Genomic DNA, 120,962 nt, shown 5'->3' with positions numbered 1-120,962 from the left:
GCGCGCCAATCTGCTTACCACTGCTGTCTTTTGTTCCAAGTCAGCGCTCTTCCTTTGTCTTACAACATGAGCGCTTGTTTTCTTTTCTTTTCTTTGATTTTATTCTATTCAAGTTTCATGCGTAAGAGCTTTTGCAAAACGACGAAGCACCACATGCAACGGTGACATGTCGCAGTGTGTTCGCTTCAAGTGGACAGAAACAAATTCACTGATTTTTAAAGGTCCTATGTTTTGGTTATTTAGACCTCGATAGAGTGACTCTCTCATTTGGACTGAGTATAAAAGTGTCAATTTCATGGCAGAACACACCTTGGTTTTGTCATACGAGTGAGTGTCCAGAAAAGGCCCTGACTTCTGGTTGACCCAGTTTTGTGTCCGCTTTGTCCATATTTGGCCGAAACCGCTCCCTTCGCTCTGATTGGTTGCCTCCGTGTCGAAGACCCACTTCTGAGAGCATGCTGGCTCGGGAGCGGAAAGGGAAGGCGCAGCTCTCTCTATTTTTTTCAAGTAAAAACAATATTACTCAAGTTATTATTTACAAGGGACAATAAAGTTTGAATCCAAAAGAATAGAGTCCAATTTTTTGGAGGAATAGTTGTAAACTTATGAGAATAAAGTCGTAATTTCCCCCCACAAAAATAGCACAAAGGGGCAATTTCACGCGAATACTGTTGCAATCCTACAAGAATAAAGTCGTAGTTTTTAGAGAAAGATGAAATCAAGAACAAAGTCATTTTTCATGAAAAAGTAATACTCTTACAAGAATAAAATGGCATTTTTGGAGGAAAACGTGAAATATTGTGAGTCACAATTGCAATGATGATGAAGTTGTAATTGTGCAACTCTTTTTTTAGAGGGGGGGAATTTAGTCGGAATTTTACGACAATAAAGTAGCGATGTTACGAGAATTAGTCCTATTTCTTGGAGAGGGGGGTGTAAGAATTTTCTGATATTTAAGTTGTAATTTGTCAAGAAAGTTTTTTTTTGTTTGTTTGTTTTTTTTACAGAAAAAGTAAATCTTATGAGAAGAAAACTGTAATTGTACAAGAATAAAGTCATATGCTCGACTGTGACATGAGCTTATCTTCGATAAACTTGGATTCGTAATATTTTCCAGTATTCGTTATGGGGGAAATTCCTTCACATTTCAAACAAATGTGAACGGCTAAACGGCTTCCCGAAACCCATTTGAGCGCTCACATCCTGTTCAACGTCAACGCTGTTTCACTCACGTCCTGTAGGTGGCAGTAATGCGTATCTCTAAGGTGGTTGCCAAACTTTCCCACAAATGAAGAAGACACATCAGCGGTTTGCAGACTCAAAAATGACGATACTAACACCTCAACTGTGTGAGACACAGTGTTGATTACATGTTTTTACAATTAGAAATAAATAAATAAACTTGAATTTGTCCAACTTAAAACAAGACATGCAGTATTGTCAACTCTGCAGTCATGGTAACAAACAGAGTGAATATTAAAGTGCTGTCTGGCTTTTGAGCTTTGCAAAATCCTCCATACAATGTGAAGGCCACAGTCTATTTTTAAGAGAGGTTCTTTTAGCCAAGAAGATTCTATGAGCGTTAAAGTTAGAAAGGCTAAAAGCCCGAGTGGCGGGTGGACGCAGACCGAGAACCATTAAACAAACAACAAAGTTTGACGTGAGACCAGAGAGAAAAAACTTTACCCCAGAATGCGAAACTTCTGCTTTGTTTTAGCTTCCCCCAACATTAGTTATAGCATCGTCAGCTAGCGGGACGACGAGAGGTATTATTGCTGTGCTCCTAAAATGTCATGGGAAAATCCCAATGGTGACGTTAACTACAGGCGGGATGGAAAAAGATCAGACGAAACGGTTCCGTCTTTGGTTTAGTAGAAGAAGGAATTGAATTGAAACGTGCTTAATGTTAGCGTCGGCGCGGTACACGCATACCAACACCGGGGCCAGCCGAACACACACACACAGAAGGATTTGCCTGCCTGGCTATCGGTATGTGTGTACCCCACTTTAGAAAACCGGTATAAATGTGGATTCCAACTTTTTCACGGTACTACACATATGATACATATAAATAACATTACATGAAGTAGCTCGAGTGATGTTTCTCACACGAATAATCAGGTTTGCAGCTTTTTTGAATTGGAGAGGGTCAATTCGGAGCTGGAGGCATTGAAATCTGTCAGAGGTTGCCATCGTCATCCTCTTCTGCTGTCGGCACAATGAGAAGCATGGGGCAGTGCCCAGTCTTTTCACTGACACGCACGAAAGCACATTTCCCGCACATACGTGCACACACATGCACTGTTTATCTGCTCAGAGTCTCTGCAGCCTACAAAACGTATCTTCTCACGATCTTCACGGTGACACGTCGAAGCTGCGCGGTACCTTTAGTTGTATGAATTACCCGTTTTATTTATTTATAGACGCTCGGGCTCAGGGGAACGTCTTCCTGTCGGGGGTCCGGGAATGTTGTTCGGTGGGCAAACGGGCACGGCCGCTTCCTTGAGCTCAGCGTCAGAGCTTTCAGACTCTCTGAGGGGGAAATCAACTCAAAGCCAAATGAATGGACTTTCCCAAACACAAAGCGGACACGTCATTAGGGACGACACATGTGCATTCACAAACAACAAAAAGAAGTGCACTTGGCCATGACTTACTGCCTGAGAGGTGAGTCTTTTCCCATAAAGCCTAAAGTCAAGCTGACTTTGCGGCGGTGTACATTCTGCAGACGTCTGTGATGTCATTGCCAAAAAAGAAAAAACAAAAAAGCTCTTTGGAACGTGTTGCAGACATCCAATTCGAAGTTCATGATTATTTGCGAAAAAAACAATAAGGTCGATCAGTTTGAACATGAAATATCTTGCCTTTGTAGTGTATTCAATTCAATCTCATTTGCAAATCATTGTATTCTTCATTGGAATCGGGGTTGTATTTCAATGAGTTCATTCTATGGGTATTGTATCGTTGGACGCTTCCTCTTTACTGACTCCTACTGACAAGGGGCAAATCTGGTGTCGAACCCGACTTGGCACCCAACTGTGCCTGTTTCATAGCCACAGTTGACTGGAGTTGAGAATTAGCATTAGCATTAGCATTAGCTCTAAACTCCATACGCATCGCATCGGCTGCAAGCTTGTGACGAAGTTGGACTGCATCGTCCGTGTCAAATGAAGACCTAACCGGATAAAACTTCCCAGTGGAAACGGTGAGAAGTTTGAAGACTGGGGCAGCTTATATTTCCTATAATCCACAGGTAGCAGGCCAGGGATGCTCACGCTGTCATTCTTGTTTAAATACAGAATTCACAGCGAGCAGGAAGAGCCCGGAATCCGAAAGATGCGTTTGTGCGCCACGACCCCCGTGTGCATTGTTTGTTCCACTTCCTGTACGCGCGGCGGCGGCGGCGGCTTCTCTGTGGCGTGCGCGGCGAATGTCCATGAGTCACGGCTGTCTTTCCGCCTTGAGGATCATCATCGGCCGGCTACTTCATGTTCGGACTCACAGTACGTGGCCCGCGACAGGCCGTGAAGACGTCATGCTGTTAAACCAGGGGTGTCCCGACCTCGGCCCGGGGGCCATTTGCCGCCCGTCGTCTTCCGATTTGAGACCATATCACCAAAAAAAAAGATCCTGCTTCCTATAGATTCCTTCTTGTTTTGGCTCTGAATGTGGAAATCTGCTCAGTCCAGGGGCAGATCTATGAACTCTTTGCCAGAAACCTGTGGCATAGCAGTCTTTTTCCCAAATAACTACAATACATAACTGCTTGATTGATTTGTTTTAGCGTGTTTAATAAATCGCAGCCAGTCCTTGCATCCTTCCATTTTTTTTGGAATACGGTCCTTGGTGGAAAAAGTTTGGACACCCCTGTGTTAAAGCATCACCAAAAATAGCGTGCACATCCTCATCCCAGTCACGGAGATGATCGCACGCGCCCTTCTTCACTTGCTTCCATGAGATGTGGCGTTTGTTTTTGGCCGCCTCAGCACTATTCGCGGCAGCGTGATATCCCAAGGGAGCGAAGGGGGTCATCTTCTCTCTGTCACGGCCACGAGACGCACGAGGTGAGCAACGCAGAAGAGCTCGGCTGATGGAGGGCGTGGAGATGGCGGCTCGAGGTCGTCATGGTGACGCCGCGCCGAGATCGACGCAGATCAAAGAAACACGATACAAAGCAGCTAATAAAAGTTCAAACGACTAAACAAAATGCTTTTTTGAATAAAAACATGATATATCTGGAAAACCATGCTCTATTACTGTCTGCTAAAGGGGTCAGGGTCAACGTTAGGGCTTGGGGGTTGATTAGGGTTTGGGTTACGTTTTGTTAGGGGTTAAAGTTGGGTTGGGGTTAGTCACTAGGTCGACGTTTTGGGGAACTATAATTTGAACTAAATGGAAAAAAGTCGTCTTGCTAGACGACTTTTTGCTAAATAGAGGGTTACGCAACTCCACCATTGCTCCAGATGGCCACTAAAACGGAATTTCTTCTTGCTTGGCCCACACAGCAGACAGACACGCAGTAACACGTCTGTCCTCCACAACTCCAGGAGCTTGAGGGTGACCTCCGTTTCAAGTGTCTTTGGAGGAGACATTCATAGAAGGCAAAGTAAGGAGACTTCAAGGCGCACCGGCAGCCTGATTAGCCGGCCGGCCTCTCGGGACGCTTGGATTCTCAGTCTGCCACAGACATCTCGGGCTATCCTCGGGAGAGGTCGTTAACTCACAGCGGGAGAAGCTAACTCGGTAAAAGGAAGCACTTGACTAACTGCTGCCTTTAACATCAACCCTAACCCGCAAGATAGAAGACAAAGCCTGCAAAACGGTGATTTTACCTTGCATTGTTTGTTTTTATGTAAAATAGGAGAATATTCCAGCCAAAATGTGAATATTTCAACTTTTGACTTTAGTTGTGAAGAAAGTCCCATTTTGGGAAAGAACCGTGTAAAAGTGCAATCATTAGAGCAGACTGCCGATTTACTTTGAATAATTTGGTTCGGGATTGATCACGGTAAGAGAGTTTGACTTCGGGATAGGGTCAATCTTATGGTTAGGGTTAGGAATTGTTTCTTTAGGGTTCTTGGGAGTAGGGTTTGGGTTGTTGGGGTTTATTAGGAGTTAGGGTCGGGGGTGTGGTGTTTAGTGTTTGCGTTAGGGATAGTTTCGGGGTTAGGCTTTATGAAAGTTAGGCTTTAAGGTTGTCAGAGTTTAAGGTTGACAGGGTTTGGAATCGCTTCAGGATTGTTTTGAGTCAAAGTTACACTTGTTAAAGGTAATGGCTGAGTTCGGGTAAGGAATGTTCCTGAGACACATGGACCGATGCGACTGTCGGGCAAAAGTACGTGCGTCTGCCTGAGGGATCGGAGGGGAGGGCCACAGGATACGACCGGTGGGTGGACCTTGTTGACTCGCACTTCCACTTCCACTCCCTTTCCCTCCACGTTACTCCACTCGACTTCATCTCGGTCTTCCCGTCTCGCCGCTCACTGACATATCTTGGATATCCCACAAGGAACCACCCTGGCATAAAACAATGGCACTGTGCACGCCGGATGCGGATCCCTCCAAAGTCATCCAGACTGACGGGAAGGAGCCCGCCGAGGCGACAGCCGGGTTCACGCCGGCCGCCGGCGACCTGAGGCTGACCCGAAGTTTGTCCGAATCGGACTCGGACTCGGACTCGCCGGCGCCGCCGCTCGGAGGAGACGACGGGGGTCACGCCGCTCGGAGCGGATCCGTGTCCGAGTGCGAGCCGGGCCAGCCCTCCGAGGAGCGAATGCCTTCCTTCGCCTCGGAGTGGGACGAGGTAATCCACGAAATTAGGACGAGAGGCTGATAAGAGGCGCGACTCGGGATTAGTGCGGAAAGAGGCTGAGGCGTTGCCTTTTGGAAAGGGGGGGAAGGATGTCCTGCAGAGGTTGCTATGGTAACGCCCGCGGCGCGGCGGCCTCTGTGTAGCATCCAGGGCTAATTGGGCCTGTGCTGTCAAGACACATCCGCTCAGTGCTATGCCCACTACCCTTTCTCACCAACGGGGGCGACGGCGAGCAACAGCAGCTAAAGTAGCAGGCAGGAAATTCCTTTTTGATTACGTTCTGAAACAGCTTTGAGTCCCGTGGATGCAATACTACTACTACTACTACTACTTCTAATTATTATTATCATCATTGCGATTGTAAAATTAATGAATACATATTTTGAATTTTTATAAGCAAAATAATATTTGTGCAATAACAATATTAATACTACAGTAAATGTTGTTACTGTTTTATCATTAATAAATGGATAATGAATTATATTATACAATAGCAACAATTAAATACATCACACTATTATTGTCAAATTATAACTTGGTTATATTTCATCAAAATAAGAATTAAAGCCTTTGTGCTTTTGCACAATAATAATAATATTAATAATATTGAACATATTAGGCTATTGTTGTTATCATTGTAAATATATGTAATAACTATTAGAACTGTATGAAAATTCCTATTTATTTTGTTATACAATTACAATCATTCAAATTATGACATAGTAGTTATTATTCTTATCATGGGATTCCTAGTATCTATTACATATTTGTCACTGTAAAATCACGAGTCAATTCATGTAATAATACAAAATATTATGTAGGTATTATACTAATTCGAAGAAATCTATGTATATATACAAACACACGCACACACACACACACGTATATATATATATATATATATATATATATATACACACATGTTTGGGAAAAGTCACATAATTAAATTCATAATACTAAATACACCTGCTATAATGACAGTTTTTATTGATTCACTGTTATTGTTATTATTATTAGTATGGCGTTAGGCCAACCACATGAAATATTTCGGGATTAACTGATGATATGATGATTGTTTGAGCGTTCAAATTCAGTGTAACGACAACGATCATGAGAATGTCACAAACGTCTCATGTCGTCTTATAATTGGCTTGATATTTTCAAATGCCTTGAAAATGGGTTATGCAAAACAAATAATAATAATAATAATCAAATCAAATTCAAATGAAAAATGAACTCAACGACAGTGAGGTCGCAGCCCCTCTTCGACATTTGGCGGACATGTTGAAGTTTGTGTTCGTGCACAAGTCGTCGTCTTGTCACCACCGCAGACCCTGGCTTATACCCCCCTCCCTGACACCAGCGTTTATTCAGGCCGTGCTGGGTGGGGTGTCCTGTTCTCAAGGGCTTCCTGTTGTTGCAGCTGCTCCCCGATTGTCTGATGGTGCGCCCGACTCGTTCGGGCTAAAGATTTTCAGTGTATTATCTCACGAAGACATCAGTACACACACATTATATTGACATCTCTATGGAATAACATGGCGGGAACCAACTCCCTAAGTACATTAAATACAAATGGAATGTGTTTATTAATAAGGAAAATGGCCCTCTATAATATTGTACTTTATAAGAACATAGCAGTAACACAATTCAAGAAAACGCAAAGAATTACAAAGGTTTGTGCATCATGATTCATTCATTGCAGCTCCTTCTGGTGTGCGTGACTTGGCCACCCGGGGGCAGTATAGTACGCTCATACAGACAAAAACGAAGACGAGTTTCACAACTGCTAACTCAATAAACTGCAGTAATATTAGCGGATTGACGCGGCCGCCGTAGGACGAGAGGAAACCGGCGAGAAAGTGTGGCTATCCGAGCGGCTCTTGGCAATGATCGCCCAATTCATTGACGACCCTCGTGCATTCCAGCAACGGAAACTCGCTTTTTTTAGCCACAGGGACTGTACATAAGCAATTAGGAAGATAACGGAGTCAAGTATGATTGTAAAACTATATATATATATATATATATATATATATATATATATATTCAAGAAAACTAGTTGCTGAAGCCCGCATACTGCGCGCCAGGTCAGTCGCGTTTGGCCACATCGCTCAGTGTTCTTCGGCCTGAAAGGTTCAATCCAACGAGTGTGTCTCCTTGTTCCACTGGTCCAAAAACAACTAATTGGACTGTTCTATTTTTGCACGAAAGCCACAAACCAAGTGTGCTGTTTGGGCAGCTTTAATGAGACACGTAATAAGATGCGGTCAGCTCGTATCCGCACTTGGTATCCACATCAGTGCAGATTCGGGCAACCTAAAAAGCTGATGTGCGCGTGGCCGTGCACAAGCGCCACACTAGCGGCAGACTCATTGGATGTAATATTTAGTGTTTGAAAGAGCCCCCTGCACTGGCTGGCTGGTGGCATCAACACTGTGCAAGATGAGCCTTGATTCATTTGGAAGGCAGGCGGGCGGGCACGTGGGACGCGCGGCATACTGCGCCTGAAGCGACGCAAACCTCATATTCACTTCTTGAATTAACCCACTTACATTCAATAGCGCGCGCGCACGCACGCACACACGCGCGCGTTCTGTAGTCGACATTAGATGCAGCCTAAGTGCACCTTTATTGGAGTCTGTCATCAAAATGTCACTTCTTTGGGAGGGTGCGATGATTTATTTAAACGCTCGACTATGTCATTGCGTGGTGCACATACGGTGTCGTTGCACAGCCTGCAATCTAAATATTGGACATGAAATACATATTTCGAATCATTAGGGCTCGAGCACCATGGAAAGGCCCGCTTGGAATTGTTTTGTTCAACTGGATTGCCAAGAAGCGTGTATTTCTGGTGTATGTTTTCTATATATAAAAAAAAACAAACCCATTTCACTAATCGTCATGAAATTGGGAGGGCCTCATAACAGGATACATGAAAAAGTCTCAAGAAGTCATGCCCAAAATTGAACAGGAAGTCGGCCATTTTGGTTGCACGCAGCCTATTGATTCCAGGGCTCGGACGTCGACAAACTCCGACTGGGGAATTTGCCAAAATGAGCCCCAATTGGAAATCCGAGACAGATGGGAATCGGGAAGCTTTTTGGGGGGTTTTTGTCCTACGCCACCGTCCGTGTGTGGAGGATGGTGTCACAATTTTGAGCATTTGCCATGACAAAAACCACATATTTGCATTACTAAACATCTTTGTATCATTTGTAATTTGTATTTGTAATGAGTTATTTGGTCACCTCAATATCGCGTTACATATCCTCCACAACGTCTTCATGCTAGGATCTTCATTCTCTTGACTGCAAAACAAACAGGGACCGTGTCTCCCTGTCCTTATTCTGCTGCGTGGGGCAGCCGAGCAGTAGAGCCCTCTGCCCCTCGGCATTACTTGCTTATGTAAAACGTTGACAAAATGATTTGAAAGTTGCTGATATATGAAAATGAAATAGGACGGCTGTCGTTCTATCTCCCCAACAGATTGAGAAGATCATGGACCTGATCGGCGCCGGCATCCAGACATCCGACAAGAAGCAGGCGAGCTCAGGTAACATTTTTTTCCAATTTCATTCAAGCGGTGCAGTGATTTGGATTTATTACCAAGAGAAATGAGCATAATTCATCGGTGTGCTAATAGGAAATGACAAGCGGGGGCTCGGGGATGAAGTGAGACTTAGTCAGGAAGGCTTTATCGAGCTTGTTATTGCCCAGTGGCGCATTGATGATTGGCCGGTGGGGTTTAAGCGCCGGGTATCGCACGCAGCGACCTTGTGACTGATTACATCGGCTCGCATTATTAGCACTTTTTAATACGGGCTGAGGCGGGGCGGGGATGACACTCGGGACACCTTATCCTCCTTTGGAGCTAATGCTCACCTCCCGTCATGAATATTCATTCATTATCGACTGAGACATGAAAGAAAAATGATGAAAATTGATTTCAGATGTGGAAGTGACAAGACATTATCCTGGATTTTTTTTCATGGAAAATTCAAGCTATATCACGGAAATCTTTATTGGGATCATTTGATATGGACTTTTACAGTATGCAGCGGTGCCTCGGCTCACCAGCGATTTGAGGCGCGAGCAAAAATTGGAGTTACGAGCACTAGCTATGGTGGCAGTGAAGTTTACAACGAGCAGCAGTTCAGCAGATAGTGAAAACAAATCTTCCCAAGAAAAAGAGCCCAAGTGCTTTCTTGAAACTGTTTATGGCTGCGCCCATGTAAACTTTCAAACTAAACATAAAACAAAGGGAATTTATTTTGTCTTATGAAATGATGCTAGCTTAATGCTAACAGGATGAAAAACACCCTAGCTGGGATAATGAAGCTAGCATTTATGTTGTAGTAATAATAATAAACCTTGAATCAAGATATTTGAACACAAGCTGTAGCAATACATGCGGACAACGCATAAAACACTCTCAGGCATATATTCTTTATCCTCTGCGCGAAAACAATGAATATTATTTGGGTTTAGTTGAGGCGGTCTTCTGCGTGGAGTATGTGTATGTATTATACTGCCCCCTAGTGGCCATGGCGCACACCATGCGCATCATAATGCCCATTGAATTATGATGACGCGCAAACTGTTTAACATTAACGTACGATTTTATACTGTAAAAATACGATAGAGTGCCATTTTTCTTCCATTACAAATGTTTTGATCGGTGTCTACTGAGAGGCTGGAACGGATGAATTGCATTTCCCTTCATTTCGATGGGGAAAGATGATTTGAGATCTCCTAAGTCAAGGCGCCGCTTAATTGAGCGAACCGCTGGTGTTTGAGTCTGCTTTGTGTACGACTGCGTTTGGTTTCAATTCTGATTCCTGACAAAGAGGGCAGAAAGTAACTCTGTGCTTATCATCACCCCTTCCTCAACGCCCCATTTGCTGCACATTCTCGGTTCTAATAGCGCCCGAGGTTCTTCTGTATTACATAAACGGGAAGATGCAATATGTTTGTTCGCCTTTTCCGCCTCACCGCACACACACATGACACATACCATAGGTGTGTGTGTGTGTGTGTGTGTGTGTGTGTGTGTGCGCGCGCGTGAGCGAGTGCCCCACATTCAGCTGAGTCGCGTTTGGTTATCGGGATGCATTTGCGCTGCCATTATTCAAATGTGTGTCGCGCGCTAGCTAAGGAGCCGACGTGTCAAAGATCGGGAGTAAGGACACAATAGCCCATCAGATGCGATCCAAAAACATCACTGAGGTGTTCCAAGGACGGCTCGGGCAATGTGTCGCTGAAAGTGATGAGCAGCAACGATGCAGTTTGTACACACACACGCAAATCAAATCAAATCCTGTCCTGTCCTGTCCTGAGTTTCCCTGAATTCCTTCAGCTTTGCTTGCCGCCGCTTCCTCCGATAAAAGCAGACGCTGCTTTTGATCCCGCTCGTCTCCTCTTCGGCGGCGACCTCGCTAGCGTAACTCCAGCGCGGCCGTTTAATCCATAGAGATATATTTTCATTCTTATTTGAAACATGCTGTTTCCGTTTTGTTCTGATACCAAAAGATAACCCAAAAAAAAGAATCTATGTGACTTAAGAAGGGAAAGGTTGCTGTCCAAAAAAAAAGGAAGTCCAATTTTTTTTTCGGGTTTTTGTTTTATTCTGAAACAAGATTTTTTTTAAAAAAATGTTTTGTAAAAAAAAAAAGACAATGAAAGATCAAACATACGGCTACACGGGGCGAGCCTATTCACGAATTCACCACAAGATGCTGCCAAAGCCCTGGCTAACAGGAAAGTCGTAATTGGTGTCAAGGAAGTACGTTGAGGCAATGTCCCCAAATCTTTTGTATGTCAGGGAGGAGTTGGTTTAGCCTGGGTTGTTAGCTGAGGTTATAGAGAGTCTTCGCCACATGCATATGTTTTTACTCTGCTGATTGTGCTATTAAAAAGCTCAAGCTAACAAATGGTGGAGGTCTCGCTTTTGCTCGACAGTTGCTATTTTTAGGGCTCGTGAATGCAACATACCCACTCACGGTAAACCATTTATTTTGAAGGGTAATGGAAGTTCATTTTATATTTACGTTTTCAACTATTCATACAGGCAATGACACATTTTTAGAGGGTGCATCAATTCTTCTTGATTTTCTTTTCCTGCTCCTCGCGGCAGGGTTTGGGCCCTAACTCACCCTTGAGTTTACCCTTCTTCAGATCCATAATGTTGTAATTTCATATGTACTTGTGGCGAAAAAGCAAAGCGTGGAGAGTCTCTGTCACCGAAGCGCAGCCAATGCACGGGCCATCATCACCAATAGCTTCTCAAATATCCTCTCTCTACTTTATTGCCACCAATCCGCTTCTGCCTTGACAATCACGACACGGTGTTTGTGGTTCGACGAAAGACAAAAAAAAAAAAAAAGAACAAAGAAAACAATACAGTATATGTGGAGCCTCAAAAGGTTGTTTCCCGATATAGATATAGACATAGACTAGATGTAGAACATCAAGGGTGGCATTTCTTTCCCGTCGCAACACGTCGGTCCACGCGCGGCAGGGCGTCGCCGGCAGTAATTAGTTCACGATCGTTCAGTTGCATCGCTTCCTGTGCGGCGGCTTGAGCTCGAGTTACGAACTCCGTGACACTCGTAGGTCGAGGTACGACGAGACGTGCTTTTTTCACTTGGATGACCTCATCTTTCATAGCATCGCAGTAAAAAACAACAAAAACAAAAGGGTCGAGACGTACTTTAGCAGCAAAGCGATCCCGGTGAGAGACGAGGATGCGATCGTCACGTCGCGATTCTGGCCCCCTTTCCCCTCCTGGATGAACAGAATGATGTCTCTCTCTCTCTCTCTCTCTCTCTCGTTGTCCCAAAGCAACGCAAGTTACGGGAACGGGGCGGCTGGTATTTTGAACAGGCTTTGTCTGGATGCGCTGGCGTCCAAAGCTCCTTTTAGTCAAGCTGTGGGGGGTCTCGCGCTGAATGAGAATGAGCTCTTTCTCACTCGTTATTAGCATCTTAAGTCGCCCGCGCACGGCCTCGTGTCCCTCGGCCGCAGATGAGCATCGGCGGGTCGTTACCTCATCGCTAACACGGAGCAGCAGCACGGCCTCGTTTGGCCTTCATCATCCCGCTTCAGATGACGCCGGCGGGATTTCCGCCGCCTCGGCAAGAAGCTCTTACGGGATTTATGAGCAAATTCATTACAAATCTCCAGCCATCCGTTTATTTATTTGCCGCCTGCGGCATCCCAGCGAACGCCCTGGACTGATCACCTGTCAAACACTTACTTCCAATTGCTATTCGTAGCCCTGTACATCCAAAGACTATGACGACTCTTCCCACAGCCGACACGTACGTTTTGGGAGAAACATCGTTCGTTTTCAGGCAAACGTCAAAGTTGACTTTGGTTTTGTAAAGATGGAAGACAATTTAGACCCTTCAAAGTATCACAATGTGAACATCAAAGACGAGTTGAGAGCGCACATACATTTTGCTCGATGAGGATATTTGTTCCTTTTCACGCTACTGAAGTTACTGTTAACAATTGGGACGTGTACATTTACGACGCAAGGTAGTGTCAAAGAACTCCATGAACACGGGGAGCATTTCTTTCGGTTGTTTTTGTGTCAACCAACATTCTAAATGGACAATTTCGAGACTTGGGCTGACAGAATCTCGCCGCTTGATGTGACTTCTGAGCTCAGCAAGTTGATGTTTTGGGTGCGCGTCCTTCAGTCTTGAGGATGAATGACTGAAGCGTTGGCTTGTTTTTCGCCTTTTCCCATTTTCTGTACAGACAAATCGTCTTTCCATCTAATAATCGAATCTAAAATAATCACCGTGCTTCGTACGCCATACATTACGTGGGCTATACCGTGCCATGTTTCTTTTTAGGTTTGGCGCTACCGCAGTAATACTTCATGCTATTAAGATCAAAGTCTCCCCGGACTGTGTGTCTTTTTGTTCCTTTTTCCATCGGGCGTGTTCTCGAGCGGACGATGTGAGAATGCGGTCCGACTGCCTGTCATGCAACTCACTTCATACCTCGAATCGAGGCAAAATATGCTTGCTCTTTGTCAAGATATTTCTTCTTAGTGGGCAGTTTTTGTGTCAGATTATTTCATGTATTTGCCTGCAGTGTGAGCCACACGCTCAATGATGTGTGCTGCCGAAGCGTCTGCGTTATGCGGACCTAAATACCGACGACACCGAGCGAGGAGGTAACGGCGTCGACGCGCGAACCTCCGGAAGCCTGTTAGCTCGCGAGCTAGCCGGTGGCTAGCGCCTCACGTGGAGGCGCTGAGAGCCCCGCGACAACTTGGTGAGCTATAACCCGGCCAGCGGAGGCTTTGAGCGAATTTCTTTCTGCAGCTCAAACTGTGAAGGCACTGAGGTTACGCTTAGCGTTCTTTGAGCAGGACGCGGTTTCAGCGCATTCGTTCGCGAGCGGCGACGACGGCTTGACTTTTCACGATTTTCAAGCCTCATTTTATAGACTTGCCAATTTTGTGGGATCATTCAAATTTGCCACACTCCTCTCTGTGGTGTGTTACATTTAGAAGACATTTGCAGTATTTTTCACTTAACAGGAACTTTTCTTTTAAGCCACCCCCCCCCCCCCCCCCCCCCCATTCCCCCGTACCCCTATCGACCTCGTAAAGATTTGTGCCATTTGATGAGCTTCTTTGTTCACCTGTGAACATGACAGTCAATGCATTGTTGTTGTTGTTTTTTTTCTTGTTTTGTTCTACCTGTGATGTCCTTTCTGCACCGGTAAGATCAGAGCACCTCTGCATGTGCATCTCTAATCAGTTAGAGCGCAAGAGAGAGAGCGAGCGAGCGAGCGAGAGAGCGAGAGAGAGGAAAGCGTAAGGCGAGGAGGGGTGATTACGTGGAGCAGCACCCCATACGGCAGCCCTGCAGTGCGATCTGGAAAGGAAGGGGGCTGCGCAGAGAGCCAGAGAGAGACGAGGACTGGGAGGCTGAGCGAAAGAGCAGGCATGAGACCTAAGGTATAGAGATAGAGCGAGGGGAGACAAGGGAGAGAGGGGGGTGGGGGGAGGGCATGATCTTTGCTTCCGGTCGTGGGGGAGGACAACAGCGGCGGCGGCGGCGGCGGGAGACCGAGGCAGGTCGGGAAAGCGGCCGGGTCGTCATGCCCTGTGAGCGGTGAGGCGCTCGGTGCGCCCCCCTCAACCGCCGTTCCAGCAGGGGTGGGCATGCAGCAAAGCGGCGGCGGAGGAGCCAGGTGGGCTGCGGCGCTTGACATCTTCTTCTTCTTCTTCTTCTTCTTCGCGTCATCGTCGCAGACGCTCCGGGGGACGAGCGGCGTCGTGTGAATGCCTCCCAGGACTTCCGACCTCCCCTTCGGGATTACGAATTGAGGAGTCGAGGAAGGGTCCGATCCGGCGGGATTTTACAAATACGACTACCTACCTACCTACCTAGCTACTTCACCTTTGTGGCCCCCCCACAAGAAAATAATGTTTACGCCGGTACCCGAAGCGTACTTTACGAATGCTGCTCCGTGCCCTAGCTCTCAAAGCGCTTGACCAATGAAGCCATGGGACTCAGGCAGAGCTTTACAAGTATGTGGTGACCACCCCTCCGACCCCTCCGACCCCTCCGACCCCCCCGACCCCCCCGACCCCGACTTTAGGGATAGAGTGTGTCGCTGTGTGAATCCCAATGTTTTTTGTGATTGCTGTGGAGCGGCTCGCCTCTCCCGTGTCCGCACCCGCCCGTCTGCTTAGTGGGCCCAGTTTAGCCCCAATTTGTCAGACGGGTTTCCCGCGCTCCCTTCGCTCTCGCCTGACCCGTTAAGCCTCGTTCGCCCCTAACCGGCGTCCCACCCTTTCCTCCCGTGTCCTACCACGCGGGGTGGAAACCCCGAACCCCCCGTTTTTTCCCAGCCCCGGAGAACGGCCCGGTGCCGCCGCACTCGGCTGCGCCCGCGCCGGCCGAGGATGATGTGGCAGTGCCACGTGTCGTCCTCCGAGTGCCGCTGCTACCGGCTCAACGGCTTCTCGCTGCTCAAGCGCTTCCCTCTCTCGGCAGATGGGGCGTGCGGCAAAGCCCTGGACCAGCCGGTGGGCGAGTGGCTGGAGCGAGCCGGGCTGCCGCAGTACGAGGGCAAGTTCCTGCTCAACGGCTTCGACGACCTGCGCTTCATGGTGAGTCAACTGCAAGGGGAAAAAAAACCCTCCGCTTCCTACTCTTGTCCCCCTCGAGCGCCACCCGCCGTCTACGCCGGGGGCGGGCGAACTTTTGGGCTCGGGGGGGGGGGGGCTGCATTTGATTTTTGAAAAGGGACAGATGGGCCAGTTGAAATGTATATCATATCATGATATATCCATCCATTTTCTGTCGCGCTTCTCCTCACGCGGGTCGCGGGCGTGCTGCAGCCTATCCCAGCTGTCATCGGGCAGGAGGCGGGGTACACCCTGAACCGGTTGCCAGCCAATCGCAGGGCACATAGGAACAAACAACCATTCGCACTCACAGTCACGCCTACGGGCAATTTAGAGTCTCCAATTCATGCATGTTTTTGGGATGTGGGAGGAAACCGGAGTACCCGGGGAAAACCCACGCAGGCACGGGGAGAACATGCAAACTCCACACAGGCGGGGACGGGGATTGAACCCCGCACCTCAGAACTGTGAGGCTGACGCTCTAACCAGTCGGCCACCGTGCCGCTATCATGATATATATATATATATATATATATATGTATGTATATATATGTATATATATGTATATATATATATATATGTATGTATATATATGTATATATATATATATATTTGTCTCAAATAGTTTAATCATAAATCCATAATTTATTATAATTTATATGAAATTTAATTGTAATTATTTAATACCAAATTAAATTATTTTCCCATTTTGTTGTTTACAATAAATACATTAACCATCCATCCATCCATTTGGTGAGCCGCTCCTCCTCACGCGGGTCGCGGGCGCGCCGGAGCCAATCCCAGCTGTCATCGGGCAGGAGGCGGGGCACGCCCTGAACCGGTTGCCAGCCAATCGCAGGGCACACAGGCGGGGCCGGGGATTGAACCCCTGGTCCTCAGAACTGTGAGGCAGATGCTCTAACCAGTCGTCCACCGTGCCGCCCAAGAACCAACTAATTAAAAAAAAAAAAAGAAATTGTGTATATGTAAAATTGTTTATGAATGTTTTTCATTTTATGATTTACAATAAAGCAATAAAATGAACAGATTAAATGACAAAATTATATATTTTCATTGTTTTTTCCCAAAATTTTGAACTCTGTTATTTGCAATAAATAAATGAACCAATAAGTCAAAAGAATAAATGAAAAGCTTTTTTAATGTGTTTTTTTTAGAAAATCTTTACTATCAGTAAATAAGACAACTAATAATACATTTATAAACTTATTTATTTTACATTCTTTATTCTATTATTTACATTAAATCAATTCACCAATTGTTTAATAAAATAAATGTAAAACACTTTAAACGTACATGTTAAAATGTTTCATTTTACTAATATATTTTTGCATTTAATTTAGAATAAATCAATGAACCAACTATTTAACCAGATGAATTAATTTAGTAAATCTATATGAACAAATAAACGGCTCGGTGAACGACTGGTTAGCACATCCGCCTCACAGTTCTGAGGACCGGGGTTCGATCCCCGGCCCCGCCTGTGTGCAGTTTGCATGTTCTCCTTGTGGCCTGCGTGGCTTTTTTCTCCGGGCGCTCCGCTTTCCTCCCACATCCCAAAAACAAAACATGCATTCATTGGAGACTCTAAATTGCCCGTAGGCGTGAATGGTTGTTTGTTTGTTTGTATGTGCCCTGCGATTGACTGGCGACCAGTTCAGGGTGTAGCCCGCCACTGGCCCAGAGATAGCTGGGATAGGCTCCAGCACGCCCGCGACCCCAGTGAGGAGAAGCGGAACGGAAGATGACTGAATATGAACAAATACATTTGAATGAAGCCATTTTAGGAAAACAGCAACTGAACGATATTGCAATTATTGCTGTATTTTGCGGTGGGCCAGCATAAGGAAGCGAGCAGGCCGTAAGTGGCACGCGGGCCAGACTTTGCCCACCCCTCTTTGCGACTCCCTCCTGCCTCCGTAATGCATGACCCTGCCGAGATCGCCGATGATGATCTCCTCCGCCCCCTCCCCTCCCTCCCAACGATGGAGGGAGGATAGGCCGCCATCGTTGGCCATCCAAAGCCGTGAACTTTTCCCCCGCCGTTAGCAATGAGATGATCTCATTGCACAGTCCTCCCAGCTCGCTCCGAACGCACTGCAGCTTCTTCCGGAAACACTCTGCACGCTCCCGTTATGTTCTGACTTCACTATTACAAGCTTATGCAAGTCTGCGCATCCAACAAAAACTCAATGCAGCTCTGCTTACCTTCTCTCTTCAACATGATAACATGGGCGTTGGACACGCGGAGGGCTGTAGGCGCCTTTACATGATCGACCTTGAAAGTGGCTCAGGATCTTTGCCCAGCCTAGCTGATCATGTCATGGGTGAAAAAAGGGAGGGGATTCTGTAAATTGCTATGACTGTTATGTAACAATGCTGTAGAGTGCTAATGTTGTTTAAAAACACGTTAGGAAAACATTTGCTCGCGCTTTTTTCGGGGCACTAGAACAGAGTAATGACAATGAGATACTGTTGTTTGTTGTTTTCGGAACGAATTCATACAAGCAATTCAAAAGTGGGATGGATGGATGAAATTTCCATATGATGTTCCCTTTAAATGACGAGCACATAAATTAAATCCATGTGGAAAATCCACCTTAATTACATATTGATCAATTCATTTAAGTGCACCTCACTGCTCACAGTATGACTAAAAGCATTATCGTGTTCTATTTGTTTGGATTTTCCGAGGGGCGAATTGTAAGAAAACGCGCCTTTGACGTCGTTCGCTCCCCCGGGTCAAACGATGGCCGACGCGCCGTAAATAACAGCGCCCGCAGGGGCTCCGAGCGAGCGTTGGAGCCGCTGTGGGGTTACGTCATCTTGTCACGCTGGAGCTCAGCTGAGCGTGAGCGTGAGCGTGAGCGTGGGCGTGGGCGCGGGCGTGGGCGCGGGCGTGGAGGGGAGCTGCTCCATGACCTCTTTAGCGGGGCATGAAGCGGCCCTTTGGAAGAAATATTCTCGTTTTTCCCGGTCATGTCAAACTGCGGTCATCGTGTCGGGCACTTGTCGCTAGGCAGAATTCAAGAGGCACAACCGTAGTCCCCCGCCCCCGCAATAAGAAAACATTGGCATACAGCACTCTTGCTGACTGGCTGTTTCCATGGCTGGGTGAGCCAAAAAGGGCCAAGCTGCGCAACACACACGAGAAAGGACAGAACGAGGGGGCAGGAACACAGAAAATACGGCAAATACAAAAAGATATTTTTACGACTACTAAGTATTTACGGAACTTTACTTTGTAAACGAGTCCCTCCTTTATAACAAAGCGATCTCATGCATTGTCCCCCTTGCCCCATTTCAAAACTTCACTAAAACTGGAGAATTGAGCTCGCTAGCATGTGCGGCTACGCTGGCCTGTAGAAGTGCTTGCTATGCACTGTCGCTAGGTAGAATTCAAGGGGCACAACCATTGCCATTTTTTTTTTTTTTTTTTTTTTTTTTAAACCAAGCCAGGTGGAGCTGTCGCACAAAGCAGCGAGAGGCAACAAGAACACAAGAAGAAAAAAATAAAGAAGGAAATACTGTATATAATATTGAAAATAGGTTAAAATCCTATTTTTAGCACGAGAGGAATTTAGAGAAGTCTGCTTGGATACGCTCATTTTGAACAATGAGTCACTATTCCATCACAGCGCCAAATACTGGATCTGGAGGGGCAGTGTCCAACTTGCCCCAATTGTAAATATTAAAAGTACAAATTTTCCAGAGAAAATCATTTGAAAAAGTGCGCTGACAAGCACCGGTCTGAATACATTCGCAAATGAGTGACTTATCTACAACAGTGCCATCTGCCGGTAACGCTTGGGCAATGCCCCCAATGGCGAAACCGTTACACACTTTTCTTTTAGAAGTCGATTGCTGACTGAATACGTATTTGACCGACATGAGTCCAAATCAAATGTACGGATCGTAAACCCCTCCCATGTACGTCGTGTGCGTTCCAAGACCGCTGACAGAGGCGTCCCGACATTCGATGGGATAATTCTGTGCAGATTGGACGATTTGGGAAATCTACGGGTCACTAAGCTTTCCGGTGTTCACGTGCGTGTGACGCCTCATGTGTCCGCTGGACCCGACGCGTCGGTGAGATAAACGAGCTGCGCTGTAAACAACGGCAAAGGTCAGACGAGTCGGGCCGACGGGACGGATGTTTCATCGCGCGCCCTTTAACGCGCTGCCAGATTCGTCAATATCGTCAAGCAGAGGTTCTCCAGCAGGGGGCGGCGCAGTTCGGATTCGCTTCGGAACTTTGAGCCTCCCGTTGCGTTTGTTTCGTGGGTCAACGTGAGCCGCTGCAGTTATCATGTGAATGTTGCAAAAGCCCAGCAATAAAATCCAACATTTCATAATTAAAAAATAGCAATGTTGTGGGTCAAATTGCCCCCTTTTAGTCTAAAAATGTGGGGAAATTTGGCTTTTCTTTTCACTCTACATATATTTTGAAATGAGCATGTTTTTGTAGTGATGAATCCTAATGATTTAAACATTGGAAATCCAGAAGACGTTTTTTTAAAATACAAAGAAGGAGCAGATATTTTCCTGGCTTTTTTTTGTGCTCTTTTTATTCCACAATATTCTTTTAAGTACGTTTCTTCATGATTATAACCCTTCCTTTTACAGTACGTAGTGGGTCAAATTGGCACAATTTACCATCTATAAATTAAAAAAAAAAAAAAAAAAAGTTTCCAAATGTCAAAAACAAATTAAGAATACAGCTTCTATTTTTGATCTTATTTAGAAATTGCTATTAAATGATTTCATTTTTTGTTTTTGAATGATTCGTGCTCCTCTTACACTGTATCGGTCAAACGGACCAATTTGAGAGGATGCACTTATTTTTGTTCTTTTCTTTATTTCAAAAAATATATACATTTAAATTTGCGTGTTTTTTTTTTAAAGTTTAGAATAATTGCATAAATAGCCAATTCAATAATAATAATAATAATAATAATAATAAATAGATAATAAAAAGAAGAACAGAACAAAGAGGTAAGGTATAGCTTTTTTCGTTTACATTCTAAGAATGTTTTGTCTACATTTTCAAACGGCAAACGGGACAGTTACAAATCAACAAAATGACTTTGATCCTAACTTTTTTTTCAAAAAGCCGCCGAAGGGGATTTTTACAGCTTATCAAAAACCTGACTCTTCGCGTTGCATGTGAGTTTGAAGGTAGAGCGGTTCCGAGGCTCATTTTGAAGATCCGTGGCGGGCGAAGAGTCATCGCCCAGATCCGGCTCCGCACGAGAAGTTCCCCCCGGCGTCCCGGCCCGCGAGCGCTTGAGCGGCGAGGCTCTCTTGACGACGGCGCCGAGAGGCAGCTTTTGAGGGATCATCAATTACGAACAGCTGTGTGCACAACGATGAGCATTTCGCCCGTTGTCGGTCCCATCTCCGGGCTGTTGACTCCTTTATTTTTGAGTTGTATTTATTAGCACGTTAACACTTTGTTGCCGTTACGTCCGAGCTAATGTGGCAAACGCTCCAGTGAGAATCGTCCGTGTCGCGCGGTGGCCTCGTGCCTGCCCACGATGAATATCGCGTGCCATGGCGCTGCTGGGAAAAAACGCTCCGATGTGGACGTGAAGAGTGCCGGTTTAAGCGGAATTTTATTTCATCTCCACTTGACTACTACAAATGCGAGTGTAGCACCGGCGTGAACTGAAAGAGTGGAGCGATTAGGGGAGTGTTATGCCCCCGTATGTGGGCAAGGGGAGCTACAGCTACACAAATAGAGCGAGACAACGTATAGAAAAAGATCAGTAACTAGTGAATTTGTGAGTATGTGACTATGAATATTAGGTTTTTATACAATACAATTCTATTTTTCTTGAATGAAAAGAAAGCATTGCAATATTTCCCAGGGGGCTAGAAGCAATTGTCATTTCAGTTCATATCGAGAGGGATCATTTATTTGAGATATGAATGGATTGCGTTGGAAGTTGGGTCACGCTACGAACTCAACGCACCACTTGTACAGCATGCGGTGTTCTTCCGTTATTTGCTACGGCGGGAAAGCACTCCTTTTCTATTAGACAGGGCTATGGGCTGACTGAAGCTCCTCCTCCTCACTTCAACATAGTTCCTTTGCACCAAGATGCCAGAAGATGAGAAAGTGCTTTGGCCTGAGCACAGAAACATCCAAATTGTGAATATTGTTCAGGATTTGATTTATGAAAAATCCTCACGCTTTTTGAGGGCCCCCTAGTGGCCAGGGGCCCCAAGCAGCCACTGAGTTGGCACATGCCTTCGGGCCAGCTCTGGACGTGAACACACAAAGCGGAACACATGTCTGAGCGTCGCCATGCCTCCGGAGCTCTTCCAAAAAATTCAAATAAAGATCATTTGGCGCACGGGTCAAGAGAGCGATGCTAATTTAGCCAACGCACGCAGCGAGACAGAGAAGCGCTAGGCCGGCTTCATCATCATCGGTGAGTCGCCGCACATCATGTCAAAAGCGGCACGCGGTTCATTAGCTATGCAAGTACTCAAGCGTACATTTGCCCGTCACGTGACGTCAAAGGCGACGACGACGACGACGAGCAAGAGTCTCCCGCGGCGGCGTCGAACTCGGTCGGGAGAGTCTATTTCGGGATTTATGGCTTGCTACCGTTTATTAATCGGGTCGCAGTGGGGCTCTGAGGCCGAGGCAGCGGTATGGAACAAAGACAGAACATTTGAACATTCTTGGCCGGGAACAATCAATATGCAGCAGTACGCGCTGGGGAGGGGAAAAACGCTTAGCTGCACATTTTCCGCGACGGGTTGGAAATCACTTCATTCGTATAGTAGCAGTCTTGTAGAAGGAAAGGCGTACTTGGGTAAAAGTACAAGAAAATGACAATGGCAGAACAAAAGCTTATCTTGTACAGTTGTCCTTGAGTTAACCCACTAACCCCTAAACCCTCAACCCGACTTCAGTCTGAATCTTTATGTGCAGTCGCTGCGTTCGGAATCATTCCCTCATTCCCTAATCACGCCGTAAGGATTTTTAGTGGAATTTATACCAAACTGCAGGAGATATAATCCACTATAAAAAAAACATGGACAGTCTATCTCTCTCCAGATGGAAGGATCTGCTTTAAGAACCAGAACCACTCAATGTTCCTGGCTTCTTTCCCTGTTTCAATGAAGGCAGCTCGCGCGGATGCATCCACCGAGGCTTTCTTTTGTTCCCGACGCGTCGCAGCGCATCACATTGATCTCGCCGCGCCACGCACAATTTATTTGACTTCATTGTCCTCCCACTCACCTCATGTCAGGGGTGCGCTCGACACTCTGGTGTCGCATCCCGAACCACGTTGCGCCCGACAGTAAGCTCGGAAGGCAAAAGGCACCAGCGGTGGAAGAGTACAGTTTATGTTCGTATTCCGATTGGTCAGTACGGGACCCATTGGTACGTTACCGCCCTGGCTTGGGGTGGCAGAAAGTCGTATGGCTCCGCTATTTTACCCAACTCAAGCGCACTGCCTGGTGGAATCGAGATTTGACTTCCCGTATGTCACGTTCCATGTGACGTTTCACATCTCCACCAAATTTGGTGTGTCTTTTATAACGGCTTGGCATCATTCTTTTGCATGAGAGCGGTTGTGTTTATTTGTATGCATCTCCTGCGTTTGTGCACGTGCAGGGAAGTAACGTGATGGAGGACCAGGATCTCCGAGACATCGGGATCACCGACCCGGGACACAGGAAGAAAATCCTGCACGCAGCACGCGGACTGCCCAAGGTACTCCAAAGCCAGCAAATAAACAAACAAACTCACCTCACCAGTGACTAAATGTGTGTTGTGTTTGGATGTATCATTTGGAGAATTACGGTCCCCACAGGATGCACGTGGTGTCCGTCGTTTGACATTTTGTGGCATTATTAAATGTCTGAGGCAGGCTAACCACATACTGGCAATCGGGACAAATTGGACCATTTTCCCTTCCTTGCGATCAAAGTCAGCAAAGGCCCAATCGATGGATGTGGGTGTTGTGTGGGGCATTGTGTTAACGGTGATTTTGAACATTTTTTTTTTAATCAGCTGGAAAAATGACAGATCGGGGGGGGGGGGAAATATTTATTGGGTACCTAGGCATGTGTACCAGTTTGAAGGTAGACCGCAATTTTCAACAGTCACGGTTTCACTTCCTCTCAGCGGTATGAGCTGCTTATCGTTTTCGAGTCGTCAACGTAGTAAAACTACCGTAACCTCCCACTCCCTGTTGTTGGTGCGTGCAGTCAGTGAGCCCGACCGATTTGGAGCAAAAAAGTGCTTACGAACAGTAGCTGCTAAAGGAGGCAATACTTACAATACAAAATCGCATTTACGAAAGCGCCACCCATCACTCTTTGACAAATTCCAGGTCGCGTAAATAATAATTCATATAACGCTGTCTTAAAATGAATGTTTGCAAGCAGCTATGAGAGTTGGCGTGTCGACGATTGGAGAAATAAGCTAACTAGCTAACTAGCATGGCTAACATCAGCTCGTTTTCGCTCTGACGCGACTTCATAAAGCTCCGGAGAGTAGAGAAGAACTTTTTCGAAGAAATACATAAGTACTTTTCCTTTTGTACTACATTTTTCCATTTGAAAAAAATTCCATTGTTTCTTGTCTTTTTACATTTACTAACGGGCCTTCAGAGCACATTCAATGGGGAAAAAAAAGTGATTTATAACATATTATAAATTCATTATTCATTCATTTCAAAATAATACAGTTTAGAGCTCTAATTGCATAACCGCGCAATATTTTTATTCACGGTTGTCATACCGTGAGAATCTGATACAGGCCCTCGCCGAGGGCCAACTATCCTGAATGTTGAACGTCCAGCGAATCCACGGACTCCGTGGTTGTGGCGTGAAACAGAACCATAGCCGGACACAAACTGAGGAGCAAAAGGTTGTGTCCGGTGTTTGTCCTAATCATGAACAATAAGAAAAATGGCATTGTGTAAAGTTTGCAAACACGGCGTAGTTCACCAGAAAGGCTAACAGTTAGCCCGCTACAGGTAAAATGATCCAATTTGTCCTGATTAGCGCTATGCGTGTACCGCGCTAAAGTGTGGTTAGAGGGACTCTCCCCTGTGACGTTCCCGCTCCGCTGCAGGTCAAAGCTCTGGGCTGCGACGGCAGCGCATCTCTGGCCTCGTGGCTGGACGGACTGGGCCTGCACGAGTATCTGCCCAACTTCCTTTCTAGTGGCTACCGCACGCTGGAGTGCGTCAAGAACCTGTGGGAGCTGGAGATCATCAACGTAAGCGGCTGCCAGTGAACTACACGACACCATTTCAAAACTGTGCCTGGTTTGCACTCAAGTCGAAGCCACTTTTCACAACAAGCCGCTACGTGACGAGAGGTCTTTAGATTTGGTGAAGCAGCATGTTGTGAACTGCCCACAGTTCTAAAAGCAATCAAAATGTCTTATTTACATCCACTTTTGCTACGTTACAGCCCCTATTCAATCACCTGGAATCATTTGATTTGGGTCTTAACATGAAATAAACAACTAGGGCAAAATGAAAAATGTGAAACATCACAATATTTACGTATTCTGCAACGTCACGGCACCACCGATACCAGGTATCGGTATCGGGCCGATAGCGCCCTTATTTCAAGGTATCTGATACTGCCCAATAGCAGCTACTGATACTTGAAGCCAAAAAATAAAGGAATAAATGAGTAAGTCTTCCTCGCACATCAGCGAATCATCAAGTGCGTCGGAAAGAAAGAAAAGATCTTTGTTAGCGATCGTCTGTCATTCCGTTCGTTGAACTTGCATCAAAAGTACTCGTGTTATCGGTGAGTAGTCGAGAGTAAATACTCTACTGAACATCCCTAGTCTACACTTCGTTTCAGAATCAGGTTTCAGGTACAACAGTGCAATTACACTACTTAGTTAGCGGTGCAATCGACATGAAAAGGAGCCGGCTGTCTGTGGGTGATATTGGATGGCCTGGGGAGGTTATTTGGGAGCCTCCTAAAAACCGGCCAATGTTTTAAAGGGACAAAGAGTCACTTAGAGTCAGGATTAAACCGAGGACACCCTGTATTCTGCTCTCTCGCATCTCGAAAGATGTTTTGTTTTGTTTCGTGACTTACTTTAGCTCGGGTTAGCAGAAATAATTGGCTATTTAGAATAATTCGGCGAGGAAGTCACAATCCTCCATTGTGGCAAAAATACCACAATCCTAGAAGTTGGCTTCGACTGGTGTTTTCTTTAGTTAGCGCGGTAACCGCCGAGCAGAGGTTGAGAACGCGCGGCGTGTTGCCATGGTTACGCGCCGCAGACTTTCTTTGAGCGTCCCTTTCTTCTTCTTCTTCTTACATCTCCGCCATGCTTTGCAGCAGCTCACGGCAAACGGAGTATCAGTCGTTCCCACACGCCATCTTTACACAACCTCTAACCCCCGTGGGAATGCGAGACTCCCAGACCAGTTCTTCCCCGAGACGGGAGGAATAATTGAAGGCTTCAAATAAAAAGAGATGCGCACGACGACGACGTCTGTAACGGAAGACCTAGTAGCGGCAAAGGGAATTGTTACTGTTAGTGTGCTAATGTATCCAATAGAAAGGAGTTTTGAGTCCATAAAAGGAACAACCTCTGACGACTATAATCACAGTTGAACAGGGAGGAACATGCATCGAGAAGGTCAGCCTCTTAAAAGAGGATTCGACTATCGTGAGTAAAACGAGGCATCGATTCCAATTCCAACGCGTCAAACTGGAGTGGAAAAGTTCCGCATAAATGACAGAATCAATTGAATGGCAGATCTGTTTTTTTCATCTCGGTATAAAAAGCTGCTGCTGCCGGTCTGGTAAGTGCGGCTGTTTTGAACCGGCTTAGCTGTTAACACCTCAATGTGTGAACAATAGCAACTAAAACCATTCAGGTCCTTGCCTTGAACGCTTGCCTGACGGGAAGAGTGAGGCATCTCTTTTATTATTTGTTTATTACTTCTACCGGTGAACAGTTTAGTCGTCACTTAGTTAGATCCTGCGGTTAGTCAGTTAGTTAACAAGTCGGTCAGTAAGTGTTCAGTCGGTCAATTAGTTAGTTTGTGCGATGGCTGTTCGGTTGGTCAGTCAATCAGTCTGCTCATTAGTTTGTCACTTGGGGAGGAGTAAATCAGTTACTGTGGTTTGTCAGTTTGTCAGAGTGAGTTAGCTGGTCAGTCAGTTAGTTTTTAGTCAGTCACTCAGCCAGCGTGTTTGTTGGTCAGTCAATTCATCAGTTATTGTGGTTAGTCAGTCGATCAGTGAATAAGTCAGTCACTTAGTTAGCCAGTTAGTGAGTTGGTTTGTTAGTCTTCAATGAGTCAGTCAGTCAGCCAAGCAGTCAGTTTGTTGGTCAGTCATTCGCTAAGTGAATTTATATGTCGGTCAGTCAATTTGCTTGACAGTTAGCGAGGGGTCAGTCTGTTATAGTTACTGTGGTTACTCAGTTAGTTAGTTAGTTAGCTATCTAGTCAGTCAATTGGTTAGTCGGTCACTCAGTCAGTCAATTAGTTCTTTCAGTGATGCCTCATTCAGTGAGTTACTGTGGTGAGTTATTTTGATTAGTTTTCAGTAATTCAGTTGGTCGGTGGAGTTGTCAGTCATTCCACGTTTATTGGCGCTACGGCCTCCGTCTGCGGTCATACCGCGTTTCCTATTTTGCAACCCAAACGGGCTCACTGGGTTATTTAAGCACGATGCACAAAGACGCCTCGTGAATTATGGAGCGTTCCCAGGGAAGAGACGCTAGCGTACTCCAAGCTGATGGTAAAACAGATTGAGACTGAATTATTGATGGGCAGTCAAGGGGGCTTGTGCCGCCGAGTCAGTGGGTTTTGGAGGCCACCCTTATTCGTTTTTGTTTTGAAGCGGCCGCTCGGATGGTCTTTCTCTGCCCCCGTAGGTGATCAGGGTGGGTCCGCCGGGCCACAGGAAGCGGATCATCGCCTCTCTGGCCGAGAGACCCTACGAGGAGGCGCCCTCCGAGTCCAGACGTCTGTCTCCTATCATGGTGAGGACTTCATCGCTCTCCGACTTCCTTAGACGGCGCAAACCGTGACTCGTCATGGCTTTTTGCAGGTGGCGGTTTTGTGGTTAGTGATTCTCAATGCTTCCGCATTGTTGAAATGAACAGTAGCTATTTTTTTCAAAATCAAAAAAAGAGTTTGCTCAGAATGGGATATTTACTCCTGTATGCTTAAGAGGAGTTAAGAGTGGAAATATTGACTCCACCTCACATGAATTTGATCTATTTTCGAGTAAAAGTCTTTCAAACCTTTGCGTTTCCAGCAGAAATTTTCAATATTCTTTAAAAATGCAGCAAAACGTGTCATTTTAAGATTTGCTTAACCGCAAACTTGGCGGAACTTCCGTCGTCAATTAGGTGATTAATCTTTAGCAACGAGTGCATCGGTCAAGGCCAAAATTGCGTTTGCGACAAATAACATTGACAAATATGTCAATGTTATTTTGCGTGCGTCCATTTTCTGTGGCGCTTCTCCTCGCGCGGGTGAAGAAGGGCGTGCCGGAGGCGGGGTGCGCCCTCAACCGCTTGCCTCAATGTTATTTGTTTCCAAATGAATATCTCAATATATCTAACACCAGCAAGAAAACCAAAATGCAGATAGCAACACAAAGGTTATCGTACCAATTGGTTTGTGGTACCCTGCGTGGAAGGTCGCCTAAAAACACAACGGCCCGAGTTCGGTACACTTTGGTACACAAGTGAACATTTGCTGCTCAGTGGAAGACAATTTTCATCTGACTGTCCCCAAACTTTGTGGACCTTTAATAGCCAATCAGGGGATTTGATTTTAGTGTCAACGTTCACAACTCAAAAGAGCCAAAATTCTATTTACCACCACCTATGTCAACACATACATTGTATTAGGAACCTAATACAGGTTTAGGGTTTTCCAAAATCTGCAATTGTTTGGTCAGTATGTCACATGTGGCAACAGCAAGGAGAGAAAGCAGATGGCAACCCGGTGGGTCGCTTTGACGAGTTCGTTTCAGGTTTGCGCAAGTAAAGCAAGAACTATCAAGCACATCTCATTGCACCAATTGGTGGTTTTTCATAAATGGAAGGGAGCCCAAACGTAGTACAGCCCCATTTCTGGGAGGGTTTCTTTCGGACAGTTGAAAAACTAAGAACAAGACATGAAGTCAAGAAGACGGTTAGCTGTCATTTTGGTACTTTTTTTTTTGGTACAATCTTTGACAATGGAAATGCCCAACGAAATAAAGGACATTTTAAGACCGGGAACACGGCCAATAGAAACTTGGCGTTGTAATGTAACAGGAATGACTGCTGTATTGTTGAGGATGAATGTTGGATCGCGATCAGGAAAGCTGTGGAAATATTGTTTCATCATCCCGTGATGTGTTTGCGCGCCTTTTCGACGCCTCTCAGTTCCACGACCTCCTGTCCCAGACCACTCGCCCCTTGGGCCAGATGGACCCCTACACCAGTCGCTCCATGGACATGCTGCTGCCCCCGGGCGAGGCCGATCGGCGGCGGCGAGGCGGAGGAGGAGGAGGAGGACCGGATCAGGACTGTAGCGTCTCTCTGCGTTCCTACTGTGAGCGGCCGCGCTCTGTCGTGAGTTCCTCCCTTGGTTTCGTCCTTTTATCCTTTCTTCGGGTACTTCTACAACCACTCTCGAGCTTTACAACTTGAAATTGGACTTACCATTGTGGAGAGAAAAAGTCACAGCACCCCAGGAAAAGAAATGAGACCAGGATCAATCGTTTTTCCACCATTCCACCGTAATGCGACCTACAACCTGAACAAATCGTTGACAAGTTGAGCTCAAAATAAAGAACTCACGTTAAATGGGAGTCAGCGCACACCTGCCGCCTTTTAAATTGCCCTACGCCCCAACAAAGTTCAGCGGCTCTAGTAGGCTTTCCCTGACATTTGTGTCGTCACATCTTCCGGCAAAAGCCACAGTTCGCAGAGCGCTTCCATTCGAGGGATCGCATTGTTCAAAAGTATCGTTCAGGAGAAGAATTGCCAAGGCCTTCGATATAAAGTTCATATATTATTGTCATTTCAAAATAGGATTGTATTATTCACGATATTCAATGTTTTCTTTTTTAATTTGCCTAATCGATTTAATAGAATGACAATGTCATGCGTTGTTTAGACGTCAACATTGATAACAACATGAAAACATTATACAAATAAGAAGAAGAGCCAAAACATTCAAATAATAATCATCATCATCATCTTGTCTTAATATTCCTGCTAAGATCGACACAAATGAATTTCATTTTGTGCTTTTGAGGTTCTAGCGAGGAAGCTGGTCGAGCAGCGAACGAACGAGATGTGTCACACGTGTCGGCGGCTGCCCTCGCCAGCGACTTGACTTAACACGTGAACCCGGCCAACACCTGGGTCGCGCTGTCGTGAACTCTCGCGGCTCTTTTACTTGACGGTTCGCTCGTTCCTCAGGTCAAAGCGCCAAGAATAACTCCACCGCCACCGTCAAATGTTAGCCTTCGCTAAAGGTCACAAAGCGCGGCACAAACTCAAACAGTCACGCGTGTGCAGCGCCAGAGGAAATCTCCGTCCACTGATATCAAAGAGCGTGCCGGCCGGACAGCGAACATTCAGAGTTTATTCGTCAACGTGTCTGTCATGGCAGGACCGACACGGCGAGCGACACAAAGAATCTCGCGCGAACCTCCGGCCGCCGAGCCACTCTGCTACCTACGCCACCGTGTCCGCGTGGCACCACCAGCCCGAGAAGCTCATCCTGGACGCCTGCGGGTACGAGGCAACTGTGAGTCCCCTTAACCACTCGGATCCTCAATTAGGTACCCTTGCACAGTCGAATGAGCGCGCAAGAACTTACCAAAGAACAATCAGAAATGAACGTTGTACGTCACCGGGACAATAGATTTCTATTTATTCATCCCCAATTTTGTAGGAATGAAATCATCACTAACTCAAATCGATCTCAATATCAATTCAAACGGAGCACTATTTATGATTTACGAAAGCTTCTGATGTGTTCCAACGGCAGTACTTAGGTTCAATGATAATCAGGGATCTACGGGGGATCGAATCCACGCAAGATGCCTGTGCTAAAATTCGGGCAAGTATTCCTCAGCACATAGCGATTTTCCAATAAGCATTATTTACAAAAGAGTGCTGTTTTCTTTGCAGAAATCAAAGGATTCCAGAAAGGGTCCTGTTGTTATTCTCTCCATTACCTACAGGGGGGTTAAGTTCATCGACGCAGCCACAAAGGTGACAAACGAGGAACGTCGGGGAGAGCCCGCAGCGAGCTTTGCCTTTATCGATCCCTTCTCCTTCCCGTCTCCTCCGTTAGGCTATCGTCGCGGAGCACGAGATTCGGAACATCTCGTGTGCCGCCCAGGACCCGGACGACCTGTGCACGTTCGCCTACATCACCAAAGACCCGAAGAGCGGCCACCATTTCTGTCACGTCTTCAGCACGGTGGAGGTGGTAAGAAGCTGCGCCCAAAACTGAAAATCTTGGGAAAATTCGTCCCTCCAGCGAGATGAGTCCAAAATGAGTCTGGTATGGTCATTTTGGCCAGTTCCAGGGATCCTTCGACGACTATCAATTGTAACCGTGTATTCCATGAAACTCGCCGCAAGGAATTTGAATGTTTGTCAGTATGTGCGGTAGGAGGCATAGTGTCAAAGTTGGAAAGCTCACCATGAAACCCGAAAGTCTCACAAGGCCACTCCAAAATTCAGCCCCGAAAGCCAGCTCCGTTTAGCAAAATGAGATTTAGCTGACATTTCTATCATGAATAGACCTACAAAAATCTCTCAAGAAGGAAACAGCAAGTCTGCCACTTTGGTTTGAAGCGGCCATTTTAGGGGCAGCAAGCGGCGAGGGCTCACTCGTAATTCGAGCTTGCAGCTTGAATTATTATTTGAGCGTTCCCGCTGTGAAAGCAGCCTGTCGCTTCCTTCCTTCCTTGGATTGCCTTGTTGAACGGCTTGATGAAAGGGTCTCCCCCTGATAAACTCGACATTTACATGTACAACAGCTGCTCACTTGTGGAGACATCTCCGTTAGTCGCCAATATATAATTAACTTGACCTCAGGCTTAAGCTATTAAGAGTTGAGTGTTTTATAACAAGTCATCAAATTTCGCTGCCATGCTCCACCCACACACGCTGGCAGTGCGGCGATGGAAACTCAAATGTTCGCAATTACGCATCGCCTTTCTGGGTCATGCGCCGCCGAGAAGCAGAGAAAATATTGGAGAGTTTTCACAATTAAGCGTCTGTCTGGTGCAGAGGGTTGCAATTTGGTGGCAATCGGAAAAGAATCTTCAGGACTTGGAGGTGACCACCCGAAACCGGACGCTTCGGTTGCCACAATGGCAGACTTCCTGTGTCTGTCTGGAGATGCATTTGGGAGTCTACCTCGTGATTGACGTCACGAGCAAAATTCATGTTGCGAAGTAAAAGTGGCCTTGGGCCTTGAATTTGGGAGCGGTATTATTATGGTGAGTCAGCAAACTTTGACAGCATGGCCTCCCCACACGCAATAAGAAAAAGGAACATCTGTCTGGTAACTGTGGTTGACATTTGCTGGCAATCAGAACAAATAATCTATCGGACGAATTTGTCTTTAAAGGACCCTTGTAAATACCAAAGTGACAGACTTCCTGTCTCTTTTCAGTGCTTGAGACTGCCTAATCTCACAGTGCTAAGTGAAAGTCGCTTTTTTCTTAACATGGGAAAACCCTGAAAAAGGTGAATTACGCGTAACGAACACACCATCTCCTGACGCAGACGCAGACGTACGAGATCATCCTAACGCTGGGCCAGGCCTTCGAGGTGGCCTACCAGATGACCGTGCAGTCCAGGCAGAGACACTACATCCCCCACTCGTCCCTGGGCTCCGAGGTCGTCGAGACCAAGAGCGGGCGGCCCGTGTCGCGGGCGTGGAGCGGCGTGAGGAGATCGGCCGTGAGTAGCGCCGCACAAAGACAAAGACCAAGTACGGGCACTATCGGAAATTCAAAGTTGGAAGAAAGCCGGTCACAGAGCGAGTGGCAGATTTGTTTGGTTCCTCAATATCTTATTTACCTCATGTTTGGAGTACGAAGAACTGCGTTTGGTGGGAGTCATCGTCCTAGGTCACGACAGAGTTTGTCAAGTCCTTGCCCACGCTGTTGACGCATGGCAATTTCCAGCCAACTTGGCCTGCCCCGTTTGTATTGTTCTAAAGGGGACGGGTTAGCCTCCAGAGTGCCTGCCCACCCATCGAGTGTAAAATTACACAAACAAGTCAACGTTCCGTAAGCTCCCTGCTTCTGAAAAGGTGCCAATCCGGATGTTGCCCAATTTGGACCAAAGCCAAACGTTAAGCAGCGCTGTAATGTTGCTGAAAGCACAATATAAGCGTGAGCTATCGGCGTTTAGAGAATCCGCGTGTCATTCGCAGATTCGCACACCAATTGACAAGTGTAACTCGGTGGCTTGATGCTGCCTCCACGAGTGAAAACCAATCCATGCTTTTGCTGTTTTTAATAGACGTTTGCTTTCTCCTTCACTACTCTGAGCTGTCACTTCCCCAAGGAGTCGCCGCTTGCCTCGTCCGAGCCCCCGGGGCGCACGGGAACGCTTTTCAATTCGGAAGAAAACACCTAATATGCCTCCTTTAAAACAAGTGGCAAAACATGAGGCGGGGGACATATTATAGGAGCGTTTCTCGATTTGTTTGGGCTCACTTCTGCAGGACCGGGCGGAGACAAGGGACCGACCATTAGGGACAAAAAGGCACGGTGTTTGTAAAGATCTCCGTAAGAAAAGCTGTGAGGAGCTCCCTCGCAATCAAAGTCAGATAATCGCACGTCTCTCAAAGATGATCTTGAGTGACTGTGGAGAAAACAGTCCGAAACCTGTTTCAACCATACTCCTTTTTTGTTGCTGAGCAACAGACTGCATGATAGTGACCTGGAAACGGAATGCTAGCCAATCGGGAAGCTGGTGCTGTTGCCGGACACAAATCAAGGTTGTACTCACAAGTGTCTCACAAGTCAATCGCCACAATCCAAAATGACAAGGAGAAGAGTTTGCCACCGCAAAGTGCTGAGCAGAGCTAACACTTAGCTTAGCTTCTTGTAGTTCTTCTTCCACTTTTTGGGATGACCTGTGGCACCGTGCTGCCTCTCACAGGTCATCCTTGGTACCGTGTGATACATCTGCTTTTGTCGTGTGTGAAATGGAAAACACAATTCATTCAGTTACAATTAGAGCAATCCACTACTTGTCAACGACTTTACCCGAAACCCTACCCGACTCCATACTTGACTTGAACTTTCCGATGCGCATTTAGGGAAGCATGTCACATGGTCGCAATGCTCCTGTCTGTCTTTTAACATGTTGTCCTTGTCTTCTTGTCTTCTTGGTGCCGCCACCGGCCCCCAGGGTGCCCCCGGGCTCGAATGCCGCTGCTGTCACTGTCACACGTGCGCCACCCACCGTCCAACCTTCCTCCCGTTGCACTCCGTTAACTCCGGAGTCCAGGTCCTTCTCTTTCCTTGCCTCTACTCACCCACCCGCTGCCATCGCACACCCGCTCACGAAGCCCCTCCCACGCCGCCGCCGCCGCCGCCGCCCTGCTCATCTTCTTCCTTTCCCACCACCGCAGAGTCCATCTCCCTCTCGCATCTGTCATCACCATCTTACCTCATGGACGGCGTGAGCGCGAGTGTCGCAGTTTAGCAGTTTTAACGAAACGCTTCCGGGTTGTGACTTCTTTCATTTGAATCGGAAGGGGAATGAGTGGAACCTGTGGGATGTGTGGTCAGTGTTTTTTGTGTGTGTGCCATAAATCCAGCCGTGGGTCAGGTTTGTGGTCACCGCGGGACTCCGAAGGACGAAAAAGACGCAGTGGATGTGCGAGTTGCGCAAAACAAATCTCCTCTGAACTTCGACTTGGACTTTGATACGACCGGGAGCAGCTAGTCGGCTAACTTGAGGCATCTGTGTAAGGATGCAGCAGCTCAGAGATGTAAGGCCGGCGAGACCATTTCGAGATTTGAAAACAAATAACAGATAGATACTTAAGTGCACAGGCAGTCGGTAGAGGAAGGCCAGAACAATAGTTATGTGCGCCTTCTTACAGTACGTGCTCCAGTTAAGAAGCAAGCTTCAGCATTTTGAAGCAACTGGAGACGTTTCAGGGAGGACTGGCTGACTCCAAAGTAAAGTGCATTGCAGTAATCCAGCTGAGATGTGATGAAGGCATGGGTTACTGTTTCAAAAGACTTCAGCTTTGCCAGCTGCCTGCGGTGACAAAAGCTCGACTTAACTACTGCACCAATTTGCCGATCCAATGATGTAAATCACTGCCCAGGTTTGAGCGTGCTCGCCGCAGTAGATAAAACCATTCACACTCACACATGTGGACAATTGCGATCGAAATCCTCAAGTGAACCTAACACGCATGTTGTGGGAATGTGGGAGGCTGCCAGACTAAACAGAGAAAACGAACAAAAGAGATTCAAACCCGGAACCTCATATCTGTGAGGCAGATGGGCTGACCGCTCAACAGTGTACCGTTTGGTGTGAACAATTGTTGTGTATTTCCTGCGTGAGTTTGTGGCGTTAGGGTTTTGGGGGTATTAGCGGCGGCGGCCCGCGGAGCCTGTCAATCATCCATGCGGTGGATTGCGTGGCGATCTGTCGCAGATTGATCGCCGGGCTGTGGGGGGGGGGGGAGGGGGAACCTCCTCCACTGAAGCCCGTCTCACGCACTCCCTCTCGTCCCTCCTACCTCCCTCCCCTTCCCCTCTTCCTCCTCCACTCGGCAGATCGACCCCCTGGAGATGGACGCCGACATGCACTCCCTGGGCAGCACCTCCTGGCTCTTGGACCAGCGCGACGCCAGCAGGCGGCCCTTCAGCACCAAGTACGAGACCACCATATTCTGAGGACCCCCGCCCTCTCTCTCTTCCTCCGAATCCCACTCCCATGTCCTGCGCAACCCCCCCTTTGCATCCGGTTCGCAATCCACACACAGTTTGAGCCCCGTGCCTTCTCACTGTGACGGTGTAGCCACCCCTCAGGGCTGCCTCCTACTGCACCTCCACCTTTTTCCCCCCCCCTGGCTGCGACTGATGATGCCCCCCTGGACTGAGCTCATTTCCCCTTGCATCTCCAACCCTTTGATCGCTCCCGGAGGTTACTTATTTATTTGATGTAACCCAGAAAATGTTTTTTTTCTTCTTCAATTTTGGACTTTTTTTTTTTCTTTGCCTCGCTTGTCTTACCAGGCATCTCCCACTGTGAGGCTCTGTGAGGAGGGACAAGGAAGCCAAACCAATAAGCAGTTTTGTTTTCTATGCATTTGTACACAAAAAAAAAACACACACTGGGTGGGTCACCAACACACTTTTGCTGCACTTTGAGGAGGCCGGCAGCCCGATGTCATGTCATGTCATGGATCCCCCATGAACGCCACCCAATGACTGCACGCTGCTTCGTCAACACACTTGACTGAGAGATTGGGAGTGTGGGGGGGGGGGGGGAGTAGTTGTTGGGGGTCTCTGCTCTGGCCTTGTAACTGCCCTGTGCCTCTCAGCGTCACGGTAGCACCGAGAGACAAAAAAAACAAAAAAAAAACCACTGTGTTGACACGGCACTATCCCTTTGAACATGGCAGCCGAGGCGTCCATTTTTGTGATACTTTTTTTAATAGGCTGAGGCACCGTTTGAGACCATTTTTGGAAATGGAACCCAAACACACGCTGATTATATTTGACAATATTCAAAACAAAAAAGAGGAAGAGGGACCGAGCACGCGCTTTCCCCCAAATTAGCATCTCGTTATCACGCTTAAACGTCTCGCACGCCTAGTGTGTCACAAATGGAAATGGTTTTTTTGTGTTGTGGTGATAACGAATGGATTTGCTATGCTGAGAGCACGACACGCACGTGCACGCGCACACCGTGTTTCATTTTGTTTGAAGGATGTTGTTGCGGCGTCAACACGCTTGTCGTCACGCTTGGCCACTTTGTGTGTGTGTGTGTGTGTGTTGGCAGACTGTTAAAGATGTGACCCGTGCGTTTTGTGTGGCAGCGTTCTTGCCACCGTGTCCTGACTGTTACCTTCCACTGGTGATGCACGATAGCAGCGTTTTGTGACGTGCCAGGAACGAAGTCTGTTTCTGTGTGTGTGCGTGTGTACGTGCGGCGTCACCGATCAGTCGCCTCCATCCCACCGTCCGTCCGTCTTCATCTCGCTGACATGACGTCGCGCATGTTCTCCCGTCTCGTGTGTCACCGTGGCAACCTGCTCTTGTACGGCTGCAAAGGAAGGATGGGTGAAGTCAAGACATTTATTTCAAGCTGAAGTTCAGAGTTAACTCTCTTTATATTCAAACTTCACCCTCACCCAAATACGGCTCCCAGGGTACTGAAGCCAGTGGCGTATTCGTTGACACGCTTTCTTTGCTAGACCGGGGGAACCGCACTCCATTCACCTTTCACCAGTCTGGGTTTTAGTTCGAAACCAAAATCTCTTCTGTTTGACTTTCACTTTTGATTTCTGAGGCAACCCGTTTAGGGGGCAAACTAGTTTGGCCTCCTGGTGGCTATCAAGTACAGTGGTGCCTTGTGCCCGAGCCCAAAATACATTTTTGGAATGTGTTTTTGAACTAGAAAAATATCACTCTATGATGTATCATGCGATATAAAGAAACCATGCAGTAATGACATCATGAAATATAATTGAACGTTCTTGTCACACTTTCTCCTTCAATGCACATTGCGCTGCTCATTCTGGTGTGAACGTCTTGGCCACCTGGGGGCAGTATCACACAGACAGATATACTGGACTGGCAGCTCAGTTGCCCTCTCGGCTTCTCAGTACAGCGAACATATTAAGTCGTTCTTTGTAGAGGATACAAAATATATGCTTGTGAGTATTGTTATTTGGTCTGTTTGTGTTTAGAGATCCGTTGCTTAAAGGGTAACAACAATTGTTAGCCCGTGTGAAGTTTCCCTTCGTATGTTAGCATTAAGGTAGTGGAAGCTATGTGGTTGTTTTGATGACACAATGTGGAATTCTCCTCGTTTTAGTTGGTATGTTTTCGGCTCGCAAGGCACCACCGTATTGAAATCCATTACACCGCTACGGTGGGACCACGAAAGTGCGACTGAATTCACGTCTGACGCTTCTGTGAGCATGTAATGGATTACCGCACTCAAGTTTTGCGGTTTCTTTTGGTTTTGGTTTTGGGATGTCACCACAGAAGGGTACCAGCTTTGGTTCCTATAGCAATTTTATTCGGTTCCTAAAGTAGACAATTTACTGTGGTTGGGTCTGACTTCATTGCAAATGTGTTGTTGTTCTTCCAAATGGTCTCTTACAAACCGTCTCTTCTGTTTCGCTTTGGGGTTTGCGATTCGCCCGTTAAGGCAGCAAACGAGTTGGGCCTGAATTAACTGTACGGAGTATTCAAATTGTGTCTCCACAGCGGATCCTGGTAGTAGTAGACCAAAATTGTCGTACATGACATCAAATGATACCTCCGTGTGAAACCTCAGCTCAGTGAGCGTCCAAGTTGTTAACTCAGTTTCACTTTTTATTTGGCTTTTGGTTTTGTGATGTCACCACCACTGAAGGATACCAGAATAAACAAACGGCTCCAAATGGTTCCTAATGTGATTTGGCAGCGCTATAGTTGAGCTAACTTAACTGAGCCCTGTGCTGGTGTCAGGAGGGAAATCCATTACATGTCTATTGTAATGCATTATTTTTATGTTAAAAATAAATCACTACAAAAGTTTTACTTTGACATTTGATTTCTACAATAGCCCATTGAGACAGCAAACTGGCCGCGTCTGAAAATGACTTCACACTTTATTGGTCGTGGTCCAGAAAGGAAATGCTGAACCTCTTAAGCGCATCCTGGCGCAATGCAGTTGCGCCCAAAATAAAACCAATTACATATGACAAAAAGCCCGAGTTCTAAACCTGCGTTTCCAACCTTTACTGAGCGAAGGCACATATTTGATCATGAAAACAAAAATGTCACCAAAGGTAAGTAACAGAAATAATGATTGATTCACAAATGTACTGAGTGGGAAATCTGGTCGAAGGTACAAAGGGAGGAAAAAGTAAGTGAGCCCTGAGGAACTTCTTTCATTTCTGCCTCATTTTCGTTCCACCAGTTGAGGGTGTGCCCCGCCTCCTGCCCGATGCCCGGCACGCCCGCGACCCGAGTGAGGAGAAGCGGCTCGGAAAATGGATGGATGGATAAACAGTCTGCTGAAACAATTGTTTTCATATTTGTATTGAAAATAATGTAAAAATTCACAGGACAGGGATTCTTTCTCCAAGAGCGAAGCAGAGTCAGGTGTGAGCCGACCTGGAGTCCAATCAATAAGTAAACTAGGAGGTCTGGCTTCACTCGAAAACATTGTCTTGTCAAGAAGCACTGCCCTGTGTGTACCATGCCTCGCAAGCCTACAATTAAGAATTGTTGACTTGCAGAAAGCTGGAAAAGGTTCCACAAGTAACTCTAAAAGTCTTGATGTTCAGTGCACGGACGTTCAGCAACGCTGCTTCTCTTCCAAGGAGCGGCCGTCCTGCAAGAGCATGCACTCGGTTTATTCTTGTGATTTCAATGAGAACAAAATCTTCTGCAGAAATTTAAGAAATCACAAAGGTCTCATCTACTTTTTCCTCCCACTATATTATTCCGTTGTATGAATGGCAACAGGTGGATGGATGCAGTCCATCCGGCGGAAGAGCATTCAATTGTTCGGCCGTCACTATACGTAGATTAACAAAATACATAAATGTCTTGTCAATTTGACACACCGCAGAGAAAAGTGCCATTGACGGCTTTACAAGTCAAATGTCCATGTTAACTGGGAAGGCTGGCAGTGAATGAGTTAACAACCCCGACAAATTGAAATGATTAAAAGAAATCACCGAGCATATAAAATGGGTTTCAAAATCAAGTCACTGCCTCCGCTCGCAAATGCTGTGGGCACTCCCGCCGAATGCGTGAAACCACGTTCTGCTGAAAAACGGAGGCTGCTTGCATATCACCACACGTTTAAGCCATGAAAATGTATCCGCCGAAAGCCTCACGTGGCTGGAATGTAACCCGTGCGCCATCGCGGGGCTTTCCGCACCGTGACGAGAGGCGCTAGCCATCAGCTAGCTGGCGAGCTAACAGGCGTAAGTCGCAACTGCGTCGGATTTCCGCCGATGCGAACGATGGGGCTCAAGTTGGGAATCACTCGTTCGAACAATAGCATGCAGGCCACGCTTTCAGGATGGTTATTGTGCTCATCAATGTATGGGCGTAATTGGCTTTTGGTACCAAATTCAGTTCTTCACACAGAAAAAAACTGGTGGGCCCCGACTCCAGCAGCAGCAGCAGCAGCAGCAGCAGCTATATGAAGCAAGTTGGAAGGTGACACGGGTGACACACGACGCATGGTCTTTGTGGCTCTGTTAACATTTGGTGTTCTCCTTGTGTAGCTCGCCCCAGCGTTCAAGTTCCCGGACACCAAGCTCTGAGTTGGCGAGCGAGCGGGCGGGCTCGTGCGAGTTAAAGCGGGGAAGCGGTATATGAAGCAAATCCACTCTTGACATTTAGATCTCGCTGCGTGCGTACGCCCGCCGCACCCCCCATCCCCCATCCCCCATCCCCCCGCTACCTATACACGCTGACGAAAGGTAACCTGTCCGACAGCGAGGAAGGTCACGTCGACTTTCTGGCCTGTGTGCGACTTCCCTTATTATGTATGTATGGCGATGCGTTTAGAGCGCCGTTTTGATGAGCATGCCAATTGATCTAGGTCGTAGAAAATGTCAAGAGGAAACAAAAACCGTACCAGCAATCAAAGCTTTGCCCATGTTTGTGGCCAGAGTTGGGTTTGTCAATGAAAATGTGATACATTTCAAGAAGAAATATTATATTCATGATATTAAACGATACAATGAGAAAAGCTTCCCGCAAGTCTCATGTTTCTAATTGTTTTTGTCTGATTATGCCTCATTGATGTCACTGTTGATTTGGAAAGGTTCTCGGGCGCATGTTTGCCAAACAAACAGGAGCCAAGTCGACAAATCCACCGAAATGAGCCACATTCCGAAGCAGCTACCCTCGACTGACGGGCGATGCTAGATCGGTCTCGTGATGGTAGCGCACGGTGTCAACATGTGATCGTTTCGATGATTCGCCATGAAACGGCAGTTGTGAGGGTCCGTCCGTTGTTGCTCGACACTTACTTTGATTTTAGATGGAAAATCAAAACCCATTTGACCCAAGTCCGAACTCCACTCAGTACTAGCATGAGGAGTAAGAATCTTGGCCCAAACCAAAGACACAGTTCCCGCCACTTATTTTTGTATCATAGCCGGGGGGGGGGGTAAACCACAAGTACAGCTAAATCTCCATTCGTCTGTTAAAAAGAATCATCATAAAAAAATCCTATTTCTGTAGCGCTCGTCTACATACAATTCACTCAAATTCACACCTATGGGCAATTATCAGTCCTCAATAAAGCTAACGCGCATGTTTTCATTGGAATCACCAAAATGATCAACGCATAACAATGTGATTTGAAAAACACAATTGTTAGTGTAATAAAGCGACTTTTGGACTTACCTTAACTTCCATCCTGACCGCGGTCCAATCAATGAGACACACAAGAGGGTTCTTCCTGCAACAATGTCCATCAATTCAGACCTACTTTCACTCACATCAGAGCTTCTCCTGCTAAGAAAGCAAGACGTTATTAGTGCAGGGCGGCAATTAAAGAGGACCAAAGTGAAGTCGAAATCATTTATAGCTGCAAAACGCTGCGTACCAAAAGGTGCCGTTAAACACAAGCATTTAACAAAAGCACGGCCGTTACCTAGAAAAGGCCTCCGCGGCCACTAAGCACACACAGCGATGACATCATTTACAAAAACAACTCAAGCGTTTTTTTATACATTTGCATATTTCCAAAAATATTAAACATCATTTCTCTATTCCAATAACCAGGATAAGTTAACCGCACGGTTTCAGTCAGTCTGGCAGGTATTTACACAAATATGCACAAATATTCATGTTGAAGGTGAAGGCAACACAAAAAAAGACAGTAAGTGCCACGTTAGTGAAACATAAAAGGACAGAACTGTACAGGAACAATCCTGCCGACCATTCATACGGCTTGTTTTATATATATATATATATCTAAAATATCACGGCAGTGCTAATTTGACTCTCTCAGACCTTCATTGTTATGCTTCTGTAAACCACATTTGCAGGTGCACCTCAATTAGAATATCGTAGAAAACCTCTAAAAGGTGTTTCACTCCAAACACGGCAACACATTTCGTGGGGAAAAATTGCGTAGGAATTGGCCTTCTGAAAGTTGAATGAATCCCTTTTACTGATATAAATGAACTTTCCTACTTGACTATCATTTATTGAGATGCACTCATACCTCGGAATCCTCATGAAAGAAACTTTCTCTTGATTAACACTTAATGCGCCCTTCAATCTCAGTCAGTTCTCCCGAACTAAAATCCTCGGTCAGCTGGCGACGCCGCCATCAAGTGCAGGAGTCCGTGAAGATGAGATGGTGAGGTCGCAGTGCAGTCAGAGACACGCACGCACGCACGCACCCTTCGCTACGAGTCCTTGAGCATATTGATGCGTGCGAAGATCTTGAGCGCTGGTCCCAGTTTGATGTTCATGGTGCTCATCAGGTGGTCCTCCTTCAACAGGAGCAAAGCTTGCCCGTCGATCTCTTGGGAGCGGAACTCGTCGGCGATCTCCTGACAGCCTGTGTGGACGACACACAAAAAATGATGGCCCATTGATAAAATACACGTATACAGAGCAGACAGGAGGTGCACCTTCAAAATCGAATGAGATCCAATACGAGAGCTCTTTTATAGCGTCTGCTAAAGGGAGTGGGACACTCTCAGAGAGGAGTTAACTTATCACGACGTTTATTAACGTGGGTTGAAGTACGGTTTGTAGGAAATGCACAGGATAGAGACTTCTGTATTGTTCAATTGGATCCGTACTTCAAAGTGTCAAATCATAATAGAAACATGAAGAAGGAATAAGTAACGTTTAATTTGGTGAGTACATTTATTTGAAGAACAAAAAAATAACTTAATTTCCATCCACAGACTAAAAACAGTACTTTTTTTTTTTTTTTTTTTTTTTTTTTACTATGTAAAAACATGAGAAATGTAATTTTCCTTCATTGAGGAACATTTCTACAGTTACTATTTTGAAAAATATTTACAAAGTTAATTTTCCTTTGGCGTGCAAACTTTGTAGTGTATTTAAGCTTTTGAAATCAAAAAACAAAAAATAGTATTTTCCTTCAGTTGAAAATGTGTTCAATTTTGAAAATGAAAATATGAGCAAGGGAGCAATAGTAAATATGTTCTTCAAAAGGTTTAGCCATAAAAAAAAAAAAAAAAAAAAAAAATCCCAAATGCAATTGCTCTTCCAAGAATAAATACTGGCAATAAAAAAAAATAATATGCATCTTCAATACGGCTTATGCTCATTAGGGTGACTGGTGTGCTCGCCAACTAACAGGGCATATATGGACAAATGATCATTCCGACTCACAATCAGAGCGATGGAAAACCTTCAATGTACCTAACATGCATGCTTGTGGAATGCGGGAGGAAACCAGAGCAAGTGCATCGGGAACATGCAAAGTCCACACAGAAAGGCACCAACCTCAGAACTGCGAGGTGGATGTGCTAGCCACTCGAGTATTCACCGTGAGGCCTACCAATAGCATACTGCGACCCATTTCCGAGCTTCAAAATATGAAAGTCCAAGAGGTATTTCCAAAGGGTTGACTCTTTGATATGATGGAAGCACTCTCATATTACATCTCAAGTGTAGCTATTGCCCAATATCGCTGAAGGGAGACATTGCACAAGATATCTTTTTTTTTCCTGACCTGGCAATGAACAAATGAACTCGTACACTTCCTCCACATTCCACTTGGTGGGGTCGTTGGGTAAAAAAGGCTGACACAAAGCGGCAGTCGCGTCTCTGCCGCCGAGGGCTTCCGGCTCCGACGACACCCTGCCGGGCTGCCGCTGGACGGGGACCGGAGCAGGGGCGGGGGTCGCCGGGGGTCCCGAGCTGGCCGCAGACAGCGGCGAAGGCGGCTCCTCGTAGCTGGACATCTCCGAACACGGGCTGGACTCCTCCTGGCTGGGCTGGGAGAGATGAGGAGAGGACACGGAACCCCCCGGAGTCTGCTGCGGCGACGGGGACATCTTCTGAGAGGGTTGATAAAGATAAATAGGGGATAAACAAGTTTTACGAGTCTCAGTCTTGAGAAACATCGCCTACGATGTCACTACAGCGCTTACATTTCTGCATCAAACGTATCTGTATCTGATCTTGGCTAAAAACAAAGGGACTCTCCTAAGATCTAATACCACACAAACAATTATGTGTTTTCACATTTTAACAGAGCACAGCACAGGGGGGGGGGAAAGTAAGTGAACCCTTGGATTTAATAACTGAGATAAGACGAAGATTTGAATGAGGTCAACACTCGTATCACAAATGATCTTTCCCCATTGAAATGAATGGAAATGCCATTATTCCGTTCCGGCCCCGCAGTCTTCCTTCTGGTGTGCCCTCTCTACCACCAGGGGGCAGAATAATGCAGACATACAGACACTGCCAAAGCTAAAAACGAATCGACTCAGTAAGCTATATTGTCTGTCTTCATGTATTGCTGCGATTTGTGTTCAAATATATGTTGCTTGAAGGCTCATAACACTGCAACATTGATGCTATTCTTTAGCCCGTTTACATTATGTGTGAGCATGAAGCTAGCAGACTTTCCTCAGGCAAAGTATGTGCTTGTTTTAAATACACGTGTAATTCTCTTTGTTTGATGTTTAGTTTGACAGCAAACTCGAACTGGGAGTGGCAATAAACACCTTGAAGCCTCTTTTCCTTTTTTTAAATTATTCCCTATCTGCCACACTGCTACTAGCTGTGAATAGAGTTGAGTTCGCTGCCACCATCTAGCACTAATATAACATTTTTGGTTGCAAGGAAGAGCCCCCCCCCAAAAAAATTTTTTTTAAATGGCCGCGCGGCGGCTTCCACTCGTTAAGTAGGTGGGCTCCTGCTAGAGGTCGAAAAAGTCGCCAAGTTGACAAAACTGAGTAACCAAGCCAAACACTGCATTAGTATGAGACAAAATCACCCCCCCCCCCCCCAAAACGGAGTCATTTCAACCAGAGAGTGACAGTGTTGTGCAGGTCCTGCAATTTTGTAATCCGTTTTCGATTTGGACTGAAGAATGTCAGCGACAAGACGCTTGGGAAGTGTTGTAAATTGTGGGGAGGAAGAACTGCATAGCATTTAAGTAATACAAGGCTCTCTGGCGTGTTTGGCTTACCCGCTTCTTCGCTTCGATACTAGAGCGGCCCTGATTTCTTCTGCGCCAGCGATTCGCTGGTTTGGTTTTCTCTGGACGGAACAGTCCGATGCGCTTCGTGCATCCCACATTGTACCTGTGCACAAAAATGTCCGATCATTTGTATGAGTAGAGCGCACAGATTTACCAATCATTTCTAAACAATAACTGATCATTGGAAAGGATTCCACAAACGGAAAACCCATTCTTACATTTTGCATTCAAATATTAGAATGGCGAGAGCTTCAGTGCTTCGACTGACTGATATTCCGTCAAACACTTAAACGGTGACTTGCCTCTTAGCGCAAACCATGGAGCAGAAGCGCTTGGAGCCCTTGAAGGTGTAGGCGAAGTCCACCCAGCCGCAGTACTCGCACGTAAGCTTGGGCTCTTGATCCTTTTCTGTTGAGAAAGAGGAGAACGATAGCTTCTTCTGACATTCGGAGTGAATACGTGCGATCAAATGTCAAGTTCGACAAGTCATGTGTTTGTGATCTACACATTTATCAAAATGTGTCTGTGAGAAAGCCCCTTCTGCACTTCATTTCAATTTCTATAACAACCGCCCAAGAGGGGCATTTATGTTTGGTGATAACACACACTATACAGCATGAACTGCTGCATTGAAAACGATTGAAAATTGATTTATTGTCTTAACAGCCCCCTAATTGCCATCTTATCTCCAAACTCACAGTAAAGAAAGCCGTATATGGGGAGGGGTGTCCAGTTGCTCACTTGTGTAAGACAGGGCCACCCTCTCAAACGGGCTAATTTCAGCAAGGCAAAAATAGCGTGTGTAAAGTGACTTCAACTTGATCCTTGACATATAAAGAATATTAAAGATCTGGGAACTGTATTCAATTGTGACAAAATGCATAAAATGTCTACTTTAGGCAGAAAATCGGCATGCTGGACAGACTATTTTTGAGAACAAAAAAAAAAAAAAGACGTTTGAGCACATGGGGGGCAAACGAAATATGCACATTCGGGCCACACGACCTCAGTGTTTTTCACCTCACCTGTCTGGTTCAAGTCTTCGGGCTCAGAGTCAGAGTTCGCCGCATTGCTCACTGGAGTTTTGTCCGGGTCGGAGGAGAGCTGACTGTCCGGTTTCTTGGGGCTGTTGATGAGGATGGGGAGACGCTCCACCTGTCAACAGGGAAGTGTGCAAATAATCGACCTGATCACTTGTACTATGTACGTATGTACATTTTGTCAAAATGTTCGTGGTTCGTCATTTCCCAAGCCACTCCTAGAGGAGATGACAATGCTGATTGAGCCTCTCAGCTCCTCGAACATCTTTCTGTATTTTTCGGTTTTTCATCTTTTATATTTCATGTCGAACGGTGACCGCTTTTAAGAGGTTCCACAACAGAGAGTTCAAATTGATGAAGGAAAGACGCTGTGTTGTTTGTCTTTCGGCGAGTGCAACGTGTCCATAATTCAAGCCAGCATCACAGACAAGCTGTGCGCTGTCAGCCTACATCGAGGAAGATTGAGGCTTTGTGTTTGCAGGCTGGCAGCTTCCCTACACCCAAGAGAAAGCTCGACAGCTCTGGGCTCGTCCGGTCGAGTCTGGCTGCCGCGGGGCGGGGGGGGGGGGCCACTTACGCACACTGGGAACGGCTCGGCGCCCTCCTGGATGACAAAGCCCTCGATGACGTGCGTGAGGACCTGCGGCTTGACGATGGCCTGCGGCGGCTTGCTCTCGCCGTTGCGTGACGCGAGCGCCGTCGCGTCGGGCGCCTCGCCGTCGTTTCCCGAGGTCGTGGCCGGCGGTGGGGTCCCAGGTGCGGGCGTCGGCCTCTTGGTCACACCCCCACCTGAGCGGGAAATGACACATCAAACGCCTCAGGAAAAAGATGATCGTCTGCGGTGCGGACTCCAACAATAAGTAGTAGTACAATCGTTATGTCATTATTCTTATTATTATTATTGTTGCTGTTGTTGTTAACTACCTTTTCAAACCGCCAATCAACTTGCATGTGCACTCAACATTAATCAACATCATCAGCTCTAATTCCGAGACTAAAACAATCAACACGTTGCTACCTGTCAAACTGAGCGTTATAAGTTGTAAACGACAATAATATTCAAGATGACTGTCATGTTGCACAGTAATCCATTGTACCAAAATAGTTAATAATAGTCTATGTTTGCACAACTTTCCGTACGAGTGGGTGGCAGCAGTCAACCCTAACACCTCTCGCTCAATTATTGGACAAAAAGCCAAAAAACTCAATGAAGAAATGGCCTGTTTTAAATCGAAACAGTCCTCTTCGTCACGCCGTTCCCATTTTGACATCCCGAGACCAAGGCGACACTTAACAACTGATCAACAGGCTCCCTCGCCAGTGCGAGGTTTCAACAAGGATGTTCGTAGAGGGAAAGGGCCACCGAGGTTCATCTTGAATATTTCCCCCTGAAGCAGAATAAGCCCAACTTTTTGTGAGTAGTGTTGGCCTATATTGCAGGGAAATCATGACACCCCTTTGCAACCCTAGTCCTGAGTGAGTTACCTTGTGGCGCTGGGTCAGCTTTGGGCTGCTCTCCGGGCTTCCTGGGTTGCGATGGCATATTTTGCTGCTGCTGTGTCGGTGCTGGCGCTGGCGCTGACGCCGGCGCTGGCGCCGGCGCCGGCGCCGGCAGCTTTTGTTGCTGCACGCTGGAGGCTGCACAAATCTCTCTGACTACGAGGGAAGTTGGCTTATCTTTACACTCCTGAACCAGTGGTCGAGAGGCCTGTGGCGTTAATGGAAAACCAAACGTTACAGGGAGGAGATGTACCGGTACTTTTTCCTTGATAATTCAAGCGTCTTTTCCACATATTGCTTTCTTCTCCTTGGCTCAAATGAACTTACAGTTAAGGGGTTCTAGCAGCACCCGGTTAGACACAAAAAGACAATCAGGCTGCTTTTGTCCCCATTTTGCCACTTCCCAACCAAAGAAGTCAAACCAGACTCTGTTATGTCTGATAAGATGATCCTATAAAATTATCCTTAGGTCTGAGATATGTTAAGAGTGTGGATTGGTCCCCATTACAACAGGCTCCAAAACGGGTCGGGGTCGACACTCTTAAATAACATCTTCAATATTTACGAGCAAAAATCTTCATGTTGTGTGGGGAAAGCCGACTACTCTCCACTTTCTACCGTCGCTCGGTGGGTGGCATCTTTTTGGACCCGTAAAAAACAGGTGTACGCATGGACGTGGAACTTAAATGAGCAAATTGTTGGGTACGTTGCGGTTCTTACCGTGGGATGTATTTGTAGGTTAATGGCTGTGAGCTGCACGGGCTGAGCTTTGGCCTGACTCGTCAGCGTGGAAGAAGAGGAGGATGAGGCAGGGGGCGGGAGGGTGTGCGAGCTGATGGTGGAGTGGAAGATGGTGGCGTGCTGGCCAGGAGCGGCGGGCTGGTGCGGCGCCGGCTTGGGCAGCACGGGGACGGTGTGCGGCGACGGCTGAATGGACGCCGTCTGCGGCAGCTGACCGGAGGTCCTCTGGGAACCTTGGCTGTGATGGACCACAAACTGCTGCTGCTTGTGTTGCTGAACCAGTGAGTGGGGCTGAATCTGCGTGTAGGCTGCAAGCAAAACCTTTTTATTTAATTAAGAAATTCACAGCGCCATGCAGGCCACAGTCACCATCGAGTCACTCTGAGGACAGAGACACATGGCGGTTATTAAACCCGGTGTGCGCGCATGTGTGCTACTCTATTTAGGGAGGTATTGTGGCCTTAAAAGGAGCCATTTGTCAGCTGGCTCTTTGTCCTGACCCAAATCACATCCCTCTTTTGGCCTCCAAGGCATAATAATGGGAAGCATTTCGGTTTTTTTAGTTGGTTCAACATCTCAGAGCTGGTTAATTAATATCCTAAACAATGAAAAATAGTCTCAAAATATTGACAACTACTATTTATTTTGTCCTAAAACGACATGACAGTTGCAAGTACCCAATTCATATTTAATGCCGACATCCAGAATATCCACTCAATAATAACAATAACAGCTTGGACATATTCCTTTCAGGAACCAAAGGCCGCTTCACACAAAGTAGACAGACAAGAACACAAAAGACACAACATATCAAAACCTGAATCATATTTTACCATTTGAGCAAAAAGTTAACCATTGTATAATAATATTTTTTTTTTTAAACTAATAAAACTGTTTGCTCTTTGAAGACGCCTGACGCCGATGTTTGCAGAGCGATACTGTCACCTAGTGGTCTTATTTAAATAAAGTCTATTTGTATAGTCCTTAATTACATAAGTCTGAAAGGGTTCATGTGAGTGCAAATGGTTGTTTGTTCAAGTGTGCCCTGCGATTGGCTGGCAACCCGTTGAGGGTGGACCCCGCCTCCTGCCCGATGATCGCTGGGATAGGCTCCGGCGCGCCCGCGACCCGCGTGAGGAGAAGCGTTTGATTTGCCCCCTCACCAATCAACATGGAATTTGGTGGACATTGCTTTCATAACAGGAAATAACATAACACAATATAATATCAGGAAATAACGTCCACCCAGAAAATGGATGGGTGGATGGATGGAAGGGCATCACAGACCCACACAGCTGACAAAGATCGGCAACATCCCCCGATCTAAAACCTCCATTACTATATGTAGACCTCGAATTAAATGTTGTGCGCTGTATAACTGCATTTATATTGCTACAAATATTGCTCATATTGTAACAAGCCACCGTTTAATTTGTGGCGTTTTTAAATCATCGCACCCTAACCCTTTTCCTCTCTGCCACCAATGTTAGCCGTCTGTGGTGGTATACAAAACAACACCCATAAAAGTCGCGAAGAAAAAGAAAAACACTGAGCTTAAGTCTCCCAAGATCTCGCTCCTCATTTGTAAGCGTCAATTCGCTGGCTTCGGGCGGAATCCTTACTTTTCAGGAAACATTAACTTTGCAGTCAAAGAGGGCAAACCATTTGAAACACATTTTAATGTCGATTTGTGAAAAAACACGACATTGACCAAAGTTGAATTTAGCTTTCAAAAAAAGTCTAAAAGTCTAAAAGTCAACTTTGGGGGACGGCACATTTTAATTTATACAATAGCTCTCATTCGCCCATTTATTAAATTCCCTCGTATCTGTCCAGCTGCATATTTGTCCATTTATCTGGCTGCCTATCTGCCAATATCTATCTATCTATCTATCTATCTATCATGAATTGGTTAGGAGCATAAAAGAAGTTTTTAGGGTCCAAACTTGTGGTGCTATAATAACTCAAAATCGTGGGAGGAAATTGTAAACACACCTAATCTTAATGAAGCTTTACAGATACCACTCACCTGGAGCAATTAATGGCTGCGCGCTGATTGTCGTGACGTTGCGGCTCATGTTGATGGCCCGGGCCTCTGTGACCACGGCGGCGTCCCCCTTCTTTCCCACCTCCGGGGCACTCTCGGACAAGGCGGACTTGACTGCCGCAGATGGTTGCCCCCCCTGTCCGGGGTTCTTTACAAGCGACGCGGGCTGGATGGGCACCGGGCTCTGCTTCAGACTGAGAGCCTGCAGCGTCTGAGTCTGGGAGGAGGACGTGGTCGATCCCTGCTGGCCGCGTATGGCCAGATTTTGGACCTGATTCTTGAGACAAAAAGACGCTAGCGTGATTTTACTGGCTTATCCAGCCAACAATTTTCGATATCGCTTGCCCTCATTAGTGTGAGCTGGAGCATGAATAAATGATTATTCATTGCAGGAAAAGTTAAGTGCATTATAATGTAATAGTAATGACAGAATATGGGAATACTTTTGCTATCTTTTTTTTTGGGGTCCCATCGGGAATCCCGATGTGCGTTTGAAAGGGTTCCCCGCCAGTGTCGAGCCAGGGTACCTGAGCGGAGCTGTCGGATTGCATCGCTGTCACGGTGGCCGTCGGCGTGAAGATCAGCTGCGGCGACAGGGGCACGGCTCGGCCCAAACTCCTGGCCACTTGCACCAGGTTGCTCTGCTGCGCCTGGAAAACATTGCTCTGCTGGGCCTGGAAAACACCACACCACACCACACCACACAACACATCAGCATAAGAGCTCAATAGAATGCCAGGTTTCAGTGCCAGCCTCCAGCAAAGGAGAACAACTTCAGTTTAAAAAAAAAAAAAAAAAAAAAAAGGGGCTTCTAACTTGTACCATCTGCAACACATTGCACCGATTACCTGAATGCATCACACCATTCAATATCCACAAAAATAATACACGCAACACACACTTGAGTCAGCAGAAGTCATATAGTAGCTAGAAAGGACTAGAAAGGGCTTCTTTCTTGGGCTATGTTCCCACCATCTGCGCACGCAGGTACATCTGCGCCTGGCTGGCGGTGAGGGTGGCGCTAGACGGGCTGCCCAGCAGAACAGCCTGCTGGGAAATACCGGCGGGAGCCGACGTGATGCTCTGGGCGCGGCTGATCAGCTGTGCGGCCGCCGGTGAGGCGGTCAGGTTGATCTACGGGGGGAGAAGAGAAGTTGTCAGAAACAGAGACAAAAAAGCTCTGTAATTTAGCATCACATGTTTAGGATACCTGTTTCGGATTGGGGCTAATTTGGGTAAATTCCCAAAGAGGGAGTGTGCCAAAATAGGAGCCAAATGGCTGCTTCAAACCAAAATCCCCAACTTCTTGTTTAAATTCGAGCAATTTTTGTGGGTCCTGTTATGAAAGAAATGTCCACCAAATTCCATGTTGATTGGTGAGGGGCTTTTCATGGGGCGCTACTGAGGGAGAAATGGCTGATTCAAACCAAAATGGCCGACTTCCTGTTCCCTAGGATGGGGACATGAGACTTTTTGGTCCATCCTGTTACGAAATCCATGTCTACCCAATTTCACGCCAATCGGTGAATCGTGGGTTAGAAAGCTACTTAATGGATCTGATGGGGCCATGTCCTGACCCCTAAAATACATACATTTTCACAATTGCAAAATATTGTTGCATTTTGGGCGTAATGAGGCCCCCCGTGAAGGCGAGTAATACGTCAGAAGAATAAAAATCAACAGTGCCATGACAGCCTTCACCTGGTGGTTGGGCCCAAATACTTACAAATATGCATTTAATAAAGTAAAATGTAGACGTCATGTCCACCCAATTTCGGATCATTCGGTCAAACCGGTGTGGGGGGGCATGTGCAGAAGGTGGGTGTCTAATTTGTATAATTGAATCCACTGAGATCTGCGCTCCAGCGAGTGTCAGAGATTGTTCTCACCGTGGTCTGAGTCGATCCCGTTTGCTGAGAAGTTGTGCTGTTCTGGGAGTTCTGGCGACCTGCTGCAATACTGGCCTGTGGCAAGGTGGCCGAGGCGGTGGAGAGATATTTAACACGGAATAAAACATGCGAGGGGAATATATTTTTCCAAAAAGGGGCTCGGGAGGGGTGTTATCACCTGCTGCACGGCAGCAAGGCTCTGCAGCTGAGCAGTGCTGAGGCTGTGCTGCTGCTGGAGCGCCGCGGTCTGTAACATGAGATGCTGCTGTTGGGCCGCGTACATCTGCTGCAGGTACTGCGCCGCCGTGTTGGGCTGCCTGTGGAGCGCTTGTTGGATCACCTGAACGACAGAGCAAACCAAAACAAGGGCCGGATCAAGACGTGTGAAGCGGCACCTCGTAATGGTAATATGATAGTTTCGGGTACACAAATGGAAACTTATTGAGACTTTTGCAAATTTGGAGTGGCTGATTTTCCGCTTCAAAACCGTACAGTGGGGAAACAGCACAAAACACCACATTGAACACATCAGCCTGGACAAGAGTCTCCTGTACAAACACTGCAGCTGCAGGTTATGCTATCCAACATTGGCTTCGGGGGATGACGAAAATGCCCAAGCAGTGAGCATCGGGCAGTGGTTTACATGACCCATATTCAAACCCGGGCTGAGCAGATACTACGTGCCGCCATGAAAAAGGGGCGACGACAAACACCGAAGCTTCCGGTCATCTCAAAATGAGTGTAAGCGAAGGCCGCTCCTCCGTGGTACTAAACGAGCAATTCTCCTTTATGCTGCTTGGTAACAATGCTGTTGGTGTGAATGGAGGAGAAACCTGCCATTAAGAGTCAAGCGGGCCCTCATTCAGTCAGTGTGGAGGCTAATCCTGGGGGTCAGGGTGTCAAGAGCACTAAAGTGCAAAGAAAATTCCTCTCTTTGACTGTCATTGAAGACCTGACACAACATAAACATCTCTCTCTCTTTTTCAGTCACACATTAGCACTGCTACACGAGCAATCACCTGCACAGTTTGCCTGTCGGGTATCCCTCCGTAAACTGAAATCTGAGGGACTGGCTGTCTTGCTGCAGTAGTAGTAGTAGTAGTACTGCTACTAGTACTACTACTGCTGCTGCTGCCGCAGCTGGTATTAGTACTGCTAGCAGAAGCAGTAGTGGCAGTAGAAGGTGTCGTCGTGTGACTCCCGGCAGCCGTGGTGGAGCTGGAGGCGGTGGCGCTGGTGGTGGTCGCAGAGGTGCCGCCCGTGGTGGCGGCGGTGGCTGCGGTGGGGGGCCCCGGCTCGCTCATGGTGCCCTCTGCTCTTCTCACCTTTGACCCCCGGCTTTTCTGAATGGCCCGCCTGTGCCTGGAACAGAAAGTGGCGTGCGTGAGAAAGGAAACACGTTTTGGTGTTTGAGAGGCAACCACAAAGCAAAGTGAACCGCTAACGTCTCCGGGAGAAACAAACCACACTCAAATCCCTCATAAGTCAAATACGGCGGAGCTCCAGTAATGCTTGCTACAGGTAGAGAGGAAACGGTATGAAAATTTCAAGCTCGCACAATTATACGGGCCAAAATGATCATGGTTCTATTAATTAGTATGCATTTTAACAATGTAATGTATGTAAACAAAATTGATTTTGAAGGTCAAATATATATATATATATATATATACTGATCAGGTCCAGAGGCACTTTCGAGGACTACGCTGTCAGAATCATTATCATACAGAGGCACTATCATGCAGAAACACCTGCATCCCACATGGCATCCATGCTGTCATGTCAAAGCCAAAAGGGAAGCAAAAGATTAGCATTACCCATCAGCGTTAGCTTCTGAAAACTAACACGTTCGGCGCGGTCGAACGCGACTGAAATGTCGCGTCGTGCACAGGCTACTGCAACTACTTTTCATCAGTGACTGTTGGCAACTCATTTAGCTGCCATTTGAAATTTGACTTGCAGGTGAACGCCATCGCAATGTTGTAAACGTTGTATGATCTTTCACAAAAACACGGTTCATCAAAGATGGTCAAACCTCCTCCTGGAACAGATTGTGTTTAAGTTCCAAGGATCCACTGGCAGACTATACATCTTCTTTTAAGATTGTACAAATAAATCACAAGGGAAGTGCAAATGGTGACGCCAACTCTCTGATGCCGCTGCAGGCATTAATGTCAGAAGGGAAATTGATTCCGTTGAAGTGCTTGTGCAAGAACAAATGAATAACAGAAGTGGGTGCAATTAGCTGCCTGTAAACAAAACACCCTGCCTCTGCATTTTGATTAACAACACACAAGATTTGGCACCACTAAATGTTTTTTTTTAGGCTAAGTGAGGCAAAGCAGAACTAAGCAAGGAAAAACAAAAACGCTCCGCGTGCTTGCCTGTTGTTTGCCTTTTGGCCGCAGTAGCGGTAGCACCGAGAACTACGACTAGCCGGCGTTTGCCACGGAGCCCGAAGAATTTGAGCCTTTCGCCAAAAATCCTAGAATGCGATGCAAACAAAACCTGAGACACAACGTGCCTTTCAGGGCAGCACAACGCCAGCAATATGATCCAACTAGTCAACTAATCGGAAAAATGATCTGCGACGGGTCGAATAGCAAAATCCTCATTTGTGGCAGCCCTAGTGCGAAACGATCCCAAACTTTAGACATTCTGTCTGTTACGGACTCTTTCCTGCCGGATTCATTGTTGCAGCCCAATATCACAAGCGTCAACAACGGGCAGAGACTACATGTACGCAAACAGAAATAATACAAACATGAATCATTCAGTTAGCCTGGGGTGACTCTTCCCCCTATTGATTTAAAGCTCACAATACTCCACTGGCCGTCATCTGCAATTATTAATGATGGACACAGCTCTCATGTAGCATCTTTATAGACCATGTTTAATTGCCCATACTTTCACTGTACTTTGAGATTGACAGCAAATGCCTGTTAGTGCATTTATTTGTGCTATTTTAAATCAAACATTGGCCGATCCATCCAGTACACATCAGATTAATATCCACGTTTGGAAGAGGCCTGCTTCCGATCTGAAGACATCCAATTCCAAGCGTTTTATTTGAATGCCGCCTGACGCATACCCCAATTGTGCCACTTGAGAGTCCCCCAACCAACCCAAAAAAAAAAACCCCACAGAATTAAGTAAATCAGTAAATCCAGCATTTGAGACTAAAGAAGAGGAAGTTGAGACGCTACAGAGGAAGTGGGGTCACCAGCTGATTGGGGTGAAAAAGAAAGCTTAAAGTGGGGTGGATAGAATTTCTAGCCGGAAGGTTAAAGGTGCGTGCATGTAATTAAACAGCAAAATGAGGGGTGAAGGTTGAGAGAGGGGCTTGGGGATTTTAAACAGTGTGAGGAGGCTCTGATGGAAGTAATTAAATCAGGACCTACGCTGCCGCCACGCCGCCATTCTAAAGCCATTACTGCCTCCTCCTCCTTCTCATTACTATTTAGAGAGGATTAGGGGCCCGAGCCCAGATGTACGGCCTGCTTATTTTGCAGACCTCCAAATGAAAAAGCCTTAAGGAAACATATGCTATTCCATTAAATGCAAATTGTAGAGTCAACGAAAAAACTATTTCTTGGGCTGAAAAAGTTTGCACAAAGACATCTCATTAAGGGCTCATTAGCATTCAAAATGTTGGTGTGAGTGACGGTACTGAAATCCAATCAGAACAAGTGAGCGCTCCGGGTTGTACGCAAAAGCAGCAGCCGCAGTAGCGCCGCATTCACAGGGAGAGGAGGGAATCCCCTCTGGAAAATGGTGCTTTTGGCCCCAGCGGTTTCTTCGTGAGGGGAAATCACCCATCCGTCAGTAACAGGGTGATGGAGTACACCGCCAAACACACACACAGTACGGTCCCCACATAGCACATTTGACAAAAACACATGCTGACCTCTTGTGAGTAAGTACCCAATTCCCATTTAAGAGCCTCCCATGCAGGCGGCACGGTGACCGACTGGTTAGAGCGTCTGCCTCACAGTTCTCAAGTGGAGTTTGCCTGCGTGGCTTTTCTCCGGGCGCTCCGGTTTCCTCCCGCATCCCAAAAACATGCGCGGTCGGTTCATTGACAACTCTAAATTGCCCGTAGGTGTGAATGTGAGTGCGAACGGTTGTTTGTTTGTATGTGCCCCGCGATTGGCTGGCAACCGGTTCAGGGCGTACCCCGCCTCCTGCCCGATGACGGCTGGGACCCGCGTGAGGAGAAGCGGCGAAGAAAATGGACGGACGGATGGATGGATACTTCCGTGCACGTGTCAATAATATCTGAGATCAGTTGTGTTTACGTTTCAACACTGTCGGGCGAAAAGCTGCCATGTCCACATTTTTTCACAAAACGAAAGTATTGGTCAGCCCACACGTGGGTCTGCCATTTTTTTTTTTTTTACACATTAGTAACCGATCTAAAGTGTTAGAAATAGCTTGAGAAGAACCAAATGTCTTTACTCCAGTATGCACTTCAACTGTCTGAGAAATCTCGTGGCGGGAGCCTCGCGGAATTACGCCTACTCAGAATTGAAAGTCGCAACAACTAGGAAATCCTTGATATACAATGTTGGGTGAAAAGAGTTGGCTTTGACACATTTGAATAGGCACGCTTTGTTAAAAATCGATAGCTGTGATGTTTTGGTGCAGAAGGAAGTCCGTGAGCCACGTTGGTAAGTTTGTTGGCAGATTTTTTGTCTTACAACACTCATAGTTCTTTATACCTTTAAATCTTTCTAATAGAAAGGATCTATGTAACCACAGTCCATTTGGTTTTCTATTAAATAATTGTCTTTGTCACAAGACAACGCAACCACAGACTTGAATGAACAACGTTTGTGTCCATACCATTCTTATCAATGCATTCAAACATTTTTAGGTCATTAAATCCACGATCAAACATGATTTTTGGAGAAATATATTCATGTTGGTACACAACAGTACATGATGTAAGCAATTTCAATACCAACCCTGATAAATAACGGTTACAGAGATGCGACTGACTGATCCCAGAATTGATTCGGAGCAGGTCATCTCAGCATTCTGTAGTTGTTTGGGCGCACATGTGGATACGCCACCGCTCGACATGTTTTAATTACGTCAAGCTCACGTTAACAGGATAGATCAGATGATCTGCTTTTGGGAACCGTGCCACTTGAAACTTCTGCCGTGGAACCAACCAAAGCGTACTGACAACAACTACAACAAGTCGGCCGCAGCTACCCGCACACCCTCAAGCGGAGGTGATGTTTCCATTGTGGCCGAACAGACTTGTGTCTAGAGGATTTGTGAAGTGCCATTAGGAGACTGTCAGACAGACAGACAGACTGGCTGGCTGGCTCCAACGCAACGCGGATGGCAACCAGCCTCCATCAAGCCCAACATACAATATGCAATGGTGGTTACTGCAAATGTTTGTGCGTGTGCGAAGAGGGGTGCTCAGCTGCTGAGACAAAGCCCCGCAACCCCGGCCGGCTCTCCTACCTCCTCTGGCCCCCCCAACGCGATGCAGGGGTATGATGGCCCATCCCCCGGGAGCGTGCTGTCCTACTTCAGGATGATGCTCTTCTTTGTCTGCCTCCCCGCGAGCGCTTGCTTGGCTGACTGATTGACTGAGCGACTGACTGACTGACTGAATGCGTGCGCGCGAGCGTGCTATATCAGCCCACCCACCCTACCGACCCCTCTCCTCCAACACCTCCACCTACCCCCTAACGCACGGCAAGCTCGCCGTCCCGGCATCGACACCCTGCTCCGCCAACCAGGCCGCAGCCTGCCTCCTGATTATGTGGTATCCTAGCGACAGCCAACGAGGCAACGGCGGAATTCCCGAGCAGGGCGGCGTGCTGATTGGATAGCGGGATGCTCTCTAATGAAGATGATGGTAATAATGCTCTGCTCCCTCCCCCTACGGTACCCACATTTTGTATTTTTTTTTTTTTTGCATGCATGTTTGCAGGGATCCCGACATGACGTACGTTACCATTATCGGTTGTGTTCTTCTGAAAATGTCATTAAAGCATCGACGTCTTTGACTGCACATTTCCATTTGTTTCAACATAATCGGCAAACAAAATGACCGTTCCCGTTTTCGTACAACCAAACTGAATCATTTGAACAAACAACCAGCAGTTAGGAGGAGGCCAATTTGGTGTCAGTCAGTCAGTCAGTCAGTCAGTCAGCCAGCTAGCTGAGGCCATGAGCAGCAACGTACCTTGTCTCGCCAACAAGACACTAATTCCCATCCATTTGGCAAGGCAACTGACACCAGGTTATTTCGGTCCATATACAGTAGGGGCTAGAAGGGTTTATTTACTCAACTGCAGGGAGAACCAGGTGTCCACTTGAAACTGTCTGCTGATTGGCTAATCGAGAAGCACCTCTTTCCTATACATGTCCATTCATTCTTATCAATAATGCATTGCAGTCAGGGCATTACTAATAATACATTCAGATTTACTCATTTAAAACGACATCAAACGTTCGGTGGTCTGGACTGACTCATCCCCCATATGTTTAAAAAGCAGCGCTTAGCATATCAAAATTCTAACTAGAATGGTGAAAACGCATCCGTGGGCATTCAGACAGCCTTTTTGGAGTAACAAATACTAGGGTCGGTTACGACAGGATATCCATTCACAAAGGCGAGAGATACGACTGTATCGGTAGCAGACAGACTCCTCAATCGATACAAAAAAATCACTTTACTAATGCGCTAGACTACTGCATGTTCACTTGCATATAAATTCGGGTTACGTCACAACTGCCGGAATTGAACAGAGGACCCGCTGAGTTCTGAGAATGAGCCCGAATTGTAATCAAATAAAAATACCCTCTCAATGAATGAACTGACTTTTGGACTTTTGGAATTCAAAGCTTCCCCGGACGGGAAGACAATTCATTCATGTGCACTCCGAGTAGATGGAATCAGAGGATAATGGCGTGCTTATGGTCTGCCCCGACACATTAGGACGGCACCTGCACGTCTGGCTCGGTGAAATGTAGCCGTGCCGCTGAAATGTTGTATTGATTGGGTCCGACCATGCGTGAAGCTCATTGATAATCAACTTGCCATTAGCATATAGATTAGCTGGAGGTGCGGCCAGGGACGTGGGCCTCCAGTCTTGCACTAGTGAGGCGGGGATTGGAAGGTCAACAAAAATGAAGAAAGGGACAATGATAGGGTGGCTGCCTGATGATGGACCTCAGGGCATGAAAGCCGGGCTCGCTAAAGCGTCATGAGACACTAGACTAAATGGAACGCTTTTTAACGAAGCCAGCAAAGGCTTTTTAAAAGCAAACAAACCATGTCCTCTTTTCAAAAGGGAAACCAAGCTCATTATTAGTCACAACAGCAATGCAGATGCTTACAAGCTTTTCCAGGAGGGTACAAAAAACAAAACACAACTGTGCTCTTCATGTGAGACTGCAGCCTATGCTTTCTACATCAAAAGCGCTATGTGCGGTAAGAGCATACAATAATTAGGCCCTCGCGTGCTCTTTTGCGTGGCGACGACTTGAAATGCGGATCAAAATTTGACAGAACGCATTCACCCACATTAGATGGCATACAGTCATCACCCAGGGGTGCCAATAAGGCAATAGTTATGCTAAAGAAATATTGGCACGCCAGGGGTGCCAAAGGTTTTGAGCACGACGACAATTTAGAGTCGCCTATCTGTGTCGTGTACCTGCTTCCAACTGGGACTCATTTGGGCTAACTACCTAGTAGGAGCTTGTATTCGTTTACCTCGTACAGTAAAAGTACCTCGTAAGAGAAAAAGCCCTGGATTGGATCCAAAAGGGCCCCTCCCTTTTCACACTGCACTTGTTTGTTGTGGTGTTCACTGCCGACCGGGGCGCAGGATGTCGCCCGGTGCAACGGTGTCCATATGTGTCACTGGTGGCTAAGCTACCGAACTGGTAGTAAGTAGCCTGCTGGTTTGGATGACAAGCAGTTAGTTACAACGGAAACCTCTGGCTTCGCTTGTAACCAGGAGCAGACCTGATACGGCTGTGCTGTATTCGACTTTAAACTCACATTTCGCTTCAAATCACACTTTCAAGCAACCTGGCTTATTCAAAGAACTGGAGATCTCCATCCATTGCCGCGCCTAAAATTGACCATGCCACCGTACGTCATTTGTCGGACGCCGCATTTATTGTTGTTTACTGGACAAAATCTCTTGCTGCTATCACTGAAATCACTTGGCAACCACCTCTCCAATTGAGTGTGCTGTCTGCCATCACAGCACGCTGCTGTCCCAATTTACTATTTTTCAAGTCGGGGGGCAATAGACGCCTCCCTACAACAATTGTTGCCAGCCGATCGCAGTTTTTTGCACCATGTTGAGGCCGACTAAAAAGGCTTTCGTGCCACGGTCGATGGGTCTGCGTTCAGGTCCTCTTGTGTGGAGCTTACGTGTTCTCCCCATGCATGGGTTTTCTCCAGGTACTCCAGCAGTCCCCAAAACATCCACGTGAGGTTAACTGAAGACCGAAAGAATGGTTGTCCAGCTCACCTGCGACCCAACACTGATCAGTTGTTTTAGGTTCCTTTACAGGTTCACTTAAAAGAAAAAAAGAAAGGATTCCGTAGTGAACTGACAACAACCTTTGCCCCGACAGAGAAGTGTCTAAACACACAGTGTTGCTCCTGTAATGGAAAGATCCCAACGCAATGGTTTCCAAAGACACCCTTGGCTGCAGTCCAAGACAAGCGTGCCCAATTTGAATGAGTCAACCCAGCGCTTCATCGTGACTCTGCAGCATTTTTACCACCCCGCGTTCGTTCGATAATCACATTCGCAAATGTAACGCACTGTTAATGCCGTTGCTGAGGGAGCAGTAGTAACCTCAAAACGAAAAATCTTGCCTCGTAATCTATAAATACCATCCAGTGAAATAGCTCTGGCAAAGCACGCAAATGAGGAAAAGGCTGAAGGAGGGTCTCTGATGAATCAATCTCACGGGTCGTGTCGATGATGTAAATGGGTCAGGTGCCAGGTACCAACGAGATGAGTGGGAAAGAGGAACAAGTGGGGCTTTGGGTTAGTTGGCCATGTGTAACTTGCTGTAAATGACTTGACTTTTGGACCTACTAACCCCAATTTCAATGAAGTTAGGATCTTATGGAAAACCTGAATCAAAACAATACGATGATTTGCTCATCCTTTTTCAACCTACATGCAATCGAATACACTACAAAGACAGCAGTCCAGAAGGAGACGAGCAGTCAACCATTTTTTTCGTTTTATCCGGCGGGATTTGCAGAAATGGGCATACAGCCTCAATAGTGTGGCCCGTCAGTGCCACTTGCGTCACGTGGTCGACCCACATGTGCCTGGCAAATGTGAACCGAGGTGGGAGTTCAACGCGAGGTTGTCAAAACAGCTCCAGTGACGTCACGCTCGCCCGTATCTTACCCTCAAAAGCGAGCGTTTGGGACTTGTACGGCGCAACCGAGCTTTAAATGTTACCCTTCATCTCGTTTGTTTTCGTCACACGACCGAGCTTACGTGAGCTCACGGAATTGGGGTGTTGACAAAAACGTGTACTTTAATGCACAAACGACACGAAATGTTTTAGCTTAGCGAGCCAGCCTCCCGCGTTCCAGCACACTAGCCAGTAGCGGGGTGGGGCGGGGGGAGGCCACTTTTTAATAAATTAGCCACCCGCTTACCGTTATCGTAAGCCTCGACGGGTCGCCCTTGCTTCTTGGGTGTCGTGTCCCCTTGCTTAGTCTACTACGCACTCCATTTCTGGCCGGCCGAAGCAGAAGCACAGCAATGGCAGAGCAACTTTTTTTTGTTTTTTTCGTATTTCTTTCGTATTTGCATTCCACGCTGGTCACGTGACGTGCAGGAGCCCAATGAGCGGAGAGCACGGGGCGGTGGGTTCCCGCCCCCTTCTTGTCTCCAGTTACAAGGCGACTGAGCGCCTGTCAACTTCAGCGCCGTTTTGGTCTCCATGGCAACCGTGAGCACCCATTTTATGGTAACTTGAATAGAAACACTCTGGCTTTTGGAAAGCCTACCCACCCTTCAAAGGCGAAATTGGAAATCCGATCCCTCCAAGCCCCAAGAAAAACCCACAATTATCATGATAAAAATAGCATTGTTTAGTCAAATAAATAGAAACTTCATAAGAGAATTGGCGGAACGGTGGACATCTGCCTCACAGTTCTGTGGACCCCGATTCAAAGCCGGCCTCGCCCATGTTCTCCCCGTGCCTGCGTGGGTGTTCTCCGGGCACTCCGGTTTCCTCCCACATCCCCAAAACATGCACGGTATGTTAACGGAAAAGTCTAAATTGCCCGTTGGTGTGAATGTGAGTGGGAATGGTTGTTTGTTTACATGTTCCCTGTGATTGGCTGGCGACCAGTTCAGGGTGTACCCCGCCTGTCAGCTGGGATAGATTCCAGCAACCCCACGAATGAATGAATAATATAATCTAAAGAATGAAACCGGTTTTATTAAGTGTCATTAAGTCGCAGGTGTCACACACGCACGCACGCACGCACGCACTGTAACACACAATGTTTACACAGCGCAGTGCAGGGAGGAGTGCAATGACCAAGCAGCCGCTGCGCAGGCACATGGCGCAGCATTGGCGGGCGGGGCCACAACACTGTAGTACAGTTTTGTATTGGGCCTTTAAATGGCGTGGCCTCGAGAGTGCCTTGTTGCACTCTCTCTCTCTCTCTGCTGCTGGGACTAAGGAGGGGCAAACTTTGCAGTTTTTTTTAATGGCACAATCACTGACTTTCACTTTCTTGGGACCATACTGAGTGCTAGTTTACAGCAATAATAATAACAAATGTACCTGAAATACCCCCCCCCCCCCCACCTCTCCCCCAAAAAAAGTCTGGACACTGAACTCACGCCACTGCTCTGCCATTGGTTAAATCCACGTCACATATTTTATGTGCATTGCCTTCGAGTTACACTTCAAGTGGATTTTTTATAATATATATAAAATGATATATAACTGACTCTGCTGTATCGTGTGTGTTGCATGCCACACAGACAGCCAGATCACATTATTGGCTCCCTTTTCGACACTTTAAATGGGTCAAATTGACCCGTGACATGCCAGGAAGGTGGGAAAATCCACACAAAAGCCAACATTATTATTAGGATTTTTTTTGAAATTAACATTCGTTGACACGCAATGCTAATAAAAAGGACTAATGTTTGTTTAGGGAATATAGTTATCTTGTAACATGAGGAGGGTGGGGGTCGCGTTCATCTGCTTACAAACCCTGAATAATTCATCAGAATATGACTTATTTGGTTGGCCCGTGACTTAATTACGCGCTCGCTCATTGCTCCCTTGACGCGACATGAACACTGCACTCAGCTGACCCCCCTCAAGGCACCTTTTTAGACCCCCTGGTTAAGAGGCCTACAGAATACAGGACTTCACTGCTGTATAATGCTTTGTTTTCATTCTCAAAATAAATAAATAAAGGCTGTCCACAAAGTCTCTTTACAATGTTACAAAAAAACAAAGTTTGCTAAGTTGTAAAGAGATTTCATGGGTACCCTGTGTGTTTCTGCATCGTTATACTGAGAGCTGCCTGATGCCTATTTCTATAAACTGCATTATTATTACACAAAATCGAGTTTAAAAGTTGTACTTTTCTTTTTACAATGAAGTCTGTTCAACCTAATCAGAACTAGCAAATTCAAGCATTAATTGTCCAAAGACACAATAATGCAAAAATATTAATGGTCAATCAGCTAATCATCACCATCAAATAATAACAATAATAATGAACAGAGTCGTGAAAAAACGAATACAATTAATGAAATACAGTATTAATAACGGAATTAAGTCTGTGCTCTGAGATACAACCATTAAAAATGTGCGTAAAAAAAAAACTACTATCAAAACAAGTAAGGAATTTCATATCATAATATATCATAAATAATACATGCTACAATATTCATACTGCAATATAAAAATAATATAAATACATACAATTAAAAGTATTAAATACACTATAATTCAATTTAAAAGTACAATTCAAATGAAAAAAGTCCATGTTTTGAGATACAATTATTAAACTGCATTTTGAAACCAAAACAACTAAAATTCAAGCGTGTATTACGTGTTATATGAATAATGTAAATACTGTATATGCTGCAATGTACATGTATGACAATTGAAATTGTTAAATATAATGAACATAATACAAAACAAAAATAATTCTAACAAAACTCCACCATTGACTTTTTACCTTTACACGGCAGTGATGCTGTTGCATTAGAGTACCGCAAGGAGGCGGCATTGTCTACCCAGTTTTACAAGTCAGTCAATTTTATCAAGCCACGCCAGTACAAACATGGTGATACATGATGTACCCCAAAAGGAAATATATTGATTTATGACTTTAAAAAAAGGATTTTCTTTAAGTGCTCTATGAAGCCTTTCTTGCGGGTTTAATAAGTCATAATCTCAGCTTTCTGTTTGGACAAGTCTGTAAAAAGTGTCCTTCCAATGTCATCTCCCAGGGTTAGTGAAGTGTTTAAAATAGCAACCAGGAATGAACACAATTGTTTTCTTGAGACAATGAAAATTCCTGCAGTCAAAGGCTGCCCTGCCTCGCTTGGCTTCCTCTTTTGTGTTTGCTTTTTTTCCTCGTCTACAATATTGTACACAGAGACCGGACCGCCACCTTGATGCCTCTTTGAACTGTGTCATCAAAGTTTGCTTATTAGTTTAGGAACGGCTTGCGTGTGTGTGTGTGTGTGTGTGTCCCCAATCATGTTTTCACAGCACCGATGACTATTGTGAAGAAGGATATTTAGTCTGATTGAGCCACGGTAGACATCCCCTCCCTAGCACGACCTCAGACAGACTTAACAAAATATATTAAAAAGACAAAACAAAACAAAAAAAATGTACAAAATACATAAAAAGATGTGGAGATTGCAAAGCTTAGTGTAGGACGACTACAAAACCCACTTGCATATCCGCGGTTTAGAATTGTTTTTTTGAATCAAATCTGTAAGCCTCTTAGTAGAAACCGTAACTATACTCCAAAACTATGATCCCAAAACTAACTGACTCAGTTTCCAGCTTTATCCTTAAAACTATGAATGTAGACTATTCTAAACATTTTACAATAACTATTAGGGCTTTTCCCTGTACAGTTATATGCACATTGGAGGCAAATTGGCCTTCGTTACGATCAATGTCAGCAAAGCCCCGATTCTCAGATGTTTCGGAAAGATTATCCTGTGGCGTGGGGTTGTGTTAAGATGGATTTTCCCTCTCAGATTATTGAGACATTGGGGCGTAAGATTTGTGTCTGGCAACATGGCACGCGTTTGGCGTCACAATCACGTCGTCCGTGGCTCGGCCCGACTCGGTGTCGAACCGCACGTATTCGCCATCGGGAATGTTAAACCTGTTCAACGTTCACGATTGTCAGCCTGGACCATTTTCTGAGCAGATAAAAAAAAATAAATGAATCACTCAACACACCCACACCACAGGCTAATAATGGCTTAGTATAATCTTTCAGAGACCTCCAATAATCGGACCTTGCGCTGATTTTCAAATTCAGCCCAATTATGGAAATGTGTGCTCGAGGCACCCACCGGCTTTGCTGTTTTAATGACGACTTTGCAGAACTGTCATGAAATAGGCCAGGTAGAGACATTCCATTTCTGGCTAAAGGTGCGGTTGCAGGAATCCAAGATCGGTTTGCGTCACAATGGCTTCAGTGGAAGCATCACACCCTCTAATAATAGCATCAGCTGCCGGTTTTTCATAAAACAGAATGGAGGTGACATTCTGGTTATGCCTTGTCGTTGGAGCAAAGCTAAAATAACGATATACTGATGGCCTAAAGTTGGTACACAAATACTGACAATAAGGCAGATTCAGAGCCTTGTGGCTCTTATTTTGACCAAAGGCCTGATTATCAGAATCCTCTTTATTTGCCAAGTATGTCCAAAACACACACGAGGAATTTGTCTCCGGTAGTTGGACAGAGTACAACATTATCTGATGTCTCTGGGAGTCATTATCCTGCGGTGTGATGAGTTTTTCCTCCCCGATCTGCTCAGAAATCGACAATCGGGTCGACAATCGTTAATGTTAAAAGTTTTAACATGCAGAATATACAGTGCTGGATTGTTTTTATTGACACTTGTATGACAGATAGTAATACCGAAAAGTGCGACGCTTACACTCCGACACTAATTTATATTTTCCATTTCTATTATTTTCAATGGGGAAATATTTGCGTTTTGAAAGGGGGATGGAAAAAAAGCACAGGTCAGAGCGGCCTCTCACACGCGGCCCGTCGGGCCCTCATTACTTCAATTCCCTCACAGCTGATCAAAAGAATGCGATTCTCGCCACCGGAGTTATAACGCGCCCTGTAGTGTGCGCTCAAGTGGGTGCAGAGAGGAACAAGGCTGCAGTGTTTTGGTTGGTTGGTTTTTTTTGGGGGGGGGGGGGGGGAATTGGCAACAAAAGGCCCACCAAAGTGTTTGTTTACAGTCGAAGCCCCGTGCCTGTTTGGACTTTTGGCTCAGCTCTCGTCAGCAAGAGCGCAAGTGCCTGCGCTGTGTCCCCCCCCCCCCCCCCCGAAAGGTTAACAAATATAGCCATTAAGAATTGGATTTTGTCTTCAACAAAAGTCGTTTGGATCATTTTCATAAACACACACACAAACATCATATATATGTTTTCATATGGAGGACAATTTTAGCTCTTCAACCAACCTGAAGTGTGGCTTTTGGTAAGAACAAGCAAGTATGTGTTTTCAGAAACATCAAAGAACATTTTGTAGGCTTTTGTCAACATTGGAGAGACTTTTGTTTTCAACAAACCTTGATTTGTTGTTGCAAACATCAAAGAACTTAAAAAAAAAAATAAAAAGAGATCTTTCAACATACTGAACTGCTTTGCGAACATTCAAAACAATTGAATCTTCAATTGAGATATGCACGCTTTTGTTTCACAACCTTTTTTTCCAACGGTTACAACTTGGGACCTACCGAAGACGATTGTTTTGATGTCTGCTCAAAAGGATTTTCTGTGCAAAGGAAGAAACGACTTTTTTTTTCCCAAGTCAACCTGCCGTTGCTGCTCCCCTTTCAGGATTTACAAATTCAACTTTGCAATTTCTCTTTCAAATTTCTTTTGACCCAGTAGTACTTCTCTCATCAATGCCACTTGTATATAACAATGCCCTTCATTCACTTCTTCATTCCAGAAACGGGGTGGATGAGTAATTGAAAACAGCTCCCATTGGTTTGTTTGTTCTGCTGAACCTGTTCAGCAGAACAAAAAGAAAAAAAGAAAAAGACAAAGAAATGCTGCATTGTCACTTGTGTGTGGAATTTTCCATGCTCAAAATATTCAAATTCGTTCATAAAATGCCATGCAAATCCAAAATAGGACTATTTGAGAATAAGTATATTGGCGAGTAAGGCAGTTCTGAAAAATGGCACTGATGGGAAATTTAAAGGGGGCACCAATTCATGTACAGCGTGTGTTTGCGTGAAGGCTTTTCTGCATTGCAGCTGGCCAATCACGATGCGCCATTGCTCACTTTTCAGCACTGTTCCGGTTTACAGCCATTCCTCTTCCTCTTCTTCCTTCTATCATGCACGTTTGGGTGGAGGTGACTGCACGGAAAGTCAAGCGCGTATGAGGTGGAGGGAGGTCGGCCGGTTGGCCCAAGCTATGGCGAGTGTCTGGACGAGGCTGTGGCCGAAATATTCTTCTTCTTCTTCTTCTTCTTCTTTTGTTTTTTTTTGTAAATCTGTGTTGTGGCAGGGGTCCCCAGAGCAAGGGGACCCACCATATTTGTGTGTGTGTGTACAGTATATGTGGAGAGGTCACTTGAAAGCGCACTCGTATGAAGGGTTTGCCCGTCTGCCCTACGTCACCGATTCACAGGGGATGAGTCGTCATCAGACACGTCCGCCGTCCGCCCGGATGAGTAAAAAAAAGCAGCCAACACGGAAACAAGGAAGTGAACTTTGAGTGACTGTATAAATCTGTTTCGTGGGATCAGTCCGATGTGTGACACATTGACACGATGATGTCTCAAGCTACTTTTGACACTCTTCGTACGTTTATGCTCACAGATTTGTATTTGTATTTTTTGCTACATAATGAGCTGTCAATAAAGAGAACATATTCTCTTTTTTGTATGTATTTTTGTAAACTAAGTCTTCAGAATCACAATCCTCTTTATTGGCAAAAAACACAAGGAATTTGTCTCCGGGAGTTGGAGCGGCACTAGTATTTGCGTGAAGATATGAAAACACAAGAGTCCGTTAGCCTCTAGCAATTTCATGGCAAGAGGGAAGAAGCTGTTGGAATGTCCGCTGCTTTTAGTTTGCATTGCTCCAGCTCCTTGCCTCCCCGAGGCAAGGAGCTGGAAGAGGAGGTGACCGGGACGGAAGAGGATTTTGCAGGCTCTTCTCTTCGTTCTGGCAGCGTGCGAGTCCTCAAGGGACCGCCGCAGGAAGTACATCCTCTGCTGGGCCTTTTCGAGGATGGAGTTGATGGTTGTCTCCCGCTGCAGGTCCTGAGAGACCAATTCCCAGGAACTTGAAGGTCTCCACAGTTGACACGGGGCAGTCGGACAGCGTGCGCTCAAGGATGTTTCCCCGAAGTCCACGATCATCTCGACAGTCTCGAGCGTGCCGAAGCTTCCTGTACGTACGCAGACTCGTCCCCGTCTCGGGTGAGGCCGATGACTCTGGTGTCATCTGCAAACCTCGGGGGTTTGACCGCCAGGTGTGTTGAGGTGCAGTCGTTCGTGGAGAGAGAGAGAGAGGAGCGGCGGGGAGAGGACACCACCTTGGGGCGCCCCGGTGCCGGCGGCGCGTGTGGATGAGCTGGCGTCCCCCGGCCCGTCGGGAAGCTGTAAATCCGCTGGCAGATGGCAGGCGAGATGGTGTCGAACGCAAATGTGAAGTCCACAGACGGGATCCTCGCGTAGGTCCCCGTGCCGGCGAGGCGTTCTAGAATGAAGTGCGGTCCCATTTTTGACTGCGTCATCTGCGGACCCGTTTGCTCGCTCGGTATGCAAATTGCAGGGGGGCCCGTGATGCTCTTGAAAATGTTTCAGACAACTTAAATGAACTTCATACTTTGGGTATAGAAAAGACTTTATTTACCATACACAACAAAATCAAAGCCCTCATGTGTTTTCTTACTTCTTCAGTAATTGTAAGACTTGTAAAATACTGCATACGTACAAGTACAAAAAAAAGAAGGAGAAAATCAAAGCCCTAACATGTTTTTGTACTCAAACAGACGCTAGATTGTTTGTAAACACACACAACTTAGAAATGTCTGTGAACCCAACCGAGGGTCTTCGTGCCTAAGACAATTGGACCGATTGGAAAAGTTTTCATAAACAGAGAATTGAAAGTTTTGAAGTACCCAAACACATAAGTCTTCATAAATATCAAAAGACAATTGAAAGTATTTCATGGAAATTGTTAGCCGAATAGCATAGTTGCCAAAGTCATTGTTCATTTTCACAATATCAATTGAAAAATACCAATGTGCTTGCGAAAAGTTGTTTTGTTGTTTTTTTTTTTTTCTTCTCGATGTCTATGTAAATCCTCAGTTTTGCAGGTCGTTGTTATCGGCAAAAGGTTGAATGGAGACAACCGGACTCTTCTTGTTCTTCTTGTGAATTTGCTCTGTTTTGTTTCTCATTTTCTGAAAACATTTGAAAGATGACTTGGGCAAATATGCTACAAGGCTTACGAAATGTCATGTAAGTTTTATATTACTAAATTTGACATGAACTTCAACAGTTTCGATACAAAAAAAAAAAGATATTTGTATCTTTAACGAACCTGAAGTACATGTTTTGCACATTTCAAGTACCCTGGCATACATTTTCATAAAGACCAAAGACAACTCAATGTATCGAAAGCTTTTCATGAATGTAATGTAGGTGTCAACATTCAAGTCAATTGACCGAACATAAATATCTTTATACGGTTTTTTGTAAACAAGGACCTAGAATGTTGATGCTAATATTAGCAACACGAACTTCTTCATCGCGTGAATTTTGCACATTTGCGCCCACATTACATCAAAGTTTCATGTTAAGATAGCAAATATTCTGTTTTAATGTCTGAAATCATCCTGTTTTCAAGTGTGAAGTGACTTTGATTTAAAAAAAACAAACAAACAAACAACCCAAAAAAAAAAAAAACCAAAAAAAAACCCATTTCGCAGCAATTTATGAGTGATGGTGATAAACTCATCATGAGATTCGTGACTGAGTGCAGTGAGAGTCATAATTGGGCAACAGAGGGTCGAATGAGAGTCGCTTCCCTCGCACGGTCCGGCGAGCTCGGCCGAACGGCTAATGCCGTGTGACGGTCTGCTCTTTGTCGAGTGACGTGTTTCCAAATGGACATAATGATGAGGGGGGAGGGGGACGGGGGTTGAGATGATCTCCCTTTGCCATGAATAATGTGTGCAAGATTTTAACTCTTTCCTCACCTCTTCTGCTTGTGCTGACATGGTTAAAAAAAAAAAAAAGTATCACATTACTAGCAGGATTAGAGAGCATTCATTATTAGTATTAGTATTTAGCACAAAGTGTAATTTTTTTCCGACTGAGACCTTCCTTTTCCGGATTCCGACAGACACGATCGTGGCCGTCGGCGTTTGACAGCTTGGGCTTTGCAGTTTGCGGAATAATGTTATTCTCTCGCCCGTGGCTCGGCAGCTTTGGAAACATTTTCTGTCCCCGACTGGTGCTTGGTCACCAGGTCGATCACAGGGGTCAAGTATTGTAGGTGGCTTTTGCTGCTACGCTGCATTGTAATAAATTCCTATTCTATAGTCATCATTATATTTGTCATCTTCAGCATCACAGTGTCCCACATATTTGTTTTTAAGAAGCCCAACAAAAAGCAAAACAAACTTCATTTAGATGCCAACTGAACTAAAGTTATATTTTGCCCAAACAATTTATTTTCCGTTTTCCAGAGGAATTCCTTTTAGGGCATTATCATTTTGAAGTTCCACTGTAAAATACATTTTAGGTGACTGAAAATCAACCTTACTTTATACTTTTATACTGATATGATATTATTCACTTAGTCAACTACCTTACTTTTCCTTTGTATCTTTTGTTCAAAGTGAAGTTTTTTTGTCGGGTGACATTCACAACTAATTCCAGTACTTCCCTTTTCCCTTGCTTGCCCTTTTCAGGAATGACTTTTGCAGGCCACACGCATTTCATGCAGATTTTCTTTTGAATTCGCATACAGCAGAAGAGTAGAGGGATGGAATGTACGGCTGACTTGGTGTAAGTGAAATTGACTAACGGGATTGTCGCTACAGAATCCTTGCGCCCTGACCTCTCAGCTGGCTGGACAATTACAAACCCGAACGCGCCAACCGATACCAACTTTGGCCAGTGTACGCTGTAACAATGATCAGGAGGGTGACGGGAAAGGTGAACGGCAACATTTACATCGGTGGCATTTTTTTTTCTGGCCTGTATCGTGACTTTCAGCTTCTCCCAGAATGCACCTCTCTTCATCCTAGCGAGTCATTTGAAAAGAAAAGAAGGGAGTGTGTCAGCAACAGCAGTTATGGCAACATTTTGGCCTCTCGCCTGCTGCTCGCTCAGCTGAGTCGTGCGACGGGAGGCGCTCGCACTGAATCGAGACTTTGTTGGGACAAGAAGAATAAGCATGACGCTCCCGTGGTGTGATTCCGGTGACCAGCTTGCTCTGGTTTGGCTTTTGGCTTTTGGCTTGCACTCAAGAGCCAAAAAGCTGGAAGCCATTCATCTCCAAATAATGCGTCATTGAACTTGAACTTCCAAATATTGACATCGATTAGCTCAAACAACATTATGGGACGGTCAAGGCATGGTTCTGATCAAGTCTGTGAGCAATTAGCATGATCATTCATTGGGTTGGATCCTTTGGATCCTTCTGACCAAGACTATTGCTGGACAAAATGTTTTTAAACAACTGTGCTATCTCATTAGGTGGCGCAAACACCCTCTTGGAATGGGGTCTATTCTTCCTCTTCTCCTGCAGAACGAGCTGCCTTTTCGGGGACCTCAAGTCTGATTTCACAACGTATCACAACGTGTGAAAATGTACACGCCCCCCTAAAACTCACTCATTAGCGCCTCCTAGAAAGTTGTGACTTACCCATGGACAGCTCTCGACTTTTCATGTTGGTTGGTTATGCCATGCGCGAAAGCTCACCAATTTTGCAAGCACGCGTATCCTGGTGAAATTTTACTTCCAATGCGAAATTCACACAGATGAGCCCCGATCGGAAGCAGGTATCCCCGACAGATGGGTGAGGCTAAAGCAGGGGACACGCATACCATATTTCAACCTTTGAAGCGATTTTTCAAACGTTCGAGACCCCACATGCGACAGTGTCGGTGTACTTGACATGACCAACGCAGCACACGACATTTTCACAAACAGAGAATTGAACGTTTGGAAGTACCCAAACACACAAGTCACACGGGTCAATGTCGCCGTTGTAACTCCTTGGAAACCTGCACTCGTGTCTCCTCGATGAGCCGGTTCCATCTTGGGCTCATGAGACAAAGATACCTGACGTGTGTTTCGGTTCGGTCGCCATCACTGCAGAAACTCTTGCTTCGCATTAACAATGTTGGAAACGGGCCTTTGCATGTCGGGGGATACACGTCATTTAGCAACGTTAGTCGGTGTGTTTACATTACACAGTCACTTCGCGCTTGCATGAGGTGCATTCAGGGACACTGTAAATGGGAGGGATTGTGTAATACATAATTGTCAAAATAGATTACTATGAAAACTATTATTTGTATCGGTATCCTTGAGTTAAAACCCTACACAATCACGCTATCACCCTATGGAATTTTGTTTTGTAATAAGAGTAGATTCAATAGTTTGTTCATATAAGCGAATGCAAAGGGATCAATGTCACAATTGCTCAGTTCCAAATGGCTCCAGCGGCTGTAAAGAACTGATACGAGAACAAAACCTGAGCGACACGATTGAGAAAGGCCGGTGGCGCGCAGATTTGGACTTTTAGACACACATGACCTTTTTGCCGGCCGCCGTGCTTTATCTCGCCATTTCACAAGAGGGTCGAAGAAGACGCAGAAGAAGAAGAATGGGCTTGAGAAAGCGTCGACGCGCCAGCTCTCTCAAAAGAACCTCGTTAAGACACTCTCCAGTGGCAATAGCGTGTCAACCACACCTCCCGAGTTCATGAAGGCATGTGGACGCGTATGTAACACACACGTTTAAACTGCTTCATCGAGCACATAGAATACCTGTTTCAAAACTGCACTTCAGGTCAAAGTGCGCAATTCCACTTCATTGTCTATATTCGCTCCATTTCCATATGACATACAGTCTGTCCGTTATGGCGGCGTTTACGCCGACTGAACACGGGCGTAAGCGATACATATCCCAATATGAAGTGTTACATCGTGTTCAATTGGCCTGGGCGGACTCTTCTGATTTGAAAGGATTTCAATCAGGGTCACCTCCACATTGCTCCACGTGTCGCCATCTGCAAATACAGCCAAAATGGACAAACCTGTCATGTAGCATATTTAGACCACGTTTAATTGCCCGTGCTCTTGCCTTAGGTTAAACTCACAGTGGATGGTTTGTGTGTGTAGCCATGTGCGTTTGTGCGTGGTTAGTGAGTAACCAATCGCGTTTCGAAGAAGCCTGATTGCCTGAACTGAAGGTATCCGATTCAATGCATTTTCTTCTATTTACACTACCATGAAGTGGTGCTGGGTAAAATGGGGGGGAAAAAAAAATGTATCACTGTACTACCATTTTTGTATCATGATAACGATATACATGATAATCCCATTCTAACTGCATGAAATATATTCTAGACAAAGCTTGAGAGAGCAAACACAGCAGGCAGAGGCGCATCACTCGAAATGGCGATAGATACGATAGCTCGGAAATGGCGCGATAGACATGAAGCGCATCTCAATTCTACCACATGAGAGCAAATGACATGGGAATTGTGTCACTTGAAGCACACACGCTGTAGATTCAGCCTCGAGCATTGCTGCAAGACTTTAAGCAAACGTTAGCATTTCTTGTATTGTACAACTGTTTCAGTTGAACTACGTGTGCGCTTATGAAACAAAAGAGCTCATTTTCAACATCAACGTCAAGAGAGATTCTCCGACGAAAATGAAAGCATCTCAGAGCGAGTTCGAGGTTTGTCAGTGGAAGTTCCTGATTCCTTTGTATCCATTGCAAGCTGCCGGGCAGTGTGCAGACATCTTTGGCAGAGTGATTCCCAAATTCTAACACATTTGAGCACAACAACCTTCTTTGTGCAGCTGAAACGAGAGCGAATATGGAGTAAACAAAACCCGAAACAATGCAATGTGTTCTCAGCAGTCTTGTCCAACCTCGCCCTTGAACAGACATCCACAAAGATGTAGTAGTTGTTCAGACCATTTCATATACCTAATCAAACTGGATAACTCAATGAAAAATGTCTATTTGGGAGAATGGCAAGAACAAAGGCTGACTGCGCTCTAGACTTGTGGAACATAAACATGCTGCACACAACACTGTGGCGCGACCACGTTTCAGAGTCTACTGGAATGGCTGGTAAACACATCATTTCCACATTATACCCGTAACAAGTCTCTACACTTAATTTCATCGGAAAGATTGTCCATCAGCTGCAACTCTTCCGAGACAGCTGTCCACAAGATTTAAGAGCGTGTTGATGGGAATTTTTGACCATTCTTCCAGAAGCGCATTTGTGAGGTCACACACTGATGTTGGATGAGAAGGCCTGGCTCTCAGTCTCCGGTCTAATTCGTACCGAAGGTGTTCTATCGGGTTGAGGTCAGGACTCAGGATTCTGTGCAGCCCAGTCAAGTTCACCCCAGCTTCGTCATCCATGTCTTTACGGACCTTGCTTTGTGCACTGGTGCAGTCATGTTGGAAGAGGAAGGGGCCGGCTGCCAAACTGTCCCTACAAATTTGGGAGCATGGAATTGTCCGAAATCCCTTGGTATGCTGAAGCATTCGGAGTTCCTTGCATTGGACTCTGAAAAGCCACCCCCACACCATAACACTTGGCCCAATGCAGTCAGACAGGTAGCATTCTCCTAGCAACTGCTCGTCCATCAGATTGCCAGATGGAGAAGTGTGATTTGTCAATCTAGAGAACGCGTCTCCACTGCTCTCGGGTCCAGTGGCGGCGTGCTTTACGTCACTGCATCCGACGCTTGGTGATGTATGGTTTGGATGAAGCTGCTTCGCCATGGAAACGCATTCCATGAAGGTTTCTGCGCACTGTTCTTCAGCTAATCTGCAGGCCAAATGAAGTTCGGAGGTTCTGTGGCGATTGACTCGACAGAAGGAAGGTTGGCGACCTCTTCGCGCTAATGCGCCTCAGCGTCCGCCGACCACCCTCCATCAGTTTCTGTGTCCTACCGCTTTGTGACTGAGTTGCTGTCGTTCCCAAACTCTTTTCATACAGCCGACAGTCAACTGTGGAATATTTAGGCGCGAGGAAATTTCACAAGTCCACTTGTTGCACAGGTGGCATTCTATCAGAGTTCCACACTGGAATTCACTGCGCTCCTGAGAGCGACCCATGATTTCACAAATGTTTGTAAAAACAGTCTGCATGTCAAGGGGCCTGATTTTATACACCTGTGGCCACGGAAGTGATTGAACCACCTGATTCGGATTATTTGGATGGGCGAGCAAATATGGGTTTGATTGCCAAACCTGTATAGTGTATTTGAGGGAGGCTTTTGAAGTGGCTGCAGCAGACAGCAAACAATTGAGCCTCGGCACCCAGATATCTGTGGAAATATGTCATGATGCCAACCATCTGAATTAGTGAACTGAAGTTATCGCAATTACTACCCATTTTTTCTTAGCGGTAAAAGGGAGGCGTTTCTTCATTTTTAGTGGATGGGGCATGCATGGAACAATTTGAGGAACATTATTTGAAGAAATATGCCATGTCGCCAACAGTCTAAATGAATTATATACAGTGAACTAAGCTCGTCACTCGTTTTCCTAATGAGAAAAGAAAAAGGGGCATCGACTTGAGGGTAACATACAGCACCTAGTTGGGGACAGTGTCTATTAGACTGGCATCATCGGAGGGAAAATGCCTTGATACCAACAATTTCAACAATCCAAATGTATGCAAATACAATGAAAACGCGGTATGTTCATGCTCTCGTAAGTGTGCTCTCCCGGGAGTCACAATTTCACCTTCGTTATGCAACGCATTCACAGCTAATCCTATAGTTCACATCACAGCGACGTGTAAACACGGCAGCTCTAGCCCGAAAGAATTATGCCAGAAGCAGAACAACATGCTTGTCACATTGTTTCATTGACAGTTTATTGAAGGAAAAACAACACAAAACTCAACTAACCTGCGTGAGATTGAAAGAGTCTGGGAAAGGCTTCCTGGAAGACGGCCGCAGTCATAAGCAGCTGAAAGGGAGGCCGACAACAGAGGTACAATTGTGTGGAAGGATTCTTACAGGGAGCATTCTTCTGTTCCTTTTTATTTCAAGGGAGACACGAACGTGCGCAAACATTGTCAGATCAGAGGTCGATGGGTGAGGAGTGATCGGAAACCCTTCGCAGAAGAGAGTGTCAAAGAGAATTTCGTAGTTCAGTATCGCCTCAGTGTTTATCTACGCGGGCGCTTCGGGCCCCGGGACTGCTGTTCCCTTCCCGCTTCCCCAGTTTGACGCTGCGTCTTGTGCAAAGATTTTATTTTGCGTCACCTGCAAAACTCAGAGGAGTTGAGGAATACATGGCTTCCATTTATTTTGGAACCAGAATTGCGTTGTGTTTGGGCCAATTTCGTGGACGGTGGCTTCATAAAATAAACAAATAAACTTTCACACACTTGCGGAAGTGCATTTCCAGGTTTGGACCAAGCGACCGGCCGGCTGCCTGGGCCGCCACCGCAAGCCATGCAAAAAAAAAGGATATAAAAGCATACTCTTGTGGTGTTTTACAGGAATAATTAACGATATGTATCATATTGTAACTGCAGTCACTGTTGCCTACTGTACGTGACAGATGAATGTCACGCCGCGAGCCAGTGACATAGCGATAGAATGGGACACGCTTCTCAAAATATCCCCCACATGACAGGCCCTCCCATCTGCGGGGTTGTGACTGTGACAATGAAAGGAACGTGAGATCGCTATGAACGCTCGGGTCAGCCGCCAAAGTGACGCCATTCGCCAACAGCCAATCAGAGTGACGCGGTTTTCCATATTTGAATGGCGAAGATGAAGCTTTTTTTTTTTTTACACGCTGAATATTATTGAGAAATTATCTTTTGATGCCAACGACAAACTACCGTCTGTGTTCCGATGTTCACGTTAGCTGCGTCCAGCCGACCGAAAGCCTCAAATTCAAAGTTTTGTTATGGGAAGAGCAACCGTTAAGTGGGTTGAAAACACCTGGGAAGCATTCCTCGCAGGGCTATGTCACTCGCACAAAAGATTGATAACCAGGTCAAGCTGTCTTTCTGCTCCCGTTGCCCCTGGCAGTTCTTTACTGTCCGTCCCCCACCCCCAAAAAAACCAATTGCCTTTGCTATAGTCAACGGCACGATGACGATGAACCTAACAATTTCATTTCCAGTTGAGTTAAACTCAAGGCCTAAAGAGGTACACACCCATCCAAGGTCCAGGTTTATCAGTTAACCGGCAACGGCTCAAGTGGAAATGAGCGAAGTGTGTGCGTGTTTGTAGTCGAACCTATCAGTGTCTGCTGATAGAAAAAGTGCAACAGCAATTAGGCAAACAGATGGTCCCAGTTTTAGATGGCTGGTTGGTGCTCCACTTTCAGGTGGAGGAACTGTAAATAAATGATGACCAGGATTTTAGGGCCAAGGCGTGTTAGACTGAATGACCCGAAAGAGGCAAAACAGAGAGCAGTTTAGCTGTTACCATGCTAATTAGCACCAAACACTCAACATTGTACTGATAGATTCAGTCAATAAAAGCACAGATGAACGGCCACAAACTCCAAAAGAAAGTGAAGAATCCCCTGTCTCACAATTGTGACACATTCCTTGCGACTAGTTTCCAAGCTACCATCACTGTTCCAGAAGAATGCTCGTAGGTTCTGCAACCCCCAGGGCAACGGGTCGAATCGGTGAGACATTTCAGTTGAAAACCAATGGGAACATCGAGTCATTAGCATTAGTGACAAATCCCTGATTTCGACGTTTTTTGTTGTATAAAACACCACCGATGTTTGATCTCGCAATTTTCCAGCATCTGAGATAATATCAGAGCTGTAAAAGTGGCGGCTTGCCATTTGCGTGCAGTAGTCAACGATTCCATGACATTGAGTGTTTCATAATGTCGTTATGGAAATATGTGGCGTTGTTGAGTTCTGTATCAAAGACACAGGTGAATATTCTGTTATAGTGATGACCATAAAGCGTCCATGCATCCATTTTCTTCACGGTTTATCCTCACTAGGGTCTCGGGCTGCTGGAGCCTATTACAGCTATCTTCCGACGGGAGGCGGGTGTACACACTGAACCGGTCAGGGCACATAAAGCATTTCACTCATAATTACCCGAGCATGGTGCTGCATGGAAAGCCAAGGTACTATACAATCGATCCGCATTTTGTTACGTTGCAGTAGAAATAATCGCTCTAGCAAAAATGCATGGAATGACCAGCACACAGAGACAAAGCCAAATCTGTCTTTGAAGGTTAAAAAACATGCTTTTCTATTGGCTGCTTGCCATTGTTGCAGAGTACATTTCCTCAAATGTTCCGTCCGTATCCTTGGTTTTGTGAGAAATCGCTCACCCCGTAGCTTGTCCGCTCCCATTCAGAGTTCACTACTTTAACAGCCAGCGGTGGGCACGGCTTGGCACAAGCTCCTGCCAGTCGATCACTGTCCAAATGTTTGGAAGCTGAATGACAGGACATCGGGCGACCTTGCCCGACCAAACACGCAAGCTGTGAGCCAAGTGAGAAAAGTCGGGACAAAGACACAGACGGAGCCCATAACTCCTTGCTGGAGACATAGAACGAGGCCGAGTGCACTTCCTCACAAAGCGCCTGTGTTCACAATCATCTCTTCTTAGGGACCCTTAACTCCTGATCATAGTACAAAACGGTGTTGGGTACCATACCATGGACTACAAAAATGCCTCCAATATGGCTTGTTCAATGCGAAACATCACATGACAAAACCTGGAAAACAGGTTAGCAGACTTCCTGTGTACGAAGTGGTAACTAGCATAACTACGGGTTGATGACATGATGGTTTGAACCCGAACTTGCTCAAATTTTGTTTTCTTCATGGCTGGTGTCTTCGGACAAAAGTTCAACGCATGTATATCATTTATTTATGCTACTATGATACGATAGGTAAACACAAACAAAGCCTAAATATCGGCTATGGTCGTCTTTGGTAGCGCTTGAAGACCTTGTATAAACCAAAAGACAGTATTGACGTTCAATACAGTATTTTTTTATGTTGCTTTATCGCGGTCTCGTGCCACAGGGCGCCACCAGTCAAAGTGCTTTGGCCTGTTTTCCCCAATGCGGAAGTTGCTTGTGCGTAACCCCAATATGATATGCCTAAATGTTGCGAGCCCTTGACTGGATATACACTGCAGTTTGCCCAATTCCGATTGAACGCCTATACGGTAAACCCTCCTTCATCACGGTAGTTACGTTCCAGAAAACCGCCGCGATATGGCAACTCATTAATCATTCTATGTTTGATAGGTACTTTCCAAGGCCAATTTGTGAAACTGTACTTTAAAGAGGTGTAGTAGGTATTATATTTGTCCACTTGAGGTCACACACACAACACAAGCACATTCCGATTGGAGGATATCCCATTCAATGTGTTTATTTCTAGTAACGTTGCCGTGAAGCATATCCCGAATGTGCCACTCAAGAAAAGTAAATCGAAATTGTGAACCACGCAACGTAAATGCAGCCCTTTTAGTGACAGACAGTACTTTAATGTGACTCCTAAATGTGACTAATATGTCATTCGGGGCGGGCGCAGTTTTGAGAAAATGTGTCTCATGGTCCTGAGACCAAAGCAGAAAAGGGACTTTGACGTGTGTCTACCAGACGGCAGTGTTGAACAGTATTCTATGTGGAATCTCAAGTTATAAATCAAGTGCAAACAACAGAAAAAAAAACCATGGTCGCAATGCACTGTAATGACCCCACGAACGACGAAAGGATACCTTTGATGCGTTTGTGTTTGGCCGGACCACGACCCAAGCTGTGCAGAAAGAGGAAACAAACCTGTTTTTCTTGGATCAACCCAAGCCCGGAATCTTGGGAGTGTTCAGACCGCGTATGCCGTGTTTAGTTTTTGGGTGGAAAAGCTTCAGCCAAGAAGCAACGTGCGCTCAACAGGTGGATGGCGTCGCCACACTTCCTATTGTCGCATTTCCTTCCATACTTCTAAATCCTCATCTTTGAGGATTAAAAGGGAGCAAAAAGTGAATGGTTAGATCAATCGGGGTCAGGTTTACAACAACAGACCTGAAAAACTATATGACATAGCTACGAGCGCCATTGGATTTGGGTCTGGACGACCATGGTCTCTTGCCACCCACCAATTGTTCTCTACAGTCTTTGAGGGATAAGCAAAAATCTGATTTAACTTCAATGACAAAATATGACAGAGAATAACGCTCGAATCGACACATCATCACCCAAAAATCGTCCTTATTATTTGTCTACGACACTGCACGATGGCAACGGTTCAAGTTATATCAAGATGCTTGCCGTAGCAGCTGTCAAAGGATTATGTGTTAGAAACACTGAACGTATTTATTCCTGTCTCTTTTTTCGATGCTCCACCAGTTAAGGGTCGAACATTCATATCATCGCATCCAATGACAATTCTGTTAGCGTTTTTTGTTTTTTGTTTTGCTTTGTTTTGTTTTTTGATCCGAAGGGCTCAGATTTATATTTTTTGTTTTGGAAAAACACACAAGTCAAAGAGTTCCGAAATGCACGCTCTTCAGTGGGCATAAGCGATGCTATCTGCCACATTTATTTCATTTTCATTTTCATTTTTTTTTTAACAGGAGAGTTGCCACATTTCTTTTTACGAGATTCCTGACATAGGACGAGGTTACGAACAGCAACCAAGAACTTGTTTTCGCGGCGGCACAATATGTTACATGTGTTACCGACGCTGTACTTAATGAGTTTTATATTCATGGCCTAGAGGATTCTTTTTTTCATACAAATACTTTCTACGGCGTTAGCGTAGGTAAGTGATAAACCACGGCATATTCATACTGAGGTAGAAAATCTGGTTACGTTGCCTACGAAGAACCAGAGCTAAACCGAGGACGCCTGTACACTATCCATTATGTGTCTTGTTCCAGCTATGTAAAAGGATACTTTCTGGTTTGTGGAGGAGGATGAGGTGGGTGCGTTTGTTGACGCCGTAGTGACTCAAACTGTAATAAAAGTCTGTATTGTCATCAAATTTGAACGGCCTATTCACCACGCCTCTACAAAGTTACATAGTGGCCTTAATAGTGTAGATTTGAAAAGTTTAGGCCGTTAATCGTGAGGTCATTGAACCAGGGAGGACACCATATGAAATCCCCAAAGAAGTGAGTGGCGGGTGCGCGAGAACTCTGAGCTCCCCCGGCATTGTGAAGTGGGCCCTCAAAGGAGTATTAGCAACACAAAGGATGATGATGCACACTGACTGGCGAGAATCACATAGCAGGGAAGGATTACGTGAAAGGCTGCACGAAGCTCAGCTTCTATTGTGAGCGGGCGAATCTCAGCGGCCAGAGTTTTACTTCCAGGTCCATGTGTTTGATTCTGTTCGAATACACTGAGCAACACTATTTATTGATATAGTTTAAGCAAGAATAGATTGTGAATATCTGTGTAGCACAGTGGCTAATGGCAAGCATGTGAATGACCAGAGAGCACTGCCAACAAATGGCACATTTGCACCGTGCTAAAAAGCTGCATCCCTCTTCAAAAGGGTCACTTGTTTAACGCTTACTTAGTTGTATTCTACATTGGTCATCTCCTTACGCTTGTAGGACACTTACGAATGCTAACGTGTCAATTAAAAAGGCCGTTTGAGCCTGGACTAAATGACGTTTTGGATCTTCAACCAGCGTCACAGAGCAGACTGTGTTCCAGTGTGATAATGTGTTCACGCCTTTTCCCAAACAGGACAAAATCGGCATCCTGAGCGTTTGAGTCAGTCGAGTTGGCTCTTTGTTCCAGAAAAAGCTCCGTTATTCTTTGCATAAATAAATAAATAGACCAGAGACAAGTGCAGGTGCTCTTCCTCCTCTGCCATCATGATTATTTTCTTTCCATTTCAAGTATTTGTGTTTATGTCTTGGAAATGCACCCAGTAACAATTCAACATTGTTTTTGAAGTCTGTTATTCTTGCCCATTCGGAGTGTAGACTGGCTAACGAGGAGTTTTGTTTCGTCTCGCCGAACAAATGACGTGAGATGGAACAGCAACACACTTTCTAAATGTCTAACAGATACATTGAACATGATCCCTGACTTTCAACAAGCCAAACAAAACTTCAACCCACCAAGGATGAACACCACACATGGGTTTTGCTTTTTCTTTGGCTTTTTCATGACATCTTGTTAAAAAAAAACCTCCTTAATTAAGGCCAATTACTACCTCATTTTCATGTTCGTCTTGTTCGTTGTTTCCTTTGTATCAGAGAAGAATTTTGAAAATCAGATGATGGTTTCCTGAGAAATTCAGTTGTTTGTGTCCGAAAAAAAATGAACATTTTTGTGTGACATCACCGACAGAAAATCTGCTCACAGTTGAGTAAAACAATAAAACGTCATTATTTCTCAACAAATTTGCTCGACAGTGTGGACAGCATAATAGGTCCAAAACTGTTTTTTCATGAATTTATTTGTTATGGATGGAGGATTTGAGAGGCGTTTGAAGTGCTCATTCCATGTTTTGTTTTTTTAGAAAATTCAACCAAGATGGCAGCCACTTGTCACACTGCTAGTTTTTTGTTAGATTTGACAATAAACTTCAACTGGGAGTGGATTTAAACAGCTTGAAGCCTATTTTTTGGGAAGAATTGTTCACTATCTGCCAAACTGTTGCTTGTTGTAAAGTTAGTTGAGCTGACTCGTATCTCCAATATTTGCTCGCAAGTCAAAGCAAAACTCATCACCCGAACGATGGCTCGTATCTCAAGGCGCCGCTGGAGTTGTCTCCTGAGCCGAAATGTGTCGATCACGAAAGGAGCCACAATGTTATTCTTCGGAGGGATAAAAGCCACATCGCGTGACTTGCAAGTGAATCTTTTGGCATATGAATTCATATTTCAGTTGTGCAGATCCTTTTTGAGAGAGGGAGGTGGGGGCGGGGCAGGATTCTTTGTGCTTCGAAACGTATGACGAGCCCTCCTAACATTTAAAAGCTACGTTTAACTATCCGGAATTAACATTATAGATATCAACATCAACTTTCTGACTAGCCGGAATTACATTTTGAATAGCTGGATTTTTTATATTCATACTATCTGCAAAGTAATTGTGACTAGTCAATACGACCGATAGGGAAATCTGTAATTGAGTTTTGCATGGTCCAAAATGAATTCGATGACGATGATGATAATTGATACCTGCAACATTATTTCACCTTGGACAAATGAGTTCAATTCTGATAGGTTTGTCATTACAGATATCAACTATTGTTGGCCACAAATGTTCGCTAGTGAATTACAGAGATCTGCAATGGAATTGTGGATATCTGTGACTCCAGTTTAAGATATCTACAATTTGATTTGAACCAGTCATAATTCCAGTTACAGATAACTATTTATTCATTTCGTCAAGTTAACACTTGATTTCAAATACCCGAATAGGGACATGTAGATATCTTGAATTGAGGTGAATGAATATCTTGAAGTAGATATCCGTAACAACCAATTCCACACACACGAATGGAAAAAAGTGAGGTAATTTGTCTGAAATGTAATGAATAGATAATAAATAATGAATAGCGGATATCGCTAAGGTTCTTTTTGACTGGGCCAAATTGAATTGATGACGGATATCTGCAACACATACCCAGTGTAACTGTTCAATTTTAAGAAGGCTTGGCCATAGAAATGGGCCTGAATGCTATTGGCTCGTTGTTCGGACGGACGGCCCGCCCCTTTCCCAGCACATTGCGTCATCTCCGCGACATATATGAACCGCAACCGGCTCCGCAGTAGAACGAGTCGCTTTCTCGGGGCTCCGCGAAAAGAGAACGAAGCAGGAGCACTACCAAAACAAGTCAGCGGTTTTGGTTTTTTTTTTTTTGTTGTTTTTTTTTAAATTCCAACCAGGAAGCTACGCGACAAAAAAACAAAGAAAAACGAGGCGAAAGGGAGCTGGAACGACGTCGCGAAGGTTTTGACTTTTAAATTAGGAGGGGGGGAAAAAGTAAGAAAAAGACAAGGGAGGGGACTTTTTCGGAGAAACAACATTATCGTTAGACATGAAAGAGACGTTTTCCCACCTTGACGTTTAAAACAGCGGCGACGAGGACGTTTTGCCATCATTCCTCTCAACTTCAACCAAGAAGAAGAAGCTGACAAACAATAACAAGGAGACACCGTTGCCTTACTGACGCTGCCATGGAGTCTGGAAAGGTAACTTCTGTCAAACTTGTTCTTTTGCTGCTTGTTGTTGCAAAGTATGCGTTGTGCGGTGAGAGAGTTCAGTGAGTACGCCGCATTCATTACCCATGATGCAGTTCGCCTACGCCGAGGACCCGACGCTTCTATTATTGTGATGCAACGCAACTGTAGCGTCGTTCTCGGCACTGCGCTGTCGAGAATCGTTTTGGAATGTATTGTATGACCTTTCAGCGTACAAAATGTTCCTATCTGACTTTTTCTTCCACTTTAATATATTTTTATTTGTTCATTATGTGTACTAGCAAGGCCATTTTTTTCTCAGATTCGACACAATCAAATGTGGGATTCATTCAGCATGGTCTACCTATTTCTTTTCCTAACTTTTTTTTTTTTTTTTAGAAAGTAAACAATCATTGATACTGAAAAGATATGGCTATATATTAATAATGAGATCAATTGAACAGAAAAACATGTATCTATGTTAAGGGTGGGGAAGGTATGGCCCACGGGCCTCATACTGCCTGCTCCGTTCTTTAATTCGGCCCACCCAGCATTTAAATTAACATGGATTTTTACTCCGAACATGCAGTACAAAGAACAAAAATGAAAAATTACAATGTAAATATTGCTGCTGTGATAGTGATGATTAAAAAGTAACTTTACATTGACTGAGGCAATGTTATTGGTGCTTCAATATAAATTGTTCCCGGGGAGCAGTTTTATAAGCAGAGGAAATGCATCTAAACCAGTGGCAAAACAAGTGTGTTTACTTAAACAGAACAGCTTGCAGTGAAATACTGTAGTTGAGTCGTGAGGTGTATCATTACAACAGTTCACATAAAGTAGAACAAACCTAATTTGGAATTTTGTCTTTTCAGATCTCAGCACTACCCATCGTTAAAGTTATGTAGAAATATACATGGTGGATGTTTGTACCAGGTCACCAAACACCCATCGGCATTGAAAACAACCTCAGTGCTAAAAAGTTGGTTGTTGTCTGAAAGCTTTTGTTGAATGAATCCAAATGGTCCAATAGAAAGGTATCAGGCCTTATTTATACTCGCCAAAGTTGTGTTTGTCCCACTGTTGTGAAACTAAACAGGACTTTATCTGGTGTCTGATAATACCGTCTCTGACTTATAGTGCAGCTTGTCACAGCTCTGCTCCTACTCTCGACAGGAAATGCGATGAGACACCAAAAATCAGCTTTTTTGGTGGCCCCTAAATGTTTCCTTAACCGTTTGTTGCTTTAGTCTTCTGCACTTTGCCCCTGCGAGGGCCTTGTACTCTCGCCACACGGTTCCCCATCAGCCTGACATGTTTGGTGCAGACGTGATGGGAATCTCCGGTCCCAGTCTCCACACTTCAGTCCAACAAGGAGCAGCTGTACATTTTCACACTCCACAAATTGCAGAAATGTAGGGCTGTCACCATCGAATCTTTTTAGAATCGATTCTTATATGAATTGAATAATCGAAGAATAATTGGTATTAAATATGAAAACAAGTTTCGTTTTTAAAAAAAAAACTACTAACACGTATTTTCTTCTCATGTATGAGTGATGGACTTCAATCCCTAAGCTTCATATGTTGGTACTGAGTGTATGTAAAGAATTTGAGACGGGTAAATGGTTAAGTAATCGTGATTTGCATTCTCGCGCTAGCGATGACCATTTTAGGTGAAACACCGCTAACTCCCATTCAGCTCACTCATACATCATGTTATATGTACATTACACAATAACACATCTAAAGTCTCTTCAAATTTACAGACGATCCTTTGTCATTTCTGGCAATGTTTTCAGCGGCTGTAATAAATGTACTGGCTGCGTCCGTCTGCAATTGAATTTATTTTGGCTTCTTTGCAGATCTCGTTTCTGCCACACGGGAAAGTTAATGTTGATGTCACAACTGTAATTGTACACTGGTACGTTGATTTCAGGCTGGTTTTGGCAAGACTCGTAACATGCCGACTCGGCACCTGTCGTTGCACTGAGGTGTGTTCCGCCAATATCATTCAACGTGTGACACTCCTACACCTGACACGGCAACCGCAGTTAATGAGCCGCACGTTGCAACCGCCCCGGCTTAACTCTGAACAATGTTTTGTTTGTGTTCCCACTTTTGCAAAGAGTAAAACTCTAATTGGGGTCAAGCGAACTGTTAACTCGGCTTATTTGGATGAGAAGCTCATGTAATATCGGGCTCAGCGGCTCACGTTTTCTCAAACCACCGCACATGATGGCAAAGCCTCCAAAGCCGACGCCTCCTATTTGAAGTGCCACCTTCCTTTGTGATTGTTTTTGCACTTCTAACGAGACGGATCTGTTCTAGAATGAACAAGCACTCAAGTGAAATTACCCACGACGTCTGCACATAATCAGAGTACATGAAGGACCCCCTGATGTGTCACACACACACAAGATTTATTTTAAGATGAGCTCTGTCACCAAGGTCGTGGTGTTTGCTTTAGCGACGCTTAGCAAAGAGCTCAGCTTTTTTTATTTTTTTTTTATTGGCCCTACATGTGACTGTCTGGCATGATGTGGTATTAAATCACCTTTTGAATATACATAGACAAACTTAAGTTGGATCATAAATGCTTTGCAAGTTTATCACCTCCCCCAGAGACATTATACTCAGGTCAAACTAGCTCATTGTTCCGTACTGTTTGAAGAAATTTTAATCATAACTAGGATTACCAGGAAATGTTTAGCACACTATTGCACACAAATTACATTCCACGGCATTATGGGTGCTCTGTTCTCAAGAAGAAGAGACAGGAAGTGATCATCTGCAATTAAATGTTGACACGAAAGACATGCTGGCACATAATAAGGACTACCCGTGATGAACTGGAGCTGTTTGTAATCTTCTTACCTTGTAACAATAAGTAGTAGGGCAAGACAAGATGTGTCCACTAAAAGGCGTTGATATTTGACACTGAAATCAGTATACAGTGATCCCTTGTTTTTCGCGGTTAATGGGGACCAGAACCACCCCGCGAAAGGTGAAAAACCGCGACGTAGGATTTGACCCCCCCCAGGAATTTTCGTGTATGTGTATGTGGGTACCAAAATGTTTAAAATATGTCAACTGTATTGATACTTTACATATTTGAGACAAAGATTACAACAGTACACACATTTACTTCATTTTTTAATTCTAAAACCTTATACAGTAATTCATATTCATCAACATTGCGGCGGTGGTGGCGGAGGAGAGGCTCTCACCTGACTCGTAGAGGCTTTACGTTCACTCGGAGACTCTTCTGCTGGAGGCGCTGATGGTGTCGCTGGGGTTTTACCTTGGAGAAAAACATGGTGATGGGTACTTGTTGTCTTTGTTTTTTCTTTTGCTTCAAAATTCCCCTGTACAAGAGGACTCTTATTACGTGCAGTTACCACACGTTTCGCTTCCTTGTTGAAGCAGTTTTGCGGATGTTTGCTTCCTCTTTCTTAACGTATCGCACTGTAGATACATTCACGTCATAATGGCATGCCACAGATGGATAACTTCTGCCCTCTTTGATCCTATCTAAAAGTTTCCCTTTTTCGCTGATGGTCATCATCATCATCTTCTAGGAAGCTTTCGCAGGGGCACAGCGCTTAGGCGGCATTGTCAGGGCTTAACTAATCCAAAAATGTTACCGCTTAAACAAAAAAAGTTAACCGCGTGGACGAGGCTGGCGAGACACAACGAGGGAAGATGCTGGGTGAGGCTGTGAACCAATCACGCGCCTTGTATGAGTGCCCGTGGCATGTACAGTACAGTACAGGCATGTACAAAGCCTCTGAGTCAACTCATCTCTTTGTTTTGCATGCAAGGAAACCTTCTCTCTCGTGCATCAACATTAAACAAGGCATCTTTCCGCAATATGGCTGCTGATGTGGCTGTATTTGTTTTCATTTGTATTTTTGGATGAATTAGTTTTTTTTGGATGACTATTTTGGGAAAAACCCGCAAAGCACTGAAGCCGCAAAACGTGAAGTGCGAAGTGGTGAGGGAACGCTGTAATTCATAGTGTCGAGGTGAAATGTAGCGACCTGGTTATGCAAACACCTTCGTTTGGATATTTGAACACAAACGGTGCAGCAGCACATTTCGACATTCAATATAACAGTACTCACAGTGATATATTCTTTATCTTCTGTGAGGCTCTGAGGTGGGAGCTGAGACAGCTATACTGTACAGACGTCCGTGTACAGTATATCCGTCTGTTTGTCTTATACTGCCCCCAGGTGGCCAAGGCGTGTAGCAGCACAATGGCCTCTCAATTGATGCAAAGTGTGACAAAAACGGTTTGATTATTTTTAATTCAATCATTACTGTATGTTTTTATAAAGTACAATATTATATAGTGCTTGGTTTATTGAAACAAAGTAACCGCAAACACTTTAGTCACCAGTCTTTAAACGTCTGCATGGATGAGTCAATGGAGAAGAGGCTGTCTGAAGGGGAACTATGTGTTTTAAAGAATTTCCAATTTCCAGCAACCGATGGAGATACGCCTTACAAAAAATGGCCTTGTAAAACATGTTGTTTTGCTCGTGCATACACTAAAACATCCCTTGTACACTTTTCTGACCTCTCTGAATCGAGATTAGATTGTTTTGAATCAGCTACTAAGAAAGAGTGGACAAAAGTGATAACCACGTGTAAATCATGTTTTTTTGGGTGTAGTTAAAATTGGGCATAAATCGGCAAGCTGATGAAGGCTTTAGCCACATGCCAAATCGAACAAGAGTGTTTGGAAATTGGAGGTCAGGAGGATTTCTGTAGAGCTTAGTGAAGTTGCACTGGATCGCATATTGAATTCCCCACAGATGTGTAAGCTGAGACTGCGGAGGTGGCGCCCCCGCGGTGGGACGTGATGGAGTCCTCGTCGGCACGGCTTACGGGAGCACCCGGCTGAGCTGAAGCGCAATCGAAGCCGCTGTCATCACTATTCGCTTTTTGAGTGCACTACTAATTAGCTCCTATCAGCCCTGTCGTCATACAAAGACGGAGCTTAAGTTTCCTGGGTGTGCTGAGATGAATATTATTTGAAACCAACATTTTACAAGTGTCAGCTGCAACAAGATGTATGAAATTGAAAACTCTCTCAATCGAATAAAGCAGTGTGGGACCGTTTTCTCTCAGGAGCCATTTCATCAAACAAATGTTTATCATCTATAAATTGTGAGAATTTGAGGGTGAAATGTTTCTTCTGAGGTTTTCTGAGCACCCTCTTGAAAGTAGGAAAAAAAATGAGTCCCCCGCCCCCCACCCACGGCACCTGTTGCACCAAAGGATACTAAATTCAGTGGACGTGTCAATCATAACACAACACACGGAAACGTCTGAAGGATCCATCTTTGAAAATGAACAGAAAGTCTGCCTTTTTGGTTTGAATCGTTTATGACTCCCTCAGTGGCTCCCTGTGTCACTGATTCACGCACACAAAAATGGTGGATCTGTCTATCGTAACGGGATGCGCAAGAATGTCTCAAAGATCCATGCCTGAAATTGGAGAGGAAGGCATTATACGCAAATTCCAAGGTGCGTACTTTGACGGACTGCTACAAATGAAACAAATATACAAATGTATGAACGCCCAATTGAACTCCATTTGGAAGCAGATATTCTAGACGCATGGGGGATGCTAAACAGTGAAGCGTTTTCGCTTACTTCATCTCATGTAGCCACCCGAGTTTGGTGATCATTTGAAGGATTGGCTGTGTGGCGTGGCTTTTATTTGGTTTGACAATTGCACGTGTGTGGATCCTTTGCAGCTGAAGTCGAGCCTCTGTAGGGAGCTGAGCATTAACAACCTGTGTTAACACACATGCTTTGTATTTCCCAGTCAAGACTCGTCATAAAAAACATTCAAACCCAAAGTACACCACATGGTGAACATTACACATTCACAACACATCGGCTTCCACGTACCTTTATTTACAAGATGCCGGATTCCTGAAGCGATTATTGACTGAAGCCAATTGTTTTGTCTTCCATATCGCGTATGTTCAGCCAACCCATCATCAGCCACAATCCAAAATATCCATCTGTATTTTCTCTTACGCCATTTCCATCTAATCAAAGGCTCATCGTGTTAGCTGATAGCAGTTGTACAAAAGTGGAAACCGCAACTAAACTAGGAGGTAAAACATCAATGTTAGCTCTGTTTTCCGCCTCAGTAAAGTGAAGCATGTTTGGGCAGTTTTCCGTAATGAATGCACACATCGTCTTCCTTTTTTGCCGGACGAGGATGATAAAATGGCACGTAGGGTGTGACTTCATTGTTTCCTGAACAATGAAGTGCCACAAATATGGTGCCGCCGTGTGTACATGTACACAAAGGAGTAGGAACCTTCCACTCGCTGCCTCCTGTGTGGCATTTACAGGAAACGCATTGGGCTTCAAATTAAGCGCAGGCTAGATTGCCGGTATTACCTTCATCCACTGGGCAATGTATGCAATCTGTTCCCTTATATTGCCAAGAAAGCTTCCATTTCCTCTGCAGATGATTGCGTCTGAGAGAACCGTGTTTACAGCATGTCGGACTACTTTAAACAGGCCCCAGCGTCTTGGTATGTAGGTAAAAGGTAAAGGTGCTCGATTTTTCAAGGCTGTCGTGCGCTCGTTGACACAGACTACGTATCTGGGAAGGCCGGCCCGGAGTGGCTTTAATTTTGCATAGCGCACGTCACAGTGCGGGCTGGCTTTTTAGCCTTCTTCCCTCGCAAAAACGTGTCACGCAGACTGCCACTGTCACAATAATTGCTCCTTCAAAGTATCTAGGTTCCTTTTAGTTAGTTTAGTTTACTCAGGAACGTAATTCAGGAGGCGGCTTCTGGATGGAGATGTCATAAGCCACCGATTTCAAGGCTCCTTTTAAACCTGGTCGTTGTTAGCTGTTTTTTGTGGAATGTATCGCTACTTTTCTTCACAGCATCCGATACTGAAAGGTGAGGAGAAGCGGCTCAGAAAATGGATGGATGGCTAGACCGTCCCATTGAACACACAGCGGTCCTCTTCTAGGCCATAAATCCTTAGCCTAATAGCATAATTGCTATTAGTCATTTTTAACTTACTGTCACAATATCAATAATAAATACGAATGTGCCTGCTAAAAATTTCGTTTTTTCTTTGTGTAGATTCTTTGTCATCCAGGTCATTGACTGGACTGGACTGGACTTGCGTTGGTTTTCGAATTTGCTTTTTTCTTGTTTCCAGAAAACGTTAAAAAGCACTTAGGCAGTTGAGCTTTTTGACTTACAAAGTATAAAACAATCCAATGAAACAGGAAGTACGGAGGTAACTAATCCAGAGATGACATGTTCTTACGCCACTGCGTAAACTAGTTTATTGTGTACCGTGTGGCACCACAAAAACATGTATGTCCCCTGTAATCGAAGGTGAACACGAGTATGGATTGGGGATGTCGTTGAAAATGCTTCCATCTACAGGTTTGGAGTGTTATAGCATGCTATTTACACATAACGCTGGTGTTGTGGAACACATAGCTGACTTTCATGCAGCCGGCGTTAGCTCAATTCCTGCTCAGTGATCACACAACCCCAATTCCAATGAAGTCGGGACGTTGTGTTAAACAGAATACAAAGATTGGCAAATCATGTTCAACCTATATTTAATTAAATACACTACAAAGAAAAGACATTTAATGTTCAAACTGATAAACTTGATTGTTTTTAGCAAATAATCATTCATTTAGAATTTAATGGCTGCAACACGTTCCAAAAAAGCTGGGACAAAAAAGAAACACCTGTTTGCAACATCCCACAGGTGAACAGACTAATTGGGAACAAGTGGGTGCCACGATTGGGTATAAAAGGAGCTTCCCTGAATTGTTCAGTCATTCACAAGCAAAGATGGGGCGAGGTTCACCTCTTTGTGAACAAGCGCGTGAGAAAACAGTCAAACAGTTTAAGGACAACGTTCCTCAACGTACAATTGCAAGGAATTTAGGGATTTCATCATCTACGGTCCATAATATCATCAAAAGGTTCAGAGAATCTGGAGAAATCACTGCACGTAAGCAGCAAGGCCGAAAACCAACATTGAACCAACGTGACCTTTGATCCCTCGAGCGGCACTGCATCAAAAACCGACAACCAATGTGTAAAGGATATCCTCACATGGGGTCAGGAACACTTCAGAAAACCAATGTCAGTCAATACAGTTCGGCACTACATCCGGACGTGCAACTTGAAACTCGACTATGCAAAGCAAAAGCCATTTATCAACAACACGCAGAAACGCCGCCGGCTTCTCTGGGCCCGAGCTCATCTAATAAGGACTGATGAAAAGCGGAAAAATGTGTTCCGTGGTCCGAAAGAGTCCACATTACAAATTGTTTTTGGAAATTGTGGACGTCGTGTCCTCCGGGCCAATGAGGAAAAGAACCATCCGGACTGTTATGGACGCAAAGTTCAAAAGCCAGCATCTGTGATGGTATGGGGCTGTGTTAGTGCCCATGGCATGGGTAACTTACACATCTGTGAAGGCACCATTAATGCTGAAGGGTACATACAGGTTTTGGAGAAACATATGCTGCCATCCAAGCAACGTCTTTTTCATGGACGCCCCGCTTATTTCAGCAAGACAATGCCAAACCACATTCTGCACGTGTTACAACAGCGTGGCTTCGTAGGAAAAGAGTGCGGGTACTAGACTGGCCTGCCTGCAGTCCGGACCTGTCTCCCATTGAAAATGTGTGGCGCACTATGCAGTGTAAAATACGACAACGGAGACCCCGGACTGTTGAACAGCTGAAGCTGTACATCAAAACTAAGAATGGGAAAGAATTCCACTTACAAAGGTTCAACAATTTGTGTCCTCAGTTCCCCAATGTTTATTGAATGTTGTTAAAAGAAAAGGTGATGTAACACAGTGGGAAACATGAGCCTCTCCCAGCTTTTTTGGAAGACGTTGCAGCCATCAAATTCTAAGTTCATGATTATTTTGCTTCAAAAAACAATAAAGTTTATCAGTTTGAACATGAAATATCTTGTATTTGTAGTGTATTCAATTAAATATAGGTTGAACATGATTGTTTTATTTATGTTGAACACAACGTCCCAACTTGATTGGAATTGGGGTTGTCGTTGTGAATATGATTTTCTGTCTCTCTGTACCCTGTTGTCGATTGGCAACCGATCCTTTCTCCTAACAGAAATATAATATGCTGCAGCAGCCCGCCATGAGTCCGAACACGATTTGCAGTCGAAAAATCTATGCAACCTTTTGCCTAGAAATTGCTAGCACAGCGTGAAATCCCAGCGGCCCGATATGTGACTGTGACGGGTTGTGCCCGAAGCGGTTGCTTGCCAGTCCGACATGAAGAAATGAACGCGCTCCACTCTGGTGTATTAAGTTTGCGGTATGAGGACAATATTGTCTAATCCGCTCGGTCGGCTCTATGGGGGCTTAAGAAGCCAATAACATATATCTGTATACTGTAGTATAGGCTTCTGGTGATTCACCCTTGAGTTGTTTACGCTTCTCAGTTTGCGATAAACGTATATGTGCTGGACACGTTTCTTTACTTATTGCTGTTTGGAATGCTTTCTCCACTCGTGTGTTCATTATGCTGGTTTTGATCAGCCATTGAGGATCGAAGACGTTGTGGAGATCTTCACATTTTCCTGTGTCGATTGAATTCTCAGTGGTTAGCACCATTGCTTTCCAGCAAGAAGGTCCCTGGTTCAATTCTATCGCCGACCGCTCTACTATAAGCCACCTCACTTTCTTTTCTGTTTTGTGTTTTATTGGAGACTGTGAGACTCACCCCTCCTTGTCCAGAATGCAATTGAATGGCGCTTATGCAAAGCCACCGTTGGTTGATTTACCCAGAACGTGGAATGTCCCCTTTAAGACACCCGAAAACGGTTTCAAATTATGGACGCACGAATATATAATGATTCTTAGTTGGAACCCATTGAAGCACTGACATTATTTCGTGTTTCTCTCCCTGTGCAGCAAATAACTTTCCCGTTGATGCTGTGTGTTGGGACCGCCGTGATTGGCTCCCTGCAGTTCGGATACAACACGGGTGTCATCAATGCGCCTCAGAAGGTAAGAATATGATAAAGTTGTTGTTTGTCTACATGTTCCCTGCCTCTCTCCCCAGAGTTTGCTTGGCTAGGCTACAGCTCACCCGCCAATCTAGTCAGGATAAGATGGAGGATCATTGGATGTTCAAGTAAGACAAATCCCAAATATTTTGGGTCTGCAATATTGTCCCATGCCTGCTACGTGGTGAGCTCAGGGCCAGAGAGTGGAAAAGGGGGTGGGCTTAGCAGGGGGATAATAATAACTGCGTTCAGGCTTATCAGCTCCAAGGACATCTATATTAACAGACTCCGGGTGATTCCTGTGTAAAACGCTGCCCTAAAATGGAGTGACTGACTGACAGCAGGCTCCGCGAGGATTGTTACAGGAAATGAAAAGGCACCTGTTCCCAGGGTGACGCAGGTATTAAGAAAACATTCTCAAGGCAGCCCCTATACCCACGAAACCACCTTACCCCCCTGCAGAGTCCATTTGAAGTTGCTCAACAGGGAGGTTAATAAAGGAGCCAATTTCCCGGAGATTGTATAGTGAGAGTGACTTTTGTGTGAGGATTGTTGGACCGCGTTGGTCTGGCCGGCCGCACCCCGCGGCCACATAAGGTCTCCGTTGTGTCGCCAGATGGGCCCGGCTTTCTATTTACCTTTTGTTTCGACAGGATCCTCAGCTGTTTGCTGTGTTGCCACAGACATGATTCACCAAATGACAGGCACGCACGCACATGCATGGTACTCTTGCACATTTGACCCTTACGTGGCACTCTGCCTTTTACACAGCTATTCGTTCATTTTCTACACTGCTTCTCCTGAGAGGTCCCGCGTTCCGTTCTAAAAACATATCTGTTAGGTTCGTTGAAGGCAAACAAAGTCCTGTCAATCAATTGTCCCTAGGTGTGAGTGTCGAATGGTTTGTCAGTATCGCCGTCGATATCCGTCACACCTCCGAAAGCACTGCTTTTTAGGAAATCCCAAAAGCACCATCTTGCTTGAGTTGCCAAACTGCATGATTCAAGTTGGTATTCTACCTTGTACATTGTATATGCATGTCACTAATTTATACACACAAAAAAGTGTTCATTTATTCCGCTGTCCCTGACATAGCACTATCGAAGCTGAATCTGATGAATACTTTACGACGTCACTCTTCAAAGTGCAATGATACATTTTACATCCAGACAGTCAAATCATCATCATCATCAGCTTTCATTTTAGTGCTGAAAAACCTCCCCACCTCGGATGACTTCACGTGCGGAATGGCATTAGGGGTCTGTTCCAGGACTGTTAATCCGCATGGGTTGAAGAAGTGAATTGTAGGCACGTGAAAACGGCACGTTCGACCGCACGGATCTCGGCGGCACGAGTGGCGACGCGCGGCAGTAGGAGGGGGCTTTGGTTAATGTGTGTTTGTAATAAACACACTCGTCACGCGAAGGCTGAAAAACAATCACCCGACACATTCACTAAAAATCCCGTCGTATTAATGACCAAGTAAGCGGATATCATTTGACCACAACAAAACACTGAAGCTTTTTTTTGCCAGCAATTGTCCAGTACACTTTCGCTTTGCATTGTAAGGCTGCTTAAGCGCATCACAGAGTTGTTAAACCGCTAACGCTTGAATCGCCGAGATGCATAGACGTCAGCAAGAGCATTGTTTGTTTGTTTTGAAAACGTCTCGCTACATTGGCAAATACACACCGAAACTACCGCGATTTTTTTCCCCTGACTAGAGAGGGTGAATTCCTCACTCTCCTTGACAACCTGACAACCTGACCGCCGGCACGGACGACTCCCGCTGACAAGCCGGGGGCATGAATGCACAGCTTGTTTTCAGGCGTCGTGCTTCCTGTTGCCAGTTGCTGCACGGGCCTGCGCGGTCCTCGTCGAAAGTAACACAAGCCAGGGTTCGGTCGGGACGTTTACGTGCAGTTCGGCAGAGGAATTTTCACCTCTGCTTCCGAGAGTGGCGCTCCGGCCCACTTGAGCCTCTTAGTATTCCTGGATTGAATAATGCCCACCTCTAAGCTCCGTTGGAGGTTGCGGCTCAGCTCAGATTGTTCTTTGTAAGTTGTAAAGCTGTGGAATCCGTCACACATTGAACACAACAGTTAAGACATTCTAACAAACAGCAACCACGCGACCGTGACAAGAAAAGTGCTGCACCCAACTGGAAACTATGGAGAACGAGCGTCTCCTGTATTTACAGAGACACCTTTTATCCTGAGAGGAGACTGAGACAAGAATAAAACAGCGTTGCACTCGAGCGGAGAGTGCGGAGGAGAATAAGGGTCCTCCATATTTACTTTCACCAGGATAGGAGACAAATCTTATCCCAAGAGAAGACTGAGGGCAACAAGAAACCAGAGTGCTACTGCTCCAGCCAAATGGAGGCTGTGGAGCAAAATAGGGCTTTCCTGTATTTACTATTAGGTATAAATAATCCACAGCTTTCAAAGTTAGGGCACCAAGGTAAGCTAACATTAATGTGTGCATGTCAATGAGGCGGCTTGCTATCTGTTTTGCATGCAAGGCTACATCCCGCGCAAACCGGGCCGGGGAGGAACTGCGGAAAGCATTCAGCCTTAGCCAATGCCGCGTCAGTTGCTCTCGCCGGCTTGTCGCTCAAACCTTTGCGGATGTCACTGAGCGATCTGTCTTTTCAAAAGCAACAGCCGGAACGTCGGCGTAGATGTGAGCGCGCGAGCAGACGGACGCTATGTGATAACGGGTATCTCGGAGCAAGTGCGAGGCGATAAGTGCGTTCCGACTTAAGAGCACAGGCCCCCCCCCCTCCCCCTACCCCTCCCCCTCCCCGCTTGTCTGATGCTAGCGGTTCTCAAACTCAAACTTTTCCCAAATAAAATATGTAATATTACAAGAAGGAAGTTGTATTTTTGGAGATTGACTTGTTAAAATAGGATTTCTTCCCTCATTGAACTATGACTTATTATAATGATAATAATATCATGCTAAGGATAATATCATCAAATGACAACTTTTAATTCCTACAGCATTTATGGGTGCAATAACTCAAATCTAACTAATATTAAATATCTCAAATCGAGGCAAAATACATGTTCTTTGTCTACCAAGATATTTCCTCTTACCAGGCAGTTTTTGTGCAAGAGCATTTCACCCTTTTTTTTTCTTTTTCTTTTTGTCTTTTTATCTTTAAAGTATTCTCACTTATTGATCTTTTATGACTGGCGATAACGTAAATGTTGTTGAGAAGAAATACCATATTTCCATAGGTGTTGGCGGAGGAGAGGGAGCGAGCGAGCTCCGCCACGAATACGGAAAATCCGCAAGCAGTTGACGCCCTCCCTAAAATTGTTTATTATATCATATAGAGGCAATGATTACTTTTGTCTAAATGAAGCTCCTCAACGTTCTTCAAATTGTTTCCTTGGCACCAAGGTTCCATCAGTGGAGTTGTTTTTAGGCTCGCTATGCTTACTTCTTTGAAGAAAAAGAAAAAAGTCACTTTTACTGTTCTGTTGGCAGCTAATTTAGTTGAAATGTTCCATTTTTAAGCGCAGCTTTTGTAGTGTGGTAGTTTTGTTGAGGGGGACCTTGAAAAACAATGTCTCCCACACCCAAAAAGTTTGCGCTAGTCGACACCGCTCAGCCTTCGAAAGCAAACACGAGGCCCGTGTGACACGAGACGTCGGTCACGTCAGCTGAGGTCAAGAAACATACTGGCAAAGTCACACGCCACGTGGTGACCATTTTGGAATCGTGAGCGGCGCTGCTGTGACATAAGCAAAGACGCACGCACGCGTGCGCGCGGAGTTATTCAACTGCTTCCACTCGGTCGCCCGGGTGTGTTTGTCAACACAGTCGTGATGGGGGAGGGTGGTACACTTGACGGGCCCAACTTCCTCCTTGCCAGGAAATGGCGGTAATTGCGCTGTGCTGCCATCAGCTGGCCACGCCGCATCAGCTCAGCTGACTGCTTAGTAATGTGTGCCTTGGCTCAACAAAGGTTAGGAAATGCTGCATCAGTGGTTGTGTTGATGATCTTTATGTCTTCTCTGCAGATCATCGAGAACTTTATCAACGCTACGTGGGTTGCGCGTTACCAGGAGCCCATTTCAGACAACACCCTCAAAGCCATCTGGTCCATCGCCGTGGCCATCTTCTCCGTCGGCGGCATCTTCGGCTCCTTTTCACTCGGTGTCTTTGTCAATCGCTTTGGAAGGTACTGGCACAACATGATTGTGGGTGTCAAGCTATAGCTTGACCTCCTTTTAGCCATTCAACAAACTACAGGTTGTCCTCGGTTCACTGTCATAACTTTGAAATGCGTAATGGCGGACAATCGAGAACCCCCTGTAAAAGTTACTTGGATAAGACGGTCATTCAAGTTAGATTTGAAATCGAAAGATGTTTTTTTTTTGGGGGGGCGGGGGGGGTAGTATCCTTTGTACAAGGTAGGTCGTGCCCATCAGAGAGCTGTGAGATGAAATTTGACATCCCACAAGGTTCACCTTTAGGTCCCACACTGAAATTCATTTAATCTGCCGCATGAAAGCTTTGCCGCAACTTGTGTGTTTCAAATGATCAATTCTGGGTAATTAGCTTTATCTATTACCTGCTCAGCAATAAACTGGACGGCTCTTAATCGAGCTTTTCAAACTGTATAAATGTGTATATTAACTTTTATTTTGAGCAGTACTTTTCAAATTTACCAAAAGTCCTTCCTGCTGGATTAGAACCACTGAATTGCTTGAGTAGCTACTCCAGTCTTCTGCTCTACCAACTGAGCTATTGAAGGATATGTGGCTTTTTGTGTGTCTCTACAAACAATGTGAGGTGCCTCAAGGTTCAAATTCACTTTTTTTTTTTTACTTTTTAATGTCTTTCATAACCTCAAAAATCAAATATGTTAATTTGATCAATGACTCCTTTGAGCCAGATTCGAACCAGCGACCTAAGGATGTCTGCAATAACCTCTCCAGTCCTTCGCTCTACCAACTGAGCTATCGAAGGATAGGATAGGATAGGATAGGATCGGATCGGATTTAGCCACTCAACAGCACTACATCTCAGTTTTCCAACGACCAGCAAGCTAAGGAACTCTGGATTGCCTCGACAGTCCTCCACTGGATTTTCTTTTTCTACCTCTATATAAGGCAGGAGCGAGGTCAGGGGTTGTCGTGGGAAATGCTTGTCACAGAGCTATATAAGAAATCTTGGTGTCCCCCAGCATTCACCTTCATCTCCCATATTTCTTAATTCATTTTGTAACCTTGAAAAGCTAAGAACCCACAACACAAGTTAACCAGATAAGACCGGCGACCTAAGGATCTCTGCAATAACCTCTACAGTCCTCCGCGCTGCCAGCTGAGCTATCGAAGGTTATATAGCAGATGGCTTCTGCCTTTGAAGATGATGAATTTTTTTTTTTGGCATCCCACCAGCCCACACTTAAAGTCATGAAGTCACTCTGTATTGCCTCTACAGTCCACCGCTTGATCAACTGAGCTATCAAAGGGTTGTTTTGTTGAATGTTTTCTTTTTCAGGAGCAGTCATGGGAAATGTTGGTCACAGAGCTATAAAAAAAAAAAATGGGGTGTCCCCCAGCATTCACCCTCATCTGCCATATTTGAAAATTGATTTTGCAACCTTGAACAGCTCAGGACCCAGAACACAAGTTAATTAGATAAGACACTCCGTGGAGCCGGATTCGAACCGGCGCCCTAAGGATCTCTGCAATAACCTCTACAGTCCTCCGCTCTACCAACTGAGCTATCGAGGGTTATCCGCTGTCCTTTAATGTATATATACTGCATGAAAGCCTAGTCTCAACTTGCATGTTTTCAATGATCTTAAGCCGTGACCCACTCAACACTATTTTGATTGATTGATTTTGTTTAAATTCAACCTTTATTTATCCAGGTAAGCCAATTGAGAACAGATTTTCATCCGCAATGCCGACCCGGCTGCATACAGCAGAGTAAAACAAAGCAAATACAGTGTTCAAGAAAATTGAAAAGAAGATTGACAAAAAGGAGTACGTTAATATAATATATTGAGAAGAGCTGGAGCTGGAACGTGTACGTTTTCCAACTAAGGACGGAACAAGGGTAGCCCTTCGAGCTCCGCACGGGCCTGAAAAGGATTAGCGTTATGTAAGATGGACGGTTTATCCATTGGTAGTTTAGCAGGTATGTCAGCTCGACTCGGTGACGGCTTCGCCATTGCCCCGTATGTCCAAAATGTTCGATATAAGCGTGTCGTTGGAATCGGGCACTCGGACTTGCAGTGTAAATCGAACCTCATTATATATAAGCCTAGATTTTCACACGCCCATTTGACGTTCTCAGGAGAAACGCCATGTTCATTGCCAACGTCCTGGCCCTGATCTCATCAGCCTTGATGGGCTTCTCCAAGACGGCGTCCTCCTTCGAGATGCTCATCATCGGACGCTTCGTGGTGGGCTACTACTCGGGGCTCTCCACCGGCTTAGTGCCCATGTATGTGGGCGAGGTGTCGCCCACGTCACTTCGCGGGGCTTTGGGGACCCTTCACCAGCTCGGTATCGTCGTAGGCATCCTCATTGCACAGGTACTGTCGATTTTCGGCGACTTTGTTAGCGTTTATTTTTTAATAGGTGAAAGTCATCAGAGCCTCCTGGTTGATTTCAGGTGTTCGGATTGGAGGCCATCATGGGCAACGGCGAATTCTGGCCACTCCTCCTGGGCTTCATCTTCATCCCGTCGGTGATGCAGTGCATCCTGCTGCCTTTCTGCCACGAGAGCCCGCGTTTCCTGCTCATCAACAAAAACGAAGAAAACAAAGCCAAGACGAGTAGGTTCTCACAAGCCTCAGAAGGACCGCAAAACACGGCGGATTTCCGTTCTGAAAGTTCAGCCTAACCTGTTTCGGCAAGATAGTTTTGCTCATATCAAATGACATTACGATAATATATGAACAACAAATAAGAACAATACATTCAATTTGACACTGGAACGAATGGAACAAAAAAGAAATACAATAAAATGAGGTGTATGTTTGAAAACATCATTTAGGGCAAATAGTATAATATTGACATGCGCAAAGGAATCAAATCAAATCATTTTAGACAAAGACAAACAATAATTGTACAGTTGGTAAAAATAACATTCTGGATAAAAAAAAATACTATAATATAAAAATAAATATTGAATCAAATAAAACTAAACTAAGAAAATGCACACTGTATGAAAAAAAACACCTAAATAAACATGTAAAAATAGGAATAGAATCTGGATTTAAAAATATAATTTGTGGCAAATACTATAATACGTAAAAATAAAGCCAATGAATGAAATAAAATGAATACATAAATATACATATATCATCAATGAAACATCTATTAAATAGTCTGTATTAAAAAAAAAACTCGATTTTGTAATTATACGATGGATTTTAAAATGTAATTTGGGGGAGATCCACTATAGTATAAAAATACAAAAGATAATCAAAATGAAGAATAAACATTTTTAAATATGTCGTTTGAGGAAAATACTATGATATCAATTAATCATTGGAATCCTGTGATTTTTTTTTTTTTTTTTTTTAGTCCTGAAGAAGCTGAGGGGCACCAACGACGTGAGCGGCGACATGCAAGAGATGAAGGAGGAGAGCCGGCAGATGATGCGGGAGAAGAAGGTGACCATCCTGGAGCTGTTCCGCTCGCCGCTCTACCGCCAGCCTCTCCTCGTTGCCGTAGTGCTGCAGCTTTCCCAGCAGCTGTCGGGCATCAACGCCGTGAGTTTACCACGGCGCCTCTCTTGTTTCCAGAAAATTGCTAAGCACGACCTGAAAGTGGTGTTCCATGCGGTCCCGTCAGGTCTTCTACTACTCCACAAGCATCTTTGAGCAGGCCGGAGTGGCGCAGCCAGTCTACGCTACCATCGGAGCCGGTGTCGTTAACACAGCTTTCACTGTGGTGTCGGTATGTGAAAGCCCAACGGATAATATGCTTCGCAAAAGTTGAGTCGAAAACCTGATCTATAAAAGAGAGAGGATCATAAAGCATCAACACCATACTTCTGGCATGTATTCAATGTTTAGACTATTCAACAGAAACCACGTTTACATGAGGCTCATCTAAAGTGTTAGCTAGCAGAGTAGCTAACACGCTCAATTAAACCACAGAAGAAATGTGTTTACAATTCCTCTGAGGGTTTTCGTGCATCGGTGCTGCTGTTTTGGGTAGTGGCATAGTTCAAAATGGGTTCAGCTGGTTAACTAAGGTTCCTTGCTTCCAGCTGTTTGTGGTGGAGCGCGCCGGCCGCAGGTCTCTCCACCTGCTGGGGCTGCTGGGAATGGCCGGTTCTGCCCTCCTGATGACCATCGCCATGGCTCTGCTGGTACGTGATCCCCCTCGGGTCAAATGCGCCGAGGGAGTCCCGGTTCTCGAAGTCACGGCCCCTCTCCTGTCCCCTCGCAGGACCGGGTCAAATGGATGTCCTACCTCAGCATCGTGGCCATCTTCGCCTTCGTGGCCTTCTTTGAGATCGGACCGGGTCCCATCCCCTGGTTCATCGTGGCCGAGTTGTTCTCACAGGGGCCGAGGCCTTCGGCCATGGCCGTGGCCGGTTTCTCCAACTGGACCGCCAACTTCATTGTGGGGATGGGCTTCCAGTATTTAGCTGTGAGTACAACATGGTCCACTTTAGTCCACAAGTGGCCTCAAATGAGGTCATATCACGAGTATTATATGAAAATAGGCCACATATTCAATTGCATAATGTGGCATGACTCACAATGAATACATTAATAAGTTTGGATGGGTACTGTTACTATTTTTGTCTTCATGAAGTTTGATGCATTTTTTGTTTTTTACATCTTCTCTGTTAGTAATGCAATTGCACATGTTCATATGCGTAATCAGAAAGTCATGATTATGAGAATCTAAAGTACTCATTTTCACCAGAAATACATCATTATGAGAATAAAGCTGCAATTTCAGTGATAATTAAAAAAAGACTTAAATACTTTATATGAATTTATTGTCAAGCTATTTGGCTCCTTTTCAAGTCATTTGAGTTCATTCGTTTGTTAGGTTTAGGAAAGCGAGATGATATCGTCCTTACTTTACGAGAGTAGGAAATTGATGTGACTATAAAGTCATCAAGGATTGTCATCTAATGTACCGTATGTTCTCCCTGCGGTGTCTCGTGTGCAGACGGCGTGCGGCCCCTACGTCTTCGTCATCTTCATCGTGCTGCTGCTCTTCTTCTTCATCTTCACCTACTTCAAGGTCCCCGAGACCAAGGGCCGGACTTTTGACGAGATCGCGTCCGGCTTCCGCCAGAGCGCCGTCACGGGCGGCGAGAAGCACGAGGAGCTCAACAGCCTGGGGGCCGACTCACAGCTCTAAAGCGGCCCCCGCGCCCAAGCGATGGGACAAATATTTGATCACAGTGAGGAGGGGAGCGGCTAGAGGTGCGGGGGAGGAGGGGATTAGGCTAAGGGTCCCGGCGTAGAATCATTTTCACACTGCCAGCACATTTCGGTCGTCTTCACCGTGTGTGATTCTCCTTAACGTCTTCTGCTGCCCACCCCGTACTGACACACACACACACACACACACCTCTCTCGACGGGCAGCGTGTGTCCCGGGAGATGTGAAAGAGGCGCGTCGGAACGGTTTTGATATTTCAAAGAAGGAAAAAGACCGCCTTATTTTTTTATGGATCTACTTCTTCACTGAGCAAACATACTGTAAAATGCACTGTAGCTCCTGCAAGGCTTCCTCCTCTAGATGGCGCACTTTTCAATTAAATAACCCCCCCCCCCCCCACCCACCCATACCACCGCAATAGGTTACTGAGGAAAAAGTGATGTCGTTCACGTCTTGTTACTTTACTATATCTTCGTGCTTCTTTCAATGATATGTATTTATATTACTTATTGACTGTAGATTGACAATGTTTTACCCCTTTTTTTTTTTTTTTTTTTTTTTTAGAAAAGGTGTATATGCAGTTGATAATATTCATGCAGAGGAGTTCAGGGCCACACTGAAAAAATACCTGGGGAATAAAGTCATAGAATTATGACCATAATATACGCTTTTACAAGAATAACTTCATAATACTAAGATTATGAAATGGCAGTTTTACAAGAAAAAAAGTCTTAATTTTGGGCCTGAGAAAGCTATAATATTATGAGCATAAAATTCAAAATGTATGAGAATAAATGAACTTTTTCAACAATGAAAACCTTTATTTTTATATTCTATTTGTGCTTTTAACTTAATAAAGTTGAAATATTGCGATCAGTTTAAATTTTATGAGAAAATATTTTACGATTATAAAGTTCTATGTGAAAAATGTTTAATTATGTAATATTCCAAGAAAAAAATCCAAATTGTACGAGAACAATTTAAAGCTTTAACAATAACCACGATTGCAATATTAGAAGCAAAAAAATGGATAAATCAAATATTTTTATGAAGGTTTTTTTTCAATAAGAATAAAGTACAAATATTTGACATAACTAAACGTTGAATTGAATTTTTTTAAATGATATTAAGTGACTAGAAATGTGTAGTCATAATGTAATCCAACTATAGAGTCATAAACTTGACAGGAAGGAATAGTCATTTTTCTTGAAAATAAAACGAATATTCCTGAGAACAGACAAAATATTATTGCAAGTAAAATGAAGTTTTAATTAGCACAAATATCACAAGTCAACTGCACTTGTGTTTACATTTGTGAGTATTTGGACATCCAATTGATCAAACACATTACGACTTTTGTGTCGTAATTTGCTTAGTCCCCCCCAGTGTGTCCCCTGATACTGCTGTGTATGGTCACCCATGAATTGAATCGTAATTTTTTTAAGAGGAGGAGGAGTCGACGATATGAATTTTACGATATCGCACTAAAAAAAACTCAAATCGTGCAGTCGTTAGTCTCAGCTGCATCCTTTTTTTTTCTTTTCTGTCAGAGCCTCACATGTCTGGGAAAGCATTTATTAGAGTGGAAGTGGGTAGGGAAAAAAATGGACCAAAACTTAAAGTCAGCCCTATTATCTTGTCTTGTCTTGGATCAATCCTCCTCGGCCTTGCTCTGCGTTGCGTTGTTGTGGGCCGCCATTTGTCGCAGTCGTATTGTTGAGCTTGCTCGGCCTCGCCGTCTTCTGCTGTAATCGCTGCTCTCGTCTCTTGTTAGAGGAAACCGGTAAAAAGGAGAAAAAGAAAACATTTTAGCAGCACTTTATTATTCATATTTAAACAACTAAAATCTTTGTTATAGAGGAGAGCGGCTGATGGATGACTTGATGTCTGTTGAGATGGAATTCTGTCATATTTTTCATATATCTTTCTTTTTTTTTTTTTGCTGTTGTTTATAAAGCACTCGTATAAGTGCACGGCAATTGTTGGCAGCGATGCATCATCGAATCAGGACTTCAATCCAAATCACTTGTCATTGCGACCATTCCACAGGTTTTTAGCATAATGTCGCTGTCCACTAAAAAGGATGGATCTGCAGCTTTTTGCAAAAAACAAGTTTGGGGACAGGTCCTTGAGGCTTTTTCGTCAAGGACCTGTCCACCAAATTTCTGGTCAGTCGGTACAACTGGTTTTGGGGGCTGATTTTCCCGGGGACGCCACTGAATGAGTTTTGGGTAATTTTTTGCTTTTCACCAGGATGCACACTGAAAAAAAAAAATCGAATTTAGAGTTAACTGTTTTTCATTAGACAGCGACATTATTTTGAATGTCTGTTTTTTTTTAAAAAAAACATTTTTTGTGTGCCATCCAATCAGTGCCTTTCAAGTGACCTTCAAGGGCACGCCATTCACATAAAACAAACGACAAGCCTTTTAAACAACTTGTAAATAAAACACACCACAGCCACTCCCAAAAATGTTCAAATGATTAAAATGATTTTTATTGTTAGATTGTTACTGCAAAGAGGACTGTAACCTTTAAAAAAAACAAAACAAAAACAAAAAAAACGCATTTTAGCCTCCACACACTGTTATTCAATCATCAGATGTTACATGTTGAAGGAGTGGGAGGGTGGGGTGGGTGTTTTCGTTTTAGGGCACAAAAAAAACAACATTGTAGTGTTTTTTCATAATAAAAAAAAAAAAAAAAGTGTGTGTTGTTTTGCAGAATGCGAACCTCATTTGTGTTGAGGAAAATGTTACGAACGGATGTTGTCCTGATTGTCAAAATTGGCTGAATAAAAGAAACGATGCACACGGAAACACTGCGTGTGTGTGTGTGTGATGTCAACCATAGAACAGGAAATGGATTTTTGTAACATAGGAAATTGAAACGCAACTATGAAACTACAAAGGTAATGCGAGTGGAAACAGTCCAAAGATGTGTCCAAAGTACAATAGAAAACTGGTGCCAAAGCACGACTGAAAAGTAGGGAAAATAGTAATTATGAACAAAAGAAAAGACTAATAAGCGTAAAGCTCGACTAACAGATTAACCGTCAACAAGCAGCAACAAAACAAGGCGCAAGGAGGAATACCAGGAAAATGTCAGACTCGATGGGGAGAAAAAAAAAAGAGCGAAATACATCAAACTCGACGCGGCATCCAAAAAGCCAGCAATAAAGAATGCAGCACAGCAAACGGCAAAGACAAAGCAACAATCTGGTGTGGCCGCAGAGTTGACTACGATAGCTCAACTCCTCAATGTGGAAACAAAACACAAAAAAGAGAAAAAACAAAACTCAAGAGTGGATCATGACGAAAATTTGTAATTGAATGTAATCTACCTGCAAAAAAAACCAAAACTCAAATGTCCCAAAGCTATGCTAGTGACACCGGCAGCTATTCCTGACCGTTTGCCCTCGCCCAAGCTGACGTTTAAATGCCAACCCGCGTGATCACCTTGAGCCAAATGCGATCGCCGCTTATTAGAACGCCACCGCCCATTCTCGGACCCTCTCAGCAGTGGCCAATCATAACTCATCGTACTTGCAAACTTGAACCCTCGTGAAGAAAACGCTCAGTAGGTTCCCGGCAATTGAATCGCGTTTTCGAGGTCGCCGCTGGCCTGCTCGCACTAATGAGATCGAGTACAGCATTTGCAATGGGTGGTTCCAAATCCCCTCCTGCTTCTGGATGGATAAAGACGATCCCCAGTTCAAACCTTTTCTGCTCCCACCACTCGCAGTTCAATAGTATTTATTTTACTACGGGGACAGTAGGGGGTGAGGGGCACTCAGCAGGGAAGTGGCGGCGCCCCGGGTACGCCAGGTTGGCCGTTGCCGCTTTCAAAAAAAAAAAAAACACAATTTTAAAAAAACGTCTGCAATTTCCTTGGGTTTGCGGCAGATTATTTGCGGTTTGATTGATTTTTTTTTATTTTTTATTTTTTTTTTAACTCATTTACAAATGACACCTGGCCCATCTGCCCCTTTTGGAAATTAAATGTGGACTTTTGATGACCAAAATGTGCCCACCCCTGCCGTAGACCCGTAAAATGGACTCGTGCTGCGTCGTCCGGCTGAGTGTGGTCACTCTGCGGTTGCGTAAACAGAAACCCTCCCAGCCCCGATCTGAACAAATACGGTATATTGTACGTTTACTGTGTTTGCGCTTAAACACCACAAACTGACATAAGTATTTAACTGATGCTGAAAGTGCAACACACACACACACACACACACACAGGCTTGACGGGAGCCACTTCCGGCCTTCCAGCAAGACTGCTTGACCCCAATTTGCTTTAGGCAGAAATGTGCTTGGGGGGGGGGGTTGTCCTTTTAGTTGCGGCCAGCAGCTGCAGACTGCGCTTTCACAGGAGAGTGAACATCAAGCAGGTTGGACTGCGACAAGAGAGAGCGGGGCCGTCGGGCGTTGAAAAACGGGAAAGGGGAGTCGCGGCCAAAAGAGAAACAAACGGAGGCGACCAAGTACTGGCCTCGGGTTCAGCGTCTCGCACCATATGCCTCTGTGTTTGCCTCTCTTTCGAATATGTATTTTTATTTAGAGAATATAAAAAGTCTACACACCCCTGTGCCAGGTTTTTGTCATATATATATATATATATATATATATATATATAAAAAATAAAAAAAAGTAACCAGGATAAATCATTTCTAAACATTTTCTACCATTAATGTGACCAACCTGTACAACAAAACCTGTTTTTTTTGTTACATCTTTTGGAACGGGGAAGTAAAGTTCTTGCACTATCTGGCTCACCTTTTGGCACTGAAATAGGTTTTACCACCAGAGGGCACTGTTTGTGTTCGGGTTTTGTCTAATACAGCGTCGATACAGTTTTAAAACGAACGCATGTGTATTGCTCATTTACATGCATTGCGGGACGTTTTGCTTTTTTTACATTGGCCTTTTGGGCAGACAGGATGGAGTCCCTATGAATTCTGCCTAGCAACAAGCAACCCTCGCGTGACATGAACATGAAAACGTTTACTTTTTCTATCAACTTCATTTTACTTAATTTGATTTATATTGGCATTTCCTTTTCTTTACTTGTACTTTGTATTTCACTTTTTAACAATTACTTTTTTTTTTTATTTCGCTTAAAAAAAAGCTTATTTCCTATTATAAGTTTTTCTACTTTTACTCTTTGCTTTTTCTTATTATTTTTCTGTCACCATAAAAGACAGGAGGAGGTACATTTTCAAGTACTGTATCCATGCTTTTCCTCAAGTTGTATTATGAACATTACATTGAGGCTCCACCCCCCCAAGAGATACGCTTTCTTAATAGAAAATAATGCGGTTAATAAAAGTGTATAAATCCAATATTAAAAGTGTAATGCATGTAACAGTAATACAATTTTGGGACGCTGTGTAAACTTTTCCTCGTGTGCCTTTTTGCCAGTGAATCTCATTGTTAGTCTAAATGAGTATGCACGGATGCACCTGCTTTCCCTTCCTGCATGCGCGAGTTTCCTTGGCTGAGGTCAGCACGTATGGTCCAAAAACTAACAGCCATCATGGGTCTCTGGAGCTCCGTGGAACATGTTTGGAATACTCGGATGTTTTTGTAGCCAATGTAGTCACAAGTAGGATTTCTCTCGAGGATACAGCGGGTTTACAGAGTGGGCCGCTGTAGTGCAAGATTGAAATGTATTGATTGTGTCTATATTAACATGGCACATCCTGACGTTCACCGAAAACTCAAGAGATCTGTAAAGAGGGGACATATTTAGTCAAATTTACTTGGTATAAAAAGAGCAGGCTTTCTGGAATGCTTGCCTGTCCACCAAGTGTGAAATTCAACATACAAGTCAATAGTTTTTCTGGGGTTAATTTGCATCGTAACTGGCCACAGACCCAGTTTTCAACAGCTAGGCTGGGACGGACAAGATCCAGAGCAACTTTCAAGCGACGGCCAGACTACACTGTCTGAAACCCTTTCCGGCAGTAAGACCATCCCCACCGGGGAAAAGGCTTTTACTGTCTTTTTTTTTTTTTTTTTTTTGAAACGGCACTCTGGGCTTTGCTTTCACAAGCAGAAGCCACCGTAGTGACGAAAGCCGGACTCGGTATTGGCTCAGCAGCTTATGGGGCGACATACAGTCACTATCTGATGAGCATTCATTAATTCCTTCTCTTCCCTTGTCCAAATAATAAAGTCAATCCATCCATCAAATTAATTAAGTATGGGCCCTAATAGGGAACCCTGGGGGACGCCACATTTGGACGGGCAGTTTTTGAAGACCAATATTTCTGTCCCTTCACGTACTGCACGTATAAGAAGCACTTCATCCTTTCACGAATTCAATTACTCTAAAGACGCCCAGAGGCGTGTAACGTTATGCTGACCATCAACCCCGTTGGTCGTCAGATGTTGTGTGAGCAGCGCAGGGCCAGGCCGGACTATACTTCTGCTTTGTTTTCCGATGTTTAGGCAGTTTCTTCGGACAAAGTATTAGTACTCCAGTACATTATGAGATTTGCTGCTTGACTGTATTCACAAGTTTTTCAGGGTAGTCCACTGCGGCTGCTGGGCTGAAGGATGGGAATGTGTGGCAGAGTCTTTTCAGGATTGATGTTCCCACCCTGCTCTGGAGTGCATCCAGCAACCAGACCTTCATCGTGCAACCAAAGACCTCCACAAAGCACGCCTCTATTGGGCTCCAACAAGACGATATTGTAAGAGATGGACTCACACAGAAACTAACAACATGAGTGTTTGTGCTCCTTCTACTTTAAAAAAAAAAAAAATCTTTCGATATATTTAGCTAATTTTACCGACTACATGTTGCTTCCGCTTGAGTTATTTTCTTCTCCCCTTTTAATAAAAATCGCCTCAAGGTAATAATTATTTTCTGGTTTTGGATTTGATGATGATGTTTTTAATGTTAGTGTGGCTCTAACTTTGAGCTTCACAAGTTTCCATGTCCAGGTGTCCGGTTGCTATGGCAACACACAGCTGGATTGTTTTGACTGCATTGACCGACTGGGACAACACCTGAGGAGGCACTTGTGTGATGAACAGCTACAGCACACCAACAAAATGGATTTGATTGACATGATCTTCTTTGTGCATTTCGGCCCACCGTCCGAACACGTGGCTCGCACATCGAATGGCAGCTCACCATAAGCAACTCTCTTGACGGCGACCCCGCCACCATTTGTCCAAAAAGGAGGCGCTCAATTTGTCTGACCTCATACATTGTGTGGAGAAAAGGGATCAGCTGGCGCTTGAGGGAACACTTGTTCCTTCCAAATGTCAAGTTTGCTTTGCAGCTGCCACACACACTCACACATACAAGTCAACTCGCTCTACATGTCCACCAGCGAGCTGAGCACCGAGGCGAACTAATTACAATGAACTCCTCATCGGCATTCGACGAAGGCCGCCCCCTCCCCTCGAGGGAACGTGGCCGACATCTGCGCCTGCTTAGTAGACAGCCACACCTCTCGCCAAGCGGGAGACCTTTTCCACAGGTGACGGATTGGACTCCGAAGCTCGAGGTTGACCAGAACCTCTGCGGCTGTCACCGCTGGTGTGTCAGGTCAGAAATCGTGCGCTTCAAGTTTTACAGTAGGTCAATAAAACACTGGAATTTAGGCTCATTTGCTTCTCTTGTTGGTTTACTCCTCCAGTGACATTTCTATAATCTTGGGAAAAGTATGTTTCTGTTGCTAGGCAGGGTTTGCAGGGTTTGCAGGGCACAATCACTTGTGCTTTATAGACCAAGGTCACGTTTCAAAGAATTGACATATGACAAAAAAGAACGGAATGATTAAGAAACAAGCTTATTGACTCGTTTCGCAATTGAATCACTACACTGTATTGAATACCTGTATGTAGTCGACCTATATTCACATTTGGCGTTTTCAAATTCACCTTTGTGGCATCTTGGGGCCAAGGAACTATGTTGGCGTTGAGGAGCTTCATTTCGATGGAAATAGTGCTTTGACACCATCTTGTGGCATTTAGGTGCCAAGCAATTCCGTTTAAGCGCATTGAGGAGCTTGATTGAGACAAAAGTAGTGCTTTTCCGCCATCGGGTGGCATCTTGGTGTCATGGACCTATTTTGGAGTTGAGGCTCTTCCTTTAGACAAAAGCAGTGCTTTGCCACCATTTGGATGAGCGATGTTTTTGACAGGGAACTATGCTGAAGTGAGTTGAGGAGATTCATTCAGATGATTTCTCTTGTTGCTTGAATCCTCCAGTGGTATTTTCCTTATGGGGGGGGGGGGGGGGGGGGGTCACTAATGGTGTAGTGGTACAGTCGCCTGATGGGTTCATTCCCAGTCATTGTAAGCGTGTTTCCATCCTATTTCTGCCTCTTTTTTTTTTTTTTACGTAAAAGACATTTTGTATTGTATGGAATTATGATACTACAATTATATTTTGTACCATGAGTTTTAATTCTAATCTTTATTTTTCTTCTTCATAGTAAGGATCCAATTTGAACACCCACTTGTGTTTCCTTGCCTAGAAAGAGGATCAACTGGACAGAATGATAGTTGTTTTCAATGAATTAGATTTTTGCAACAATGGGTTACTGATGCGTCGCCTGCCAATTCGTTTGCTATGATTTGCTTTTGAAATCCTAAGATGCCTTAGAAATGCTGTCGCTTCCATTTATCACACAGCAAGCAAGCCCACTGGGATTTTAGCATGGCTCACATACATTATCTGACTGGGCATTTTTCCACTTTTTTTGGGGTCGTCAGAAATGTGCAGCGGCGGATGGGAAAATGATGACGACGACGACGACGATGGAAACGACAGCCGCCTGGCGACTGAAGCCTTTTTTTCGGACGTGGCGAGCCCGCCAAACGAGGCTTTTCTTTCTTCAAGGTCTCGATCCCCCCACCGGCCGTGCTTATGAAGCTCTCCGTCGGGCCCCTGCGCTCCCTGCATGTCATGTGGAATGTTATCATTGAGCCTGGCGAACTTCCACAATGTCATCTACGTTTAAAACCTAAAATTTCAAGAGCAATCATATGAAAAGATCAAGACATCTTTAAAGGCGACATTTTATGCATTTTTTTTTTTTTTTTTAAAACCAGTTCCCAAGTGTCCTAATACGGTGGTCGGTGCCTTGAGATACAAGTTGAATTCGTTCTGTAAGCAGACATCTTTTTCCACTGAAATGATTGGAAATCCCATTCATTCACTCCAGTATCCCCAAAATGTTTGGAATGTTTTGTGTTTTTTAAGAAGAAAAATAGCACCTTATAATATTGTACTTCATAAAAACATACATATTTCCATAAGGAAATAGAATGTCAAGTTTTTCAAGCATTTTGTGCTTCAATTGCATGGACTTTGTGCTGCTCCGTCGTGTGTGTGTGTGTGTGTGTGTGTCTTGGCCACTTGGAGGCAGTATAACACAGACATACTGATCGATATGGAGATGGTCAAAAGTTGCTTCTGTATTAGTCATTCTTCACAGAGGAGGAAGAATATATGCCTTTGGGTATTGTTATATTATCTGTGGACATGTGTTTTTCCACCATTTGTGTTGAAATATCCGATGCTTATTGGGGTATAACACCGCAACACCGATACTACGCGTTAGCCCATCTATGGCATTTTGCATTGTCCGTTAGCATTAAGTTAAGATACTTTTCTATGGTGAAACGATGTGGAAATATGCAAGGCGTGATCCTCTTTGTTTTCTGTTTAGTTTGACTCCAAAACTAAACTTCTTTTTGGTCGAATTCTTCACGACCGCTGCCCGTTATTCGAGTTCCCTGCCACCTTACAGCGATCGCATCTCAAATTTTCGTTCGCAAGTCAAAACCTTTTTTTTTTTTAATTATTCAAAACAAGACTCCTGTCGTCATAAAAAAAGGTGTTGAAAAAAAACCTCACCCACCGTGAAGAGTAAAACCTAAATGACTTAAGTGCGTACAAATAATTTTGCGTTGCAGATGAGCCTCAAACATCTCTCTTTTTTGAACATTGTTAATTGTCAGCCAGTATAAAAAGAAGTGAAACACAGTAAAATGGCAGAGCATTGAAAGCTAGTGCTTCCAAATCTATCTGAACTTCGGAAGCAAGTGTATGGCGATGTCGGATTCTGTTTCCTTTGCGTAAAATACCAAAGAAGAAGAAGGCCTAACTATTTGTTACTGCTCACGGAACTGAGCGGCCCTTGAACAGCACTTGATTTTCTTTTGCGCTTGGATTCCAGGTAAACTGGCTTCCATTGAGAAAGAGGCAGGGTACCGCAGGCATTTCATCATTTACTCTCCAAGTCAAATCACTTGATGAGAAGAATCGTCTTCTTTCTTCCGTATGGGGCTCCTCTGGGACCGCCGCATTTCTTCGGCTTTTCGTTCATGCGCATTGCCTGGAATCAAACGTGAACGTACATCTGCTACTGTGGCCTATTGTCATTATCATGATCATTATTATTATTATTATTATCATTGCTTGAGTCTTGGAAGGAAGTCCGCTGACGGGGAATAAGAGCGCAGTCGTGCAGAGAAGAGAGACATTATGCAAATCAGGGACACAAACTCACAGACGCAGCGATCGACTGGCTCACTTCAAGACAAAGTGGAATCTGTTGTGATGGCTTCTTATTCATTTTATTCATAGAGCATATATCAGTAGACACATTCCATTCACTGCATCAATTATTCTTTTCATATGCAGAGTCACACCCAAACACACATCGTATTTTATCCAAGCGTCAAGATTCTGTATAAAAACTATGGATGCGCTGAAATAATTCTTTGACAATGACAGCGAATCTTTGTGATGTTGTTTTTATGCACCACGATGTTAGATTTGAAATCAAACCCGCAACATGTGACCGAAGGGTAGACCACTTTCAGCAAAATAGGGCATCTTCCATTTAGGAATTACAGCCATTTTATGCAGGGCGCTGTATTTCCGAGTCGTTAACAAAATAAAAGCGTCCCACCCGGCTTGCCTCTGTTTGTACAATTGCGCCACATTTGTCCATAGTAGTGCTTTTGATTTTGTTATCAATTCCACTTTGCCTTGACATGCATTGGAATATCAGTTCATATCATTACCAAATAAAGGCTTCCCGTCTAAGAGACACTTCCCATGTGATGACTTAAAGGAAGAGTTAGCAGTTTTCAAAAAAAAAGACGATTTTTGTCATATATGTTAAAACTGTTTTATGACCTGACAGTAGAATATTATTAAAACAATCTTTAGAAGAATCAGCCCTCTTGGCCCCATTTAATGCCTCTAACTGAATTTGTATTATTATTTTACAACTGGCCACGGTGCGACAACAATAGCCTATCAGAGGCGTGACCGAATAGTCTGTCAAATAGTCTGTCTGCGCAAAATCATTTAACTCCGGTTCGAAACTAATCTACAAAAAGAAAGAATTGGACAGCTCTCTACTTCAAATCATGGGTGAAAATATAGAACAGTGGTGTCGTATACTTTTAACGTGACTGTTGGTCATTGGCTTGCTGTACAAAGGTATTGAGACACACTTCTCCACCGGTACAACAATGAATGGTAGCCATTTTTGTGGTGTCCCGATACATTTGCACACATACGCTTATGATCTTTCCAAATGGGAATCTCCACATATAAGGAAGAAGACCGTTGAAAGCCACTTCCGAGTTATTGGCTCAGTACTAAAAGACAATTTATGACCCCTATCAGCCTACACGTGTTTGGCTCAGCATACACACTCGTCACATTTCAAAACATTTGTACGTTCGCTCCTGAGTCAGGTTTCCTTGCATAGTCGACACACTCATCTCTCTTTTGTTCGTTTTGTCAGCAGCTCAATCATGGAGAGTGAGTGTGTGTGTGTGTGTGTGTGTGTGTGTGTGCGTGTGTGTTCACCTCTTTTCTTCCAGGCGACAGTGCAGCAGTAATACCACAGACACACCCAGATTGAACTGGTTTCCGGTATATCGATCCCGGGCTCAACGGAGCAGCAGCCACGCATCATCCAGCTGTGTGTGGAAAGAGAACAACGACAACAAAAAGGAGCGCGTCACTCAACTTGAACAGCAGAAATCCAGCGACATAATGGAGATTGTACGAATGTGGTGCAACAGCTTTGTTAGAGTTGCTCAGTTCGCTTCTCATTGCAGTGATTGACGTTTTCTTTTCCTGATCTTCAGTGTGTTCTGAACAACATAAAACGCCCACGGGGCTTTAAAAGCGAAGAAGGTTGACGGCAAAAATCCATTTTCTGTGACATCTCGGCACAGGCGGAACCATTTTTTTTTTTTTCACCTGCAGCGAAAAGTGGCATAATTACCTTCAAACTCTTGCCAGTAAGCACAGATTTAAAAGTAAAGTAAAAGCACAGTGGCGCGTCCTAAGTTGAACACTCGTTGGAAAGAATATACATTTAATCAAGTAATTCCAGGCTCAAACTTTCACCTTAATTAAAACTTAACTGTACTTGCATGTTTTTATCGTGGAAATGTTATGGAAAATGCACTTTTAATCGGGTGTATACAAATAAATAACACATTTGGGGGGCTGCCTATTTCTCAAAAAGCGTCTTGTCTAGCGTGTCGTTCGGAATTGTGTCAAATTGCGATGTAATGGCTAATTTCCATATTGACGGTTATCAGTCCTCCCTGTCCAGTTTATTTACAAACAAAACCAGAGAGAGTGGGTAGAAATTCCCCAATGACAAGCTAAACATTGGACACGTCAACTTATCCAGCCGGTTAATGGCGGACGCACGACCCAGCTGACTTGCAAGTGCTGTTCTCGCATGTTTGTCAAGTTTTAGATTGACTGCACTCAGGCCTGCCTCCAGTCGAAAAACGAAGTTAAGCCAGCTGCCGCAACGCAACGACTGTTCATGAAGGTCACACAGTAATAATGGACATCAATGCCGTGTTAGGCTTATATTTTGGAGTTGGCCCTTACAGCGTGTTGACGGCACGTCACCATAATGGTTGTGCTTATGAACAGCGCAACGGTTGTGGCGGCCGGCTTGACTTCGACTTTTCAACGGGCCTGTTATAATGCCATCATATGCCGTTGCCACAATCATGTTCAATTGCTAATTTATTGCACCCAAACAATGCTAATTAATTACACGATCATTGATGGTCGCTAGTGGCGAGCAGCTAGCTCGCGACTGTCGGTGCACTACTTTTCAAAAGCAGTTAATTAGGCAATAAATAATACCTTTGATGTTGACACCCTGACACAGTTCCTACCGATCCATTTTCAACAAAGCAAGCTTACTCAAGGCGGCACGGTGGACGACTGGTCAGCGTCTGCCTCACAGTTCCGGTTGTTTGTTTCTGTGTGGCCTGCGATTGGCTGGCAAGCAGTTGAGGGCGTACCCCGCCTCCTGCCCGATGACAGCTGGGATAGGCTCCGGCACTCCCGCCAACCTTGTGAGGAGAAGCGGCTCACAAAATGGATGGATGGATGGATGGATGGAAGTGTCCTCAAATGTGCAAAATTAGCAGGCAAAAGTGCTCCAGTAGTTTTGACATCACTTCAGAGTGACATGGTGGCCCCCTTAGATTGATGCATTATTGCGATTGTAGGCACAATGAATAATACATTTTGATTTGGGAAGTACTAATTTTAATAATAATGCATTTTATTTGATGATCTCAATGATCTCCATGATGATGATGATGATGATATGAAGTACAACCCCCATTCCAATGAAGTCGGGACGTTGTGTTAAACATAAATAAAAACAGAATACAATGATTTGCAAATCATGTTCAACCTACATTTAATTGAATACACGACAAAGACAATGTTCAAACTGATCAACTTGATTGTTTTTAGCAAATAAAAGCGTGTCTTTGTCGTGTATTCAATGAAATATAGGTTGAACATGATTTGCAAATCATTGTATTCTGTTTGTATTTATGTTTAACACAACGTCACAACTTCATTGGAATGGGCGTTGAAGATTAGGTTCAAAATAGAAGACGTTTTTTTTTCATGTGCCGCTACAAAATGGCCAATTTGTCATTTCCAGCACGTCACCTCCAAAGGTGGGTGGGGGGTAGGGGTGACAAAAATTAATGACGCCGCGCTTCGTTCAGCATGCTGAAAAGCGGAACGCGGTAATTGCATCCATATTTTCGGCACGCTGTCTCTCACGGTGAAGTGATTCATGGCGGGAGTCTATTTATACGCAGCTTGCTGGGACACCCAGCGCTATAGTCTGCTTGGTTGGAAAGACTTATGGATAGAGCCTTGTTGGCCATTTTGATACAATATTGCCTTGCTAACAGGCTAAAAGGACACCATGAGCTAGCATAGTACCAGTAGCATAGTTGAGGTATCTGTTACTGGGCTGCCTGAAAAAAGAAAAAAGAAAGCATTGCAGATTGTTACGTGATAACTAAGGCATCGTTAATAGTTTGTAGGCAGTAGTCAAATGAGTATGTACTGGTGAGTTATAAACCAAACTAAGCTAACTATCTGTAATTCAGTATTATCGCACATTGATGTGGCCAAGCTTTAAGTCTTTGCTCTCTTGGCTTTGCATCGGCGAATCATTTCTATCTCTTGTATCAAGTTTTCAGCTACAGCACAAGTCCTTGCTATGCTAAACTAAGACAGTGTCAGTCAGTCCTATATATTCATATTGCGGTTACAAATAATAATCTCGTAACCTGTCATTCTGTTGCCTAATATGCTCGAGTTTGCTTCATCTGTAGTATCAAGATTAACAGCCTGAGTGTTCAATCCATCTATGCTAATCTGTCATGCTAACCGCTTGTTGCTGACCACACTCGGGTTTCATTAGCAGTATTCAGAGTTTAAGCCTTTGCTATGCTCAGCTAACCGGATTCAGTCATTCCTATGAACTGTATCAACAGAGTGGTTCCAAAAATAACGCAGTCGCGCTAAGCTAGGGTGAAATAGCTCATTACAGGAAGTCCTCGAGTTACGACGCACTCGACCTACGATGTTTCCACTTTACGACACCCGTGCCTCGTCCGCCATTTTGTCCCAGCACCATAATGTGTCTGCTTAGCTAGTGCATAGTGCGTGTCTGTGTGTGTGCGGCGGGAGTATCTTTGCCCTTTTCGCCCTCCTTTTTTCACACTCTCAGCAGTAATGGTAAGTACAGCATCTTATTTTTTTCCTTTAATTTATTTTAGTTTCTTTACACGAAGTGTTAACCTTTCCTGCTACGGTCACCTGACCGTGGTCGGGAGACGCAGGGGTTAACTCCCTTCTCTCGCTAATCGCTCCTCTTCCCAGGTCGCCGTCACTACACTTGCCACTGTACACACTTGCACGTGCGCGCACTACTTCCTCCTTCGCAGTCCCGTCTCACTCGCACATCGACGCATACGCCCACACACACTGAGCTTGCTGTCACAATCACGTGGGACAATACCCGTAACAGAAGTATTTCGCCGTAAATTTCGACTTTAACGGTGAAATCCGACTTATGCGGAAAATCGTGTTACGTCGCCAGCGGAACGGAACTCGTTCGTAAATCTAGGACTTCCTGTATTGAAGCATAGCATGCGAATCTAGAAGCCTTCGAACAAGCTAGGCTAAGATATGCATCGTTCTTTAGATTTCTTTTTTTACGATTATAAATACAGTTTTGTTTGTATCATTTATGTTGAACAAGCTCTAGTTTCGTGCGTGTTTGCCATCAGATGGAGATTGCTGTTCCATTGTGCTTGCTGACATTGATTACATCTGACAGCTGTGAGTCCATAAGTGACAGCACAGCTTCTGACATTGATATTCCCCACATAGAGCTTGGTTCTGAATAATGAATGGATTCAATTAGGCAGCTGCGACACACCGCCTCGCGCAGCACAAATAGTTGACAACGCCTAAAGATGGTGATCATTAGAAAACAAGAGGCCATTAACCGTAACTGTAAAAAAAAAAACATTAAAGGGTGACATGTGGAACAGCTTTGCAACAATGCTTGAAATACACTCAATATAAAATATATATCATACGGCACAACAAAGCACAACTTCTTGCTCCACAAATGAATGCCTTGAAGCTACAAACGCTGTCGAATCGTTGCGGCGGAACGTCATTCTCCACAGTCGGCTTTCACCTAGATGACTCGTTACTTTCCGGGGCTCTCAATGCCAGGCTTTGATTTACAGATTGAATTTTCCAGAGTCCCAGTCGTCTAGAAGCAGCTACTGACAAT

General features: G+C 44.9%; 3 protein-coding genes, 1 long non-coding RNA gene and 2 other non-coding genes across 18 annotated transcripts; 2 read left to right on the top strand and 4 right to left on the bottom strand.

The window, feature by feature from the left end:
* Positions 1-5,411: 5,411 nt before the first annotated feature.
* On the top strand, positions 5,412-40,963 carry anks1ab (ankyrin repeat and sterile alpha motif domain containing 1Ab). Of its 11 annotated transcripts, XM_061785241.1 has the most exons (15): positions 5,414-5,803; positions 9,305-9,371; positions 15,844-15,959; positions 23,632-23,730; positions 25,099-25,245; positions 27,889-27,996; positions 29,398-29,586; positions 30,635-30,772; positions 31,016-31,087; positions 31,159-31,242; positions 31,325-31,462; positions 32,773-32,949; positions 34,414-34,512; positions 35,802-35,899; positions 40,490-40,963. In XM_061785241.1, the coding sequence occupies exons 1-15, from the start codon at positions 5,531-5,533 to the stop codon at positions 40,581-40,583; spliced, it is 1,899 nt and encodes a 632-aa protein (XP_061641225.1). In that variant the 5' UTR covers positions 5,414-5,530; the 3' UTR covers positions 40,584-40,963. The 11 variants fall into 11 exon arrangements, 10 of the variants coding, with proteins under 10 accessions (XP_061641226.1, XP_061641232.1, XP_061641231.1 ...); XR_009790175.1 differs by lacking the exon at positions 40,490-40,963 and having other exon boundaries at positions 34,414-34,999; positions 35,802-36,512; XM_061785243.1 differs by lacking the exon at positions 34,414-34,512.
* Positions 40,964-41,784: 821 nt separating this feature from the next.
* Positions 41,785-62,476, bottom strand: phc2b (polyhomeotic homolog 2b (Drosophila)). Of its 2 annotated transcripts, none has more exons than XM_061785237.1 (15): positions 62,320-62,476; positions 53,660-54,002; positions 52,819-52,980; positions 52,641-52,715; positions 51,724-51,885; positions 51,279-51,425; positions 50,734-51,028; positions 48,684-49,012; positions 47,949-48,171; positions 47,041-47,252; positions 46,449-46,578; positions 45,726-45,831; positions 45,412-45,526; positions 43,942-44,269; positions 41,785-42,789 (listed from the first exon to the last, which is right to left on the bottom strand). In XM_061785237.1, exons 2-15 carry the CDS (start codon positions 53,942-53,944, stop codon positions 42,635-42,637), a joined length of 2,724 nt encoding a protein of 907 aa, XP_061641221.1. In that variant the 5' UTR covers positions 53,945-54,002; positions 62,320-62,476; the 3' UTR covers positions 41,785-42,634. The 2 variants fall into 2 exon arrangements, with proteins under 2 accessions (XP_061641221.1, XP_061641220.1); XM_061785236.1 differs by lacking the exon at positions 62,320-62,476 and adding an exon at positions 58,122-58,268.
* Positions 62,477-84,914: 22,438 nt separating this feature from the next.
* Positions 84,915-105,354, top strand: slc2a1b (solute carrier family 2 member 1b). 2 transcript variants are annotated; one of them, XM_061784010.1, is made up of 10 exons: positions 84,915-85,346; positions 95,318-95,413; positions 99,447-99,607; positions 101,737-101,977; positions 102,058-102,220; positions 102,975-103,162; positions 103,245-103,349; positions 103,666-103,767; positions 103,848-104,051; positions 104,586-105,354. In XM_061784010.1, the coding sequence occupies exons 1-10, from the start codon at positions 85,332-85,334 to the stop codon at positions 104,778-104,780; spliced, it is 1,470 nt and encodes a 489-aa protein (XP_061639994.1). In that variant the 5' UTR covers positions 84,915-85,331; the 3' UTR covers positions 104,781-105,354. The 2 variants fall into 2 exon arrangements, with proteins under 2 accessions (XP_061639994.1, XP_061639995.1); XM_061784011.1 differs by lacking the exon at positions 84,915-85,346 and having other exon boundaries at positions 95,400-95,540.
* Positions 100,312-100,398, bottom strand: trnas-gga (transfer RNA serine (anticodon GGA)). The gene is given in 2 exon segments: positions 100,312-100,347; positions 100,362-100,398. It is a non-coding gene; the product is annotated as a tRNA-Ser (tRNA).
* On the bottom strand, positions 101,082-101,168 carry trnay-gua (transfer RNA tyrosine (anticodon GUA)). Its single transcript is given in 2 exon segments — positions 101,082-101,117; positions 101,132-101,168. It is a non-coding gene; the product is annotated as a tRNA-Tyr (tRNA).
* A 1,010-nt stretch (positions 105,355-106,364) lies between the features above and the next one.
* LOC133483192 (uncharacterized) lies at positions 106,365-118,129 on the bottom strand. Its single transcript, XR_009790050.1, has 3 exons — positions 117,977-118,129; positions 116,663-116,775; positions 106,365-106,569 (listed from the first exon to the last, which is right to left on the bottom strand). It is a non-coding gene; the product is annotated as an uncharacterized LOC133483192 (long non-coding RNA).
* Positions 118,130-120,962: the final 2,833 nt, after the last annotated feature.

Source organism: Phyllopteryx taeniolatus, chromosome 9 (genome assembly GCF_024500385.1).
Source record: "Phyllopteryx taeniolatus isolate TA_2022b chromosome 9, UOR_Ptae_1.2, whole genome shotgun sequence".
In the NCBI taxonomy this organism is placed as follows: Eukaryota; Metazoa; Chordata; class Actinopteri; order Syngnathiformes; family Syngnathidae; genus Phyllopteryx; species Phyllopteryx taeniolatus.
Note: the sequence above shows the minus strand (reverse complement) of the source record. Positions and strands in the feature narration are given on the sequence as shown.

Excerpts from the sequence above, each read along its gene's own strand:
- phc2b (XM_061785236.1), bottom strand. The coding sequence starts at position 58,165 with ATGGGCCATCATACCCCTGCATCGCGTTGGGGGGGCCAGAGGAG. Across the intron at positions 47,253-47,948 it reads AGCTGACCCAGCGCCACAAG|GTGGGGGTGTGACCAAGAGG; the intron begins GTAACTCACTCA and ends TTTCCCGCTCAG. Across the intron at positions 45,527-45,725 it reads TCCATGGTTTGCGCTAAGAG|GTACAATGTGGGATGCACGA; the intron begins GCAAGTCACCGT and ends TTTTGTGCACAG.
- slc2a1b (XM_061784010.1), top strand. Across the intron at positions 99,608-101,736 it reads TTTGTCAATCGCTTTGGAAG|GAGAAACGCCATGTTCATTG; the intron begins GTACTGGCACAA and ends TGACGTTCTCAG. Across the intron at positions 101,978-102,057 it reads TAGGCATCCTCATTGCACAG|GTGTTCGGATTGGAGGCCAT; the intron begins GTACTGTCGATT and ends GGTTGATTTCAG.
- anks1ab (XM_061785240.1), top strand. The coding sequence starts at position 5,531 with ATGGCACTGTGCACGCCGGATGCGGATCCCTCCAAAGTCATCCAGACT. Across the intron at positions 25,246-27,888 it reads GGGAGCTGGAGATCATCAAC|GTGATCAGGGTGGGTCCGCC; the intron begins GTAAGCGGCTGC and ends CTGCCCCCGTAG. Across the intron at positions 29,587-30,634 it reads GTGAGCGGCCGCGCTCTGTC|GACCGACACGGCGAGCGACA; the intron begins GTGAGTTCCTCC and ends CTGTCATGGCAG.